Source organism: Sinohyriopsis cumingii, chromosome 12 (genome assembly GCF_028554795.1).
Source record: "Sinohyriopsis cumingii isolate HCF-2022 chromosome 12, ASM2855479v2, whole genome shotgun sequence".
NCBI lineage: Eukaryota > Metazoa > Mollusca > Bivalvia > Unionida > Unionidae > Sinohyriopsis > Sinohyriopsis cumingii.
In genome coordinates, this window is record NC_142972.1 from 11042501 (window position 1) to 11186679 (window position 144179).

A 144179-nucleotide genomic window follows, 5' to 3' on the forward strand; every position below is an offset into this window, starting at 1 on the left:
TCCATTCCAATGATTACCTCCATTTGGTAATTACTACATGTCCGTTCCAATGATTGTCTCCATTTGGTGATTACTACATGTCCATTCCAATGATTGCCTTCATTTGGTGATTACTACATGTCCATTCCAATGATTGCCTCCATTTGGTAATTACTACATGTCCATTCCAATAATTACTTCCATCTGGTGATTACTACATGTCCATTCCAATGATTACCTCCATTTGGTAATTACTACATGTCCATTCCAATAATTACTTCCATCTGGTGATTACTACATGTCCATTCCAATGATTACCTCCATTTGGTAATTACTACATGTCCATTCCAATAATTACTTCCATTTGGTAATTACTACATGTCCATTCCAATAATTACTTCCATTTGGTGATTACTACATGTCCATTCCAATGATTACCTCCATTTGGTAATTACTACATGTCCATTCCAATAATTACTTCCATTTGGTGATTACTACATGTCCATTCCAATAATTACTTCCATTTGGTGATTACTACGTGTCCATTCCAATGATTACCTCCATTTGGTGATTACTACGTGTCCATTCCAATGATTACCTCCATTTGGTAATTACTACATGTCCGTTCCAATGATTGCCTCCATTTGGTGATTACTACATGTCCATTCCAATGATTGCCTTCATTTGGTGATTACTACATGTCCATTCCAATGATTGCCTCCATTTGGTAATTACTACATGTCCATTCCAATAATTACTTCCATCTGGTGATTACTACATGTCCATTCCAATGATTACCTCCATTTGGTAATTACTACATGTCCATTCCAATAATTACTTCCATCTGGTGATTACTACATGTCCATTCCAATGATTACCTCCATTTGGTAATTACTACATGTCCATTCCAATAATTACTTCCATCTGGTGATTACTACATGTCCATTCCAATGATTACCTCCATTTGGTAATTACTACATGTCCGTTCCAATGATTGCCTCCATTTGGTGATTACTACGTGTCCATTCCAATGATTACCTCCATTTGGTGATTACTGCATGTCCATTCCAATGATTACCTCCATTTGGTGATTACTACGTGTCCATTCCAATGATTACCTCCATTTGGTGATTTGTCCACTGCATTATAAGTCTTTATTTACTTTGAAACAGATAATTATTTGATATATACACCAAAAATATATGTATGTGTGTGTTTGTGTATGTGTATATATGTTATGCAAGATTATTGCTGCCACATCAAATAAAATTCACAGACCCAAAGCTCTGAAATATCTGAACAATCTGCCAGAGAGGGTTATCACATCGGAACCATGGCTAGATGCCTTTTTGTATCACTCTTTGATTTTATCTCTTCCATAATAAATAAAGAGAAACCTTCAAAACAATCTTCCATAGTTATTGTACCATCATAACTTTGTTTTGTTCTCTGCACAGAAACGTACAGAGAATGATCAATATTGATAACTGAAACAGGACATGTAGTGTACACCACAGTACCATACAAAAGTGACATAAAATCTTATTTGGATTAAATTTACAAAGTTACTGCTAGATAGCAATAGCTCTATATACAAACAGGTGTGTACAGTTTTAGATACAAACAGGTGTGTACAGTTTTCATATTTAGATTACATGCTATTTAAAATGTTTCTGGATGATATCAGATATCATAGATTCATTTTTTATTTTTTTAGAGGGGTCTATTTATTGCTGAGGAAATATTGTTTTTTAAGTGTTGTTTGTAAAATGGTTCCACAGGAGTCAGCAGCAGTGTTCTAACGTAGAATATGACCAGCTGGCAATAACAAATTTGTACGATTCATTCTCTATCAATCCAGATTAAAAGTTTATTTAGTGCCACATGGAAATAACTTTGTGCATTATTACTTTAGTGCCACATGGAAATAACTTTGTGCATTATTACTTCACATTACTTCTGATGCTTCTGAGCGTAACGCATTGTATTGGACTTCTCAGTCTCACATATTGCAAAGGGATGTAACCCATACACTGCTTTCAAGAAAGTGTTGATTATTGTGCTGCTGTAGAGAAATTGTAACATTATCAAAAGGAGAAATATTAGAAGCAAGTTCGAAACTAAATAGTTCCTCATAAATACAGAAGTACACTTAGATATATTCAGACTTATAAAAAATAATTTGGAGAAGAGAAAGTGAGAGTACTGACATGTTAGCAGTGTTTATGATATTAGTAAATATGCATACAATGCTTTATTCATCAGGAAAATCCATTTTATTCCTGTTTAGTGTCCAGACAGAGAACCAAGGGAGTGTGATGACTCTGAGGCGCTGATCAAGTTCTTCAGTCTACAGTCATGGAATGTCTTCATTATACCTTGACATGCATAGTACTACTGTACACAGCAGACTGTTGATAACCCAGTTGTGTGTGTCTTAGTCATATGTTACACAAGTGGGTTATAATTCACTTGGAACTGTACACAACAGACTGATGATAACCCAGTTGTGTGTGTCTTAGTCATATGTTACACAAGTGGGTTATAATTCACTTGGAACTGTACACAACAGACTGTTGATAACCCAGTTGTGTGTGTCTTAGTCATATGTTACACAAGTGGGCTATAATTCACTTGGAACTGTACATAGCTGACTGTTGATAACCCAGTTGTGTGTGTCTTAGTCATGTTACACAAGTGGGTTATACTTCACCTGGATGCATAAGAACTAGAAGTAGATGTGGATGTTTGGTTATCTCCTGCAGTACCTGGTCAAATGCAGCAACCAACAGGACAAAAAGTTCGGAAGGGAATGACAAATTCACAATCAGCTCGATATTCTTATTGGATGTCATGATAATTATGTTTATCTATTCCGTAACAGGTAGATTTTTCCACTACAACCCTTGGAAGAGGATGGCTACAGACAGACATCAGAGTAATGCAGATGATTCTTCAAGGGAGAAATGGAGTGATGCCAACCCTTCCCTTGAAACTGTTAAAAATGACACTCAGTTCATACAGAGATTCAGAGAGCTGTACAACTCAGAGGTGTTCAGTGACATCATTTTGAGAGTGGGAAATGAGAGATTCTTTGCACACAAGTTTATGTTGATCACAGCCAGTGAAGTCTTTGAGTAAGTTTTTCTGATAGCATATTTCCACCCACACACCATCCACCCTCCATTTTTAATCATATTTCCACCCACACACCATCTGCGCTACACTTTTAAACACTATTGCAGAATCTGAGTATTTGGAATTAAGGTTTTTGATATGTTGATGTTAACTCAAACAGATTTCTAGATTAAACTTGTTTATCTGTCCGGTATTAAGTTCAGATTTCTAGATTGAAATTGTTCATCTGTCGGTTGATAACTCTAAAAGATTTTTAGATTGGATGTAAAGAATGTTCTCAAAGAGGTATAAAGTATTCCCAGTATCCAACTTGTAATATTTGCATGCCCTACCATGACAAGAACTCCCAGTATCCAACTTGTAATATTTGCATGCCCCACCATGACATGAACTCCCAGTGTCCAACTTGTAATATTTGCATGCCCCACCATGACAAGAACTCCCAGTATCCAACTTGTAATGTTTGCATGCCTCACCATGACAAGAACTCCCAGTATCCAACTTGTAATATTTGCATGCCCTACCATGACAGAGGTAACACATATAGTGATACCTTGTCCATCCATTAATCCATCTGCTGATCATCATGTCTGAGATTTGCATCGTGGTCGTCTCTGGCATTGTAGTGGGGCACCTGTGTTCCATTTACACATTTGTAGTTCCTTTGGACTCCCTGCAGAAATTAATTTTTCTTGCAATCAACAAGCTGTGCCATTACAGCTGTGACCATTTGTACTGGGAGACATCAAATGCTGAAGGAATTTGCTACTTCTTGTTAAAATATGAAGCATGTGAGCAGGGACAGTTGAATAATAAAATGAAAGAAGAAAACCAAATCTCATTAGAAATCCTTGTGCTTTGTTTAGTTGCAGCAATTCCAGCATCATTATTTGGATCAATTTCCATGGCTATTACAATGGCAGACCATGTGTCTGATTCAGTTTTAACAGCAACATGTAAACTTAGCCATCAGAGGCTAGTGTATTATTTTGAATGTTTCACACAGCCATGCATTGCCTTCTATATTTCACATAGCCATGCATTGCCTTCTATATTTCACACAGCCATGCATTGCCTTCTATATTTCACATAGCCATGCATTGCCTTCTATATTTCACATAGCCATGCATTGCCTTCTATATTTCACACAGCCATGCATTGCCTTCTATATTTCACATAGCCATGCATTGCCTTCTATATTTCACATAGCCATGCATTGCCTTCTATATTTCGCACAGCCATGCATTGCCTTCTATATTTCACATAGCCATGCATTGCCTTCTATATTTCACACAGCCATGCATTGCCTTCTATATTTCACATAGCCATGCATTGCCTTCTATATTTCACACAGCCATGCATTGCCTTCTACAGGGATGGTCCTGGCTTTTAAAAAGCTGTCGCCAAAAAAATCGCCAACCTCAATATTTTGTCACCAATTTTCAAAAAGTGTCGCCAAAACAAGTAGTGTACATTTTTCCAAGTGTTAATTTAGACTATCAATGTAACAGGCAATGAAAATTACAAAAGATGGGTTAGTTAATACTTTAATTACAACAAGCATTAATAAAATGTTACAAAGTGTTACATGAAGATCTAACACGATTTTAGGACTGCCCACTTGTTGAATGCAGTTTCAAAGTCTAATTTTTCACATCTTTACATGCTGATTCTCATTAAATTCTCGAGAGATGAGATGCAGAGCTTATTTCTGATGTCAGTTTTTATGAGGTTCATCTTACTGAATCCACATTCACAGTCTACAGTGCTGACAGGTGACACCAGTAGTCTCTCAGCAGCCCCACCCCACCACCCACCCCTTTATGGCTAGCTTCACAAAGCTTGTAGTGAATTGCTTCCTAAATCCCAAGAATGATCACTGAATGCTGTATAAATTTTCTCGATAAGCAAAATAGGATCTCCATTCCCATGAATGAAACTTACACGAGTCAACACCTATATAAGCATAAATTCACACCCAATTTAGGGATTCTTTCACTCCAGTATTTTGAGAAATAAATAATTATTATTAATTATGCAAAACTGTTTTTTTTTTTTGCTATTTCTTGTTGCGGAGTTTAAGTCTCTGCAGCCGTAACACGGAATTGATGGCAAAAGGAAAAGATCAATGAGTAAAATGCTGCACTGGCGACAGATATAATTGTGATTGAGATTTTTTCCATTTGCTTTGTCTTTATACACAGTGGGTACTTCAAACGTTATCAGTTTTCTATGAAGGTTCAGTGAAACTATTGTATTGGTATATGTAAAAAAAAAAAACAAAAAAAAAAAAAAAACAGAAGGATTAGCCATACAATTAATTGTATCTGTTCTATTCGCGTCTTCAGAAGACGGTCAGTTGTAGGTATAGTGCGGTAGCATGATTGACTATCGCAGCATACCGTACTCAGCCCAGATGTCAGCATAAGCAGATTATGATGTAACAATGCACTGTAAAGATGGGGTCGTCAATACGAACAAAGGATCGTTTGTGTAACAGATTGATTCCAATGCATTGCTTAGTCAAGTTTGTGGCTTCCTTTCATTCTCCCTTTTAATTTATCCAGTCCAAATCCATGATTGTATGTACAAATTAAATAACCAAAAAGTATGTCGCCAAAAAAAATCGCCAGATGGGATATTTTTGTCGCCAATAAGGGAAAAAAATCGCAATTTGCGACATTGGCGAAGCCCAGGACGATCCCTGCTTCTATATTTCACATAGCCATGCATTGCCTTCTGTATTTCACATAGTCCTGCATTACCTCCTATATTTCACATAGCCATGCATTGCCTTCTATATTTCACATAGCCATGCATTGCCTTCTATATTTCACACAGCCATGCATTGCCTTCTATATTTCACGTAGCCATGCATTGCCTTCTATATTTCACATAACCATGCAGTGCCTTCTATATTTCACATAGCCATGCCTTGCTTTCTGTATTTCCTTGACTCTTTTATTTTTGAGCTAAGTAGTGAACATGATTGTGAAGCTATGTCATATTCTTGTTGTTGTTGTTGTTGTTGGGTTTAACGCCATTTTTCAGCACACGATAGGCTATACATGGCAGCCAGTATTGATGGTGGAGGAAGAACCCGGGAAAACCCCAGAAAGAACCACCGACCCTCGAGAAGCTACTGGCAAGCTTTCTCACATATCCACATTGGCCGAATCCGAGACTGGAACCTATGCAGACAGAGGTGAGATAGCAGTGATCCGTAACGGAGAGCGCATTAGACCACTCGGCTACTCGGGGCCCCTCATATTCTTGTAAAGTTGCTTAATTACAGGAATAGGTTGATTGCCCAAAACTATACTAATGCTAGTCGGATGTAAGCATCACACCAAACATAAGAATGGGATGTAACTTGGCAGATTTTTTTCACTACTCCTAATTTAATCCCTGGCATAACTTCAGGACCATCTATTCCAAAGCCTGATACCTTGGATAAGGGCATATTGTATGGTATCAACTATTTTTGTGAGAACATTTATATTAGCTTTATCTTTTTGAAAAACTATAGATGTAAAAAATATTAACAGTGTCATTCAGTGACTGAAATTTTGCAGAAGATAAAAAGGTTTATTGATAGCCACATCAAGTGATTTTTCAGATATGAGACCAATAAATTGACTGACCTGGATTCTTGATAGTATCTCTTCCCAGGCAAAATTTGTAAAGCCTTTTGCATATCAGCCCCAAGAAGGTGTGTTGTGTAGCTAGCTGGTTTTACCTGTGATGGACCAGAAGAGCTTATGGGATGGTCATTTCCTTGTAATGCCTAGTTAGTCCTAAATAAAATGGCTCCAGTCATACATCCAGTATGGCTGCCACAATGACTGTCTTGAAAAATCTGTTGTCACTGCTTCCCAGAATAATATTTATGACCTGGTGTTTTCGCCAAAAGACTTCTAATAATGTCTGCTTCTGCCATGCAGCTGATTTGAAATTCTAGTTACATGTATCACTGAAGAATATCAGAAATGGTTTCAACACTCAAAAGTTAAATGGAAGAAATGACCTTACCTTGAAATTTTGGAAACTCTTGTTGGCTATTAGAGTGTCAGTCCCTTCAAGGGACTCTTGTTTAGCAGATACTGAAGCTCCATTAATTAACTGCCAATCCATCAAGCCAGAAAACATTCTATCAGGAATGTTTTCTTTTGCAATGTGTGTGATGTACTATATTATCCATTCTATATTTAAGGCCAAAGTCAGAAGTCAGTATTTTAGGCTTTCTGTCACCTGTTCATGTCCATTCATTGGTTTTAGAACTGTTAAAGATGAATAAATGAACAAAATGGTGTACAATTTATAATATATTATCTCCAGAATGTGTTTGCACAGTATACTGGGGGGAATCTGTCTTGAATTTACATGTAAAGGTTTGAGGTATGTTTTTATCACAACTTTTCTTTTCCTAATTTAAAATAAAAGGATCAAACTATCATGAAGTGAACCACTGTCTCTTATATTGATGCCATCTTGTGTATCACAGAAATGAACCACTGTCTCTTATATTGATGCCATCTCGTGTATCACATGGATGAACCACTGTCTCTGATATTGATGCCATCTTGTGTATCACAGAAATGAACCACTGTCTCTTATATTGATGCCATCTTGTGTATCACAGAAATGAACCACTGTCTCATATTGATGCCATCTTGTGTATCACAGAAATGAACCACTGTCTCTTATATTGATGCCATCTTGTGTATCACAGAAATGAACCACTGTCTCATATTGATGCCATCTGGTGTATCATGGAAATGAACCATTGTCTCTTATATTGATGCCATCTTGTGTATCACAGAAATGAACCATTGTCTCTTATATTGATGCCATCTTGTGTATCACATGGATGAACCACTGTCTCTTATATTGATGCCATCTTGTGTATCATGGAAATGACCTACTGTCTCTTATATTGATGCCATCTTGTGTATCACAGAAATGAACCACTGTCTCTTATATTCAGGCCATCTTGTGTATCACAGAAATGAACCACTGTCTCTTATATTGATGCCATCTTTTGTATCATGGAAATGACCCACTGTCTCTTATATTGATGCCATCTTGTGTATCACAGAAATGAACCACTGTCTCATATTGATGCCATCTTGTGTATCACATGAATGAACCACGGTCTCTTATATTGATGCCATCTTATGTATCACAGAAATGAACCACTGTCTCTTATATTGATGCCATCTTGTGTATCACAGAAATGAACCACTGTCTCATATTGATGCCATCTTGTGTATCATGGAAATGACCCACTGTCTCTTATATTGATGCCTTCTTGTGTATCACAGAAATGAACCACTGTCTCATATTGATGCCATCTTGTGTATCACATGAATGAACCACGGTCTCTTATATTGATGCCATCTTATGTATCACAGAAATGAACCACTGTCTCTTGTATTGATGCCATCTTGTGTATCACAGAAATGAACCACTGTCTCATATTGATGCCATCTTGTGTATCACAGAAATGAACCACTGTCTCTTATATTGATGCCATCTTGTGTATCACAGAAATGAACCACTGTCTCTTATATTGATGCCATCTTTTGTATCACAGAAATGAACCACTGTCTCATATTGATGCCATCTTGTGTATCACATGAATGAACCACGGTCTCTTATATTGATGCCATCTTATGTATCACAGAAATGAACCACTGTCTCTTATATTGATGACATCTTGTGTATCACAGAAATGAACCACTGTATCATATTGATGCCATCTTGGGTATCACGGAAATGAACCACTGTCTCTTATATTGATGACATCTTGTGTATCACAGAAATGAACCACTGTCTCTTATATTGATGCCATCTCATGTATCACATGAATGAACCACTGTCTCTTATATTGATGCCATCTTGTGTATCATAGAAATGAACCACTGATGCTGTCTTGTGTTTCACAGAAATGAACCACTCTCATATATTGATGCCATCTTGTGTATCACAGAAATTAACCAGTCTCTTATATTGATGCCGTCTTAGTCTCTTAGATTGATGCCATCTTGTGTATCACATGGATGAACCACTGTCTCTTATATGGATGCTATCTTTTGTATCAAAATCAAGGTTACTGATAAATTTATTTTACTTATCTACTTATTTATTCTATTTCCATATGATATTGAGTGATGAATCTTGGTTACTTTTTGTTGAAGTCCATTAACTTCACATCCCCATTGCAATGGTCAGATTTCATCTTTGTTGTTTATTAGTTACCTCAACATTGTAGGCATGGGACAGAATTAAGTGAATCTGTTTGTTTAGTACCATTTTCAGAAATGAAAGATTTCTATAAAAGACTTCTTTAGGTTGATTGTTATCTAAAAAGAAAAATGATAATTTCAGTGCTATGTTGAATGAGGCAAGATGGCGTGAGTCCAGACAACCTGAAATTTCCCTGACTGAAGAAGAAGAATGCCAGCCAGTGTTTTCAAAATTTTTAAGGTAATTATTCAGGGTTTCAGATGTTATCATGCTAAAGATAAATGGCTGTCTTAACTGTATGTAAAAACTGTTCTGTCAAGTATTTTCAACCATATCTTAATTGTATGTAAAAATTGTTCTGTCAAGTATTTTCAACCTTATCTTAATTGTATGTAAAAATTGTTCTGTCAGTTATTTTCAACCTTATCTTAATTGTATGTAAAAATTGTTCTGTCAAGTATTTTCAACCATATCTTAATTGTATGTAAAAATTGTTCTGTCAGTTATTTTCAACCTTATCTTAATTGTATGTAAAAATAGTTCTGTCAAGTATTTTCAACCTTATCTTAATTGTATGTAAAAACTGTTCTGTCAGGTATTTTCAACCTTATCTTAATTGTATGTAAAAATTGTTCTGTCAAGTATTTTCAACCATATCTTCATTGTATGTAAAAACTGTTCTGTCAGGTATTTTCAACCATATCTTAATTGTATGTAAAAACTTTCTGTCAAGTATTTTCAACCATATCTTTACATCAGCTTTTAGTAGTGAAGATCACAGTTTCTGAGCTTTTGTTGCTGATCATATCATCTTCCATAAAAATGGATGCACAACATTTGAATAGGGCATATGAATGTGGCTGTATATATGTCTCAGCATTGTTAAGTATGGTGTATGAATATGGCTGTGTCTGTGTCTCAACTTTGTTGAATAGGTTGTATGAATGTGTCTGTGTCTGTGTCTCAACATTGTTGAATAGGTTGTATGAATGTGGCTGTTATCTATATCTCAACATTGTTGAATAGCGTGTATGAACATGGCTGCATCTGTCTCAGCATTGTTGAATAGGGTATATCAATGTGGCTGTATATATATCTCAGCATTGTTGAATAGGCTGTATGAATGGGGCTGTGTCTATGCCTGAACATTGTTCTAGTCCCAAACAGCATACGATTAGAGAGATAGTCCCAAAAGCATACAAATAGAGGGATCACCAAGAGCAGTGAGAACCCTAAGAGTGCCTGTAATCCAGAGACTCATTGTCAATATTTGACTCGATTTAGAGGGTTTACCTCAAAGAATTGTGTTAGTGTTTGCTTTGTATTCCCTTAATTAGGCTGAAATATTAGTGTGTGACATATTAGCTATTCATGTGGAATAAATGTCTAAATAATACTGCTCTTTCTGTCAGCACTCGTGGAATAAATGTCTAAATAATACTGCTCTCTCTGTGTCAGCACTCATGTGGAATAAATGTCTAAATAATACTGCTCTCTCTGTGTCAGCACTCAGCAGATAAACAATGTTATTGCAGCACAAGGGAGAATAGGTAGGTGATAAGCTTGTCTTGTTACAAGAGACCAATTGTTACAGTTGAAAACAGATGTTAAGATTGATGGTATGTGTTGGGCTGTTGCAGGGCTTTTCCATACCAATTTACATCTAGCCAATAACAGCTTTATTTGCATACACCCTTTCAGAGTGAAAATAACTTAAATACACAACAGGGTGTGTCCAATTTTCCAGATAACATCAATACATAACATATACTGGGTTTGCCCAGTTGTACAAATACAGACTCTGAAACTATGATACTGTCTTGAATTTGCAGAATCATCTAGTTGGAATTTGATCTGTTGAAGTTCATGGCAATAATTCTAATGGCTGTTGATGATAAATGAGTGTATATAATGTATGACAGACATTTGACTTAACCATGATAAATGAGTGTATATAATGTATGACAGACATTTGACTAAACCATGATAAAAGAGCGGAACCCAGAGTGTATATAATGTATGACAGACATTTAACTTAACCATGATAAATAAGTGTATATAATGTATGACAGACATTTGACTTAACCATGATAAATGAGTGTATATAATGTATGACAGACATTTGACTTAACCATGATAAATGAGTGTATATAATGTATGACAGACATTTGACTTAACCATGATAAAAGAGCTGAACCCACCCAAGAACAGTTGTTTTCCCCCTAGACTTAAGCAGAAGGAGGATATAGCAACATCTGTACAAGACATTGTGGAAATGTTCAACAATTTCTTCATAAGCATCTCCAGTAACAGCATTCAGAACCAGACTAACAGCCCAATTGAACTTGATGTTTTTCTATTATTTATAAGAGCTAAAATTCCTGATGATAATTATTTTTCAATAGCTAATGTTAGTAAAGCTGATGTTTTTGATATGCTGATTAAGGTGAATATTAATAAATCCTCTGGATTGGATGGGATTGGTCCATGAATTCTTAAAATTGTTGCACCAGTAATAACAAAGTCACTAACGCATATCATTAACTTAAGTATAATGAGTGGTAATTTTCCAGAAACACTGAAATGTGCAAAGGTTACACCTATCTTTAAGAAAGGAGAAAAAGAGGATCCAGGGAATTACAGACTAATATCAATTCTACCTGTATTGTCAAAATTATTTGAAAAGCATGTAGCCATTCAGGTCTATAAATTTTTGAAACGTACACTCTATTTCATAAACCGCAATCAAAATTTAGAAAGTACCACTCATGCCAAACAGAACTTAACAAATTAATTGATCTTTGACTGAAGGAAATGGATAATGGACATATGACTGGGATTGTTTTCCTTGACTTCAAGAAAGTCTTTAATCTTGTTGGTCATGAAATTCTGCTGCAAAAGTTGAACTGTTACAGGTTCGACAATCCATCTCTAAACTGGTTTAGATCAAACCTAAACCAAAGGTCTCAACAAGTAAGCATTGGCAATATTAGCTGTCAAACTCAGACTAACCATTCAGGGGTCCCTCAAGGCTCAGTTTTAGGCCCTCTCCTCTTCCTTATCTAGATCAGTGATCTGCCATTAATGAATCCACAAATGCAGATTTGTTTGCAGATGATGCAGCCTTGTATACATCTAGTTCTGATACTTAAGTTACCCAAATGAGATTAAACTCAGACCTTATTCGAGTCCAAAACTTGGCACAACAAAATAGGATGGTAATTAATGAAGGTAAAATGAAATGTATGATTTTGGGGACATCACAAAAGCTACACAAGTCTGGGACCCCAGAACTATCTCTTACAATAAATAATAATAATCATCTGTTAGAAAATGTGAAACATGAAAAGTTTGTAGATTTGTTCGTAGATAATAATTATGGAATGACCATATTGATAAGCTTAGTAAAACACTGTCATCCAAAATTGCTCTACTCAGCAGAATCAAGAAATATTTACCAGTGGAAACTTGCCGTCTATACTACAAATCATATATTCTTCCAACAATGAATTATTGTTCAGATGTATAGGGGAACTGTACTTGACAGGATTTGTAAACTTCAGAAACGAGCAGCATGCTTAATTTTAGATGCATCTATTAATCATCCCTCAAAAGCATTGTTTACAGAACTCAAATGGTTCACAATATATGACAGGATAGATTTTCACAAGTCAGTTCTTTTATATAAATGTCTACATGGAACTTTACCAGAGTATCTTCAGGACTTATTCAGGTATTTTTCAACACAATACCAGTTGAGATCAGTATCACATGGAAACCTTCTAGCACCAAAACCAAGAACAGAGCAATTTATAAAGAGCTTCCAATTCTCTGGCACAGTTCTGTGGAACAAGCTTCTACTACATGTAAAATCTGCTGAAAATATTAGAGTAATTAAGAAGAGTTATCATGAGCATGTAAGTGTTTCTAATAGATAATGGAATTTAGTATGTTAATACTAAACATGTTAAAATAAACAGCAATTATTGCTATCTTCATATAATGTGCATTGTTATACTCTCCTTAAGAGGGCTTTAAGGGAGAATAGCCCTTGACTAATGAGTCACCCTCTATAAATAAAGCATTATTATTATTATTATTTTTATTATTATTATTTACACCGATTTGTTTGATCCATACAGGTATATTTAGACTGATTTGTTTGATTCATACAGGTATATTTAGACTGATTTGTTTGATCCATACAGGTATATTTAGACTGATTTGTTTGATCCATACAAGTATATTTAGACTGATTTGTTTGATCCATACAGGTATATTTACACTGATTTGTTTGATCCATACAGATTTATTTACACTGATTTGTTTGATCCATACAGGTTTATTTACACTGATTTGTTTGATCCATACAGGTATATATACACTGGCTCAGTGGATCTTACCACAGATACTGTCCTGCCTATCCTACTGCTATCAGACAAGTATGGCATTCAGACTCTTCGCCAGTCCTCGGTGGAATACATGGCTCGACACATCGTGGAGTCACCCAACACCAATCGCACATTGTCATGGTACCAATATGCCAAAATGACGGGAAATCAGGAGCTGCAGGACAAATGTTCCCAGTTCATCCTCTCAAATTTTGACATCATTTTGAAGGCCACAGATTGGGTGGAGCTTACCAAGGACGAGGTAATGGAGTTTCTGAGCAGCTCCGATATTCTAGTCCATAGTGAGATGCAGTTGTGGCTTCATTTGGAAAAATGGCTGATGCATGAAAGCCGTGTACATAAACTGGATGAATACCTGCAAAAAGTCTTGCCGTTAATACATTTTACTATGATTCCACCAAAGCAGTTGCTTCAGATTGAGGAATCTTCTCTCTGTCTAAGCCATAGGTCTCACTTTTCAGAGAAATTAAGTCTGGCATACCGACATCATTCTCTTCTGTTTGACCAGGTGGAGTCAGCAGCCAATGATGAACCATTCAGAAACTATACTGCAGAGGAGTATGGTATCTACCATGACTTGTCGTTGCTGAATTATGCATCTGTCTCAAAAATTGACAGTAAAATCAGTCACAAATTTTCAGTTCCATTACGATTCATATCACAGGCTGCACAAAAGAATCCAAGTCAAATGGTATCATTTGAAGTCACATTCTGGCCTAAGGGATACTACACAACCTTTAACCTGTACGGTCACCACATTGGAAGGCAGACAGACAATGTTGGTTTACGTATTCGGAGAACATCGGCAGAAAAACTGGTTCTCCCTGTGATGGGGATCATCACTTTTATAATCTATGGAATGAACAATGGAGTTCGTTATGTGGCCTTCACACACACAATGAAGCACATGTTTACCCAGGAAGACAATGCCCCCATGGAAGAGGAGGATATTTTCCCTCTGAAAAACTTAATACTGGATAACTCTCCCTACCTGATCAATGGGAATCTTGATGCCAAAGTCTTTATCAAAGTCCAGAATGTAGTGGAGTTCTCTTAAATACATGGTGGAAACTTTTCAAGAAACTGAATTTTCGAAGAACAAGTATTGGTACTAGTATTTGTCATTGTGATATAGACCGATAAGGGTGAAAGCATGCTGTCATTATAAATTAAAAAAATGACTTTATTGGGGAAAGATAACTTATGTTCGATTCATGATGTGTTGTTAATCTTTTCAGTGACTATCAATTAATTCCTTGACAAAAAGTTTCATGAAATGTATTCCTTCTTAGGTCAGCTGATGGAATTTTAATATTTTAGTCTGTATATATTTTCATCTAAGGTCAAGATTTTATCAAACAGACTTTAAAAGAAAGAGATTTTAAGCAGTTTTCTTAGTGTCACATGCAATTTTTTATACATGTCTCAAACTCAAAATGAAAAAGGTTTTAGACAGTTTTCTTAGTTTTATGTGCAATTGTTGATACATGTACTGCCTTATACATGCATTTTATTGTGTTTCATTGTTGTGTTTGATGGGCTTCTCAGAGTCAAAATGATCATCCAGCTTGAAAGATTTACATATTGTGATATATGTACATTACATTTATATATCATGATATATGTGCATTACATGTATATATCATGATATATGTACATTACATTTATATATCATGATATATGTACATTACATTTATATATCATGATATTGTTCCATAATCTGTATGTTTTATTTTGGAGTAAATCACAACAAGGTAAATCACAACATTGTCCATACCATGCTTAAGTCCCTGTTGCCTTTTTAGCCATACATTTATTTCAAAACCAGTGCTCCAATTGCTGGATAATAATGAAGATGCTTGCCCCCTTCCATCATGCTCTAGTCTCTCCCATCCCATTACCCCCTTCTTGGGCCTTCTCCATATTAGTCAAACACATCATTATAGCTTATTTTCTATTCTAATTGTTGTTCTTTTAATTAATGTTAGATAAACATATGAATTTGCTTGTTTCTAGTTCTGCATCAGTGAATGATTTTAAAAAAACCCATCCAGATGTTATCATTTGCATGGAAAACGTTATCAAAGAAGTGTCCATTTCATCCTCAAAATACGCATTTTACTAAAAGCACCACTCTTGCCCCCCCCCCTTCCCGCTGACACTCTAGAAATAGTCATTTTTGTTTTGATTCAGCAGATGTGTTTAGCAATTATTGCTATTATTACTGTTGGTTTTGTTGCTCATAAAATGGTTAAATATAGGTTCCATTCAATTTAGTGATTTAATAAGAATGATACAGATCAGAATTGATAGTTGCATGTTTTAACATGAAGTGTTCATACAAGTTAAGTTTCTGCAAGATATATATTTGTGCAATTTAGATGTTTTTATTTAATTGCCTTATCTTTATAGCACAACCTAAATTATTACAAGATGCAAAATGTTTTTGTGCTCATCTGTATGCATTTATATAAATATTGTATTTTGAGTGCCTAACTGTTAATAAATAAAGTGTACCAGATGAGGTAAGAGGGTGTTCAGTGCCTTATAATTTCAAATTTTGCCAGACATCTTGTGGTTCAAAGACAGTCCAATATTTACTACATATAAGACCACTTAACCATTTAGCTCTGCTGGTCATAGACAGCTTATGGAATAGTCCATTACCTAACCATAGGCTAGAACAGCTTATGGAATAGTCCACTGACTAACAATAGACTAGAACAGCTTATGGAATAGTCTGTTGTAAAGCTGTACCGATGTCACTTTTTGCCGATTATGCCAATACCACATATAGCCGATTTATTAAAATTGCCGATACTGATTATGAGACTGATTATTTCAAGAAACCGCCTGTTCTACAGTTAGTGAAAGCACTAGCATTTGATTGACAAGTAAACCATGCCCTATTTTTGTTATTACTAACAATGCCTAAAATGGGTGTGGATTTATGTTAACAGTTCAAATGTGGTCTCAAGTTACCATACATGTGAAAACTATTCCCACATTTTGTATCCCACCTTATTTCTTATTGTTAACTCGTATATGCAAATAAAACTCTTTACTAAATAACATATTTATTCCGAATTAGTTTTTTGGGGGCACATATGCTCTGTGATATGTTTCTTCATTCCTTCTTTTAATTTAATGATGGTAATCAATGCTTATATATATGGTACAGCAATGCCAGGTCAAGTTGACTCGTGTAAGTTTCTTTGGTGGGAATGGGGATCATAACTTGCTTGTCGAGAAAAAATCTGCAGCATTCAGTGATCATTCCTGGGATTTAGGAAGCAGTTCAATAACAAGCAAAGCATGTAAAGTGTGGCAAAAATAAATTTCTGAACTCCTGGTTGAGGGAGATGTACTTTGTGAAGCTAGCCATAAGGGGGGGCATTTTATTCCTGAATGCGTGAAATCCACGGTCGCATTATACATCACTTATCTTACATTGCAAAGTACGATCGTAGGGTTTTAGTATTAAAATGTCATTATCTGAATAAAGTTTCTTACAAAACTATTATTTGGAAAATAATATACATAATATAGATTTGCTTAATACCTGATGTTTCTATTAAAGAAAGAGAGACTGTAGGAAAGTAGATATTTTACATTTGATAATGCATTTATTTCAGGTGACAACCTATGCACTAAAGGTGATGCGCAATGCAAAGACCATGGAAGTAGTGCAAAACAGTCATGTAATGATTTATTTTGGAATATTATGGCTGTATTGCTTGTTGGCAATAAAGTAATAACTATCCCATCTTTTTCAATTTTCATTGCCTATTACATTAATAGTCTTGGAAAAATATTCACTACTTATTCTAGCAAGATTTTTTGAAAATTGGCAACAAAATAATGAGATTGGCGATTTTTTTTTGGTGACAACTTTTTAAAAGCCAGGACCATCCCTTTAATCTGTATGCTGAAAGTTCAACGGCCAAACAAGGCCTCATCGGCTGGTTGGCTACTGTGATTGGGATGAGTCCATGGCATTGATTAGTTTTTGTGAGCAGACGATCAGTAGTAGTTTACAGCAAGCATGTTAAAAAGTATTTACTTTTAAGAATATACTGTTTTTCAATTAACCCCCAAATTAAATGTTTATTCCTTAATTTCCACTATTTAATTCTGATTTAAAATTCAAGCCATGTCAAGATGAATGTTATGATTTAATTTATATTTTAGAAATTTGTTTACATCGGCACTGATTATTTCTGCCGATACCGATTGCTCCAATAATCAGTCCGATTACGAGTATGGCCGATTAATCGGTACAGCTTTTGTCTGTTGTCATTGCCTAACCATAGACTAGAACAGCTTATGGAATAGTCAGTTGTCCATTGCCTAACCACAGACTAGAACATTTTATGGAATACAGTCGAACCCACTTATCTCGACCTCGGTTAACTCGCCAACCCTATTAAGTCGACGTTTTTGAAGTGGAACTGCCAAAGTCTCTCTTTGTCTTAGCATTTTCTCATTGGTTATGTTGATTCTTTTATGTCGCCGAACCCTAATATCTCGAGCACAAAAGAGGGCCAAATTTGCCACTTAACGTCGGTTATCTCGATCCCCATGACCAATCGCCGGCTTTTGAAAATGTTAGTTATCGATGCCACTTCACCATCTCACTACCGTATTTTCGTGTATATAAGATGCGTCTTATACAAAGTTTTACGTACCCCTCACCCAGGGTGCGTCTTGTATTAGTGGGCGTCTTATCTAAGTATTTTTTAACACAAACGAACGGTACAGTGTATGATATTGAAGGACGATTATTGCGGTCGATATTCACGTTTCACGATTTTCATTCCTAGTTGTAAAAACAATTGGGTAAGTGTTCAGTAATTACCACGTGTACCAATCCAATGCAGGGCCTGGGATCGTCCTGGGCTTCGCCAATGTCGCAAATTGCGATTTTTTCCCCTTATTGGCGCCAAAAATGTCCCATCTGGCGATTTTTTTGGCGACGGACTTTTTGGTTATTTAATTTGTACAAACAATCATGGATTTGGACTAGATAAATTAAAAGGGAGAATGAAAGGAAAGGCAAATAGCAACAAAGCATTTTAGACTTTGTAAAGAAACCATAGTAACTGCGTGTACGATACTTTTCAGAGCTGTGTCAGAGTGAAATGACTCGCGAATTTAATTTTGACACTGGTTAGCTTTTTGTAACAACGAACTACACCCCGCACATTTTTTGTGATTTTGTGAGCGATCTTTGTGTTTGCAATGTTGGAGAATATAATAAAGGTTTGTATCGAGAATCGACGGTGGTTTGTATTGTATACTGGTAAATCTCTGCTGTTAGTTGGTGCACATATGCTTTTTGTTGTTAGCAAACATGTATGTACATTTTTATAGCATGCCGATCGCTTCATCAAACAAATCGCGGCAACGCTGTTGTGTAAAAATACCTCCAAAAACACGTGCATGTACATTCTCATTTATTAACGCACATCATGTACATAAAGAAATTTCAAGCACATGTTAATATATTGCCGCCATATTGGTTTTTGTTTATCTCGATCATCGGTTATCTCGACGCTTTTTGGCAAACCCCTAGGCTGGCGACATAACCGGGTTCAACTGTAGTCTGTTTTCCAATGCCTAACCATAGACTAGAACAGCTTATGGAATAGTCTGTTTCCATTGCCTAACCATAGATTAGAACAGCTTATGGAATAGTGTTTTCCACTGCCTAACCATAGACATGAACAGCTTGTGAAATAGTTTGTTTTCCATTGCCTAACCATAAACTAGAACAGCTTATGGAATAGTCTGTTTTCTATTGCTTACCCATAGACTAGAACAGCTTGTGGAATAGTTTGTTGCCTAACCATAGACTAGAACAAGCTTATGGAGTAGTCTGTTGTCATTACCTAACCATAGACTAGAACAGCTTATGGAATAGTGTTTTCCTTTGCCTAACCATAGACTAGAACAGCTTACTGAATAGCCTGCTTTCCATTGCCTAACCATAGACTAGAACGGCTTATGGAATAGTATGTTGTCCACTGCCTAACCATAGAATAGAACAGCTTATGGAATAGTCTGTTGTCACTGCCTAACCATAGATTAGAATAGCTTGCGGAGTAGTATGTTTTCCATTGCCTAACCATAGACTAGAACGGCTTATGGAATAGTCTGTTTTCCATTGACTAACCATAGACTAGAATAGCTTATGGAATAGTCTATTGTCATAAACCATAGACTAGAACAGCTTATGGAATAGTCTGTTGTCCATTGCCTAACCACAGACTAGAATGGCTTATGGAATAGTCCATAGCCTAACCATAGACTAGAACAGCTTATGGAATAGTCTGTTGTCCATTGCTTAATGTCTGTCTATTAGCACAAGTATACTATATTTAGCAATTATTAGAACAGGGAAAACAAATTTTACCAGGCTAGACAATACTAGCTTCAGAAAGTGCAATGAATGAATTTCAAAATACATGTATATAAAATGTGAAAAAGGTTACTGGCTCACTTTTTTTCTTCTTCACAATTTACCTCTGAGCTCCAGGAAGTGAAAATGACCAAGTGGAGCTCTTAGTTTTTTGCCAGGTGCACATCTGAAGGCCAAGATATATCCTCTATAACCCAAATTACACACATCAGTCATACACTGAATTCAGAGTTTTTAATAATACCTAAGATGTTAAGGTCTTTTTTAAATAGCCAGTATAAACAGTGATAAAACATGGAGAAATTATTTTTCTTTAAAAATCAAACAATATGGAAAATAAAAACTGTAGTGTGCCACCAGTGGAGCAGATCTGACTGCTGATAATCTTAGTACTTCTCCTGAATGGAAAGTTGTATCAACATGGGATTTTCACCAGAAGAGTTTTTATGACATCCACTTGGTCCTAAATGAAAATGGTTATGCTAGGATGTCCAATATGGCTACCACAGCAGCCATGATGAAAATTTTGTTAGTGCTACTCTTTAATGGAAAGTCATATCAGCATGGGGTGTTTGCCAGAAGAATTCTTGTTGGTTTTAAATAACGCTTGTGCCAATCTGATATCCAATATGGGCACCATGGCAGCCATCATGAAAATCTTATCATTACTCACTGACAGAAAGTTATATCAACATTGGGTTTCTACCAAAAGATTTGATATGATGTCATAGTTGGTGCTAAATGAAAATGGTGCCAATAAGACATATAGTATGGATATCATGGCAGCGATCTTGAAAATCTTGTTATTGTCACTCCTCCTAAAGGGAAAGTCATATTGAAACTGGACTTTCACCAGAATGCTAATTGTGATCTCAAGTTGGTCTTCAATGAAAGCTGAGCAGATTAAGGTGCTTGTCTTTACAGATCACTGTTACATCTCATCTCTACGTGAGTTCTAGACTTGCCATGACTAATGTGGATATGTGAAAAAGCTCGTCAGTAGATTCTCATCAGTCAGTGGTTCTTCCTGAAGTCTTCTGGGGTTATTATTCCATCAGATTCCTGACTGACATGCATAGCCGATCATCTGCTGAAAAATGTTTCTTCTTCTACCAGATTCCTGACTGACATGCTGAAAAGTGGCATCGAACCCTTCAAAACCAATCCAAACCAAACTTGAATGAAATGGTGTTAATCTGATCTGACCTAAAATATGGCGCCCACAATGAAATATTGAAAATCTTGTCACTAATTCTCCTGATTTGATTGTCTTATTTACATTTTGGGGTTCTCACCAAAAATGTATGTTTTGGTGTTACACAAGGCTCTGTTCTCAGCCCTATTTTCTTCATTCTATACACTCAGTTGCTCGCAAGTGTCATAGAGTGACATCCACCGTCTCACTAATTGTACACTCAAATATACAAATCTAGTGTCTCACCAACTGTACACTTAAATATACAAATCTAGTATACTCAAATATACAAATCTTGTGGCCCAACTGAAGTTTCATCATTGATTTCTCAGATATGTAAAATAATACCAAAACAAATTAATGTAAATTTCAAAAACACAATTTTCCCGGGTTCTTCCTCCACCATTAATACTGGCCGCCATGTATAGCCTATCTTGTGCTGAAAAATGGCGTTAAACCCTATAACAACAACAACAACAACAAAAACACAAAGTTTTCCGAAATATGTTGGAGAAATTTTTATCCTGTACATGAGCCCACAATTTTCTATTATGATTCTATGGTCATAAGAGCAAAAACCAAAAATCATTGTAAAATTTAACAAACAATTTATTTCCCTAGAATAAAAAGTGTAAATGTAAAAAGTAACTTAATATGATATAGAGAATTAGACCACAAATTATCCTTGAATTTCTATTTCAAATAATTTCCAATGTTCATGGTGTTCATGTGCCTGTAGTGACCTGCAGTCTCTGATGTCTTAATGTACCAATGGCCAAGGTGTGTGTGTGTATGTGATTTAGATTTTTAACATAGATTTAAAAAAAATTAAGTCATATCGCTATGATGTCTGCAGTGTGGCAGTTTATAGTGATGTCTAGCACTGAGGCATCATGCCACAGACATGTAGCATGATGTCCCCACCCAGTCACATTATCCTGACACCAGGCCAACCAGTCCTAACACTAACCTCTTAATGCTGAGTGCCAAGCGAGGAAGCTGTTAGTACCATTTTTGTAAGTCTTTGGTATGACTCAGCCAGGGATCGAACCCACGACCTCCCACATCTGAGGCAGATGCTCTAACCACCAGGCCACCGGAGCGGTCTGAACACCCTGTGAGGCAGCGGTTAGTACCATTTGGTCAAAAAGAGTCTTTGGTATGACTCAGCTGGGGTTTGAACCTGCGAATTCATGCATCCGAGGCAGACTCTCTAACCACTGGGCCACCGAAACGGTCTAAAGTTGTACCTTCTGAGTTGTGTTTGATATAACTCATGAAGGTACTTTGGTACAACTTGATATAACTCATGAAGGTTCTTTGGTACAACTTTATACTTCTCAGCAAGGTACATGTACCTTGGTGCAACTTTATACACCTCAGTAAGGTACCTTGGTACCACTATATACACCTCAGTAAGGTACCTTGGTACAACTTTATACATCTCAGTAAAGTACTTTGGTACATCTTGATAGGTACAATCTTAAACACTTAAGGAAGGTACTTTGCTTAGTACTTCAACATACACAAGGCTATTTGTGGTCAACAGCTCATTTCATAATCCAGTGGAAAAGATGATACCTTACACAAAAGACCACATTCTGAATGTATACCCATTTCTCATTGCCAGGGACAACTTAAATTGAGTTTTTGGAAAGATTACACAAAAGGTTCATTAAATAAATGTATTTCTATTTAATGTTGTTCCTCATAGTTGCAAGTCATGGGCTGAAATCTACTCTCTTTGCACAACCATGAATAGCTGTGATAATACTGTGGGCTGAAATCTACTCTCTTACAAACAGTAGCTGAAGATTATGGGCTGAAATCTAATCTCTTACAACCAATAGCTACCGGTGATAATATTGTGGTCTGAAATCCACTCTCTTACAACTAGTAGCTGAAGACTGTTGTTGTTGTTGTAGGGTTTAACTCCATTTTTCAGCACAAGATAGGCTATACATGGCAGCCAGTATAAATGGTGGAGGAAGAACCCGGGAAAACTCTGGAAAGAACCAATGACCCACAAGAAGCTGTGGGCAAAGTTTTCTCACATACCCACAAATGGCCAAACCCAAGACTTGAACCCACACAGACAGGTGAGATGGCAGTGATCCGTAACAGTGAGCACTGTAGACCACTTGGCCACTCTGGGCCCCAGCTGAAGACTGGGGGCTGAAACCTAGTCTCTTACAACCAAAAGCTGCCTGTGATAATATTGTGGGCTGAAATCCACTCTCTTACATCCAATAGCTGCCTGTGATAAAGATTGTGGGCTGAAATCTACTCTCTTACAACCAATAGCTGTCTGCGATAATATTGTGGGCTGAAATCCACTCAATTACATTCAATAGCTGCCTGTGATAAGACTGTGATTTGAAATCCACTTTCTTATAACCAGTAGCTGTCTGTGATAAGATTGTGTGCTGAAATCTACTCTCTTAAAACCAGTAGCTGCCTGTGATAAGATTGTGGATTTTATTGACAAAAAGGGCACTTGCATTGTTGGGTAGGAGATTGCTTCATTGTGTTGCTGATGACATACTTTGGTTTGTGTGTATTGTTGCGGAAACTCCCTCAGTGACCCAGTGACTCATTCGGCGACAAGAAGCCAGGAATAAGACAGTATCCTGCTGGGGTAGAAATCTGTCACACTCTGGAGAGCCAGTTCTCAAACAGATTCAGTGGGTATCACTCCAAATACAAATACCTATCCTGAAGAACCCAAGGTAGCAAGACTCAGGGTAGTGTAGCAGAGGGAGTCATTCTGCTACAATTCTAACACCTCTATAGCAAAATTTGGGTATAACAATATTAATTTCGGGTATATAACAATATTAATTTGGGGTATAACAGTATTAATTTGGGTATATAACAATATTAATTTGGGGTATAACAATATTAATTTGGATATAACAATATTAATTTGGGGTATAACTATTAATTTGGGGTATATAACAATATTAATTTGGGGTATAACAATATTAATTTGGGGTATAACTATTAATTTGGGGTATATAACAATATTAATTTGGGGTATAACAGTATTAATTTGGGGTATATAACAATATTAATTTGGGGTATAACAGTATTAATTTGGGGTATATAACAATATTAATTTAGGGTATAACAACAATATTAATTTGGGGTATAACAGTATTTAAATAATGATAAATATGGAGGTCTCATGGTAATTAAGAATCCATTAAATATTTTTAAAAATCAGCTGCTTTTTTAACATTTAGAATTTATAAATCAAAATGACATTTATGGCCATGAATGTTATGTCTTATATTTTTGTATATGAAAGAATTTTACGATACGGTAAGAATTAGGTAAGATAAAAATACTTTATTTCAGACTACATAGTCCATACATATAAATTAAAATATAGATATGTTAAAAACAGTAAACATAAAAGAACATATATTCACTGTGCAAGATACAAATCTTTCTCCTTGGTACTACTATATGTGTGTGTGTGTGTGTCCAAACACGAGTTTTTAAAAAAAATCGATCGATAATAACTTAAATTAAATCGTATAACAGTATAATTATTTCAATCATTTAACAATAAAACTACGAAACTTAACACTACCAGCATCCCCTCCTTTTTTTGTTGTTGTTGAAAGTATGGTATTAGTATGAACTTTGCTATAGCAGATATTTACTCTTGACCGTTGTCGCTAAATAAGCGTCAATAAACCGGAACTTTGTAGCAGGCAGTATAACCACGCGTATGAATATCTCATAATATTGCCGGCACCACAGTTTTTGCCCTAAAATAAGTTATAATTGTATTTTACTTAGTATATTCAAAGCAATAAACTGAACAATAACGTAATAAATATAAGATATATTTTAATAAACTTAGTAATGCGCACTATGTTGGAAGCGAGACGCGGATGTAGCGTATGTTGAATGTCGTAGGGGTCAAAATGGCTTCGTTAAGGAGACTTGAACTTTGTTCAAGGCTAATTAAGCCATTCCTTACCAAAGGTAGATCAGTATCAACGTCTAGAATTTTGCTTGCAGGTAAAGTGGTAACATACTTTAAAGATCGATTTAAGTCAACCTTGTATCAATTTGTACACGAATGCTGTGTAGTCTGATCGTCCTATTCTCCCTGTTTTCGCTACTTAAGTGGAAATTCCGGTACAGTACATATATACCAGCACTATCTTCGCTAGACAAAATGTTTTTGAGCTTACCGAATTGTGGTTATCTGCAAACTGCCCCTGGCTATTGAAGTTGCATATTCATAAGGTTTGCGTTAAATTTTCTAAAAAGTAATTCTATACCAAATCATAGGGACTCGTAAACAAACATAGCAAGACATCGACCATGATATTTGTCTTGGGGGTCGATATTTTACTGCCTAAATAACGACGCAGTGTTGCGTCTTCCGTTTTGACTAAAATTGGAACGAGAAGTCAAATTTTCAGATATATCTCACACACTTGGTAGCTCATATTGACGCTTTTCTACAAATTAAAGTAATAATGGTTTAGTCAGACTTACTCTGATGTCTTTTTTTCCTAATAAATGCAGATTTTCACACTAGCAAATGGACATGTTATTAAGTTCAGTTGGCTGGAATATGATAAATGCCAGGAATGCCAAATCCGGTTAAAAGGATGATAAGTTATCATCAGCGATGTGCAGCCACCTAAACACTTCCTTCAGTATTGATATATTTTTTATTGGTTTTGTTAAAGAAACATACTTAAGCTTAATCCAGTTTTGGCATTCCTGTCTTCAGAAGGTGAAAAACGTGGCATCAGAAAAAGGACAAATCAGTAGTACTTTACAAATTTTGAATGAAGAATTTGTCAGTGATGTAAGACAGCATGCATCATTTGTGGACTTCATGACCATTCAGCAAAGTCAGACATGTAGACCAGTTAGCCTAATGTGTTATGAATAAATATTTTATCAGTTTGTCTTGTGTCTATACTCTCATACTAACTACCAATCCACATGGATTTAGCTGATTTGTGACAAGAATTTTAACTGTAGATCTAGATAAGAAGCAAACATTGATGTACATTACATTTTCATACAGTTTTCTATAATTATAGAATTTAATATTTGCACTTTTCATGCTATGATAATGCTTTTTGCCACTTACATCAGTAATAATTATGCTTGTGCCTCTCTTGGGGGTTGGCATGCACGAACCTTCAGGAAAGTAGTTCAGGTTTACATTTAATACCGTTTCCATTTAATCAGGTGTCTGGTTAACCATTCAATAGGATTGATGGGTACCCAGTAGAAGCTTCCTAAAATTTTGACAACATTAACATTGAATTTGCTAGAGACTTATTTGATAGGTAATGATTAGCCAAGAAAGTTGGTCAAGATTATGAAAATCTCAGGTCGTATTAGTTAAGACTTACCTTGATGAGCACAAGGTTGAAAGTTTAGAAAACGCAGCTCATACAGCTGATGCCTATTCCTTAGCTGATATTGTTTCTTATGTCAGTAAGTCTTCCACTCATCAGTCTTATGGTAAAAAGCTGTTTCAGTCTAATATGAGTACTTCCAAATTTCAGTCTAGGCACAACTTTTAGGAATCAAGTTTTCTATAAGATTGATCAGAAATCCTTATCTTTTCCTATGTGTGCCTATTGCAAGAAGAAAGGGCACGTTATTTCTTTTCTAAATATGTTACATAATCACAGTACCTTAGGAGAACTACTATTACCTTGAATCCAGCCCTCCCAGATATTACTTTTAACTAAAGGAAGCTATTGGTTTTCTGCCAACCTATATGATAGTTTGGCAGAGTGATCTCCTCTTACATTTAAGACTTGGCGATAAAGCCTGATAATACATCCGTTACTTCTTAACTCCTGTGCCAAGAAGCATGCTCTTGTTATGAGAGACCTCTCAAAAGCCAGAATACATATGGAAGATATACCATTACAAGTTGGAGGAATTTTTCTCTTCCTATCCTGACAAAGTTCTGCCTTTACAATTTGCTAACACTTTCTCATTGTCACACATTTAAGTACTTGCAGCAGGAGCCTAAACAACTTCTCATTAAGTTCGGGCTATAATCATTTTATGTATGTGCTTATAAAAGTTCCTGATATATGTGTAATGCCATTACAAATGGGTACATATTGGCGAGTTTCTATTACAAGGCATTCGTAGTGTCCAAATGACATCTTCATTGTATTTACTATTCAGACGGTCTGTGGGCTTTGTTTCCTTGTGGGTAATTGCCTCATTGTGGATATTGTCAAACCTACTTTGTAAGTATCTATAACAGTGCCTCAGTGCCTTTTATGTGAATGTTTTTGTAATATAGACACTTGTGTACATTTCTGTATTGCGTCCACTTTGGTCGGACAAGTACAGGTATGACTTCTGTACATGGTTTTCTCAGTCACATCGTGCTCTTGCGTGTTTCTATAGGTGACCCTTGAGTGATGTTTATCTGCATAAGCATGCCATCATATTTAAAGAGCACTTAGTCACTCGCACAGGTAGCCTATGTTGCTTCACAAGATAGAATTGGTCTACAATATGTGTGCAGGTGTTTATGCCCTTAAGAAACTCCTTATATATGTATAATTCCATTATTTCTAGTACATGTGAGTTTCCTTTACCACAGCATCCTTAGCAATGAATGCCATACTTAAATGATTCTACCTGTACATACTCTCCTTGACCTTCCCTACAGGTAGCTTTGTAATTGAGATCATCTTTCACTTTTTTTCCAGGTAATGATCATTTAGTATAGCTCTGTGCTCACCCTGCATTTAAAATTCACAAGTGCAAACCCACAGGTTTATACATCTCGGCATTTCAGGTGGTATTGTCATTATATTTTACATGTTTGCTTTAATAGACTGTCTGTCATCAATTTTCTGGGTCAACTTTTATAGGAAAAGCACGCAGCTCAGGATGAAGAAATTATCAGTCTGCATGCTGACCTTATGTCAGTGTAAAACTTTCTGGCAGACAAGGGAGATAAATCAACTTACCCTTCAACCATGAAGTGCGAGACATTGACATGCTGAACAGCTCTGGCACTTAAGTCACCTTGACAGGACTCAGCTTTTTTTGGCAACTCCCTCTCTCTTGCCTCCTTGGGGTTTGACTTGATTCCTATTGCGGAACAGTGAGGGACAGAGCTAACAAATGGACAAGTTCCCTCTCACACACCAGTCTTAGACATACAGGTTACATGGATCAAACATTCCATAAACCATCCCAACTGATGAGCCAAACAATATCCTCCTCACATGGATGGCTTATTTCCATTGCAACTGGCCTAGGCCATATGCTAGGGATCGTGAAGGGCCAAATGATCAATATTGCAGGCTCAATCACCAGCAGCCCAGCTTCCAGTATGTCAAACTCGACTTTTTGCAGATATGTGTCAGGACCAGTCTAACCTTCATACCACCTTGAGAGACTCATTCAGCATGATGCCATGAATAGTTCCGCATGTCTCAGCAGATGTAGCTTAACAATTTCTGTACACTGCCATGACCAGGGTTCTTCCTCCACCAATTATACTGGCCACCATTTATAGCCTATCTTGTGCTGAAAAATGGCGTTAAACCCTACAACAACAACACTGCCATGAGAAGAGACTTTTTACTCAGAGGCTGTCTTGAAGTCACAGTTTCTAATTCAGGGCGTTCTACAAGATTAGTGAGCGACAGACTTCGTCACTCTTCGCTAGCTAAGTCTCAAGCATTACATCGGACCATAGTCACACCTAAGCAACCAAGATGATGTTGCTTGTCCGATGGTACGGGAAGATTCAGCCTTCCAAGCCTCCATTGATGTTTTCCACCTTTGACCCCAAGAGTTTTGTCCTCCTCCTCCATCAACAACCTGGACCAGAGCTTCAGCATCTGTTGATCTTATTGATGGAATGGAAGAGTCTGACTGCACTTACTAATACAGTCTGGGAGAGTTACAGATGTTCTGACCTGCCTTCATCCTCATTTCATTGGTGGTTCTACCTTTGCAACATACCAGTCTTTCATTGGAAACCTCAGCAGTTGACAGTGATATCGCCACTTTCGGGATGACAAGCCACACTCCTTATGTATGGACTTTGATGACACTCAGCAGTTAGTGCACAATATCCTGACTTCAATGTTAGACTTTAATCTCTATGACTATCTTCCAACAGACATAACATAGCTTATCTTCTCGTACTCTGAATACCTCAGAGCATACATGGGAGCCGGTCTCACGAATGGCCAGAGTACTGTACCTTAATAGAACAGAACCTTTGCATCGAGGGAGATCATGCCTCTTTCTACTTCTCAAGAAAGGACAGGAGGGTATATAAAAACCAGCTATCTCATCTTGGATTAAGTAGGTTATTCACATGGCATATAGAGATTTATTACGCATTTTGGCTCACAAGTTGCCACCAGCCCAGCATTTTGCTTACTGACATCATTGAGGTTGTGGTATGTAGATAGAGTCCACATTCTCTCGCTTTTACCTACGAGATCTGTTTCTACAGAGGGCTCATTTAAAATCTGGTAGGACCTTTATATGTAGTTCAACAGGTCAATTGACAGCTTCTTAAGATGCAGCTTCGTGAGTTCTGCTGGAAAAGGGGTGGGTGGGATTTTCCCCCAGTTTGAAAACACTCCCAGACAAATGGAGTCCCCTCCAACCAAGTGGGTTACCTAGAAGCTGTCTCATATACCGTACGGGACCGAAGATGGTATCTCCCTCAACCTATTACCTATTTTCCTAAGGCATTATGATTTGGGTAACATATTTAAAGAAGAAACCAAGTTTTCCTGGTATAAAATGTTTCTTTGTGAATACTTGTCCAGTCATAATACACATACACTATCTCTGCCTTCTCACAGATACATCCATAGTGAGTGTGCCTTCCACTCCAGTAATAACCGATGTATTATTAGGCTTTGCTGCCAAGTTTTACACATAAGGGGAGATCACTCTGCCCAACCACCACATTGGTCAGCAGACGAATTTTAGCTCCCTTTAGCTACAGTAGTATCTGGAAGGGCTTGATTTGCACGGTAGTAGTAGATCTCCAAAGGTATTATGATTGGGTAAGTATTCTCAAAAAAAATACCCATATCTTACTTGGAAAAATTGGTCTCTGATTGCTTCAAATTGAAAAATAAGCAACATAATCAAAACAGACCTATTCCAAATGCTCTCATTTCTAAAAGGTTAAAGTCATGGTCATGGCTTGAAAGCAATACATATGTTGTTAGGTCAGAAAGTCAGATTTTATTATGGAGAACTATAAGCCATTCATGTTGAATGCTTCTATATCACTCATGGGTGTTTCTGCCAATCCTATCCCTGTTAAAATTGTATGGGACATGGGAGTTTCTTCTGTTGGCCAAAAATTAATAGTGATGTTTGAAAATACTGCAGATCTTGTCACGCTTTTCAGATGGTAGGAAAACCCAATCAGAAGATACCTAAGGCTGCAACCTATTCCTGCGTTTGATGAGCCATGATTTAGCAGAATAATGGTAAACAGTGTCAGTCCCATACTTAAGACCAAGTCAGGCAACCAATACTTGTTGCCCATAATGTGTGCATCTACAAGATTCCCAGAGGCAATTCCTTTGAGGAATATGAAAACTAAAACAATATAAAAGCTTTGGTAAAGTTTTTTTTTCTCACTCAGTTTGGCATTCCCAAAAGTTGTCCAATCTGATTGAGGGTCAAATTTTGACCTTCCCACATATGTCCAGTCTGATCAAAGGTCAAATTTTGACCTTCCCAAATCTGTCGAATCAGATCAAGGGTCAAATTTTGGCATTCCCAAATCTGTCCAATCTGATCAAGGGTCAAATTTTGGCATTCCTAAATCTGTCCAATCTGATCAAGAATCAGATTTTATGTCTGGAATTTTCCAACAAGTTATGCTGCATTAATTAGGCATCCAGCATCTCAAGTCCTATAACCCTGAAAGCCAAGGGGTTTTAGAAAGATTTCAACAAACTTTGAAAAATATGATTCGGTCATATTGTTTTGATACTGGAAATATTGGGATGAATGTGTTCATTTACTTGTTTACTGTTAGGGAATCAGTTCAAGAATCTTTAGAATTCAGTCCCTTTGAACTAGTTTTTGGACGTGTCAGTGGACCATTGAAGTTGTTAAAAGAAAAGCTTCTTTCAAATGAAGAAATTAATCTTGTTAACAATGTTTCTAAGTTTAAATATAAATTGTCCTGTGAAGTTGCAAGAACTAATCTGTACTCTACTCAGTCAGTAATGAAATTACTGTATGACAAAAATATAACGGAGATGAGTGTTCAGCCTGTTGATAGAGTTCTGGGCTTACCTCTAAATCCTCTTCAGTTTGAGTCCTTACACAGCTGAGAAGGAAGTGAGTGATTTAAATTCTGTTATTAATACTCCAGGGAAAAAAGTAACTTTTGCATACAAGTATGTTAAAGGAGCATGCTGATTGAGATAGCCATGTTAATTCATGCAGTCCATACCTTTCCCACACAGTCAGGATTTAAGGGTTTCAGAAGTTATGAATGATGTGGACCAGAAACTTTCACATTCACAGCAACAAGACAAGAATGAACTAAAATGGATGTTACTTGAACATGAGTGCTTGTTTCAAGATGTTCCAACATGAACAAATTAAATCTACCATGATATTGAAATTGTAGATTCCACATTTTTGAAACAGCATCCATACAGGATGTACCCTCTCAAACAGGAATGTTTGAGAAAAGAAATTCATTATATGGTGGAGAATGATTTCATAGTACTGAGTTAAAGTGACTGGAGTTCACCATGTTTACTTGTAGAAAACCAGATAATACTTTCCATATATGCACTGACTGTAGAAAATTGAATAGTGACCAAAACAGATTCATTTCCATTGCCAAGAATCAATGACTGTATTGATAAGATTGGAAATGCAAAATATGTCAGCAGATTTGACCTTCTGAACAGATTCTGGCAAATTCCACTGATAGAAAAGGCGAAGAAAATTTTGGCATTTGTAACTCCAGTACCAGTATAAAGTGATGCCGTTTGGGATGAAAGGTTGAATCGCCTTGTACTCTAATGAATTTGATTATATCTCGTCTAGATAATTGTGATGTTTACATTGGTGATATTATCATCTTCTATGACACCAGAAAGATAACTTAAGAGAAAAGTTCAGAAATTCTTTGACAGACTCACTGATGCAAATTTGACAATTTATCCAAAATTGAGTTTTGTCATGCTTGTGTTATATTTCTAGGACATATTGTGTGACATGGACAAGTAAGACCTATAGATGCTAAGATCAAAGCTATCTCTGAATTTCTAGCAGAGGTCTCGTTAGGATTTTAAAAGTTGGAGTCCAGGACTCCCATTTTAGTAAAAATAGGAGTCCCACCATCAAAAGTTGCAGTCCGTTGTTTCCTACAGAATCAACACAGACGTGAGTGCATCTATCTTTAGATGGAGAGGGTTTTGTAATGTAATCACTCACTATAATATAGATTCATTACAACAGTCCATTGACAATTTTATGGTTTATTTGTCTCCATACTTGTATTAATTTTAGGCAATGGTTAAATGGTATCTGATTTGCTGTTTTTTCCCCGTATTTTTGCAAATACGTGTTAAGTCAGAAAACAGCTTAGACCTTAAAGCGCATCTCACAAATTCCACAACATATCATTGTCCCATATGTTTCTAACCTACATAATTTGCATTTTAAAGTTAAATCTTTAATAAAATAATACCTAGGCTTTGCTTTCAATGAGTTGTATATTTTTCAGAATATATTTGCCCGATGATTTACGAAAACAGCCAATCTAATAAACTGGTACATCCCTGACTTAGTGAAATCTGCCATTATTTCCCGTTAGGCCTGCTGGTTCACTTACAATTTCAGACTAATTTTATGACGAAATAGTGTACAAGAGGCAGTTAATATATATCCAGATCACCGATTCTGATCTTAAAACAGATGTTTGTATGTTTTATCATCAAGGATATTATGGAGGAAATTGATAGTTGCTACCTTAATCGGAAAAGGGTTAATAGTCAATCAGATATAAAAACATATGCTTGTGAATGGGCAAGAGTTTGTCAACGTAATTGATATCAGAACTAGGCCTAGCTAATGATGTATTGATGAATACATTTGGCTACAACACTAGAACTAACTGGGCTAAGGCGAGGGGCATTTTAAAAAAAAGTATGGTCAATGTACCTCTTAAATAGCTCCTGTTCGTCCATCAGAGTGATACTGAATTTTGTCAATCCAAGTAAGGACTTGTTCCAAACACTAAGCTAGGCATCACACACTTTCTTACACTTATCTACTGTCCCATCCAAACTTTCAATTCTAGCAGTTTTAGCAATCCTCTGAATCTCGTTACAATCTTCGAAAGTTTGCCGTTTAACCCCAAAATACTTATCCAAAATTACGCATGGCATTTTTTCTAAGTCTCAACATGTCTTAATTCTGAGGTCATGTGCACTACTTCGGAAAATAACACAATAACGAAAGCTAAAGTTGTTTATTTGATGTATTTTTATAAATGATCACATGTACATCTCATGGTCTTTCTGCCTCTGAATTAAATCACTGTAGATATCAGTACATTTTCCCACCCGGCCGCCAGTCAAAGCCTTTGAACTTGCCGCCCAGCTATTGCATCATGTTCAGTTTGATGCACTCTGATAATGGCAACATGTAGGTACATCAAGGGGTCTTTCAGTCACTGAATTCTGTCAGTACAGCTAATTGATCGACACATTTTCCCACAAAGCAGGTGGCTGAAGCAGGACTAGCAAGTCTTTGAATTTTGCCACACACCTATTACAGGCATATGGAGGACTCCTGCTTCAGTGATTTTCTGCATCCCAAATAAAAAATTGGCATCCAAATACACGTAATTAAGCGTTTCCGAGATCTCTGTCTAGTGCCTGTCATTTATGTATATGTATTTTAATTAATTCTATTTTAAAAATTTTTTTAATTTTTATTCCATTACATGCTACTGTAATGTAATTTTGTTTACTGGACTTGATTTTGTCCAGAATAGAGTTCAGTTCTGACTGATTTTAAAAAATATTAAAATTATTTTTGACTTAAGCAACTAATAAATGAAACATTGTGTCTAGTTGCTGACCTTGATTCACAATCAGTGACAGTTTTGGTAAACAACTTTTAAAAAATATTCTTTCTCAGAGTAAGAATCTTTAAGTTGAGTCAGGGTCATAGCTGGTAGACATGATATTGACCATGTAACAAACTTTCCATTTCTTTCTAGAAAATTGAACTCTTGACCCAGTTCTGGGAATCTGTTTTGCGTTGTAGTTAGTTTTATAGCCAGTGTTATGATAAGAATTTTATCAGTTGTACCTTAACACTTGCGATGTCAAGTTTTATGCTGGGCTGAGTTTTTAAATTTTCTTCAAGTTATTGAAATTTAAAGTGATTCGTTTCCCTGGAAATATGTAAGTGCTCTATTAATAATTGGACAAAGACAGTCCTTGGAAATTATACAGAATTAAAAAACTGGAATAGTATTTTCTTTGATTCAACAAGAGACTGTTGACATGTGTACAGTGCTGACTATTATATCGCCTTCCATCTTGGATTCCATCGGGACTTGAACTCTGGTTCACTTAGAATTTTTCATTGATAGGACTTGTGTTTTTACATTCTTGGATAGTTTGGATTTAATTCATAAAACCATAAGTTCATAAAACGTAAGTTCTTTTTTTTCTTTTTTCACGTAGTATTTTAGGAAAATAAATTATTTGTTTAATTTTACAAAGCTTGTTGTCTTCACTCTTTTCTGTTACTTATTTCAAGAGCATAGACTCGTAACACAGTAAAATGCAACTGATTGATATTTGGGTATGGCTGGAGACTACCAGAAATTTTGCTCCAATTTATCCACACTTGCTGAACCCATGACAAATTTATTGAATATGTTTCATTGGTTTGAAAACCGTCAAGACCCCTGACACATTTATTGATGATGTTTCATTGGTTTGAAAACCATCAAGAGGCTTTTGATAAGGTAAATAGCCACACTTAAGAGTGCACCAGTTCTTTCAGTTCCAAATATCAATTATTTCAAATTTCTGTTGATGCAAGCAATGTTGCAGTTGGTCAAGTATTGATTAAAGAAAACAATGGTGTAGATCATCCAGTGTGTTACTTTTCAAAGAAATTAAAGAAGCACCAGAGAAATCATTCCAGAATCAGAAGGAATGTTTGGCTTTGCAACACTTTCAGCTCTTTCTCCAATTATTATATTTAGTGTTCACAAGCTACTTATTTTCATTGGCAAGATGAGAAACAAAAATCAAGGATTAGTAGGTTAGAGTTTGATATTGCAGAAATACAATATTGACATCAGGCATGTCTAGGGAATATACAATCTATCAGCAGATGACTTCACATGTATTGAAATAATATATTGTTTCAAAATGTATACTTTGTGTCATTCATTAGATTTAATCTTATGTAAATTTTTATTACATGTACATTTAACCAAATAGTTAAAAGAAAGCTTTATTGCATAAGTCTTTCTTTTTCTATATAAGGGAGATGTATATTTAAATTGCATTGTTTGTTAGTTTTGTTTTATTCATTATTTGCTGTAAATAATTGTATTCTTGACTTGACCTTGTCCAAAGTGGAGTTCATTTTTTAACTGACCTGAATCATTGATTTTGATTATGTAAACATGTTTGTATCAATCTGAGTCTAGAACATTGGAAATTTCCCGTGAAATGCCAGATCTACCTGTTTACCACACTTTATATTATAATTTTAGTAACAGACCTTTTATAACTATGAGTTTATCTTGTAAACATTTGGAACGTTCCATATTGAAATTTTTCATTACGTAATTTTGTCTTTTAGAAATGCTTTTTCAAGAGCATAAGAAACAACATACCACATGCATTAATAATTTCTTCCTTCAGTTGACTCTAAAAGTGAGAATTTGCTAGATGATTGATTACATTTTTAATCCCCCGTTGTTAATAGCAGAATAATGCCATTGTCTGTCAATAATTTTGAACATCCATTACTAAACCCTGTTAGTATGATAATAACACAAGAACTACGTACATACTATTTGACACAGAGCCATCAGAGTTGACACACTTGCTATTTGACACACTTTTTGAGTTTGTGCCATCAAATTTGACACACAGTTTGACTTAGAGCATTCAGATTTGACAGTATTTTACTTAGAGCCATCAAATTTGACACTTTTTGACTTAGAGCCATCAAATTTGATACACTGTTTGACCTAGAGCCATCAGATTTGACAATAGTTGACCTTGAGTCATCAAATTTGACACTAGTTGACTTAGAGCCATCAAATTTGACACACTGTTTGACTTAAAGCTATCAAATTTGACACACTGTTTGACTTAAAGCCATCAGAATTGACTTTGAGATATACAGATTTAACACACCTACATCCAGGGTTTTCCCGGGTTCTTTCTACACCATCATACTGGCTGCCACTTATAGCCTATCTTGTGCTGAAAAATGCCATTAAACCCTACATCAACAACAACACACCTACATACATGTATATTACTTGGCCATAATTTGTTGACCTGATTTAATTTTCAGGCTATTTGGCAAAACAGCCATATTTACTACATGTATTGCACTGGTTTTAAAATTGAGGTAGATAGGTAGTTTTTTTAACATTATATATATTATATTGATCTGTATATTATAATGTACTAAACGCTTCAGATACTAGACAAAACCAGCTCACTACAGTTAGATGCACAAATCAATTTAGGAATGTTTTTAAAAGAAATTTTATACTGGGGTGGAAAAAGTGCTTGAGCTGGCAATGAAAAACGGACGGTTGGCCGACTGGATACACACGAGTAGTTTTGTTCCCTGCCTTACTGCCAGTTTTATTTTTTCATTAATAAAAAAATGTGTGCTAACATTTTGACATAGCTTGATTGCAGTTAGGTAAAGACCACTTGCAGGTTCATAGGCATATTTGTATTCATGTGTTGATGACTTTGTTCCAGTTTTCAGATCATAGTGGCAAATATTTTTGTTTAGTTTTGAACTTGGATTTAAATTATATTTTTTATGTACATTTTTTAAAATGTACTTTTAATGGCACGAATGTAGCCTGTATTGTGCTGACTTGTTAAACCCTTAACATCCAGTGATTTGATGGTGTAAATGACAATATGCATTATGGCAGACCTCATAATGATCAATGTCACATCACAACAATCTTAGGTTACGTACATGTTCTTAGACTCTTAAGCGCATATTTTATAGCGGTGTAATGCTGTATGATAAACGTTTTGATGGTTTGCTTACTTATATGTAGCTCTGAAGTCTTTGTTCTTTTCTGTGTTAATATTCATGCACAAAATAGTGGAAGATAATACTTGCAACTATATGCACTTCCAGCACTTCCAATGCTGCTGTTTTGGTACTTCTGAAGTTTAGATTTCAATTACTTTAACATGTATGCATTATTTAAAGAGCTTGATATACAGGTGGGCTTGTATATTAGCAAGTAGCAAACTAGACGATCACTTAACATGCCAGGTCTCACCCACCTCAATAATTGTGTTGATCAGAAATGTTGCTTCAAACTTTTTTACAAAAATTTGGTTATCCATTCTTCTGTTCATTGTGATACATTTACTGCAGTTCTTGAAGAAAGCTCCATAAAATTGTTGGAAGCAAGATGTTTGCTTGTGACTTTGAACTCGGGTATCAAACTGAAATTTTTGATGGCAAATGTGCTATATGTGTTAATTTTGACCAAAGGCCTTCGAAAGGTTTTGGTAACATTGATTCATGTTTTACTCATTCATAATTATTGTTTTTATGTAAATTCTAGAATGGAATAAGGACTGGAAACCAGGTCCATACCCCAAAACTCCTGAAGAAAGAGCCGCAGCAGCAAAAAAATATAATTTACTTCCACAGGACTATGAGCCATTTCCTGATGATGGACTGGGAAAAGGAGATTATCCCAAGTTGCCCATTGTATCAGAGGAGGCCAGGGATCCGTATGAAAACTGGGATATGCCAGAATATAGAAGAAATTATATGGAACCTGTAAGCATAAAGACTAGATTCCATGGCTAGAGAGCCCAATTATGTATATCAGTGGTGTCAGTAATCTTTAAGCAGACATCTAATCTTGTTGATCTGTGCCACTGTAATCTTTAAATAGATATCTAATCTCGTAGATCTGTGCCACTGTAATCTTTAAAGAGACGTATAATATTGCAGAACTATGCCCAATAATAATCAATGGCATTGCAAGAATGGGACACCTTTTAAGAAAGATGTGTTCAGTAAAATGTGTATTTTTTGTTGATATTCTCCATATTTGATACAAGTAATGATTTTAAGCAATCTCAAGTAACTTAAACACATTTAGTTATCTCTTTTGTCACAATAAACTGAATTTATGTGTTGAACACTGCTTGATGTTTGCAATCAAATTGTTTTCTCAGACTGTTTTCATTATACCTTTGTAACTTGATTTGCAGATGTCTCATGGGAAGTGACACATCTTTAGGCATTATAAGGTTGAACTGACCTTTATTCTGTGCTCTAGCAGTTTGTGCATAGGTGTTTATTTTTGCCCAGTTTCTCTAACACTTTTGTAAATAGAGTCATGTTCATTGGTATGTTGATGCCTCCTGAAGAGTACCACAGCCATGTAGATATAAGTATGCTGTATCCCACCATTGGCTGTTTCATGTTTTTTTTCTTCTCTCTTTCATTGTTTGTTGTTCTTCTCAACATTTAATATGCAGTTAGATTCATCTTTCTGTAAATGAAAGTAAATTTTCATTTAACTGAAGTGAAATATTTATGCTATTTGTGCTATTAATGACAAAAACTCTACTGCTTTAAATTACAGTAATCTCCCTCTTGAATGGCCCCCTGGTACTAAATTATGTAATTTGTGCTTTTAGACAGACATGGGCTGCGTACTGTATTGAACATACAAAATGCACATCCACCAAAATGTGCTTTTAGACAGACATGGGCTGCATACTGTATTGAACATACAGAATGCACATCCACCAAAATGTGCTTTTAGACAGACATGGGCTGCGTACTGTATTGAACATACAAAATGCACATCCACCAAAATGTGCTTTTAGACAGACATGGGCTGCATACTGTATTGAACATACAGAATGCACATCCACCAAAATGTGCTTTTAGACAGACATGGGCTGCATCCTGTATTGAACATACAAAATGCGCATCCACCAAAATGTGCTTTTAGACAGACATGGGCTGCGTACTGTATTGAACATACAAAATGCACACGCACCAAAATGTGCTTTTAGACAGACATGGGCTGCGTACTGTATTGAACATACAAAATGCACATCCACCAAAGTTGCTTTCAGAAATCAGTAGAAGAAAGTTGTAATAAATTTGTGTAATATTTATATAATTATCTGTCACTAATTTACTTTTATTCTTTTCAGATGCACCACTTCCAAAATATAACAACTGAAGATAAATGGAATCCCAACGTAAAACTTCCATATTCATAGTAAGTTCTGCATCACCATACCATCATACAAAAGATTACTCTAACTGACTTGTCCAAGTTAAAGTTACATTGCTAAACAGAATTAAAAAGGAGACATTCATCTCATGTTTTAAGGAATTAGATTTGTACCAGATATTGTGTACGTTTTCTGTAGTTATGACTCATTTTCAGATCATTTTGTCATCTTCCCCTTATAGAGTATGCATCTATTTTATATTGTAGAACAGTGAGACAGGAATGCAATTTGTGCTGCATAAAAAGTCAAAAAGCTTTCTTTCTAAGGATGATACATTTGGTGTGCAATACAAATAAGGAGATGTTAAACCTACATTTCAAAAGGATGATAGCATTCAGTCATCTGTTGGTGCTTGTCCAAAGGGTGATAGCTTTCAGTCATCTGTTGGTGCTTGTCCATCCTACTTTCACTGGCCTTTCAGAACAATTATTCCAAGTAAACTTGTAGTCAGGGTGCATCTTTGGATGAAGGTGTGTGACAGAAAATTTGATTAATATGATTTACTTTTCAGGGTTTATTAATTGTTCCACAAATTCTTTTGAGGGTTGTAGATTCATACCATTTTCCTTCCCACCCACCCCCACCCACCCCCACCCCCGATTGTTGGGGTATCTTTTGATTGATACATCTATATATCTATATGACAATGACTGGCAACAGATCTGTGGATGAAATTTGTGGTAATGGGGAGGCATGTTGAGTCTATCGGAAAAGAAAAATGCTTTCTGACAACTAAATTTACTTATTCTATCCATAATTCTGTGCCCACCATATGCATGATATTTTTTAGCCATAAGAACTCTGTTCAGTAGCATTTGGACATGCGTTATTTCACAATGTAATGTATATGTAATACTGACCTCATGGTTCACTGTTCCAAACATTTTATTCATGAGCTGTTTTTAGACACTCAAAACGAGTCCAGAGATTTTGTTGTACACTCTAGTCATCTAAATGAGTAATGATGGGCATGTTATATAGTAGCACATTACAGTATGGGCATTGATAATGATGGGCATGTTCCAGTAGTAGATTACAGTATGGGCAATGATAATGTAGTAGTACATTACAGTATGGGCATTGATAATGTAGTAGTACATTACGGTATGGGCATTGATAATGTAGAAGTAGATTACAGTATGGGCATTGATAATGTAGTAGTACATTACGGTATGGGCATTGATAATGATGGGCATGTTCCAGTAGTACATTACAGTATGGGCATTGATAATGTAGTAGTACATTACAGCATGGGCATTGATAATGTAGTAGTAGATTACAGTATGGGCATTGATAATGTAGTAGTACATTACGGTATGGGCATTGATAATGATGGGCATGTTCCAGTAGTACATTACAGTATGGGCATTGATAATGTAGTAGTACATTACAGCATGGGCATTGATAATGTAGTAGTAGATTACAGTATGGGCATTGATAATGTAGTAGTAGATTACAGTATGGGCATTGATAATGTAGTAGTAGATTACAGCTTGGGCATTGATAATGATGGGCATGTTCCAGTAGTACATTACAGTATGGGCATTGATAATGTAGTAGTAGATTACAGTATGGGCATTGATAATGTAGTAGTACATTACAGCATGGGCATTGATAATGTAGTAGTACATTACAGTATGGGCATTGATAATGTAGTAGTAGATTACAGTATGGGCATTGATAATGCAGTAGTAGATTACAGTATGTGCATTGATAATGTAGTAGTACATTACAGTATGGGCATTGATAATGTAGTAGTAGATTACAGTATGGGCATTGATAATGTAGTAGTACATTACAGCATGGGCATTGATAATGTAGTAGTAGATTACAGTATGGGCATTGATAATGTAGTAGTACATTACGGTATGGGCATTGATAATGTAGTAGTGGATTACAGTATGGGCATTGATAATGTAGTAGTACATTACAGTATGGGCATTGATAATGTAGTAGTAGATTACAGTATGGGCATTGATAATGTAGTAGTACATTACAGCATGGGCATTGATAATGTAGTAGTAGATTACAGTATGGGCATTGATAATGTAGTAGTAGATATCGGTATGGGCATTGATAATGTAGTAGTACATTACGGTATGGGCATTGATAATGTAGTAGTACATTACAGTATGGGCATTGATAATGTAGTAGTAGATTACAGCATGGGCATTGATAATGTAGTAGTACATTACAGTATGGGCATTGATAATATAGTAGTACATTACAGTATGGGCATTGATAATGTAGTAGTAGATTACAGCATGGGCATTGATAATGTAGTAGTACATTACAGCATGGGCATTGATAATGTAGTAGTACATTACGGTATGGGCATTGATAATGTAGTAGTAGATTACAGTATGGGCATTGATAATGTAGTAGTACATTACGGTATGGGCATTGATAATGTAGTAGTAGATTACAGTATGGGCATTGATAATGTAGTAGTACATTACAGTATGGGCATTGATAATGTAGTAGTACATTACAGCATGGGCATTGATAATGTAGTAGTAGATTACAGTATGGGCATTGATAATGTAGTAGTACATTACGGTATGGGCATTGATAATGTAGTAGTAGATTACAGTATGAGCATTGATAATATAGTAGTACATTACAGTATAGGCATTGATAATGTAGTAGTAGATTACAGTATGGGCATTGATAATGTAGTAGTACATTACGGTATGGGCATTGATAATGTAGTAGTAGATTACAGTATGGGCATTGATAATGTAGTAGTACATTACAGTATGGGCATTGATAATGTAGTAGTACATTACGGTATGGGCATTGATAATGTAGAAGTAGATTACAGTATGGGCATTGATAATGTAGTAGTACATTACGGTATGGGCATTGATAATGATGGGCATGTTCCAGTAGTACATTACAGTATAGGCATTGATAATGTAGTAGTATATTACAGCATGGGCATTGATAATGTAGTAGTAGATTACAGTATGGGCATTGATAATGTAGTAGTACATTACGGTATGGGTATTGATAATGATGGGCATGTTCCAGTAGTACATTACAGTATGGGCATTGATAATGTAGTAGTACATTACAGCATGGGCATTGATAATGTAGTAGTAGATTACAGTATGGGCATTGATAATGTAGTAGTAGATTACAGTATGGGCATTGATAATGTAGTAGTAGATTACAGTATGGGCATTGATAATGTAGTAGTAGATTACAGCATGGGCATTGATAATGATGGGCATGTTCCAGTAGTACATTACAGTATGGGCATTGATAATGTAGTAGTAGATTACAGTATGGGCATTGATAATGTAGTAGTACATTACAGCATGGGCATTGATAATGTAGTAGTAGATTACAGTATGGGCATTGATAATGTAGTAGTAGATTACAGTATGGGCATTGATAATGCAGTAGTAGATTACAGTATGTGGATTGATAATGTAGTAGTACATTACAGTATGGGCATTGATAATGTAGTAGTAGATTACAGTATGGGCATTGATAATGTAGTAGTACATTACAGCATGGGCATTGATAATGTAGTAGTAGATTACAGTATGGGCATTGATAATGTAGTAGTACATTACGGTATGGGCATTGATAATGTAGTAGTGGATTACAGTATGGGCATTGATAATGTAGTAGTACATTACAGTATGGGCATTGATAATGTAGTAGTAGATTACAGTATGGGCATTGATAATGTAGTAGTACATTACAGCATGGGCATTGATAATGTAGTAGTAGATTACAGTATGGGCATTGATAATGTAGTAGTAGATTACGGCATGGGCATTGATAATGTAGTAGTACATTACGGTATGGGCATTGATAATGTAGTAGTACATTACAGTATGGGCATTGATAATGTAGTAGTAGATTACAGCATGGGCATTGATAATGTAGTAGTACATTACAGTATGGGCATTGATAATGTAGTAGTACATTACAGCATGGGCATTGATAATGTAGTAGTAGATTACAGCATGGGCATTGATAATGTAGTAGTACATTACAGTATGGGCATTGATAATGTAGTAGTAGATTACAGCATGGGCATTGATAATGTAGTAGTACATTACAGTATGGGCATTGATAATGTAGTAGTACATTACAGTATGGGCATTGATAATGTAGTAGTACATTACGGTATGGGCATTGATAATGTAGTAGTACATTACAGTATGGGCATTGATAATGTAGTAGTACATTACGGTATGGGCATTGATAATGTAGTAGTAGACTACAGTATGGGCATTGATAATGTAGTAGTACATTACGGTATGGGCATTGATAATGTAGTAGTAGATTACAGTATGGGCATTGATAATGTAGTAGTACATTACATTATGGGCATTGATAATGTAGTAGTAGATTACAGCATGGGCATTGATAATGTAGTAGTAGATTACAGTATGGGCATTGATAATGTAGTAGTACATTACGGTATGGGCATTGATAATGTAGTAGTAGATTACAGTATGGGCATTGATAATATAGTAGTACATTACAGTATAGGCATTGATAATGTAGTAGTAGATTACAGTATGGGCATTGATAATGTAGTAGTACATTACAGTATGGGCATTGATAATCTAGTAGTACATTACGGTATGGGCATTGATAATGTTGGGCATGTTCCAGTAGTACATTATAGTATGGGCATTGATAATGTAGTAGTACATTACAGTATGGGCATTGATAATGTAGTAGTAGATTACAGTATGGGCATTGATAATGTAGTAGTACATTACAGTATGGGCATTGATAATGTAGTAGTAGATTACAGTATGGGCATTGATAATCTAGTAGTACATTACAGTATGGGCATTGATAATCTAGTAGTACATTACGGTATGGGCATTGATAATGTTGGGCATGTTCCAGTAGTACATTACAGTATGGGCATTGATAATGTAGTAGTAGATTACAGTATGGGCATTGATAATGTAGTAGTAGATTACAGTATGGGCATTGATAATGTAGTAGTAGATTACAGTATGGGCATTGATAATGTAGTAGTAGATTACAGCATGGGCATTGATAATGTAGTAGTACATTACAGTATGGGCATTGATAATGTAGTAGTAGATTACAGTATGGGCATTGATAATGATGGGCATGTTCCAGTAGTACATTACAGCATGGGCATTGATAATGTAGTAGTACATTACGGTATGGGCATTGATAATGTAGTAGTAGATTACAGCATGGGCATTGATAATGTAGTAGTACATTACAGTACGGGCATTGATAATGTAGTAGTACATTACAGTATGGGCATTGATAATGTAGTAGTAGATTACAGCATGGGCATTGATAATGTAGTAGTACATTACAGTATGGGCATTGATAATGTAGTAGTACATTACAGCATGGGCATTGATAATGTAGTAGTACATTACAGTATGGGCATTGATAATGTAGTAGTACATTACAGCATGGGCATTGATAATGTAGTAGTACATTACAGTATGGGCATTGATAATGTAGTAGTACATTACAGCATGGGCATTGATAATGTAGTAGTACATTACAGTATGGGCATTGATAATGTAGTAGTACATTGCAGTATGGGAATTGATAATGTTGGATGGATGAGCTCATAGGTAGCATGTAAACATATCTACACCTATGCAGGGTTGGTGCAGGTTTAAAAGAATTATTGCCCCAAAAATTGACAACCTCAATATTTTGTTGCAATTTTTAAAAATGTTGCCATTTTCTTAATACGGTAGTCTCGACATCCTCACGACCAAGGTAATATTGTTTAAATTTTGCATACAAGTGTAAGAGGTGACCTGTCATCAGTGACTAGGATTTACACTGGGGGACCCCCCACCAAAAATATAATGGAAATTTTGAATAAATGAAGACGATTAGTCTGAAATACACTTGTATATTGACAACTTACATTTGTGTAGTCTATATAAAAATCCATGAATTCAGGTATTAGATCATATGTTAGAAAGTTCATGTATAGGTCAAATACCATTAGAAAACACACCAAACGTGTGTGTGTGTATATATATATATATATATATATATCCCATTGTCAACAATCTTGTTTCACGAGATGGTGTACTGTGATATTCATTATCCGTGTAGCACATGACCGTATAATTGGTTGTGTGCTACATGCACATGTACTTAAATTGACTTAGGTTTTGGTCAGGCAGAGACAACTACCATGATGCAGAGGCTACCAAGGGGATGAGGCTATTCATAGGGAAATATGTGAGCAAGTTAAAAAGTTTAACAAACCTTCTTGCAAGGTGTCCAGCCATCATTTAACCTGATGGCCAGATATTGATTATTTCAAAATTTGGGAAATTTAATTTGGGTTTTGTGCGACCATTGGTAGTAATCATAACCCTGAATTCTTTTGTTGCAAACAGGAAACTTTTATGGCACAATAAATGTGTTCCAATCACTATGAAAAATTAAACAATGCTTTTATTTAAGTTTGCTGCCGAATTCCTTTGATCAAAGGTCGTTGGCTTGCATTGATGAAGGTGTATGTGTTATTGAAGGCTCCGCTAAAGGCTCTCTTAGAAGTTCCAAACAAAATACCCATTAGTTATTGCTGTGGCAACATTAAATAATTGTAGAACTTTGAGACGGAATTTTTTTTCTTATTTGCTTAATATATATAAAGAACGGTCATTGCTTCATAGGTAATTAGCTTTCTTTGATGTTGCAGCAGAACTTTTTTCTGGTAAATTCTTAAAATAAAAATATTGCTGTCATGTGGTCAATTGTAGTCATTGTAGTCATTCCTGTTCCAACCTTCAGAGGTGGTTGATTGTAGCTAGTCAGGTAGCATGGCTCTTTTGGTTATATTATGGCATACAGGACCAGGGCCAGACATCAGCATAAGCAGATTATGATATAACAATGCACTATTAGGGTGGTTTGTCAATATTAACAAAGGATTTGTTTATTTAACAATAGATTCCAGTGCATTTTTTATCCAAGTTTGTGGCTTTCCTATCTTGGTGCCTTTGAATTTCTCCATTCCGAACCCAAGACTGTATATACAATTTTGTCACCAAAACTATCTCCAGATGGTATATTTTGTTGCCAATAAGGATGAAAAATCACTTTGTGACATTGGCGAAGCCCAGCACGATCCCTGCTATGATAAGTTATACCTACCTTGATCTTAGTAAATTTTGCATAATTCATTTCTGGTGAAGCAGAAAAATGGGTTTTATGCACACACAGACAGACCCACACACACACTGGATCAGGGTTTCATTTAATAGTTCTTTAAATTGCTGACATGTACCATAGAAGAGTGTGCGTGTGTGTGTATTTGTTTCATATGAGCTCCAGCTCTCCATCAAATCTGTTGAATAAATTTTCTAGCGAGAAGAGATGTATGTGATTGGAAAGGTGTGACCAAATTTGATGTTTTTATTTTTCAGTCCTACTATGGTCCTGACCCTAGTGGGAGTGCTGACAGGTTTCTTTGTGCTGTTCTACCTTACAGAAAAATACATGCCGATTCATCAGTACGCTGTATGTATACATACGCTTTGGATGCTTGTTCATAATCATAAAATTTACTGGAATCAGTTGTATGTCTTGCATCAATTCATTTGTTAGAAACAAGTATTGTGAATGTCAGGGTGTAATATCGAAAGAGCTTTAAAAATTTGATGTTTTACCTACTCAGAATGGAATTATGCACAAAACTGTAAAAAATTCTGCAGTTTTCCTACATCCATTGTATGAATTGGATTCAGATTTTTTTTATCTGCCCAGCAAATATTTAAGCTTATTACTATCTTCAATGGCTGAAAGTAATTAATCCACTTAGTTCCACATTGATCCATAGCACATGTACTTAGCCAAAACTGTGTTTAATGAGATCATAATTTTGGATGGTAGAGTTTCTGCCCATAGCAAGCTGAATCAGTTGACGAAAGGGAGACCATACTAAACATTGGATGTTCAGTACAGTAATTCGGTGATTTTCACATGCCTGGACTAAAAAGAAAAACTTGCGTATGAAAGTTATTAATTGGAGAAACTGACATGCCATTGAATTCAGAGATTGTGAAAATTATTCCCAAATGCCTTGATAGGCAAATAAAATAATAAATTGGATTGGATCCAGTCAGACAGTTGATACTGTTTTGGCTAACCAGATAAGCCATGGGTCGATCTAGAATGAAATGGATTGACAACCCTGAGCTAGTAACGATGACTTGTTCTAGCCTGTCAAAAGGTGCTTTTTTAGCTCATCAGGTTTTTGGGTTTAAAGGTTAAAGATCATTGAACCAAATAAGAGTAACCATTTTGAGATAACTGAGTTTTCCAGCATGTACCTTCAGTAAACTAAAATATAAGTACAAAAAGGTGAAAGGCCAAGGTCACTATGACCCAATGAAGACGAATGAATTATCTGCTGTTGCTACACATCTGCTTTATTATACTCCAGTTTCCAGCCAGGGCATGTGGATTTGGTCCTTTTAAGATTTATATTTTTGCAGCTGTTTAAAGGTCTTTGTCTTTCATCTTGAAGGACTACTGTTCTGAATATATAATTTTCATTGTTAGTTTTTTACAAATGTTTTCTTTCATTATATGTCATGTATAATTGTATTTTAGACTTTGTCCAAAATCAGGTTCATTTTCTACCTGACCTGAATCATTTATTTTGTTTTTCTTTTATTCAGCTAATACATAGCTAACTTTGCTCTATGAATATGGGTTTAATATTAGAATTATTATTAATAGAAGTAAACACTTATCTTGGTCTGAGTCAAGGACATTGTGTTTTACCATGTTCTTTAGTATAATTTTAGTAACAGACCTTGTAATTATAATGAAAATTTTATCTTGTAAACATTTGGAACCTTCCAGAATGAAATTTTCACTTAGATAATACTTTTTAAAAAATAGAAAATGCTAATTGTGACCTGATATCAGGTAGAGGACTATATAATCTTTATACCTGATATCAGGTAGAGGACTGTATAATCTTTATACCTGATATCAGGTAGAGGACTATATAATCTTTATACCTGATATCAGGTAGAGGACTGTATAATCTTTATACCTGATATCAGGTAGAGGACTATATAATCTTTATACCTGATATCAGGTAGAGGACTATATAATCATTATACCTGATATCAGGTAGAGGACTGTATAATCTTTATACCTGATATCAGGTAGAGGACTATGTAATCCTTATACCTGATATCAGGTAGAGGACTATATAATCTTTATACCTGATATCAGGTTGAGGACTGTATAATCTTTATACCTGATATCAGGTAGAGGACTGTATAATCTTTATACCTGATATCAGGTAGAGGACTATATAATCTTTATACCTGATATCAGGTAGAGGACTATATAATCATTATACCTGATATCAGGTAGAGGACTATATAATCATTATACCTGATATCAGGTAGAGGACTGTATAATCTTTATACCTGATACCAGGTGAAAGACTATAATCTTCATGCTGTAAGATCTGAGCAGTCAGTTATATTATTGTTGTGTATCACTATGACACAGGCACATCAACACTTCAGCATTGGATTTATTTTAGAATACCACTAAAGTTTGTTCAGAACTGAAATCATTTGGACTTGTGTTTGAAATTCTACAATTATTTGGGATTTTTTCACAATACCATAAGATTTTTGTTACAATTTTCGTTTTGAATTATTTGAAATATATTGTTGAATTTTACAAAACTGTTTTGTTCTCACTCAGTTCTGTTACTTGTTTTAAAACCATAGAAACATAATAACTACTTAATTATGTTTATTTAGTAGGGTTTATCTTTCATTGTGTTTCCTATTTTATTTTTAGAACTTGACTTGTAAATAAGTGTGATACAGCCAGGATTTGTGTTGACAAATAGAGGGCTGTCTTGAGAAATTTGTTAGCAAGATTGCACAAAAACCACTTGATGATGACAAATGCAATTTGGCTGACAATTTTGTATGCACATTTTAGATGACCTGACAGATTGTCCAGCCATTCTAACAATATTGGGGTCACGGTCACTGACTGAAAGAAAACAAATGTAATATTATGTCGTGGGTGCAATAAGTAGTGTCAGGGGTACTCTGGTTCTGTATCAAAATATATGTACTTAATGATTATCATAAACTGCAACAAAATTAGGATTGAACTGGTGTCAGGTAATTTTAAACTTCATTTGGTGCTTAGCAACAGTTTTATTAGAGTCATACTTTTAAAGATCGGAACATCTGGTTTTGGTGTAATTTTAGGAGTAAAAGAAATAAATATTCTGAGAAGTTGGGTGAACTTATTTATTGAAATGTATTTACTTAAGATATCCTAGAACCAGTCAAAACTACTGTAGCCCAAGTATTTAGGAGCCAAGCTGTTCACTGCTACAAACTTAAATCCCTCTTTGATTTGAGACAGAGCATTTTGATTTATTGCTTAATCTGTCAGTTTTTGTTTCCCTTCAATGCTTATTATACATTTTCCACAGTATGGTCAGTCATTTTTTACAGTTACATGATGGACATTTGTACCACTTTGGGTTTTTCCATAATTAGCTTCAAATGTCAGCTTTTTTAATCTGTCGGTCAAAATATTTGGAATATTCAAAGCAATGCAGACAAGAAAACCAGCTGGAATAAATAGATGCTACTTTTGTGTCTTTTGGTGCACAACATCATTTTACAAAACATTGTATCTAGCAATTAGAGGCAAATAATTGAATCTGTTGGTCAAGATGGTGGAATCTGTTGTAACGTTTACTATAGGCAGTCTTTTGCAAAATTGATGTAGTGTATCAATGGCTTTTAAATAGAAACACAGGCTTCACGCGTGAGTGGCTCTAATAGTCTTCAGATTTGTTAACAGAATGTTCCACATGCTTCGGACATAAGATGGCAATATTGAAAAAAGAATGTAAATAGATTACATGCTTGTATTATGTTCAATGATTTTATTAAATTGCAAGTCTTTTGTATCAGCTGCTTTTCAGGTGGCAGCATCAATCATATTTCACTTTTGTGAACTAGTTTTTTTTAAAACATTGTACATCATATGGCTGTTTTCAAATGAGGCCTAGTATTCTGAGGAGAAAACAGTAGAAATAATTAACAATGTATCTTTATTTACTTTCAGATGCCAAGGCAGTACCCCTATAATAACCTGTATTATGAGAAAGGAGGAAAGCCCTCAGAAGCAGTCCCTGTAATTAAATGCTATACATTTGAACCAGCTGAAAAGTGACATTTTTCTAATAAAACAGAATTGTCTTGGAATTCATATTTGTTTTGAAAGATTTTTTCAGTTTGCAATACAGTGAAAATAAAATATTTGTTGAATTTTTTAATTGATAATCACTTGACAGATGTTGATTTATTCCTATCCTCTCAGTTATCAGTTTGACTGCATGCCATAAGAATACAAAAGAGAATATCTTTTAAACATATTCATTTTACAGCAGATAGTTCAGAGTTAATTGTGATAAATTCACTTCTTTTGTTTGGTATTAATTCTCATTTTTGTCTTAACCACAAAGGACTGTGTTAAATTTACAGTTAAAATAGTGCTAAAATCTGGAATAAAATTATGTTCATGGATAGTTTTAAATGTACGATACCAACAAGATTTCAAACAGGTACCTCTGACATCTTAATCATTTGCTAACATTATGACATGTAACAAAATGGTACTGGACCACTGAAAAAAATGCAATTTTAGTTTGAAATGTCATCTTTCTGACACTTACATTTGACACATGCATGGCCTACTTTAGTATTTTGTCACATTGTAGTTTAGGATGTCAGATTGGTTAATAAATGACTTCTATTAAAAATGAGACAGTTGTTATTGACTGCTTGTAAGAAGATAATCTTAGGATCGTAAATGCAGAAATGTTTAAAACAAATAAAATAAATAATGAAGTTAAGTATATCTAATTCTAATAAGTTTAAAAATGTTTGTAAAATACTTAATTTTGCACAACTTTCATCAATACAATACGATAACAATGAGTTTTGATGGTTAAATAGAACTTTTTGTGGTAATTATCATTAATTTGAGTTTAAAAAAATTAACTGATCGTGTCATGTGAATTTAAAAGTTTTCCAGATGTAATTATTTTTGTTATCTGTTGGAAATACAGAAATTGTCATAGAAATCGATCTGATATCTTGGGTCTTCTGCTCCTATAGTTTGAAAGTAGACTTGTCATTGACATAAATACCTGGCCACTAAAAAGTGATTACTTTCTATGTGGTTAATTGTGTAATCACGATTATGTATTTTCTCCATTATCCTTTAAGAAAATTAATCTTTTATTTTCACTCCTGTGTATCAGTGTGCCTAGCAAAAAGTATCCTGGTCAGAAGATGTCTAGACAGATAAACTAGGTTGTATTATATCCTTGTTTACCATAAAGAACACTTGCATGGTAATATTTCAGTGCTCTTTTGAAAATAAAGAACTCTGGTTGTTTTTCAGGTGCTTTTTTTATAATTCTTTTTGGGCAACAGTTATGACAGCAATTTCATTGTGTACATATATAGTCATTGGTGATGTCTCACTAGATGCTTGCCTATGTAATGTAACCTAGTTTTAAAATTGATATTTTTTCACAATATGAAGATTGTCTTTGGTGACAGATTGTAACACTGTAGTATTTATATTACCTTGAAAAATTGGAAAGATAATCCAGTTTCCATACAAAATACTTAAGTATCCTGGACACCAATACTCCATATGATTGCCCTCCAAATACAGTGATTGCCTTCCAAATATTGTGATGATTGCACCCCCCCCCCCATATGGTGATGATTGCCTTCCAAATATGGATGATTTCCATAAACATCATTTGTACTCTAATTAAAGGTCTGAACCAACTGCATTCAAAATGAGGTAATCAAGGGAGTATATTCCATTGCATAAAACAGTCTACAAGAATTTCTGAAATGTGTGCTTAAGATTTTGACCACTTTATCCCAAATGAAGGTATACCCAGTTTCACTGCCTGCAACAGGAAAAACTAATATAATAACCTGCATGCATATTTAAACACTTTTTAAATCATGCAAGTTAATCTTTTGTGAGAATAGGAATTGATGTGCATAAACTGCTTTGTATCTCTTCATACGCTCTCCAGCAATAAATATAGAAGAAACCTGCAATCACCTGTCTTCTCAGTGTAATGTTGATCATTGATTTTACAGTTATCAAAGTGGTTTAATTCATTTCAACAAGGTCTTCTGATAAAAGTGTGTTGTTTATTACTACATTGAATAAGCTAGCGGCTTGTTTAGGGAACTGCTGGATCATGTTGTGAAGCATGTAAACTGTTTTCATTAGAAACAATTCGTCTCCATGATAATTAGGGTTATCAGAGTGGTTTCTACCCATTCACCATTTTCTGAGAACAAGTAAAACCTACATTCCAACAAATAGTTTAATTTTTCACAGGTTTAAAAAAACAAATTTTCCTGATGTCTAGACATCTTGTATACTATTTAAAATTGTAACATATTTTGAAAATAACTGGAAAAATGTAGAGTTCAGTTGTATAGGTTAATTATGTTACTGGATAGCTGTTTCTACAAAGATCTTGATGAGAAATACATAAATGTATATAGTGAAAAAAATACAATGCAGTTTTTTAATACTGCTTATATCTTTTGGAGAGGGATGCCTGTCAGTCTATGGGTTGGCAATTAAAGTATGTCATGTCTTTCAACAAGGGTTGCCTGTCTATAGGATGACAATTAAAGTATGTCATGTCTTTCAACAAGGGTTGCCTGTCAGTCTATAGGTTGGCAACTAAAGTATGTCATGTCTTTCAACAACGGTTGCCTGTGTATAGGTTGGCAATTAAAGTATGTCATGTCTTTTAACCAGGGTTGCTTGTCAGTCTATAGGTTGGCAATTAAGGTATATCATATCTTTCAACATGGGTTGCCTGTCTATAGGATGGCAATTAAAGTATGTCATGTCTTTTAACCAGGGTTGCCTGTCAGTCTGTAGGTTGGCAATTAAAGTATGTCATGTCTTTCAACAATGGTTGCCTGTGTATAGGTTGGCAATTAAAGTATGTCATGTCTTTTAACCAGGGTTGCCTGTCAGTCTATAGGTTGGCAATTAAAGTATGTCATGTCTTTCAACAAGGGTTGCCTGTCAATCTGTAGGTTGATATTTAAGTTAGATCTTTTAAGAGGACTACTAGTTCCAAATTACAAGCAGTACACGAGCTAGATGCTTCATTTACTGTCTAATAAAAACTAAGAAAATATGAAGAAGGGATAACTTGAATAGATCTAAATATACAAGAGAGTTGCATTGGAGCATCTGAATAACATTAGTAAAATCTTTCAAATAAGAAATTGTTTGCTTAGAAAAAATTCTGAAAAGGGGAGAGGGACACATATACAAGTATTTTCCATGTTAAATACAGTAAACACTCATGCAAATTTAACTTGCCTATTAAAAGTGGATGTAAGCACTGTACTACACTGTATCGGCAGCTGCACTTATGAAGCAAATGTACACTCAATGTTGACCATCTTTTTCGCTAAGGGTTTGACATTTGGTTTTCATAGCACCAACCCAAAGGGAAGGGTACATTATATGGTCATTAATTGTACATTATTGTTTAAGTGTGCACATGCATGATTATTATGTTATTGGTTAAGTGGGTACATGCATGGTCATTAATTATGTGTTATTGGTTAAGTGGGTACAAGCATGATCATTGTGTTATTGGTATTTGCATTTAGTTCCAGTATTTTGCATACTGCATAAATACTGTTAAATTTGGAATCTTGAAATTTGGTGAGAGGATGTTCCTTGATCAGAACTTCACCCTTGTCACAACACTATGACCCATATTTTATGCTTCACAGCCCTGTTTATGACAGAACTTTGAACGTTAGTGATTGTATGCAACTCTATTAGTACAATACCCTTACAATAAAAAGTCATTGTGACTTAACATTTAACATTTTACTGGCTTGTGTTAAGTTTTTGCATTTAGTTTATGACCACATTGGTGTTTTATCTCTTATATAATACTGTTATACAAGGAATTGTGAAACTTGATGAGAGGGTACTACACCATCATCTTAAAAGTAGATCACTGTGACATGTCACATTTCACTGACTGGTTCAGTTTTTACATTTTTGCTGTAAAAGCTTTAATCATTAAACCAGATGATTTCATACATCTCTAAGTACTACACTGATAAAGGTCTGTGTGATCTACATTTCACATTTTACTGGCTTTGGTTAAGTTTTTGTATTTAGCTTATGACCACATAAGTTTTTGACATGCTCTTTGCTATCCTGTGTATAATCATGAAACTTGGGGATACATTTTGATGAGCACTACTCCCTCTATCAGTAGTAGGTCAATATTGACAATATTTTTATGCTTCAGTGACTAGGATTACATTTTGTTAAATGTTCATTTCTTTACACTCTTCATGGTAGAAACATGAAATAGATGATTGTGTGCATCTCTTTTACAACCACACACTTACAACAAAAGAGGCTTGTTGCTTATGTATTGGGGGAGGAAGGCAAAAACTAACTTTAATTATGTAATACCTACCTGCCACTGTTGCATTCTGGGATGCAAGTCCCCACATCCATGGTAAAGAATTCCATCCTCCATTTAGTTTAGAATGTTAAGAAATGCTGCAACATACGTAACATAGTCTCAGTATTTCTAGTGTGACTCTTACATCAGAGGTCAATCTGGATTGCTCTTCCAGAAGAGGGAATCTATGCAACCATGGCAGGTATTACATAAGTTAGTTTTACCTGCCCCCCCCCCCCATTTTAATAGTATTAATACACTTACCTGCCACTGTCGCATTGCAGAATTTGCAATAGGTGGGAATCTCACATACAAATTACCTAACTTACCTTTATTATTGTTATCTCTACTGTAATCTGCTGTGTAGTTGAGACACATTTTGCATCATTACTCTCAGGCCCAGCAAAACAAAATGGCTTTGCTCTGGTGTGCCAAAGATAAGGTACAAGGAGAATGTAGTATGAGAATGGCATAAGGAATCTCTGAAAACATCCTTCAGAAAGAGGGATTTAGGTGGTTCAAGAAGTGGCAACAGCCTGCACTTCATAGTTTTTCATTCTTGTTAAAGAAAGATTTCTCTTGGTGAAGGACTGATCAGCTCTTGATGGTGAGGTCAGTTCATCTGGAAATGGTAGATGCTGACTGATTGGAGCAAAGCTGACTTCATCAAATGTCTGACCAATATACGTGTCATCCAAAGGAATAGTTAACTGATTATTATCATTCTGAAGAGCTCTTTCGCCATAGCTATTGTAACTGCACAAGCAGGGTATAAATCAGGGACTTTATTTTCGATAGGATCAACCTTTCATCCAAAAAAAGGCTTGTCAGTCACAAGCAGATTAATCACATCCTTATCTTCAGCTAAGTCACTGCCTAGCAATTAATGAACACCCTCAATATGCAAAGAAACCACAGCACTAACAGCCAGAGGCACTGAGACTAAATCTGATGTTAGCATTATGGAGAGGAATTTGAATAAAAGTGCACTCTACTCCCTGAATAAAAAAACATTCAGAAGCAGAAGACTTGTCAGATGCAGGCCAAGTACCTGATAATGAAAGATACCCATCTTAATATTTGAATAGGGATAGGGTTGGTTGAATCACCATTAAGTGATATAGAACCTTTTGACATGAATAATTCATAATTCTCCATAATAGAAAAAGATGGGTTTGTTTGACCCCACAAATGTATTATTTCCAATACATGACCTTGACATATGAGAGACATTTAGAACTGCTGTCTTTAATCTGTTGCTTATTTATTAATTAAACCAATCAGAAATAATATGCCTTATTTTCTTGCAATATGTGCACATAGGAAGAGGTAAGGATTTTTTATCAGTCTTATCAGACATTGGATTCTTATTGGTTGTACCAGATTGAAAGATGTAAGTACTCATTTCAGACTCATTTGGTTTCTTACTAACCATCAGCTGATAGCTGAAACTTTGTGAGTCAAAGAATATTCGTCTGTACAAGCAACATTTTCTAAAGTATCTATTTTGTGTTCATCAAGGTAAATCTTGGATGTCGCTATGGAAACAGTTCTTGAGCTCTTAAACTAATATGAGTTGTCTAAGTTTTTCATAATCTTTATTAATCTGCCTAGATGCACACCACCTGTCAAATAGTTATTTTTCCCTAGCAAACTCAACATAGTTTCTATTTTGCAATTTCAAAATCTATGTTGATATGCCTCGGGTACCTACTCATACCCTTTCAAGATAAATTCCTTGTCCAAACAATAATCAGCACTTGCTTCTACTGACAGTGAAGTATAAACTTCACAAGCTTTGCCAATAAGTACACTTGTTAATAATAAAGTCCAGTGTTCTCTTGGCCATTTTAGAGTCTCTACTTTTTCAAAATGTGGAAAATATTGCAATATGCCTTTTTCTTTAAAATGGGGTACAAATCTAATCTTTTTTTTTAACATCAAAAACTGAACTTCTATGAGTGGAGTATTTTTTGCTTGCCAGTTCCAATTTCCTTTCTTCCTTTTCTTTTTGTATTTGTAATATCGTTTGTATATCTCGTTCTTTTTTGTATATGCTTTTGTCTCATTTTGTACATGCTTTTATCTCTTTTTTTTTCTTCATGCATTTGCGTCCTGCATTTGCATTGGGAATTTCATCTCCATCACTTCTTTTTTTCTTCTGATTTTGTCTCTCACTTTCCTTTTTTATCTAGCTCAAACTTTCTTCGTTTTATTCTTGTATTTTAATATTGATTCCATTAGTTACAAGTTAGAGTCAGTTGAAAACTTAACAATCAAACCCAAAGCATTTTTATCAAAAATATTTGTTTCTACCAAATATTGAACCAAAATATTTTTTACTTCTTGTTTTAACAAAGATGGCTCCACCTCCTAAAGATCGTATTGTTTGGTAAGTTGGAGCAATTCGTCCTTTTTCAAGGACTCTAACCATTACTGGGTAGGATTTAAAATAAAGTTTTCCCCTTTAGTTGACAATGTGAATGCCTGTTGGTTTCACTATGTAAAATCAAAAGACTAGGGACTAAGAAAATTTTGAAATAAAATGAATTTAAATTTCTAAAGAAATTAAATTTCACTGAAATATTTATAAAATTCATATCCTGTATGAGCCCCCAATTTGTGTTACAACTCCATGGTCACAAACTAACAGGAAGAAGCAAAACCAACAATTTTGGTACAACGAAGAATTTAATTATCAAAGTCATAAATGAAAATGTGATAGGATCACAAGAAATGAGGATGACTCCACAATCGGAATGAATCTGATTGCTAAGTTCTCTCCTTATATACACCAAATATTATGTCTAGATATACTCCATGTGACAGATCAAACTACTCATTTTGTGTTGAACCTACTTATTCATGTGACCTAGCCCAACCAATTGGAAGTTAATGAATTCTTCTAGAAATGTTGAAGTCCCATTAGCCAATGAGAAATTAATCCAAAGGAGCCATTAAGTCTTGTTATTAACATTATTATTAATAATTGTCAACACATATGTAAACATCTATTTATAGATCTTATGTAATATTATGTTCTTACTAGACTGGTCACGTAGTCAAAGTTAACTCAAGATATTCTGTACAATATACGGTCATGAATAAAAAAAATAAAGATATGCATAACAGACATGGTATCAGTGAGGTTTCCAGGGCTTTTGTTCTATAGCTATGGTGAAAGAACCTCCAAGGTCTTGGTAAAATATTTAAAATGTACAAATAAATAACACCAAGGCTAAAATTTATTTGTTTAAAACTATCAATAAAACCATAAGAGGTAGTTTTAATTCTTTAAATAAAAATGAGTCCCTCAAAGGGACTGATGTTCTGCTGGCCATATATAGTTTCTAGGAATCCAAGATAAAATTTCTCCTGTCTTTTTATTCCTTTAACTGCTGTGCATTGAAACAATCTATGATATTCCTGAAAAACTACAATATCCCAAAGTTGGTAATAGAAATAGTTTCTTTCATTTAACATGTTCAAAGGATATCATGTGTTCACAAGTTACCTATCAGTACAAAAAAATCTATGTTGTGGCCTTTAACCTTCATATCATGGATAGAATGTCGCTAAACAGACAATTTCAAGATATGTACATCAGTAATGCAGTCTGTTCATGAGAAGTAGCCGATACAAGATTTAAAGATGACATTGTGGTAACTATATTGGTTGCCAGTTTAGCACCATTTTGATTTATAGCCAGCTAGACATCATAACAAGTCTTAAACCAAAAACCCTATGTAGATTTGACTATCCAATAGTTATAAAATTTTCACTAGTTGTCTAATCAAAGAATAGAAAAAACCCTGATGCAACCATCTATTCACGAATTCAAGATGGTTGCTGTGGAGGCCATGCCTGATGTCAGACCACCACCATTTCATTTATGATTGTGGACTGTACTTTAAGACGATGGTAATTTGCAAACAACATGTTGACACAGCTTTTTGAGTCAAGAATGTTCTAGAAAAAAAAACTTATTTTATAACTTGATAGAATTTTCTATTAGAATGACTCTTGTTTAGGTCAAGTGGGGATGAGAGTATAGACAAATAAATATTTCATTCTGATCTTAAGATCAGTCTGTGGAATTTATTTGTTATCAGACTTTATACCTGTGTCTAGATATAATTCTGTAAGAATTATTTATTTAAATCATTCATTGGAGTTACTAGGTGCTCAATGACTGGATTACCACATTATTTTGGGATTTTTGTGAATTTATTCAAAGACATTCTGGATTGCATTATTGGTATATCAGGATCTTCAAGACTACAGGTACATCAGGACACTCAAGACTATTGAAGTTCATTACGAACATTCTATACTTTTGGATTTGTATTACATGTATATGGAATTTATTCACAAAACAGCTGTCTTTTGAATTTTCACTTTGTATTCTAGGAAATAAATTATTTGTTGATTTTGTTGGTTTCACTTTCTTTCTGCTACATAATTTTAATCCTAGAGTTATAACAGTAAAGCAGACATCAATTAGCTCTTCTGACCTATGACCAGTAGAGTTTAAAAAAACACAACCATAGTGGTCATGGGGAAAATTTAAGTGAAATTAAAGAAGTCACTGTTGAGAATAAGTGGTCAATGGATGAAACCTCAAAAGATACTTGAAGGTTCACCATACCAAAAATACAGTAACGTATGTTAGTTGATTGTTGAGTGACATTTATCAATTAGTTACCATTGCAAAACTTTATATGGCCATAATAACCAATTAGATAAAGCCAGTGATATCTCCTTCTCTCATAGATAACAATTTTCATTGTTTTACAAAATATTACATTCTGTCAGTGCTTAAATTTAGAATTAGAGAAAGTGTTCAATTGTTTCCACAGAAGGAACATGTAACACTCTGGTAACCAATACACTCATGCCAGATCTTGTGGAGCTGAAGTTTCAATGAATAAAATCAGAACACATGACTTTGAGGGCATGAATAAGCTGTAATGATGCTATAGAACTGACCATTACTCTGTAAGAAATATTTCAAATCAGCCCATTACTGAACTTATCTGAGGCCTTGTTGTGAAGAGTCACAACAAACTGGGTTTAAATAGAACTAAAAATGTGAATGGTAGTGTTTCCACATCAACAGGATGCCTAAGTCGGTTGAAGGCCATAACTATACAATATGATCAAAAGTTGGTCATCACAAACTAAAGTGAACTCTTGTAAAGATGAAGCCTCACAGAAAGTTTGATTCAAAACAAAACGGGGAATACCAGAGTTTTCACAAGCCATACTGATGCTTATTTAAGTTGAATAAGGGTTATAACACTGTAAGAAATGGTCAAATCTAGTCGTCACTGAACTCATCTGATACCATTTTGAAGTGAAGCTTCTGATCAAAGGTGGTTGAAATCAAGACAATATGTGAATGCTAGAGTGTTTACAAGATGGCAGCATGTCTACTTCAAGTGAATCCCGGACCATAGCTCATCGTCAAACTCATTTGAGTTCTGATGGTAAAGCCACTGCTGTTTCTGTATTGAAATAGTGACATCTATGTTTCACAATCGTTATACAGGCAAGACAACATAAAACAAAAACATTTACAATTATAATTTATTTTCCAACTCAAGTACTACCATATATAAGTTAAGTCCAACTTCAAATGACTTAGACCCAATACATTATGTGCCAGTAGATCCAAGTCTAAGCTGTTTGTTCTACTCATTACTCCTAACAAACTGCATAGAATCAGATCTCCTGGTGCACTATTGGATGGCCAATCTGAGTTTCTGCAGTTTGCAATTAGACTGAACTTACAAGTAAGAATACACAGTATGTAACCTTTTAAAATATCATAGCTGCCAACCTTCCAGGCTCACAGTTAGTGAAAATAGGGATAAAAAGTCGTGAATTTGGACACGAATTCGTGAAAAATACCATGACAATAACTCCATCTACTCTGACTACTCCGACTGTCAATATTACACTATATCAAGTTTGCAAAATAAATATTTATTTATCAAGACATGATACTGTGGCAGACTTGAACTTCCTCAACTGCTTGATCGTAAATTTGTTTTCTGAACAGTTCTGACTTCTTGCCTGCTGGTTGATCTTGGGGACTAAAATTGCTGACAAATTTTCTGCAGCTAAGGAGGCCTTAAAGTCTGTCTTTTTTTTTCCTCACTAAAGAAAATACTCTTTCGCTGTCACTGTTGCTGTGAGGAATGCACAGGAGCTGCAGCATTTTTGGTTCTTCCACAGGAAAATTTGGAAGCGATTTTCGAGTCTGGGAACATATGTCAGAACAAATGCTTAGCATGGTCTCCAGCTGATAAAGGTAGATTGTGTTCAACACAAGAAAACTCACAAATAATGCTTAAGCATTGGTAGCCTGCGGGTTTTCCGCCAATGGTTTAAAATATTCCAGAGCTGAAATCTGCAAATTCTTAATTTTCCCAACTTCTACGTGCTTTTTGCAACCGACATTCTTCCTCACATCGTCTCTGCGATGGCACACTGAGTGCAAAAAGCATGAATGAATATCAATGTTTAATGGCAGAATGCACGGCCAATTTTTTATATATTCCAAATTAAACTTCACTTTTTGAGTAATACATTTCTTTTTCCTTGGTGGTGAAGACATTTTCAAAATCTTACATGCGATGCTGAACGGTAACTCGAATCAGTGTTTTGACGCATGCACGGAGCAAATTTCTGGTTCGCCCCAGTTTCTCTCAAAAGCACTTGTAAAATTACTCTTATACATATAGATTAAAATAGGCTAAAATGCTTGCGACCGGGCCAACTTACTAATTGGCTGTAGATCTACTAATATCGTGACCAGCGGTACCGGACCGCTTCGGCAACTGCGCATATCACGACTAGCGCTTAACGGGAAATCGTTTTTTTTTATTAAAGATTTAAAATAATTGAGGATCGGAAAATTCGTGAATTTTTGTCTTACAGCGTGAATCCGTGAATCGCTGAAAAAGTCGTGAAATTCACACCAAATTCGTGAGAGTTGGCAGCTATGAAATATGAACACTATTAATAGTGTTTAGAAATAATGTTTCAGCTTATCCAATTAAGATCTTATCCACAATTAAGAGCATCTAAAAAGACCAACAGACTGAGGCAACAGACTCAATGAAATGAATCTCCCATTAAAACATGAAATGTTAGCACATATAACGCTTGTTGTTTTCCTTATATTAAATGTGTAAGCCTCAATGTGTATGTATGTGAATGTGAGCACAATTTTATTTCTGTTGGTGCTCAATGTGTATGTATGTGAATGTGAGCACAATTTTATTTCTGTTGGTGCTCAATGTGTATGTATGTGAATGTGAGCACAATTTTATTTCTGTTGGTGCTCAATGTGTATGCACTCTTAAGGCAGTCATATTGTCTGCCTGATACATCATGCTGATTGACTGTCACATTCTGTATGTCCAAATCAAATGTTCCAAACTATTAGTCTCATCTTTCGTTATCAATGAAAGCTACTGGTGTGCAGAGAAAAAAAAAGAAGTTATGATTAGATAAGAAATTCTTTATATAATATCCTCACTCGTTCCAAGGTTACTAAACAAAAACAATTGTTCATTTCAGTTCTGAATTTAGGCCTGAAAAGTTTGAAATTGCAATCTCCAGATTTGGAAAAGATGTTCTTCTCTTCATTTTTCTGGCAGCTCCACCTGATATAATTATGCCTCCATAATACCAATACTTGGAAAGAAATGTCATACATTAAACCCTTACCAATATTTCCTAGTTACTTGGTAAGAAATGACATCATACATTACATGCTAACATGATAAATTATATCTCCAAGCTAGGTTTGCCTTTGTTTGTACCAAAATACATTAAGCTGGAAATGTCTGTATTCTTATTCAAGCTTCTGCATTCACTGCTGCATTAGCATCAGAGTTTACCATGTTCTCATCTGGATTGATACATTTCCAAAGACCATATGTTTTTCCCACTGTAGTTTGCCACAATCGCAGTGTACCATCCTCACTCCCACTGGCGTACAACTCCCCATCTGGTGAAAATCTCACACAGTGCACAGGACCAAAATGTCCTTTGAAGGATTCTGAAAATAAAATAGTGGTTTCTATATTTTCTTATCCCAACTACTCTGCTGTCTGAATTTTTCTTGTGCTGTTAAGTTTTATATACAGTCAATTTGTAAAAATTACAATTAGTTTTTTTTACTGGGATCTTCTTATTAAATTTTGACAAATTTCAGATTTAGTCTGCATTTCACTTTTGTTTATTCTGCATTTTGGTTGTGTTGTGCACTCCATTTGCATTCATTATTCAATGTGGTTTTATTTCATAGTCTGTCGTTTATTCATGTATATTCAGATGAATAGGTGAAAATTTGATTTTACATTAACTTTGAGAGCAAGTTTGACATACCACTATACATAGCAGTAGTGTAAAACCAACAATGCACAAAATACTACTAAATCCCTGACTGCACATGACACCTGATACCAATTCATACTCTCTATGGTGTACAGTGCACATGACACCTGACATTAGTTCATACTCTCTATGGTGGACAGCGCACATTACACCTGACATCAGTTCATGCTCTCTATGGTGGACAGTGCACATGACACAAATTCGTACTCTCTATAGTGGGCTGTGCATGCTTGGGTTCGTTAGAAAATATTGCAGTGTTGTGTCAGCAACTCTTGATACACTAAATGTTATATATTTAAAAAATTGCCAAATCAAAGCTGTCCTAAAAGTCTTACATATTCAGCTATCACTACAGCATTCATTTAACTTCACCAATCTCCCCTCCAGTCTAATACTCAAACCTGTACTGAAATTCTGAAATATTTAGCCAATTAAAACAGCATCCTCTTCAAACTCACCTATCTCCCCTCCAGTCTGATAATCAAACTTGTACATCTTTAAGTCCTCACCTCCAGACACAAACATGGACTTCTCAGGATGGAGAGATGCTGAATTTATCTGTGTGGGGGCTTCAAACTCTCTCAACTTCTCATATCTAATATATAAAAATGAGAATACTTTACAAAATACATCAAATCTATATTAAATAATCACATAAACAGTCACATGGTTTTAAAGAAGACACTGAAGGGATCACAAACATTTGTTGTTGATGGGCAGGTACATTTTATAAACAGCTGGTATATAATTAATGTAAGAAAATGCAGTTCCCTTAATAATTTACACAGCATTCACTTAAGCAGGTTTCAGTGTAAAGCGTCTATATTAAACAATGCAACGTATCATCTGCACACAGATCATTTAGATTTCCTCACAGCAAAGTGATTGTCTCCCATAATTCCATTATGTACGTGCCAAATTAAACTTTTGATATGTAATAGTCTTATTATTTAGCAAACAGGAGAATGGCCCATCCCATAAATCCAGTCTCTGATCATCACTCTTCCTAAGAAAGTGAATCTGCAGTTGTGCCAGAACTACTGAACAATCAACCTCATCAGTCAAACAAGCAAGGTTAGGCTTAAGAACATCCTCAACAGAATGAAACCCCATGGCAGGTTAAAATGCAAGATGAAGCACTACAGAAGAAATCATTAATCTTAGAATCCTCTGTGAAAAATATCTGTAGCATCAACAGGACAGTCTATCATGTCTTCATTGACTTAAGAAGGCTTTTTGACAGGGTATGGCATATAGCCTTGTAGGCCACCAAGAGGATATGCAACATAAATGCAAAACTAATCAGCATCATAAAAAACCTGTATGACAAAGTGACTAAACCAGTTCTTGTCAATGGCAACATAGGAGACTGGTTCAGAACCACAGTTGGAGTCAGACATGAGTGCCTTCTCTCACCCAATCTCTTCAATAGCTACCTAGAAAGGATCATGTCTGATTTTTGGAAGACCATATGGGTAGCATCAGTACTGGAGGCAGAACAATAACCAACCTGCACTTAGCTGATGATCTCAACTACTTAACAAGAACTAGAAACCTTAGTAAATCATCTCAACCAAGCATCACTAACGTATGGGATGAAGATCAGTGCTGAAAAGAACAAACTAATGACAAACAACCCAAGTGGCATCCAACAGGAAATAAGAGTGAATGGAGAGCACAGCAACAAGCTTCAAGTACCTAGGTGCTGTAACCTCTGATGAAGGTTCAAAACCTGAGGTTCTTTCAATGATTGCACAGACAATGACTGCACTGGCTGAAGCCTATTTGGAAGGACCACAACATTATGTTTGGGTTAAAGATGAAACTTATGGGCACCCTCATCACATCCATATTCCTGTATTAGTGTGTGAGACATGGACCTTGACAGCAGAACTAGAGAGAAGAATCCATGCTTTACAGATGAGATGTTATTGAAGGATTCTGAAAATCTCATACTTAGACCATGTCTCTAATGTGGCAATGCACATTAGAATCCAAGGTGCAATTGGACCATATGAAGATCTGCTGACCAATGTAAAAACTAAGATGGTAAGGTCACATCTCCGGTTCATCATGCCTTTCAAAGACAATCCTACAGGGCACAGTGAGAGGAAAGCGAAAACAAGGCAGGCAGAAGAAAAGATGGGAAGATAACATGACAGAGTGGACAGGCATGGACTTTGCAAAGTCCCAAAGAGCAGCAAAGAAGCAAAATGGAAAGAGAGAGATTGTTGCAGTCATCAGTGGTGTCCATATGACCAGTCAGGTTATGGAAGAAATGAAATGAGAAGGAAATAAAATGAATCTTATTATCTATGAAGTTTCTCCCAAATTGTGCTGAATTTGCCATTAAGCCATATACGTATATATATCTACATATAATCATGAAAATAAAGCATACCTGTGTGGTCTAAACATCAAGTACAGAAGCAGCTATGATGACAATTTCTAGTTCTTGTGAACCTCTAATTTAGTTTTTAATAGGAACTTTACTTTTGGTGATGCAGTGTGTTTGATATATGTCATAAAACATTGAAGTCAGCTTGTTAATATTAAGCATTGAATATGTTTTACTAATTCATCACTAGGATATCAGAGTTAAGCTCACACACATTCAAGCTACAGTTTTAGCTGCTGCATGGCACAAACAGTTATGAAAACAAGAGTCCCCTGAAGCTGTGGTGGACATACTGGATGTAAAATTAGCACAGCACCATTTTCATTTAGGACAAAGTGGATACCATTATAAGTCCTTGGCAAAAAAACCATGTCATAATAATCATCCAAAGTGGATGTATGACAGGCACCATTTTCATTTAGGACCAACTAGGCAACATAAGAAGTCTACTGCTGAAAACTCATTGTTGATATGGCCATCCATTTGGAAAGAGTTGAAATAACAATATTGTCAAGAGATGACTTTCCATTCAGGAGTAGCAATAACAAGATTTTCAAGATGGCAGCTGTGGTGGCCATACTCGATGCAAGATCAGCACTAAAATTATGGATATTATAAAAAGTCTTCTGATGAAAACCCCAAATTAATATCATTTTCTCTCCAAATAGAATTGTGAGGAAAACATTTTTAATATGGCTGCCATGTAAGTATTACCAGATAACAGACTGGCAAACTTTTTATGGAGAACCTTTTATTTGATCTTGATATTACTTTCTAGTTCATCTATTAAATCTTGTATATTCTCCTTTCACTTTTTCATATCTTTGCAAATTCTCTTATTTATCACCTTTCTTATCTTTTTATTCATTTCATTATTCATTCATTCCATCATTCACTCAGTCTATTACAACAAACCCTCTAGTGTTCATTTATTTATTTCCAGATGTATTCTATCATAGAAAATAAAATGACGAATGGTGAAATCACTTATTACACCTTTTCTATCACTAATGCCTGTCTGAACTGAGAGCTGTTTTAACAAAGTGATATTACAGAAATTAATAAAATATTAGTCATAAAATCCTAATGAGATCTCAAAGACCACTAATAAATTATTAATCATCATAAAATCCTAATGAGATATCAAAGACCAATATTTCTTTTTTAATTATCATAAAATCCTAATGAGATATCAACACCACTAATAAATCATTGATCATCATAAAATCCTAATGAGATATCAAAGACAACTAATAAATTATTAATCATCATAAAATCCTAATGAGATACCAAAGACCACTAATAAATTATTAATCATCATAAAATCCTAATGAGATATCAAAGACCACTAATAAATTATTAATCATCATAAAATCCTAATGAGATATCAAAGACCACTAATAAATTATTAATCATCATAAAATCCTAATGAGATATCAAAGACCACTAATAAATTATTAATCATCATAAAATTCTAATGAGATATCAAAAACCACTAATAAATTATTAATCATCATAAAATCCTGAGATATCAAAGACCAATATTTCTTTATTAATCATCATAAATTCCTAATGTGATATCAAAGACCAATAAGAAATTATTTATCATCATAAAATCTAATGAGATATTAAAGACCAATAATAAATTATTGATCATCATAAAATCCTAATGAGATATCAAAGACCAATATTTCATTATTAATAATCCTAAAATTCTAATGTGATATCAAAGACCTATAATAAATTATCAATCACCATAAAACCCTAATGAGATATCAAAAGCCAATAATAAATTATTAATCATCATAAAATCCTAATGAGATATCAAAGACCACTAATAAATTATTAATCATTATAAAACCTAATGAGATATCAAAGACCAATAAGAAATTATTTATCATCATAAAATCCTAATGTGATAACAAAGACCAATAATAAAATATAAATCACCATAAAATCCTAATGCAGTGAGAAATGAGAAGGATAATTGCCAAACATTTAAAAAATTTAATTTATAAGCTGCAAGGGAGTTTTTTTTGTTGTTGTTGTTGTTGTTGTGGTGGTGTTTAACGCCATTTTTCAGCACACGATAGGCTATACATGGCGGCCATTATTAATGGTGGAGGAAGAACCTGGGAAAACCCAGGAAAGAACCACCGACCCACGAGAAGCTACTGGCAAGCTTTCTCACATGCCCACATTGGCTGAATCTTAGACTCGAACCGCCACAGACAGAGGTGAGATGGCAGTGATCCGTAACGAAGAGCACTTTAGACCACTCAGCCACTCGGGGCCCCAGCTGCAAGGGAATGGAGTATCAAATATCTTGTTTCCACAAATTAATTTGAACAATATGCTTATCATTAAAGAAACAAGCATCTTGGCAAACCATATCCAAAATAATATTTATCAGCAAAAGGACATAAATGTTTGATGCTGTTCCTCAAGATCATGAAGAATGCTATACTTTTATAAATGTATGATTGACAACATTAAATTCTTATCACAAATTATAGAATTCTTAGAATATAAACAACGATCTTCCATTCTAACACTAGTCTGACAATTTAATTTTATTTACACACATCTTGAATGTTATTTTATTAATAAAAACAAACATCAGATTAATCTTCTGTCTGAATAATGCCAAAGTAGAACTGGCGAAAGATTACCTTTGTAAAGTTTCCCATATACACACCCTTAAGAGACAAGTCTTACTGCAAACTGTACAGACCCAGATATCCTCTAGTCACTCAACTTATACACAAGTATATATGGCATGTTATTTGCAGTCACTCAACTTACACACAAGTATATATGGCATGTTATTTGCAGTCACTCAACTTATACACAAGTATATATGGCATGTTATTTGCAGTCACCCAACTTATACACAAGTATATATGGTATGTTATTTGCAGTCACCCAACTTATACACAAGTATATATGGCATGTTATTTGCAGTCACCCAACTTATACACAAGTATATATGGCATGTTATTTGCAGTCACTCAACTTATACACAAGTATATATGGTATGTTATTTGCAGTCACTCAACTTATACACAAGTATATATGGCATGTTATTTGCAGTCACCCAACTTATACACAAGTATATATGGCATGTTATTTGCAGTCACTCAACTTATACACAAGTATATATGGCATGTTATTTGCAGTCACCCAACTTATACACAAGTATATATGGCATGTTATCTGCAGTCACCCAACTTATACACAAGTATATATGGCATGTTATTTGCAGTCACCCAACTTATACACAAGTATATATGGTATGTTATTTGCAGTCACCCAACTTATACACAAGTATATATGGTATGTTATTTGCAGTCACTCAACTTATACACAAGTCTTCATGAAATATTTGTCACAAACTTTTGTTGTAACTCTTCTTTAATTGGAGTTAAGTCATACATCTCATGAATGATGAAAAAGTTTTAAAAATATATGTTTAGATAAAAATATCACTGACCTAAATTTCATTTGAAGTACACTGCTTGAAGCAGAAAGATATTAAGCTAAACAGTATCATTCTGATAGTATTTCAAGGGTTAAGCAGACAACCTTTCTTCAGGTCCTCACACATTTGTAACACTCTGCTTGTTTGCAAGTTCATTTTCATTCAATTTTATTAAATCTTTTCAACGACTAATTCATTTTTTTTTAATGGATTCATCATTCAATTATTTAATTCATATACTCCTGAAGTCATCATTTGTTCTCTCAACATTATTTATTGTGATGATGATCCCTTGCAGTGAAACCACACATTATCTCACATGAAATGGAGAGTGGTGGACAAAGGGAACATGAAAATGGTCTATTAAACAGCAATGTTTAACTGGCTATAACCCCAGGAAAGTTTGTTCAAAAAGGGTGAGAAATGAACTTGACCAGTCTTGTTTATCTAAAACGTCATAATAAATATGGTATCAATAAAGTTACTGAGTTGAAACAACTCTTGTGCCATCTGGCACAGATGAACAGGATGTATGGATATATGAGACTGAATTGACAGACAAAGGCAAGAATACCAGCCTCCATCTAAGATATAATGTGAGCATATTAAATACTGGCCAGGTGTTAGTCTTCCTGGTATGTCAATACAGTACCAACCTCAAGTGCAGAGCTTAAACATTTATCATGGGCTTTATTAAAACTATTATTATCGAGGCCCCTTAAATGTGCATTGTACCACAAAAACCTCTTGTCAACAAAGACTTCAAAGTGCATTGTACCACACAAACCTCTTGTCAACAAAGACTTCAAAGTGCATTGTACCACACAAACCTCATGTCAAAAAAGACTGATGGTTCAAACATGGTAATCCCTCTTTAACTGTCCAATATATAAAGGACTAATGTCAGTGCTGTCAGTAAAACTTGTATCCTATACCACTGTTATGTATATCTGATTTAATTCATATTTATTTTAATTTAATTGTATCATATAACACAGAATAAAAAGACACTGCATATTGAACTTTATTATGGCAGACTGCTAGTGCATATGTTTAATGTGAAGATCTTTTAGGACTCTGAATAGACATGCTTCAAAAGAAGTGCCTTGATGTTAACTCAGTTTTAGAATTTGAGTTTGATTGATAAACAGTTAAAAAAAGTCCATAAAAAACAAATAGCAGACTGCTGTATAAATAACATCTGTTGAGAATCTTCTCCCATAACTGTTTTGCATGAGCATTTCACTTTAAATTTATTTAAAGTCCATTAGGAATACAAAAACACCAAGATGTAATTATAATGTTTTTGTTGTTGTTGTAGGGTTTAACGCCATTTTTCAGCACACGATAGGCTATATATGGCGGCCAGTATTAATGGTGGAGGAAGAACCTGGGAAAACCCCAGAAAGAACCACCGACCCTCGAGAAGCTACTGGCAGGCCTTCTCACATACCCACATTGGCCGAATCCGAGACTCGAACCTATGCAGACAGAGGTGAGATGGCGGTGATCCGTAACGGAGAGCGCTTTAGACCACTCGGCCACTCGGGGTCCCCTCTAATGTTTTAACATTATACACAGATTTATAATCTGTTAATTTATCACTTACTTGTTTGCATCCCAGAAGCTTGTGAAGTTTCCATATGTAACAACAAGAACAGAACCATCATGGAATAGCTCTAGGCTGCTTGGCATTGATGGCAGCTCCATCTTATGAATCTCAGAACCACTGACAACATCCCATACTCTGACATAAAGTAAACAAAACATAACTAAGACTTAAAATATTCTTCAATTTTGAGTCAAATTGTAAAAATGACATTTAACAGACTCTGATGAACTAACATGTAATGAATTTATTACTTCATAAACTTTACGTAAATTTATTTTTTGAAATAATAATACTTCCTCGATAAAAAAGCATTCTTAGTCATTTCCACCAGGTTTTCCACTCTGACAGAATTATAATGTGATATCCATCTGTAAACCTGGGAGTGCGTTTGACAGAATTATACTCTGATATCCATCTGTATTTTATTGACAAACCATGGAGTGTGTTTGACAGAATTATACTCTGATATCCATCTGTATTTTATTGACAAACCATGGAGTGCGTTTGACAGAATTATACTCTGATATCCATCTGTATTTTATTGACAAACCATGGAGTGTGTCTGACAGAATTATAATGTGATATCTATCTGTATTCTGTTGATAAACCATGGAGTGTGTTTGACAGAATTATAATGTGATATCCATCTGTATTTTACTGATAAACCAGGGAGTGTGTTTAACAGAATTATAATCTGATATCCATCTGTATTTTATTTATAAACCATGGAGTGCAATTGACAGAATTATACTATGATATCCATCTGTATTTTATTGATAAATGTTGCATGTTTTTTATTTAAAAAAAAGGAATCTTGTTTGGTGGTGTATAATCAGTTAGTCTAGTTCCCTGCTCTGTGGACTCCCGAATTGGCAGGATAATATTAAACACCACTATGTGAACCAGACTCATCAAGAAAACAAAAAGCAGTGACGTAATATGATCTTTCATTTGTTAGAGATTTTGAAAATAAACATTATTTAAACAGAATAATGAACAACTTCATTAGAAAAAGCGCTTTATTAAAATTATTATCAACCTAATTTAAAATGAGGATTCAGTCAATAAACAGCCAAGTTTCCTAATGCCGCTCCCTCCCACGGTTTTCTCGATGTCAAAGCAATTTTTTTTCCACTTTTGGAGTTCCCTCGGTAACTCGTGCCTCGCTTATGTTTGTGGACCCCATTGTGTGTGAGTTATCGTGGGGGAGGTGTATGTGTCAGTGTTCACACATTAATTCAAATATTTGTTCATTTTTACAGCTTATATTACAAGTATATCACTTTTATTGTTTCAAAATAAAAGTTTGTTCTTTTTTTCATAGCAAAAGTTTTGGATTCCAAATTGCTTCCCTTCCAGAATTTAAGGAGAGACAATGTACAGATCAGGGGTGGGTAAGTGATGATACTGTTGCCTGATACATATGTCTATCAAAGATGGTCATGTCTTTACTGAATTGTTTTCATGGCCCACAAATAAAGTCTTCTTTGAATGTCATGAATGATATTGATGCCAAATCAGCAGGGATAAAGTCTTCTTTGAATGTCATGAATGATATTGATGCCAAATCAGCAAGGATAAAGTCTTCTTTGAATGTCATGAATGATATTGATGCCAAATCATCAAGGATAAAGTCTTCTTTGAATGTCATGAATGATATTGATGCCAAATCAGCAGGGATAAAGTCTTCTTTGAATGTCATGAATGATACTGATGCCAAATCAGCAAGGATAAAGTCTTCTTTGAATGTCATGAATGATATTGATGCCAAATCAGCAAGGATAAAGTCTTCTATGAATGTCATGAATGATATTGATGCCAAATCAGCAAGGATAAAGTCTTCTTTGAATGTCATGAATGATACTGATGCCAAATCAGCAGGGGTAAAGTCTTCTTTGAATGTCATGAATGATACTGATGCCAAATCAGCAAGGATAAAGTCTTCTATGAATGTCATGAATGATATTGATGCCAAATCAGCAGGGATAAAGTCTTTTTTGAATGTTATGAATGATACTGATGCCAAATCAGCAAGGATAAAGTCTTCTTTGAATGTCATGAATGATATTGATGCCAAATCAGCAAGGATAAAGTCTTCTTTGAATGTCATGAATGATATTGATGCCAAATCAGCAAGGATAAAGTCTTCTTTGAATGTCATGAATGATATTGATGCCAAATCAGCAAGGATAAACTTGGAAACCTACAACTCAGTACAGGACATCAAATATGCTCTGAACACATCATGACAAAGCATGATACAGTATTTTAAGACAGATTTCTTGCATGAAAAACTAGCAAATCATTATTGACATGTTAAAATGCCTGGCACGTTTTTCTTTTTACAAACTGACCAAATACGTTCCCATCCACTTTGTATTCAAGCCATTACCATTTCAACAAATATTTTAAACCTTTACCCTAAACTTTTGTGCCCATGTCTCTTTCAATGTCTGACAAGCAGGTTTATTTACATTATTTTTCCATTATGCAAAAATTAATTAGATGAGTATAAACTTATGACCAATCAGAACATTCTTCACAATGATCGTCTGTAAAATAATATCTGGAATGAACACTATTACAAAGATCATCTTTGTATGGTTAAATTATTAAAGAATCAGGCTGGACAGACGATAATTTAAAAACTGGATTAGAGGTGATAAAAAACAAAACAAAGACCATATTGAGGAAAATCAGACTCATGGCAGAATTCCACTTTAAAATAGAAATAATATCATCTCTGATCCTAACATGATACGCTCTAACATATGGCAGGCACACAAACAGAGATCTGAATCTATTTTAATGACTAAATATAAAATAAAGACAAAGGAGTAAACCTATATTGCCATCTTTCTATTTGCAATCTCACAATAATTTTAATAAAGATCCATTTAAACTTAATAGTATTATCAGAGAGACTGGAAAGTCACCTTTTTTCTCTTGCATTAAGACACAACACTGTAGTCTTACCGTACAGTTTTATCATCAGAGGCACTGATGAATTGTTTTCCATCTTGTTTGAAGACAGCTGTCTTGATGCTGGCAGTATGGCCACTAAATGTTTTTGGCTCTATATACAAATAGAAAAGACCAGGCATCAAAATAACAAACAACAAAACCAATACACTAAGACCTGCCCTAGTGGACACCCATATATAAAGCACACCTATTCACTAATTACATTTTCTTTTCCTTGTTTCTTTATTATTTTGAAGGATTTTAACTTTTAATTGGTATGCTGTATCTAGGTTTCTGCTGATGTCCCATTAAAAACTACATATACACATGCATGAATGCCTACCTACCTACAAGCCAAATTCACACAAATGATATCCAAAGGAGAAAAATCATTCCATACTTAAGCTGCCATGACTCTCATTTGTCTTTACTCACATGTCAAGATGTCATAATGACTAGCTAAGCATTATAGGATTAAACTTAGTCTGATCAATGAGTATGAATCTGTGCCAAAAGCTAAACTAAAGAAGCCATGGGAAAATATGCCATGTGAATGTATATTGTTTCAGATCTGAAGAAGAAAATGGAATTCTACAAGAAATAATTTAAAGAAAAAAAAGTGATGCAAACAAATGCCGTTTTAAAAATGCCAACAAACCTGACAAATCAAACGATACTTACCAAGTTGAAATTTCAAGATAATATCATTAGCAGCAGAGAGGGTGAACAGACCATAAAATTCCGACAAAACAAATAAAACAAACAAATAAAATCATCTCGTAGAAAGGTCAAGATTTTTACAAATGAACTTTTCCTTGAGATGTTTTATTTCTGTAATGACCGATTGTACTAATAAAACCTCAGTTCGAAATAGTAGCTGAAAAAATAAAGTACTCTACGTGTTTATTTATTTTTGTTTATTTTTTTGACGACCAACGTTGGTAGGTACCCTCTCTGCTGCTATTAATTTACCACCATACCAAGTTTGATGAATATTTCTCAACTCGTTCTCGCTGTCGTTTTTCCTCATCTGTTTCATCTTCATCTGTTTCATCTTTATTTGTTCTATGTTTCAAGTAATATTCAAGTTCTGATGGTGGTTTTTCTATTTTTGGATTTATGTTCTTTCTGTGTTTATAATATATCATCAAACTTCTGTATCGATCTCCACCGCAATTTTTACAAATCTGATATAATCCTCTAACGCCGTTGTTTTCAACACAACTTCGTGGACCAGCATGAAGGTTTTTCTTTATGTTTCTTGCAATATTCTCCATGGCATTTTTTATTACATTTGTTAGTGGTTCCTTGACGCAGCCACGCACAGTTGTTCATTATCTGTTTAATTTAATTTACACCTCTTCTGCTGATATTAATTAAATCATTATGTTATAATAAAATGATACATCCAGAATCTCATACTGCAAGAACAGCACGAGAACGATTAGAAGCAATTAAAAAATTTCTTCCTGTCAGAGACTCATTCAGAAAAAATCTGCAAGCGCAGCAAGAAGCACAAGTTGAGTATGAAGAAGAAACTAAAAAGCTATTAAGCCCGTCACTGCAGCTACTGAGAAAGTTACAACTGTCATCAAAGAAGATCTTCTTCCGGTATCAGAAAAAATAGCAAGAAGAACTAAACAGGCAAAGAAGATTTTACGAGACCTTCCAACTGGCATAGCTGCGGCTCAACCTCCACCTGTTGGTGAGGAAATACTTGAAAGTATTGGAGAACTTCGTACTGAAGTCGCCGATGTGAGAGAAAAACTTGCATCTAAATCCAAATCAGCAGGAGAAAGCTTAAAATTAATTGCAAGATTTAACGAAGGAGTTGTTGATATTATTAGAAATACTGAAAGAGAGAAATTACCTGAGATGATATTAAATAATATATCTGATAAATCTAATATTTTAAAACCCTTTCATGAAAAAACAAGTGATGATAATTTCATTAAATGGATATATCGCGTATATTACAATAAAAAACAAGCTAGAGGTCCAGAGTTCAAAAGACTTAATGAAGAAGTAAAAAGACTTTACAGAGGGAGACTGGAACAACCAGAACAAGGAGAGTTCTCCCAGTATCAGCTTCCTCCACCTCTGCAACAAATAGAACAACAGCAATCTTCTTCGCCGCAGCAAAGGTTGAAGTCGGAAATTAAAGGGGCTAAAGAGTCACTTAAAAAATCACCCTCCTTGAAGAAAATTCCTTCACCTTTACGTAAAATTTCTGCACCGGAAATAACATTTACACCGATAGATACACCACCTGGATTTCGAGGAAGTGACTCACCACTGAAGTACTTACTTCGGTAATGCAACCACCAGTATTTAAAACACCTCAAGATGAACCTAAAACAGGATCTGGTTTATGTCCTGATAATATCATCAATGACGTGTCACGGTTAGAAGTTCTCATAGGAGGAAAACGTGCCGGAAATAATTCACCAGAAATAATTAATGAAGCAGCTGATATTTGTCGCGACTATTTCAAGGTGGTATCATGGATATCGGCGTTTACCGAGAACTTATCGATGAACTTGTTGATGACTAGTTGTTAGATAAATGGTAAATAAAAATAAGATGATAATACATAATAATCATCGCAAACCTGTACAGGTCAGAGCGGTAAACTCACGATTACCAATCTATAGAGCTACTTACGGAGATGGACTTGGTGATGTTATTCAGGGATTATTTACAAGGATAGCTCCAAAAGTAGCACCTGTTGCAAAACAATTATCGATGAAAGCTATTGATATTGTTCGTGATAAAGCTCCTGGAGCAATTGTCAATGTTGCTGGTAAGGCATTCTCGGCAATCAAAGAAAGACTAGCACGATTATTGAGACGAAAACAACAACCACCAGTGAAACTGGCAAGTACTGAGGTGATGCCCGCAGACGTAAGTAAAATAATAAATCAGGCTGCAAATCAAAAACTAGCGGCGATATCTGAAGAAGCAGAAAAAAATATAACAGCAAATTTAATAGCAGGAAGCGGTCTTCGTCGACGATGATCATCATTTGAAAATGGTAACTATAATAAAAATGTTCAGGCGCGAATCAGACCCAGCATTTGATATGGAGGCACCTGTCCTTAAGTACGAATCTGTACGTGATTATCAGTTTTATTCTTATGACGCAAGACTACCAAATCAGCGGGGGAGAATCGAATTACAGGTTCATGATACAAGTAGATATTTCTTGCCCGCTGAGGCATTTATTGAAGTAGAAGGTAGACTTGTAACGAATGTTGTAGCTAATACGCCATATGCTGCTAATTTACGTGTTGGTTTTGTCAACAACGGGATTATGGCGTTGTTTGATAGCGCCACATACATGATTGATGGAAAAAATACTGAATCAGTTCAGAAGGATGTTGATGTTGCTACAACAATAATTGGTCTAGCGAGATATTCTGACGACTTTACAAGATCAGCTGGTCCAACAATGATGTTTGCTAAGGATATTACCAACAACGCTGATCATGTTCAGTATACTAAATTACTGACACCACAAAATACTGCAGTTAATCCACAACCAGTTGATTTTGAGCACGCAGACAGACCAGGTGCTGATTTTGATATTATAAAAAGTGTTAATGCGACTTACAACCTGGGATTTGCAACACGCCGAGCAGCGCTGTCGGGAGATAATAGAAATTTTTCGTGTGCAATTCCATTATCTCACATCTTTGGATTTTGCAGAAATGTTAGAAAGGTCATCTTTGGAGCTAAACACACAATTGTGCTCGTAAGAAAAGGTGATGATAATGATGCAATCTGGCGAGGTGCTGGTGTTGCTGATGGTAAAGTAAATATATCAAAACTTTCATTGTGGATGCCAGTAATGACTCCATCTATTACTGAGGAACAAAAATTACTATCTTTTATGGATCAAGGTGGTAAATCATTGCTATCATGGTTAACAGTAACCACAGATGCTGCTCAAAGCAATATTAATGGTTTATTTACATGGCATATAGCATCACAACAGGGTGTTTCTGCACCACGACATATTTTTATTGCGCTGCAAGATATTGACCGGATAAATGATCAACAACGTTCACATATGATATTTGATAACCTTGGAGTTAATGAAGTTTCCTTACGGATAAATGGACATCAAGAACCAGCCGAGGATATATTGTTAAATTTTGATCAAAATCATGTAGCGCGCGCATATCATCGTTTAATGTCATTCATGGGACGTGATCAAAATATAGATACTGGTTTGCAAATATCACAATTAGATTTTACAGGTCTATATCCGATTTATTATTTTTCACTAGAACATCTTGATTTATCCAAACAATCTGTTGTTGATATACACTTTCGAGCTCATGTTACTGACCCACCAGGTGGTGGTGCCTTCTACAGAGCGATCGCGGTCATACTTAGCGACAAAGCCATGTTACTTGAAGGTGGTAGTGGTCGAATGAGAGTTGTTGATGCACCGGTGGAAAATATTTAATCGTGTTATTTAGAAAAATATATTTTATATAAAAATGTCGTATGGTCATGTTAATGTTACTCTGACTCCCGGTCAGGTAAAAAAGCTTCAATCAAAAACCGCCAACAAATGCGGAACTAAAATATCACTAAAACGAGATCAGATTAGTGGTGGTCCAAACAAATTATCGTTGACAAATAATCAGATTAAACATTTCAATAAAGCCCTGGAATCAAAAACTGGAGTTCAATTTCATCTTTCCCCGAGCGCCATCAAAGACATGTTTAAAACCGGTGGTATATTTCCACTTCTCGCGGCCATTCCGGCATTAATAGCTGCAGCTGCTCCAGCCGTAGCAAAAGCAGCCGCATTAGGTGCTGTTGGAACAGCTGCTGGAATGGCACTAAAGAAATCAACAGGGCAAGGATACAAAAAAAAGGGGCGCGGCTTAAGATTGCCAGGATCTCGTTGGGGGAGAGGCCTAAGGCTTCCAGGATCACTTCGTTAGACGTTCCAGCATCAAATTTTGATTTACTTAATGCTGGTAAAAAATTAAAAATAAAAGCCTTCAGAGGTGTTTTTATGCGAGATCAATTACCGAAACAACCAAACAAACTCGAAACAGGTATTATTAATCTTGACGAACGTTCCGGACCCGGTACTCATTGGGTATCATACGCGGTTGATCCACGTGGAATCATTTATTTTGATTCGTACGGGTTAGCTCCACCTGTTGAATTTATCAAGTATGTCGCACCACTTCACGCAACAACCAGAGGTTCCAAAGTTTGGTATTCAACGCTACCCACACAAACAATGACAGATCCGCCAATATGCGGCCGTGAAGTAATTAATGTACTCGACGCTATATCAAAATCATCCAGGCCGCCACATAAAGTCGTGCACAATTATACAAGCAACCGATTTGTTGCGCGTAAAGCGTTTTAAACAACGGGTCTTATTATAATGGTTGACATCTACGGAAGATCTTCTACTAGTAAGAAAATAAAATCCGACGTTGATCTGTCAAAGTATGCGACTAAAGATGACCTTGCTGATATCATGAACCTGGCTGGAGTTGACCCAGATGAAGTTGTTATTTTTCAAGATCGATATGGTAAACTAAAAACCAGCAATATCAAATGGAATGATATAGTTCGACGAGTACTTGGTGCAGTTACAGATAATATTCCTGTGTTTACTGACGGTGGTAGAATCAGAGATTCAAGTATGTCACTTAAAACCATCAGAGATGAAATTGCAAAAAGTGTTGCTAATCGCGTGAGAAACACCGGTGACACAATGACAGGTGGACTTAGCATGAACGGGAACAAAATTGTAGCTGTAACAGCTCCAAAATCTGACAACGACGTCGCAAACAAACTATACATCGACGACGTGGATGGAAAACTATCCACGCTGCGGGCCGAATATGATGTTCACGTAACCGGTTTTATAAGACTTCGAAGAAATTTTCAGAAAACCGATGATGCCATAAATAAGTTCTTTGGAACTCCTCCCGTCATCGATATAAAACTTTCTGATATCAAAAGTAACCTAGACACGATCAAACAAACACAGCTAGACATCGTAGCGGGAATTCCTGAGATTGTCAATAAAACCAGTCTGATTAAAATTTCAGCTGGAATAACTCCCGGGCACATCACAAACATCGTATGCACGGTATCATCGGGATTTGCAACATGGTCGCAGCAAAATAATACTATCAAATATACCGCAACAGTCACTGGCGTGTACAGGCTGTCTGTGTTTAGTGCTGCAAAATTTCAAATATTTACAACGTTTCCATGGCGTCATTCCACCGACAGGTTTTCCGGGGTTGTATCTGTTGTATTAAATAGCGCAAACGAAGAAATATTTATTCTGGAAGCAGCTGATAAGAAATTAACCGCAACATCCTTCTGGTGGTGTTTGGAATTTGTAGCTGAAACACCTCAATTGGTTACTGCATAAAAATATATATGGACGGTGCACAATACAGGTACAATCAAGCACGTGAATGGCAGGCGGCGCTAAAAGATCAAGTCGATCAATATACAGTAAAAGTAAAAAAATATCGACGACGATTGGTTATCGTTGATGTGATTGTTTATTCAGTATCCGCTGTTGTTGCTGGAACCGGTGTCATATTATCAGCGTTGACAACGATGGCACCAGTAGCTGTAACTATTTGTATTTCAGCAGCAACAACTATTGCAGGTGTGCTTAATATCATCGCCAAAAAAATATGTACTTGCACGAACGAAAAATTATCCGATTACACAATAAAATTACATACAGCGACGGTAGCATACTCGAAATTATCCTCGTTGTTATCAGCGAGTCTCAGTGATGGAATTATATCTGATTTCGAATTTTCAATGATAACCAAAATATACGACGAAGGTATCGGTATTAAAGATACAAGTATCAATAATGACAGAATTACTCCAGCAGATCGTGACCAACACAACTCCGCCAAAGATAACGATGATCTCGTTAAGTTCAATTAATCCTGAATTTAGTGTTAATTTTCCTACTGCAATTCCAGTAAAAGAAATAGCACTAGCGCAATTACGAGTATATTACAGCTGGCCAAATATCAGATCAAAATCATTTAATGGTACACCAGCAAATAATTCGCTTGTATTTGCTAACAACAACAAACCCGATGAAACACCTGACTGGGTTGTTGTTGGAATACCAACTGGCAGTTACGAGATTGAAGAGATCAGTGAGGAATTTCAACGTAGAATAAAATCAATAACGGGAAAAGAAGCAAAAATATCAATTAATGTTCATGAACCCACCCTGTCCTCGACGATTGAAATAAACTCGCTTGATTATGCCGCTGATATTTATCAATCTTCATTCAGATCCGTGCTAGGATGGCCTGAAATTCCCCGGGTGTATGTAGGACCACCAGAACCAACGAGGGGTGATTTTACGTCAAAGAACAGTCTTCGTCATGATATTAAAATGAATTCAGAATGGTTAGATTACACAGAAGTAAAACCAGAATGGGGGGGGGGGCACCTGTATATGATCCTAGAGCTCTTTTTTATAATCTTAATGAACGTGTTATTGCTTTGAATATTGATTCCATATTTGCTTCAATAAACTTAGACCATGAAATACAGGTAAATAATTTACGTGATAGTTTTCAAGAGTATTTATTTGATTCAACATCTGCGCGCGATAATATTATTAGGTACATAGAAGTTTTAAATTATATAGTTAATTCTTCTGAAGTTATCTATAATAGAATTAGAGATATGGTTCTTAAGTCATCAAGCGATTATAAAAAATCCTTCGCAGCCAAGTACAAAATACCCTAAGCTGACATTGTAACGTTTAAGTTTCCTGATTATAATCCGGATAAATTAAGAAAATCTGTCAATGATGTCATTGATGAGTTTTTTCCTAAAATACTCGATGCATGGAGAAAACTAGCACCATATCCAACCGTTCTTAGATATGATAATGATCCACATGGCGGCGGAAGACACGTATCTCCGGGAATCGTTAATATAACACCGACGGTCGCGGTCAATCTGGTTTGTGACGTAATCGATGGCAGCTATCAAATAGATCTCGGAAGATCAAGTCAGGCTCAACAAGGATACATCCTGTACACGTTCACACCACAAGTTCCTCCTGGAAGTTTAATCGTGCAAGAACCAACTAATCCTGTGTATTTACGGTGTCACAATAATATGTTAACACGAATCAATTTTAAGCTCACAGACCACCTTAATTGCTTAATTGACATACGTGGAGAAGAACTTGTGATAAATCTGTATGTGAAATCGTAGATCTTTATGTAATGGAGGGTTTTTACACACGAGGATTTCTTAACAGTTAGAAGAACATTTGTAACAGAGATCAGACTCAAATTCGATCAACTTAAAAAAAATAAATAAAAAAATATTTTATTATTACTGGCACAAATTTGTGTTTGGTACAAATTAATCGGCCTTGCAAAAAAAAATATTTTTTTTTTCTGAAAATTTTGATCATTTTACACTACACGTGGTCAGCGTTGACAGGGACCCCAGTTACCAAAACTTTCATTTTCATTATCACCAGTAACGAAGTTACCCTGGATCGTTTCACCAGTAACGATGTTACTCTGGATCGTTTCACCAGTAACGAAGTTACTTTCTGACATAATTTTTCTTAATTGTCTTATACGATCACTAATCATTTTCTTTGCCTCATACTCGTGGGATAATAACGATTTAATTCTTCCTACGGCGGCAGAGAGAGGAACGAACTCCTTCACATGATCATCTTCTACGGTAGCTAGCGACTGAAACATTGCCGCCTGAATCCGCTTCATGAGCTTGTATTCAGATGATAGTGTGTGTGTTCCCTGGTTTTTACGTTCTTGTAAAATCTCAAAGTCAGAAACTATTTTTTCAGGATTAAGTTCATCAGATATATTAATTCCATCTTTTTTCAATTTTTTAATAGCAACAATTACATCATTGATATTTTCATGGTTCATTATATAATATATAAATCTTTAAAATAAAAAAAAATATCCCTAGAACCCCTATCGAGTGTTTAGCGAGTTCGTCGGGATGTTTCAAGGACAGCACAACCAAGAACTCGTAGCTTGCCACCGCAATCTACCAAGTTCATTAGGCAAATATTCCCTCTACGAGAGCCCCTAACCCGCCAAACAACGGTCTAGAAGGCCCAAGAGGGAGGACGGCACAATCCTCATTAAACTCGTAGCTTGCCACCGCAATCTACTAAGTTTAGAGGATATACACATAACATATAACTTAACTAAGGACGGCACAATCCTCATTAAACTCGTAGCTTGCCACCGCAATCTACCAAGTTTAGAGGATATACACATAACATATAACTAAGGACGGCACAATCCTCATTAAACTCGTAGCTTGCCACCGCAATCTACCAAGTTTAGAGGATATACACATAACATATAACTAAGGAAATGGATATATACAATGAAATGGATATATACAATGAAATGGTTATATACAATGAATGAAGAGCCCCTATCGAGTGTATTAGCGAGCTCAGATTATGAATGAAGAGCCCCTATCGAGTGAATTAGCGAGCTCAGATTATGCATTGGACGGCACAAACATATAACTCAACTAAGGACAGTACAAACATATACGCTCAGCAAAAATCCCACCCACAATAATTAATCCAGTGGGTGATACGAAAATATGTATCAACCACAAGTCAATATTGTGGTTGAATTTTGCTGAGCGGGGGCTTTTGCGGTTCCCCCATTATTATAAAAATCGCAATTATGCGCACACCACCGACAAATTGTCAGCTATGGGGATTCGATCCTGGACCGCGAGCGTCACAGTCCAATACCATACTGATTGAGCTATCAAACCTTGTTACGAACATATGTTTCGGAAGTTAATATATAGCCAAGGAACCAATATTTACACTAAAACAGCGGTTTCTGAATAATAACAGTTTCTGTATTTATAACAACAGTTTCTGAATATAAAACAGCGGTTTCTGAATAATAACAGTTTCTGTATTTATAACAACAGTTTCTGAATATAAAACAGCGGTTTCTGAATAATAACAGTTTCTGTATTTATAACAACAGTTTCTGAATATAAAACAGCGTTTTTCCTAGGCAGACTGCGAATCAATAATAACAGTGGCATGAACACACCTGCAGATCGATTACCATGACAACGGTTTCTGTTCTGTACCTGTATTACAGCTTCCTTGCGGATCAATAACATTATCATGATTTCTCGTAATGTTGTATGATGGGAAATATTTAAAAACCATAAATAATACTTCTACGAGTAATTAGTTAAACTGACTAATTACGATCATAAAAAATCAAAAATCTACGAAGAAAACTATATATTACAAAGTAATCTCCCTTTTATATAATCAAAAATTCAGTAGTATACAATCAGACAGTACTGGACCCCCTCAAATAATGATATAATTCAATGTGGTGATGATAATTATTGATACTGAAAGGTAATTTTCTGTTTATATTTTTTCGAGAAAGTAGATCTGGTTATATTTTCTGCGATGTATTTTACCACACGCAGGTCAATATCAAAATATTTAGCAGCAGCACGCATAGACTGAAATATAATTTTTTCGCCAGTTTCTGTGTTTGTGGAAATTACCGCCCTCTTTCCGATTGTCTTACATCTTCCTGTATTACCACATGCAGAGTTCACGCTTCGTGTGACAACTCGAAGGTTGTGTAGGGAGTTATTTTGAGGATCCCCGTCAATATGATCAATAACAAGACCGTCTTTGATCACTCCGAAGAAACATTCGTAGATGAAACAATGACAGAAATAATTTTTCTTCCCCCCCTCGCATGTGAACCTTAGATAACCATGATTATTAATACAACCAACTTGTCTCTTCAACTTGCAGTGTCTGATGATACCATTAATATTTGATTCATAGTTTGTTATGACAGGATGCGGGACAAATTTATTTTGCTCCATTATAATAATATTATTTGTTTAAATCATTGTTTGTCTGAAATCTTGATATATAATCCTCCACGGATTTTATAGCGTTTTCACCGCTATTATTTTTTTTGTCATAATATCTTTTAAGTTCTCTGAACCGTTTTCCGCCACACTTTCCACATAATTCTGTTTTTCCTCGCACTCCAATACCACACCGCAGACATGGTATTGGTCCTAGACTTCCTCGTCATATGTTTTGTGAGTGCATCCAACAAAATTCCTTTCTGCAGGATTTGTTGCATCGATTTACTGAGCCGATCATCAACCATTTGCATTGAGACATTGTATATATAATATTTTTTATTTTAAATATTTGTTTTAATTATATGAACGAGTTTGAGAGATTATCCCAAACTAGGCCTGTTAAATATAAATTCAACCTCGACAGATTATCTTCTGACTTGCCAGTGCGAGATTTGGATGATCCGAAAAATACAAGTTTGATCTTGAAAATTCACAACGCCAAGAAAGAATTTTACACGGATGGTGCATCTCATACATGGTCAACGTTCAAGATCATACGCCTTGACGGAGTCAAGAAAGCTGACAAAGTCACGGACGCCACAATGAACGACAAGCGAGCGGCAACTATCATTAACTACATCGCTGAATACGAGGGCAATCAAAAATATTTCTTCAGAGTAAAATTTATTGTATTAACAGAAACAGGTAGTTGGATTATCCGTGACAAATATGATCCTGTCCTTGGCAATAATAAAACTGTCATATTAAGTAAAAATTCCAGACTGGGTCTACTGACGGGTATTGACAAACCGTATTATGAGCGAGCATATCCTGTAACAGCGGTTATTTATGGAATCTATGAGATAAATAGAAAACCCAACGTTGATAAACTAGCGCCGATGAAATTTTCAAGGTTAAATTGTGTAGCCGAACGAGTAATAGAACACTTTACAAACGCGATGCGTGGAAATGGATTAACTGATTTAAGGCGTGAAAAAATAAACTCGTGGGCTGATTCAGTTAAGGATACCGGTGCTACAATAAAAGATGTTGCTGAGTTTGGAAAAATATTAAAATTTCCAATAACCGTAGCGACAATAACGGGAGAAGTACTGTACCAATCGAAATATAAATCGAAGGGAGCTCCAATAAATATTATCGATCATAACGCGCACGCATGGACTAATGCAGTAACAATATTTCCACGTGATCGAACTGTTAGATTTTACCCCACAGATAATTCTGGGGGAGGTATGTTTGATTTTATTAAAGAAATAAGTAAAACCGATCCTGTATCGGTATGGTTATTTAAAAGTAATGAAGAAGGTGAATTTGATCAGTTTGTCAAACCAAACGGTGAAATATATCGAACAGAATCCCTCCATGACGAGATGAAAAATCTCGCGACGTTTTTACAGTGCAAGCACGCGGAAAACACTGAAAAATTACTAACTAATTGTTTTACCGTTCCATCTGTTGCGGCTCATTTCGCCAGAGAAAGAAATTCATGGAAACCAACACGATTTGATTTAGTCGAGGACGTACGTGCAAGTTGCGTCGAATATGGACATGGCGGATTATGGAATACCAAATATAATTACAATGATGTTATTTCGGTTGATATGGTTGCATGTTATCCAGGAAGTTTTCTGGGATACGGAGATTGTTCTGTGTACTTTGAAAGATTTGGTCACCCTACAAACGAGATGACGCGAGTGGCAATTAATGGACCATTACCTGATTTTGATCTGACTGGATTCGCCTGTATTGAATCATTCGAGTTTAACGAAAATCTTCACAAGATTTGTTATGTTTGGTTTGGTAGACATTTTTGTGAAAAACGTTGGGCACCTATAGTTTTGTTACGATATATGCTAGATTGTATGATACTGACATCGTTGGTGGTCAGTGAGGCAATTATATCATATCATGCACAGACCAAAGTTTGGTTGCCCATGTCAGATTCTGAAGTTATTAGCGAGTTCAAGGAAAAATATCCTGATGTTTCCGAAGATGATATTCCTAATAAACTCAAAACCGCAAAAGATCTCGGTAGAAAAATTATAGGTAAATTTACTCAAGGTGGTGCATATGATTATAAAAGACATCACGCACGATTAATTTTAGATGATGCCGAGTACGATTTTATAATCGCTGATACAACAGCGAAAAATATATTTGTAAATCGAGAAAGTGTTTATTTATCCGACGGAACAAAATTGGGTACGATCGTTAGTTACATAAATGACGTATCCCCACAATATACTCATCTAAGATCTTCCAAGTTGGCTTATGTTTCTATAAATTTATTATCGATGATTAATAGATTTCCTGAGACCGCAGTCAGAGTCGCAACAGACTCATTTTATATTTCGAGTAAATATTTAGAATCTGTTATGAAATTTACAAGTAATGATGAACGATGGGGTTCGTGGAGAATAAAAAAGGAACTATTACACAATTATGCAGAATCAGCAGATGTTCCAATGAGAGATTTTTATCGTAAGGGTAATAAAATATCAGAAATGTCGAAAGCACCATCGTTGAGTGATCCAATAACTAGATATAAGACAGTATATCTCAATGGACCTGGTGGATGCGGCAAAACAACTCGAACGATTAATGTTTTTAGAAATTCAGATATAATCGTGCTGACACCCACACATAGACTTGCACGTGAGATGAAACAGCGGCAAGTACAATCGTGTACGTATCATAGTTTCTTTCGGTGGCGCGGAGATACATGGACTCCTGAACGGATGGGAGAAAAATATATACCTAAAATAATTATTTGGGATGAGATATGCATGGTCTCATTGGATACATTAAAAACGTTTCTTGATTGGTTGTTGACGAAAAATACCGCTATAATAATGTGTGGCGATCATGGTCAACCGCCGCCTTTTGTTGGACCATCTCCACATGATTGGTTAAAAAATTTCGTTGATTATTACGAAGAAATAGATGATGATCATAGAGCTCTTGATGCAAATTTGAGGGAGTTTAAAAAATTAATCAGATTACAATCAAACAAAATTCAGTGTGAAATAATACGTGGAGTGATCTCAGAGACCTCAATGAGTGATTTTTTGAATTGATGGAGACCCACCGATTTGATCGTAGCAAGTAGAAAAATAATCAGAGACACTTTACAACAGCAGTTATTTCAACTACATAAAGAAAAATATTCAGAATTACCCGTACCGTTGTGTTATAGACCATCAGATACACGAAAACAGAATATTAATGTTGATATTCCAGGACCCTTGACAGAGTCAAGAAAACAGAATCTCGTATTAAATGATATTGTCGCCGTTGATATCAGTGTGGTCGAAGATGCAATACACGCTGACAAATCTCCATGGGTGTTGGGATACGCTATGACAATCCACTCGTCTCAGGGATTAACTATTTCTGATACACGAGTTTGGATTGCAGACGATCGCATCGAGTGGTCAAATTTAGTTTATTTAGTGGTATCGAGGGTCAGAAATATATCTCAATTACGTAGAATTATAATTCCTGAAATCGTTGATAAATTTAACATCATCGATGATGATATAATAAGAAAAAAATTAATCGGATACAAACAATCTGATAAAAAAAATAAACGTGACTTTGATCTTGATGTTGAATTTATTATTGAGTTAAAACAGCAGCAGAATAATCATTGCGCCAGTTGTAACTGTATAATGTTATGGCGATATTCGAGTAATGATTCAAGACAATTTACCGTAGATAGAAAAGATAATAGTCGCGGTCATACACGAGAAAATACCATGTTAACCTGTCTTGAGTGTAATCGACGTAGAGGCGCTAGCGCCTTGGGTGCTAGTTAAGTGATCGAAATCACTGAAGTGATTTTGGTGGTAGTTGTGTATCCGCGGGAATTATTTGTAGTTGTTCACGTGTAAATCCACGCTGAGGAGTGGCCGAATCTAATCTGTAGATTGCAGGTCTACCTGAGGATCTTGTCACAGTAGATATTTTGTGTGTGGTAACACTCCAAATAGGATCAGTCGCTCTTCGTTTACCACCTTCAAGTTCACCAGGCTCATATAAATATCTGACTGTGACATCACCTAATATTTTTTGTTTTTTAACATCTTTTCGTTGTGTTGGTATATTTTTTTTTGTAATTGCATTAATGGGTTTCATGTTGGTTGTTCGTGTGATCTCATTATTTAATGCAGCTATCACGCTTGGTAATCTTGCAACCCATTCGCGAGATCTTTTATCCTGAATAAATTCCTTCGCGTATTGATATCCAAATAACCGCTCAGTAAGTGTTCGATTAAATCGCTCAACAATTGCTGGATCACGGTGAATTGCAGTATGACCTCGTCGTATTTTGGTATTATGTCGTTTCATCAGCGATGATACTGGACCAAGAAATTCCTTACCAGGATCAACCTGTAGTAGCTGTGGCCATCGCAGACCACCTTGTGGTCCGAGTCCTCGTTGATAAATTCGTTCAAACGCATCGGCTACTTCAGATGATGTTTTCGCTGATAGCGGCTCTGCTTCTTTATATCTACTTGCAACATCAACTACGGTTAGCGCGTATTTGTACGTTTTTCTACGCACAGTATCATGCGGTAAAAACAGAATATCAGCTTGATGAACTTCATTAGGAACACTGACATCGAAATACGCGTACTGAATTCGTTTAGGACGTGGTAGATAAATTTGCCATATTGCTTGTTTGGATAACCACGCTTTAGCAGTAGAATGTTTAACCGCTGCTGCATCAGCGAGTTTACCAATTGCTGCTTTGCCTCTCCAGTATCCTCTTGGTGAATAATAAATTAATTCCATTATTAATTACCAGCCCCAAGCGCTAATTTACCTTTCATCGAGGATCTTACTAACCAATTAGCTAATGATTCTCTAATATTTTTATTTTTTATAGAATTTAATGCATGAATTAATTTCGCATCTGCAATATGCCTATCTTGTAGATTTTTACTCTTATAAGCTACATCATGAACATGACAAGCTCGATCAATAGCATTTATTGGTTCCTCGCCTGGTTTTGGTTGATCTTGATTATCGAGCCTGATATCGAGTCGAGTACCAGGACCACAATAATTATATCCCGGTAGATGTTTTTCTCCACTGTATTTAGCCCATGGAGCACCTGGAAACTTTGACATCAAATTAGCAATATCACCACCGCGCTTATTAGGGAAAAACGAAAATTTCTTTCTACCGCATATAGAACATTTTCCACCGTACGCTATTTTTTTATTTTTTGTTATAACCGTAGCTAAATCAGTGGTTGGAGTTTTAACTTTACAGCGTAAACAATATAAATTCATGTTATAATATATATGGATATAATTGATTTCTCAGCAACAAGAAAATGAGAGCCAGTTAAGCATCATCCTGCGCTACCGAACTCCATCAGAATGATTATCATAGGACCATCTGGATCGGGTAAGACGCAATTATTACTTAATCTGATAATGAGATGGTTGAAATGGGATAAATTGTAATTAGTAGCACCATCCGCTGATGATCAACGATGTTATGATGTACTTAAAGATTTCAATGAAAACGCGCGATTACTGGATGAAGGTAATGATGTTATAGAGTTTATAACCGATATTAATGAAGCACCATCCGTAGATTCCATAGACGGATTTATTAATAATTTAGTTGTATACGACGATGTGATGCTAGATAAACAATCAAATCCAGCCAGAATATTTTCCCGAGGTAGACATAAAAATACAGACGTGATCTATGTTACTCAACGATATACACAAATTCCGAAGGTGATCAGAGACAACTGCAACATTTTAGTTGTGTTTAATGGCGTAGACACATACACACTTAGAAATATTCATCAAACTTGGTGTGGTGGTGACATGGATATAATTAAATTCAAAAATTTCTTCTCACGAGCGCAAGCTACTCCGCATGGATTTATAACAATAAATTTACATGATCCAAGAACAAGATATCGTGTGGGTCTTGATAAAATATTTGGGTAACAGGGGTGATGATAAAATTAAATTAAATTAAACAGATAATGAACAACTGTGCGTGGCTGCGTCAAGGAACCACTAACAAATGTAATAAAAAATGCCGTGGAGAATATTGCAAGAAACATAAAGAAAAACCTTCATGCTGGTCCACGAAGTTGTGTTGAAAACAACGGCGTTAGAGGATTATATCAGATTTGCAAAAATTGCGGTGGAGATCGATACAGAAGTTTGATGATATATTATAAACACAGAAAGAACATAAATCCAAAAATAGAAAAACCACCATCAGAACTTGAATATTACTTGAAACATAGAACAAATAAAGATGAAACAGATGAAGATGAAACAGATGAGGAAAAACGACAGCAAGAACGAGTTGAGAAATATTCATCAAACTTGGTATGGTGGTAAATTAATAGCAGCAGAGAGGGTACCTACCAACGTTGGTCGTCAAAAAAATAAACAAAAATAAATAAACACGTAGAGTACTTTATTTTTTCAGCTATTATTTCGAACTGAGGTTTTATTAGTACAATCGGTCATTACAGAAATAAAACATCTCAAGGAAAAGTTCATTTGTAAAAATCTTGACCTTTCTACGAGATGATTTTATTTGTTTGTTTTATTTGTTTTGTCGGAATTTTATGGTCTGTTCACCCTCTCTGCTGCTTCATTGAACCTGTAGTTCTATTAGGGATCACACAAGATGATGTATAGGTCACATGACTGGTCAGTCTTTAAAGAGGTCACATGATATAAGACAAGACACATGGAGTGTGGGTGACCTAGGGGTTCTAAAAGTTCAATGAAATTCTCATCAAACTTCAACTTGGTAAGTGTCAATTAATTTTTCAAGGGACCCAACTAGATATTAAGAGTATATCCCGTGACAGAAGTACAGTATGGAAAATGAGTAAAATGACTGTATTGAAAATCATGAAAATTTATTATGCAAATCAAAATCTGATAAATGTACATACTCAATTTAATAACAGTGGGATTTCTCTGAATAACAAGTCTGATGGGATAGGTTTTGGATTATATTTCAGGATGACAGAATCTTTGCTCAACTAGCTGTAATGAATGTAGTAGCCAAAGATATCAAGATTGTCTGAAAAAGTAGCAATAGTGAATGAAATTCATGTACTATGTAGAGTAAAATATCAGTACTGATGGCAGCATTGATTTTAGCCATCTTATAATAGTGCTCCAATTCACTGCCCAAAATATGTCTCCTATGCAAATTTCACCCCAAAACTGCATATTTCTTTAAACATTACAATGCAATCATGTTGATACAACTCATTAGTTTTTAAATAGATAACAGAAAGAAACAAAGCCGAATTAAGTACAATCAGCAATGTACAACAATGATATAATCCAGAATATCTTTGAATCAGTTCTCAATAGTCCTAAAATAGTGTTTTAATCCTAAAAAGTTAATGATTACAGTGTGTGTGTGTGATTTGGATTTTTAACGTAGCTTTAACAATTTTTCAGTCATATCGCTATGATGTCTGCAGTGTGGCAGTTTATAGTGATGCCTAGCACTGGGGCATCATGCCCCACCCAGTCACATTATCCTGACTCCAGGCTGACCAGTCCTAACACTAACCTCTTAATGCTGAGCGCCTAGTGAGGCAGCTGTTAGTACCATTTTTGTAAGTCTTTGGTATGACTCGGCCAGGGTTCGAACTCACGACCTCCCGCTTCTGGGTGGATGCTCTAACTGCTAGGCCACCAGAGTGGTCCCTTTCAATAATGGCCAATCCTTATAAATCTTGTATCCTCTCAAAAATTGTTACAAAATATGAATGAAATACACCATTTTTTATCTTTAAAGTAACACCAGAGCAACATTGTAACAAATACAAAACAGACAAAATCATGAGGAAACCTGCTGTCATTGCTATTTCGAAAGGATCTCCTAACAAGAAAGAAAATGCACATCTAATACTTGATAGCTGATTCTATGGCTATTATTGTAATTTGAAACCACTAAGGTCCTAAATGTTATGGATAATATGAAGGTGATCAGATGAAGATGTTGCCCCAAAATTGATACTTTCATAACTCACACTTCAGTCAAAACCTGGCATGAAAGACCAGTTTAATAGACCACCTGGCCTGAAAGACCAGTTTTATAGACCACCTGGCCTGAAAGACCAGTTTTATAGACCACCCGGCCTGAAAGGCCAGATTTATCATATCTGGATTGCTGTATTTTTGTGCTTACCTCTAATGATATAACACATGTCCCAAGAGTGATCTGTCAGGACTGGATTGACTGAATCACCAAAGTCATCCCCCACAGGATGTCTCAAATAAGCTGCCTCTACATAAGTAGCCAGATTAAAAAAAAAAAAACCCACCTAATCGTGTTGAAATAAATTCTGAAATATTAATTGAAATAAATGTGGTATATAACAGAATGTCATTCTGTCTTACCTTCTTCTGGCTTATTCAGATCAAATATTCTGAGTACTTTTTCTTGACTACCCGTTAGTAAATAATTACTGTCACGTGAGAAGTCCACACTCTTTACTATATGCTTGTGACTGAAGTTTTGAAGCTCTTCTCCACTAACAGCATCCCAGACTTTTCTAGAAATTGGAAAAATAGATCATATTTATGTAAGAATCTGTCTTCAAGCATCCAATAAAACATAGCCTCTAATACAGACCTGGGCAATGTCCTCTAGGGCATGGGCTGGAAAAGTGATTTTGAGAGGCACACCCTATGATATAAATAAGCAGATAAAAACAAGACATGACAGAATCTGGCCCATGGGCCATAGTTTGTCAATGCCTGCACAAATATAATGACAAACATCACAAAACTAAAAGCATTGAAAACAGTGAATTTAAATGAAGTCCATGCAAGTTAAGCATTTTGATTTTCATCTTTATATTTTGGGCCTGAAGTTATGGTTTTTTCCTGTAATCTAGCTATTTAAAGACAATGTCAAATGGCACCCATTGCTGCATCTTTACTTTAGCTTATATTTTATATAAAATTTTACCTTTTATCTAGTATTTTGAAGGACATGTTTACGTTTGTTTGGAAGAGTTTATCTTCCTAAAATTTTACTGCTGTTTTCATTCTATTAGTTTTATAATAGGCACTATACAACCGGTACTGTGCTGACATCTCTTTAAACCCTATATATACATACCCATATGTCTTGATACATCTATACCTTCAGTATATGAGTATATATACATACCCATATGTCTTGATACATCTATACCTTCATTTTATGAGTATATATATATACCCATATGTCCTGATACATCTATACCTTCAGTATATGAGTATACATACCCATATATCTTGATGCATCTATACCTTCATTATATGAGTATATATACATACCCATATGTCTTGATACATCTATACCTTTAGTATATCAGTATATATACATACCCATATATCTTGATACATCTATACCTTCATTATATGAGTATATATACATACCCAAATGTCTTGATACATCTATATCTTCAGTATATGAGTATATATACATACCCATATGTCTTGATACATCTATACCTTCAGTATATGAGTATATATACATACCCATATGTCTTGATACATCTATACCTTCAGTATATGAGTATATATACATACCCATATGTCTTGATACATCTATACCTTCAGTATATGAGTATATATACATAATCATGTCTTGATACATGTAACCTTTTGATTATTAAAAAGCTGTCAACAACCCTTCTTCAACTGAAATGATCCTTACAGTCTATATGGAGGATACAATGCAATTAATGTCAATTACCATATATGCTTGTAAGTCAAGTCCAACTGCAGAGTATGTAAGGAGAAATTTGCCCAAACAAAAAGCACACAGATCTGACAGCTTATTCTGCAATAGCAGATCAGGGTCTATGGACTTGGATTCAACCTATAAGCTGGTATATACAGTACTTGTTTTGTGAACCCTCTGAATCCTCTACATACATGTATATCATGATTAATACAATTTTGGTGTTGTTTGTTAATGGATATGACTATGGAATAAACTATAAAGACTTGCTGCAAAGTATGGAATTTGGGGTTTTTGCTTTATTATTACTGTAGACAACATGGAGTAGGTTCTAAGAATACTTTCTTCAATTTTCTTTCAGGATTAAAATTAGACCAAATTAATTTACCTTTGATTTACCTTAACAATGAAGCTCCAAAGATCGATGGAAAGCTAGATCTTGCTTGTAAACTGAAGGCTGTTGCTTGATATATAACAGACTGACTGACTCTATGGCTTTAATTGACAGTCTTCACACAAAATCTTAACATTGATGCCAGTACCTATCACAACTGCCTTGACATTAAATAACTCACCTGTGTTGCTCTGTGCAGTAAAACATCAAACACAACAAAACTACTAATGCAAGTAAGACAAAGATTATGTTAATTCTTACGCTGTAAAGTCAGCAGCACCTGTAGCAGCTTTTGTAGCATCCCTATTCAATGCAGCTCCCCAGACAGCCCCTTTGTGACCTTCAAATGTCCCTATCCAGTCACCTGTGTCACCTTGACGCAGCATTGGTTTTCCATCTGAAAAAAAAAAGGTATTGCAGGCTGCCATAATATGACTATTGTTATGTATATTTACATAGTGTTTAACTTTTGTCCATGATTGTAGATTATATTTTAAGATAATGATCATTTGTAAGCAACATGTTTACTTGTATTTGAGTTCTGGTCATTAGCCTTTCCCCTTGAATAAACCCAGGGTGTACCTGATGTTTGCCAGGTTATTTGCTAAAATTTGAGAAAACAGGCCTGACCTTGTTTATGAATTTGATAGAAAATTTCATTGGAAATGATCTAGGTCCAGATCATCTTATTGTGTCTTAGCTTTTTTTTTATACATAAGGTTGTTTTCATCAAACTTATTCATCCCTATATGAACATCAGTCTTTGTGGAATAAACGTTAGTTGGGTTCATTTAATAATTTGAGAGTATTTTTTAAAAACACTTCTTGCAATATCTGTTAAAAGTATGTTGACATATTTTAGAGATGGACAACCAAAAGATGACCCAGTGTAATAATTTATATTGAATGAATCACCAACAATGATATCACAATAAAAGCATGGTTTGTTTTTTGGTAATAATTTGTATTAAACTGCACTAGCAATGGTTACACCTGACATCAGCTTCTTGATTCAGTTAAATGCATGTGAACACTGTTGAAGTTCATATCCTCAACCTGCCATTGTTCACATCCTTAAGATGAATTTTAATGACTGCACTCTAATACTGCATAAAGCAGAGACTCCCAAAGTTTTTAATCTGACCCACAGTTCTCACTCCATGTTTAGTTTTTTTTTTACTAAGTATGACCACAGTTCTGACACTAAGGGGATTTTTTTACTCTCAATCTTGTACCCCTAGATGAAACACTGCTAAAAGTATAAATCAAAACTGAAGGTTTTCAATTATATCTTCTTGATTTACTCATTCTTGAAAAAAAAATTGCCATTTCTCTAAATCATGTTATGGCTTTTTGGAGTTGACATTTACTTAAATCCTGAAATTATTAAACTAAACAAGTCATGCTTTCTCAAAGCCATGGATACTTTGAGCCAATTTTTCCACATAATTTTGCATTCACAAATTATCCACTCATCATGAATCAGCATTAGTGTTGCTGCTTTAAGGTCCACCAATATAGGACACTGATGTTCACCAGTGACAGCTTCCTTTTCCATCATGACTCCATAATCTGTTTAGGAAACCAGTTGTGGAAGTGTAATTTTAATTCTTCTTTGCAGTTTATATTTATTGTAAAGCCTGGTGTTGGTCTGCACGATGCAGGGAGAAACATATGCAATAGCAGAAAGAGGAAAGAGAGAATAAGCTAATTACAAATGCAGAGAAAGCGAGACGTAAAGGAAGAGAGGGAAATACACATGCAGACAGAAAGAGAAAAGGAAGAAAGGGAATTTCAATTTAGATCAAATTAATTATAGATGGTAAGTGGAAAACACTCCCTTTCGTCACAAGTTCAGTTTTTGATTTTACCAAAATTATTAGATTAGTACCCTTTTTAAAGAAAAAGAAGTAGATACATATTTTCCTCATTCGACAAAATTGCTGAAAACTTCAAATGGGCAAGAGAGCATTGGACTTTGTTATTACAAAGTGTATTATTGACAAAGCTCACAAAGTCTACACTTCACTGTCAGTATGTGGTTAAGGAAGGGTTATAAGTTGGTACCTGAGGCATATTGACAAAGGTTTAGGAAACTGGACAGACCAATGTTGAATTTGCATGAGAAAAAAGCAATTAAGTGATAGGTGTTGGTCAGCCAAGAAGGTTGGTCAAGACAATGATAACCTCAGACACCTCACATTAATTGAAGAGTTCAAGAATTGCATCCAAAGTGACATTAAGACCTATCTTGATGAGGTCAAAACTTTAGAAAATGATGCTCTTAATGCTGATTATTATTCCTCAACTCAGTAGTTTAATAGTAAAAACCTATTCAGTCTCATATGAGCAAATTTCAAAATGGCACAACTTTTTGGACTCAAGTTTCTGATAAGACTGACCTGAAATACTTATTTCTTCCTAAGTATACCAACTGCTAGAGGCAAGGTCACATTATTTCTGATTGCTACAGATTGAAAAATGGCAACAGAATTAAGACAGAGCAATGCCAATGCTCTTATTTCTAAGTGATCAGGGTCAAGTGTTGAAAGCAATTCATTTGTTGGGTCAAGAAACAACAATCCTGACTTTATTTGGAGAATTATTTACCATTCATGCTGGAAGGTTCTATAGCACTTATTAGTGATTCTGCCAAACCTATCTCTATTGTTAAGGGACACAGGAGCTTATCAAAGTCTTTAATTAGCAGGTACTTTGCCTTTTTCTGAGAAGTCCTTTTTAATAAAGTGTTCTAATTAAGGTAGCAGAGTGCATCTTTGTTAAAGTTACTCTCCATTGTGTAAATTTGTCATCAGACTTAGTCTTATGATCTGTAACAGTTGGAAAAGTGATGTTTTTATCCACTGAAGGTATTCATTTATTATTAAGCAATGACTTAGCTGGAGATAAGGTTGTGATTAATCTACTTATAACTGACAAACCTTGCTTATTTGGATCAGAAAGTCGATCCTATTGAAAATGAAATTCCTATTTTATGCCAGGCTTGTGATGTTACTAGAGCTATGGCAAAGCAAGCTCTTGAGAATGATGATGATCAGAAGGTGTAACCTATTCCTGCATCTGACAACCATTGAGCAGAATAAATGTAGACTGTGTCGGTCTCTTACCAAAGAACAAGTTAAAAATGAAATTAAGGTATGGAAAAATTACAAGAGAAAGGAGTTTTCAGCCTGTTGATAGAGTTCTGGCTTTCTTGTCCATACCTCAAAATTGTGTTCAGGCTAGGTACTACGGTTATTAAAAAGTTAGAAAAAAGTGACCTAAATTACATCATTAATATTCCTGGGACGTTAATGAAGTATACATGTACTGATAGATTTATTGATAGAGATCACTGATAATCATGCAGTCAATTTAGTTGTACCTATCCCACACTGTGAAGATTTAAGTAATGGAATGCAATCAGACTGTAGCGACAGTGTACCTAATCTTCTGAAATCAGAAATACTGAAAAATATGGACATTTAACTTTCACATCTACAGCCACAAGAAATGAGCAGAACTATAACAACTATTATCTGAGTAGGATCGCTTGCTTCCAGATGTTCCAACATAAATAAAAACTACCATGATGCGGAAATAGTAGATTCCAAACCTATGAAACAACATCTACACAGGATGAACATGCTCAAACAAGAATATTTTTACATAACACTTTCTGCATGTGCACCGACTATTGAAAAGTGAATAGTGTGACCAAAACACATTCATTTCCATTGCTTTGAAACAATGAATGCATTGACAAAACTGGAAATGCAAAATGTCACAAAATAACTTTGACTGTCTGAATGGGATTCTGGCAAATTCTACTGACTAAAAAGGGCAAAGGAAATGTTGGCATTTGTAACTCCAGATTGACTTTATCAATATAACGTAATGTCATTTGGGATGAAAGGTTCACCTTGTAGTTCCAATGTTTAAAGAACATGATTAATCTGGTCTAGATAATTATCTCATAATGATGATGTCATCATTTACAACAACACCTGTGAAGATCACTTGTTGTTGTTGTGGTGTTTAACGCCATTTTTCAGCACACGATAGGCTATGTATGGCCGCCAGTATTAATGGTGCAGGAAGAACCCGGGGAATCCCCGGGAAGAACCACCGACCTACGAGAAGCTACTGGCAAGCTTTCTCACATACCCACATTGGCTGGGAGATCACATGGAAACCATTCGGAAATTCTCTGACAGAATCAGTTATGCAAATCTGAAAATTAATTTATCTAGAAATGAGTTTGCCTCACTGGTGCTACATTTCTATGGCTTATTGTGAACAATGACAAGTTAAACCTACAGAAGTTAAGGTCAAGGCTACCTCTGAATTCCCTGTTCCTATTAGTTAAAAGCAGCTGATGTGATTTTTGGGTACAGCTGAATATTATCGAAATTTTTGTTCCAATTTATCCAAAACTGCTGAATCCCTGACCAATCTGTTGAGTAAGAAAACCATTTTCATTGGTCTGAAGAATTTCAGGAGGAATTTGATAAGTTAAAGGCTATACTTTAGTGAACCATTTCTTTCAGCACCAAATTTCAATCAATCATTTAAAATATCGGTTGACGCAAGTGATATTAGGGTATTGATTCATGAAGACAAAAATGGTGTAGATAATCTAGTGTGCTATTTTTCTAATAAATTAAATAAGCACCAGAGAAATTATTCCACAATGGAGAAGGAATGAGAGAATTTGAATTTATTAGAAAAAAATCCAAGTAAGTCTGACCAAAACAGTATGATTTTAATTTAGAAAAGCATCAATATGGGCTCCCAAGTGTTGAGATATTCCTGAAAATTTGGACTTCTCATTCCAAATCAACATACTACACAGCGACATTATTTAAGCAGTAACACCTCTACCCCCAAAATATAAATATCAGACTTGATGTCTTAAACTGTAGGAGTAATTGAAATACATGCACTCAAATCTAATCTGTAGTTGCATTTCATATATACATTTTGTGCTTTTATACTTAATGTACTTAAGAAAGCTTTCCTTTTCTTCCTGCATTTGCAATAGCTTGTTCATCCTGAGGGCCTCAGTTAGCAACAAGGGCTGAGACTAGTGGGTGCTTGTGATCAATATTTAGAATTTGTCAAAATGGCATCCTCATTACCCCTAATACTTCCTTCACTTTTATATTTAAAAAGTCGCCATTATTACACCCAAATGTACTGATGGTTTAAGGGTCAACTGTACATATTTAGCATATATGATATTGGACCTTCTGTACAACAACTTCAGCAGAAATACAGGACAAACTAATCTTTCAAAATGCTGCTAAGCTAAATAAACGAATATGTATGCTGATCTATGATTACTTTTCAAATACTTTGGAGATCATATTACAAAAATAATGCTATGATGTTTGAGAATATTTGTGGAATGCCTTGAATTACATGTTTTAATAGGTCACCCAAACTAGCAAGAACAGTAATTCTTCCTGGCACATGGGTATGTAAAAATTGTAAACAGCGACAACAATATGACATAAATTGAGTTCAAAAACTTCATTTTATGACAAAGTAGACAATTATACCAAGGAAGCAGATTATACAAACGTGTTTTCATTCAGTATACTAAATGTATTACAAATCTGGGTACAATGTTTGGTATGCAATGTATTTTTGAGGTTAGACTCTGACTATATATATATATATATATATATATATATATATATATATATATATATATGACGGGTGACATCATGAGGCATTGGAAGGTCTATTTAATTTAAAATTTTCCATTTTTATGCAAAAAGGAGGTAAAATTAAAATTATTTAGAAAAGAAAATGAATTCATGGCATTTATTATGAATATCAATCTATTCTGAATATTGACATTATAAAGAACAATCGATCTATACCATATCACATTATTTAAAAAAATAACATAAACATATATTCATGAGAACTCAGTGCCAGTTTGTACTTGCACATTGTCTCTGATTTCACTACTACCTCATGAACTGTATAATACTACCCAAAATTGGTCTGAATTGTTATGAAAATATAAACAAATTCTGACATCCAAAAATTAATGTTGCAACATAGACAATTTTCACCACAGAAATGTAGATTTACTGAAGTAACAAGTTAGTGGAAAACCTGTACAATATGAAACAGTGCATGAGAAATTTGTCAACAATTTTGTCTATATGACTGACATCCTTTGCTGAATTGTGGAAGTATTCAATATAAATTATTATTCTGATTGTTTATCTTTTGTCATTAATTTTAAAGAGATGAAAATTTACCAAAAATATCTTATCATCATTAAATTCTAATGTGGCAAGTGTTGCTTACTAAAACATGATTTCAGATCAGCACCTATTTGTACAAAAACATTGTAATGATTATGGTCTATTAGTTTTAAGAGTAAGATATAATTTCAACTTGTGTATGACTCATCATTATGGTATTTCATGCAAAAATGACAGGGCGGAGAACGGTGCTTAAAAGAAGGCACAAAAAGGATAAAGAAGTACCCAAAACAATGAAAAAGTGAATTTGATATTAAAGCTGAACGTTTACAAAAATCATCATGAGGCTAAGATTTTGCAACAAGTGACCAAAGACCATTATGAAAATGGTGGATGGTACATATGTTTAAATATATGCTGTGAATTTATTTGAAAAGATATCATAAAGGTGAGTTCAATTTTGCATAAAACATTACAATGAAAGAGCAACATATAAGTTCAACATGTACATTACTCAAGAATATAGTATATAAACATGTTGGGGGGGTGTAGTCCGATAAATCAACGCCATAAATCTGTGTTGATACTGATGGATGATGTTGTGGGTCTGATGTCACCTGTTCATTAAAATATGCAATTTTGCTGCATGCAAATCATTCCGGAACAAACCTGCGTACACTTTAGACACATACCGGTAATTGGTAGCAGCCATATCAAGCGCAAATTTAAAAATGGCCACAGAACAAATGGTTGTGCTATTCCTAGGTGCATTTACAATTCACCGAACATATGATCTGCTCAGGAAATATAATCTACATGTCACCAAAAGAACCCTTTAGTCGACGGTAGCTGAATAGCCACGAGAAATACTGGTAAGTGTACAAAATATACATCGATGTGTGCAGCCAAATTTGGATGCAGATAAGTGCAGCTTTTAATGAATATGTGATATCAGCCCCTCACCCGAAAATCAATATCACGGGTGAAGGTCTGATTTATCGGCCGGGAGGGGGGGCACTTGATAAAAAGGCAGAGAAAGGCTTCCGAATTACATGGAACATAGGAAAAGTCTATTTATTCTTATAGCTGAATGTTCACCCAACATTTCTATATAACCATGTGAGAAATAAGCAAATTTCAGCTTGAAATAACACGAGATAAAGATTCTGCAAAAGAGACCAAGACCAATATTAAAAATGGTGGATGGTGCATGTGTTTGAATACTTCCAGGGAATTAACATGAAACGATATTATGAAGAGGAGTTCATTTTTTAATTCTGTACCCTTGAATTCAGCAGAAAACATTCATTTTCATTTATGCCAAATCATGAAAATATCATCCCCTGTTGATACCTCAGTGGTTAATAGTGTATAGAGATACATATTGTCCAATACTGTCAACATGATACACGGGTTGCTGTTCAATTTAAAGAAAAGGCTAGGGTAGTGTGATACCTTTAGATGCACTTATCAAGAAATACCCATGCGGGGTTATGTCACTGAAGGATAAAAAGACGACAGGGCGCGTATGCCCACTACAGGTGAGTGGAGTCTGCCTTAAATTCGCCATTCTTTTTCCTAAGCGTCTCCACGAGCTAGTCTATCGTTGGACTGGTACCAATGACTTTAAAAACTAAAAGCTGTAAGAAAGCTTCCACTCTGAGGTTCCGCATGTAGCTGAGCACAATTGTGTACCAGTTCACTCCATGTTCGGATGCATGCGGCCTATTACGCGCTTTTTAAATAAGCATTTAGGGGGCGCTCACCAATTAATATGTACTTCAGAGAGAGTGACATATGTAAGGTGAAGTAGTTCCCATTCATACATGCACAATGGAGAGAATGTTGGCATACCTATATGCTACAGTAATGTAATGTTGATGATATTGCTTTGGATATTGTACTTTTGGAAATTTTATATGATTTAAGCACACTCCTAACTAAAATGACTGCTCCCTTGTGTTAAAAAATAAGCCTGAATTAGTCTAAAGTACACTATACATAGCAGCTATTAAAATAGGGAAAATGAATGTTGCCAGACTAGACAATACCAGCTTCTGAAAGTGCAATGAATGAATTACCAAATATATAAAATGTAAAAAAAAAAGTTATCGGCTCTTTTTTATACAATTTACCTCTGAAGTTCAGGAAGTGAAAATGGCCAAGTAGAGCTAGCACTTTTTTAAAAGATGCACATTTGAAGTAAGGCCAAGCTGTATACTCTATAACCCATAGTACACCCATTAATCATACACCAAAATAAAGGGAATTAAAGGTTCTTTTAATTATACCTAAGATATACAAGGTCTTTTTTAAATAGCCGGTATAACCAGTGAGGAAAGTCGGGGAAATTCTTTTTCTTTAAAATCCTAAATGCAAAATACGAAACTGTTATGAGCCACCTTATTGGAAAAATGCTGGACCGAATAATGTTTAATTGAAAGCTTGCACCCGGTACTTAATTACAGCAAGTTTTGCAACGCGAATTGGATTGAAATGTGTGCATAAAATGAAAAATGTGTGAGTCAACAAGAAATAAAAAGCTAATTAAATTTTTCATATGCGTCAGCTTGGTGTTTTTATCCATTTTGTTCAGTAATTTTATATTGTGATTTTAAATTTTACTTATTTTAAAACATTATTTAAAGAGCACCTTACATAAGAATTGTATAAAAAAAAATTCGTCAAATTTTAGCTATTAATTAAATTCATTTTACACTCTACCTGCCATATTAGTTTCAATCTCAATTTCCCCGCGCTCTGTCAGTTCATCTCTGGAGAAAAACTGTCCCTGCTGCCACTCATACAGATGCTGTTGGTGGCTAGGCATGTTTCATACGTTACGATGTTTGCATTCATTTTAGTCCTTTATTCACTGAGATGGAGTGTAGAAAGACATATTTGCCAACCAGAATTCGGCCAGTCTGGCCTCTTACAAAACACTTTTAGGACATTTCAAACAAGGATATCATAGGAACCTGGTAATATTCCTACTCTGGGCTGGCAATCCATGTTCTTACAATAGACATTGCGGACGGTGTTCAAAGTATATAAAAACGACTCATTGTGATTACTTCCAAAAAATGGAATCATTCTATATGTATTGTTATCAACAAGGACGAGTATGAAAAAAATAAGATCAGACAAAAATGATTGGTTTTGCATTGACTGTACAGCAGAGCGTGGCTTATTTTATGATACATATTAATCGTAACTAGCAGAACAGATCACTCGCTTTAAGTCCATTAACGGATCACTTGCTTTAAGTCCATTAACAGATCACTTGCTTTAAGTCCATTAACAGATCACTTGCTTTAAGTCCATTAACGGATCACTTGCTTTAAGTCCATTAACAGATCACTTGCTTTAAGTCCATTAACAGATCACTTGCTTTAAGTCCATTAACGGATCACTTGCTTTAAGTCCATTTAAGAAAAAAATAAAACCTCATATGAAACATAATGAAAAATATAAGCGTAATAACGTCAAACCGAAGCCTCTAACCAAAACAGAGTTTCTCTAATTGCATAAGTTTATTTTTTTACTTTATCTTTGTCGTTCGTGTTTTTCAAAATTTGTGTGTGTTTTGTTTACCGACCGTGACACTCATTTGTGGTCACACCCTATCTGCTGCTGTGTGGGTGTGAGTAATTAAATCATTATTATATCAGTCTCTCGGCCAAAGATTGTATCAAGACCTATATGATATCGCGACCTGGGATCATACAAATTCATTGTTATAAATCCGTGTGGAATTGACTGCACCTTTGAAAAAAGTTTATAAACATGATTATATCCATGTCACCGCTACGACAAATTTGATGAATATTTTTTAAAGTATGTGTATCGACTCCATTAAACACAATTAAAATATTACAGTTATCTCTGGTCACTTTAGGTATTTGTGTATATTTTTGAGTGATATAAATTATATCAGTGTTTTTATGTCTGCCTCATGAGAAGATTCTAGCTGGATTTGCTTGTCTGTCCAGCATCACATCATCATAAACTACTAAATTATTTAAAATATCCATCAAGATCGTCCACGGATATCGGTGATAAACTCAATACTATCATTCTTGATTTCACCCAAGGTCCAACAATGTTGCATTTTCATTAAAATCTTTACGACAATCGTAACATCGTTGATGGTCCACAGATGGTACTGCTACATACCACTTATCCCATTTGAGCCATCTCATTATTAGATTATTTAATAATTGTGTCTTACCACTTCCAGATGGACCTATGATAATTGCTCTGATAGAATTTGGTAGCGCTGGTAATATTTTACTGGCTTATGCTTAAGTGTCGCTAAAACAATATCAATGGCATCCATGCTGTACATATAATAAAATAATATGGATTTATATTGTGTTACATGCAAAGCACATACTCATACCAATGGATTAACAACAATATGACAAAAACAAAAAAACGAAAAAAAAAAAATAAGAAGCGTGGACTTACAAGTAAATGTGTAAAATGTGGTAAAAAAAATACAAATTTATTTCGTCCTTGGCTAATGTCAAGGGTGGAGATATTGCTACTTCATTACGAAAATTACCAGAAACTCCATGGGCTTAATATCCTGGGAAGACACATCTTCTTGGATATAATTATTGCGGTCCTGGAACTCGACCTGATATTCGACTTGAAAAAGACCAACCAAAACCTGGAAAGTATCTAATAAATGCGATTGATCAAGCATGTTACATTCATCATGTAGAGTATAAAATTCGAGATCCACAACAACGCCATACTGCAGATGTAAAATTAATTCACGCGTTAAATTTCATAAAAAATAAATCTCACAGAGAAAAACTTGTAAATTTATTGGTAAAATCCGCGATGAAAAATAATCTAGTTTTAAGGGCTCGTAATTATTCAACCGATTATTATTATAATGGAATCAATTTATTATAGCCCAAGATAATATTGGAAATGTAGATCGGCGATTAGTAAACTTGCTCATGCAGCAAAGATCACATGTTATGTAGCTGCAAATTAGTTAGCATGACAGTTAATATGGCAAATTTAACTACCACCACCTAAACAAATTCAGTACGCACATTTTGATTTATGCACTCTCAATGAAGTTCATCAAGCAGATATTTTGCTTTTACCATACGATACCGTTAAAACGTGTAGAAGTCAATCGCGTACATACAAATACGCGTTGACCTTCATTGATGTTGCTAGTAGATATAAAGAAGCAGAACCATTATCAGCTAAAATAGCAGCTGAAGTTGTATCTGCATTTGAACGAATTTATCATCGTGGTGGTCTACGATAGCCACATCTACTGCAGCTTAATCCTGGCAAGGAATTTCTTGGTGCAGTAGCATCTCTGATGGAAAAACATAACGTCAAAATCAGACGAGGGCACACTCCAATTCATCGTGATCAGGCAATTGTTGACCGATTTAATCGAACACTTGCTAAGAGATTGTCTGGATAACAGTATGCAAGGGAAATACTTAAAAAAGACAAGAGATCTCGCGAATGTGTTGTAAGACTACCAAGTGTGATAACTGCGTTAAATAATGAAATTACTCGTGCAATTTCTATGAAACCTACCAGAGCGATTACGAAAATCATATACCAATACAACGACATGATTTTTCAAAGCAACCAGTACTAGGTAATGTGACTGTCACATATTTATCTAAACCTGGTGAACGTGAAGGTGGTAAAGAAAGAGCAACTGATCCTATTTGGAGTATTACGACATATCAAAATTCCAGCATGGTTACATCTACGGGTAGACCTGCAATCTATAGACTTTCAACTGCTCCTTAACGTAGATTTGTACGTAAACAATTACAAGTAATTACTGAAGACAAACAATTACCACTGCATTCTTTTTTGTAAACTTAGTCATAGTAAAATGATATCGACGTATTATATATTTTTGAAAATGCTAGAAAAGATCTGCCGTCGGCAAGGTATTTTACCAAACGTGGTTTAATATCAAAGCATTCAGCAGCTGAGAATATTGATTTAAATTTAATTTCATCAATTCATACGACTGCAATAACCGCTCTTTTAATTTTTTTAAAAATTTACCAGTTACCATTTTATATACAATTTTGACTCTGAGTAACAGCTCTTAGATAAGATAAGTTATTATCAAGTGGATTTGAGTTAATATGATCAATCACAAGATATTTTTTTTAAATTTGTCCATGAAAACTTTCATAAAAAAATTTATGAGAAAGGTACAGCTTATTTTTAATCATAAAAATATAATAACCAGCATTAGTGATAGTGCCTATTTGTCGTTTTAATCTGCAATTTTAAATGATTCCATCGCGAGATGCTTCATGTTCCTTAATAAATGGATGTTTTACAAATTCCATTTATTCCACTGATGTGATAATAAAACATTCAAATATTTTTATACTTGTTATTACTGCAAAATGATTTTATTAATAATGATACTGACTTTAAAAAAAATTCTGATGAAATAATCGTGTGAAAATTTTCTTAAATAGAAACCTTTAATGAAAAGATAAATGTGATTTTGACACATGTCTATTTTACAGCTGATGCGGCCTCACCGATATATATATATATATATATATATATATATATATATATATATATATATATATATATATATATATATATATATATATATATATATATATATATATATATATATATAGTAATATTGGTGAATCAGCATCAAACGATAGAAACCTCAGAATGACAAGATAAATGTATCATGTCATGTTTTTGTCGATATATACTTGTTCTTTGTTATATACCTCGGGAAATTTGTCAATATATAATCTTGGACAGTTTTAATAGTATGAGCTCTGTGGGGTTTTTTTTTGTTGTAATATCGGGCTAATTCTTGGCATCTTTTACCACCACAGTCTAAATATAATTGTGTTTTTTCCTCGTACTCCCGCGCTGGCAATTTAGACAGCGAATTGGCCATTTACGTTCGCGTTTTATGTATTGTTTATGAGATGCACATTATTCATTTAAGCATCTGTTTCTTTGTTCGGTCATTATAAAATATAGAAAGTAATATTTGAACGTATATTTGTTTAAGTATTATATGGATGAATTTTTATTCAAACTTAAAGATATTTCCTACAGATTTGATCTTGATAAAATAGCCCCCGATCCACAAAGACGACCTTTGGCTGATTCAGCAAATAATAATATAATTAAAATTATTCGTGATGCAAAAGAAGAATTTCACAACGATGTGCGACTCATGTATGGACAACATTTAAAATAGATAATATTGATGCTACAATGAACAATGAACTAGCAGCAAAAAAATATCAATTATCTCGACGATCGAATATATTTTCTTAAAATAAAATTTGTTGAATTGGTAGATGCTGAACAAACTTGGATTGTCCGTTACAAACGTAACCGCGTTCTTCACAATAAAAGTATTGTTACGCTGAATACAAATTCCAGACCAGGAAATTAACAGGAATTTACAGGCCGTATTATAACGAACTTGTCCTGTAACTGCAGTTATTTATGCAATATATCCGCTGGAAATAAAAAAAGTTTATCGTAATGGGCCTGGAGGTTCTGCAATTGAATTATTTCAAGGAAATTTAGACAATATGGTTGTATTAACACCGACTCATAGACTTGCTAAGGAAATAATACAGCGAGGAGATAAATCTCATAATTATCATAGCTTTTTTAGATGGAAAGGAGATGTATGGACCCTGAACGAATGGATGAAAAATATATTCCAGAAATTATTATCTGGGATGAAATATGCACAGTGTCGCAGGAGGTTTTAAAAATATTTCTTGATCGGTTGTTAACCAAAAATAATTACGGCAATAATAATGTGCGGCGATAAATGTTGGATTATCTCCACATAAATGGCTAAAACATTTTACGAAGAAATAACTGATGATTTTAGAGCGCTTGATCCAAAATTAAGAGAATTTAATAAATTAATCAGACTACAATCAGATGATCTTCAATGTAAAATAATGCGCATAGTAATTCCAAAAACTCCTATGAATGATTTTCTGCAAGTGTGGAAACCAGATGATTTGATAGTTGCAAGTAGAAAAATGGTGATACGCTTCAACAATAATTGTTTATGTTACATACAGAAAAGTTTCCGGATTTACCCGTGCCTTTGTGTTATCGCCCAGCAGATACTCGACGACAGAATATCGATTTTGAAATTACAGGTGAGTCAAGGAAACAGAATCTTGTGTTAAATGATATTGTTTTTGTTCCGGTCTGTATTGTTGAGAACGCATTGAAAATGGATAAAACTCCATGGACGCTGGGATATGCAATAATGATTCATTCATCACAAGGATTAACTATTTCGGATATTAAAGTCTGGATTGTTGATGATCGTATTGAATGGTCAAATTTAGTTTATCTTGCAGTTTCTAGAGTTAGGAGAATATCTCAGCGGAGTTGGATTATCATAAAGTTTGCAGAAAATCTCAAAGACAACAATGAAGTTGTTGATGATAATATAATAAAGAAAACACTTGCTAATTGTAAACAATACGACGAAAAGAAATCATAAATTTGATATCGAAATTGAATTTATTATGTTGATAAAACAGCAGCAAAATGATCATTGTGCAAATTGCAATGCAGTGATGTTGTGGCAAAATAAGAAATTAAATCCAATACAATTTGCCGTAGACAGAATTAATAGTAGTCATGGTCATAGTCACGTGAAAATGTGAAGTTGACTTGTCTTGAGTGTAATCGACGTCGAGGCGCCAGCTTATAAAAGTAAATATGGTGATAATTATGTGTTTCAAAAATTTCATGATACAACAAATATTGTCTCTAATCAATCACATATATATATTTTTTGTACACCAAATGTATCGTAATAAAACGGTTATTCATTTTAAGGTTTTTATCTGATAATTATTGAATGGATTTTGTTGTTGTTGTTGTAGGGTTTAAAGCCATTTTTCAGCACACGATAGGCTATACATGGCGGCCAGTATTAATTTTGGAGGAAGAACCCGGGAAAATCTAAGAAAGAACAACTGACCCACGAGAAGCTACTGGCAAGCTTTCTCACATACCCACATTAGCCGAATCCGAGACTCGAAACCACGCAGACAGACAAACAATTAAAGATTCAAGTATTAGGATATGAAAGATGATGAATCTGAAAAGTTTCCTAAAAATCCACGGATCCTGATGACGTCATAATGAATGATATTACATCAAAAGATTCATCTTCTGATAAAAACTATTCTTTCTTTGTAATGTTATTATTAATCATTTCAGCGATATTAAAATTTTCATCTTTTTATCGCAATTAACAAATTTAAGTATATATTTTGTCAATTTTTACCGCTAGACAGGGTATTTTTGACCTGTAATGTGAGATTTATTTTGTTCAGATAATTTTGTTTCAAGTTCCTTATTTAATTTACTTTGTTCAGATAATTTTGTTTCAAGTTCCTTATTTTGTGCAGTCTGATTAGATAATTTTATTTGAAGTTCATAATTTTTTGTTTAGTGTTCTTTACTTTATTCAGTTTGTTCAGATAATTTTGTTTCAATTTCTTTATTTTTATAACATAATTTATTATGTGAACTGATGTTCTTTTTAGAATCTTTTATACAGCATCATTTTCCATTATTTAATGTTTGAATTTCAGCATTAGTCTTTCATAAATTTTCTTCAAACTTCTTTTCGTCACAAGTTTTCTCATATAAATCCGTTTTATTTCTTAAGACCGTCAGGAAATCGCTTATTCTTGTATGATATTTCCCAAATCTTATACTGACCAGTTAAACCAATATGATACATTTTTGCTATTTTCGGAGGTGATTTCATACTGCGTAAACTTATTATTTTTTCTCATCATCGACTGATAAATACGTTGAAGATCGAGGCATATATTTTTAAAACATAAAAAATAAATATGAATAAGTAAATAAATATGAAACAGTAAAAATAGGAGGTAAATATAAGAAGTAAATATAGTGTTGGTAGTAGCAGTCATTAGTTTGGATAACCAATGGTTCTATCTTGTTTTTTCGCTCCTATATTTATCTCTTAATTTTACTGTTTCATATTTTACAGGTTCATATTTATTGTATTGTGAAAAGTTGCACAAAAATAAAAATAAGCTTAAAATTGATGAGTGATTTATATTTTAACAAACTTCAAGATATTTTATGTCTAAAAATCTATGATTTCTTACGATAAAGCTCCACGATAAAAAATCTACGATAAAGCTCTACGATAAAGCTATACGATAAAGCTCTACGATAAATATCTACGATAAAGATCTAGAATCTTAGATACAGATTCAAACTTAATACCGTAAATATCCAGACTGGTCAGTAAGTTTGAAATATATTCGTGATAAAAGCGGATTATGACAACGTATATAAACCGGATTAATAGGTTCTTGTACAATCGAAAATGCAGGAGCACCTTGAGACGTAAATGTATATAGAATATATCCTTGTTGAGCCTGACTGGATTTTTCAAGATCAACTTGATAGCTGCCATCAATTGCAGCACATACAAGATTGACCGCAATCGTTGATGCAATATTAACAACACCTGGTAAAATCTGACGACCTCCACCATATGGATCATTGTTATGTTTGAGAATATTTGCTGGTATGCTTACTTTTTTCAGGACTCAATAATTTTAGGAAATTTTAGATCTTTCCTAGTAATTTTAGAGTGTTTTAAAAATAAATCCTTAAATATCATTGTTCGGTGGGGGGAATGCTCGAGATCTGATGCAACCTGATTTAGATGTTGTATCGCTTCAATGATCTGTTGTTTTGTATCATCGCTGTAATATTGTATAATACTAGAAAATAAATTTCGTAGTTTGTTGATTAAATGAAAATACTAAGACTTAATTGCGTCGGAAAATGATCTGATCAGTGTTTCATTAATGATCGGTTTTCTATCATTATTAGCATAATATGATTGTGTTCTGCCATCATCATCATCATAAGTATATATTGAGTTTTCGTATTGAAAAGACTTTTACCATCAAGCATATAAAAATTAACATATTCACAAATATTAAGTATTTCTGGTCTATACGACCATGGGACAATTGTTCGAATTTTCAGAAATATTTTCTTATCCATGATAAAATCATTTAACTTTGGTTATGGTGGTTCTTGATATTTTAGCAGTATATCTGGCCATCCTAATACAGATCTTATATATATATATATATATATATATATATATATATATATATATATATATATATATATATATAAGATCTGTATTAGGATGGCCAGATATATATATTAACGGCATGATCTAGCGAGCATATTTCTATCGCCGCTGATAATATTAATTCTGCACTGAAATGCATCGTTTTTTTTTTGTTCAACCCGATAATTACCCGTAGGTATATAACAACTTGCCAATCGAGAGTTCCATCTGGTTTATTTTTATAAGCAAATACCAGTGAATTATTTGCTGGTAATCCACCAAATGTTTTTGATATAATATTTGGCCAGCTATAATAAACTCGTAATTGTGCTAATGCTATTTCTTTTACTGGAATTGTAGTTGGAAAATTAACACTAAATTCAGGATTAGTTGAACTTGCCGAGATTATTGTGGCTTTTAACGCAGTTGTATTAACGACAATTTGCTGTAATAATTCGTTCGACATTATTATTATCATTATTTTCTAAATCTTGAGTTTTGAACGTAGATTCTTAAACATTTGTACCATCGCGGTTAATTTTAATCATCTCTGCAAACTGGGCGTCTGAAATTACTCCATCGCTAAGGCCTGAATATCAACAAAGATAATTTGTAATATGCCACTGCTGCTGTCTGTAACTTTATTGTGTATTCGTACAATTTTGTACTTGTGCATGAGGATATTTTCTTCACAATAATATTGAGAATTCCAGTAATTGTTGTTGCGATTGAAACACAAATCATTGTAACTATTGGTGATGTCATTGTTATAGTTGATAATAATACGCCGGTTCCAGCAATAACAGCAGACACAGAATAAGCAATTATATCAATAGCAATTATACGTCTGTTGTATTTTTTTAAAACATTTATTGAATATTCATCCACAATATTTTTTAGTTTTGTTTGCCCATACATATTTGATTATATCTATAATTTTGTACTACATCATCATTGATAGAATTCATTATTAAGTAATTGGTAATTTAGCTACTAATTCAAGACACCAATAGTACAACAAACCTGAATGTTGTTCATTGTGTTCCACAACGAATGTTTCCTCGTCGTTTTGCTCCAACATCACTCTCAAAGATCCACCTGACTGATAACACCGCGGTATTGCAGTAGATATTGTAAATGTTGTAGTACCGAAGACTGAGAATCTGTATATGCCGGTAACATCAGCGTGATGTTTGATAGATTTATCGAGTGGTGACCATAATGTATGTCCAGAGGCTACTCTATATACTACACGGTCGGTAAATTTTTTTACGTCCGCAAGTTTAATGCTAAGACATGTTGGCTTTCCAAAAAAATTTATCAACAATTCCATTTATTCTCTTGCGATAATTCAAAAACGAATTCATCATTGGGAGGTTTATATCATCGATGCATTTGTTTGTTGTTGCATCGTTTTCTGATTCTGGATTTCGCAAAGTAATATTTCCCTTGTTGACCATATTGAGATTGACAGTCATTGTATCACCAGATTTTTGCACTCGACTATGGATATTACCTATTACTGTTGACATAATAGTGTGGGGTTTGATATTTCCATTGCTATCAAACACAGCTATGCTATTGTGGTAGATATCGCAAATGTTGTAACGCCAAGTACTGAGAGCCTGTATATACCGGTAACCTCAGCGCGATGTTTGATAGATTTATTAAGTGGTGACCATAATGCTTGTCCAGATGCTACTGTATATACTACACTGTCGCTATCTTTTTTATGTCGGAGAGTTTAATATCGATGGCTTGTGGACTTCCAACAAATTCATTAATGTTTCTATTTAAGTTTCTACGAAAACTCATAAACATTTGTACATGATTGGAATAATCAGTTCTAAATGAGGTCATTTCATTATTAACTGAAACTAATGAGTTCATCATTGGAAGGTTTTTATTATCCATATACTTCTTCGTTACAGCGTCATTGTCTGATTCTGGTTTTTCAAGGTCTTTAATTTTATTATTGGACATATTGAGAGAACCAGTCATTGTATCACCGGATTTTTGTACTCGACCATAGCAACAACAGGTTCAATTTTTCCATTACTATCAAACACAGCTACGCTATTTTCAGTTACTCCGTTAATTCTGACGATAGTATCTTGTAATGAAAGATTACTTATTTTTAATTTTCCTTGGTTATCTTGAAGTACAACCACTTCGTTGGATCTACATCTGCAAGATTTAATAATTCAAATATTTCATCACTAATCAGTTTACTCACATATTCATCGGTTATTCTGTCGGTTTGCTTGTTTTATTTAGAAGAAGATCTTGCATAAATATCAACCATTATACTTCAAGATCTTTTTAAAACGACGGACTGTCTACTTGTATACTCGTGCACGACTTTATGAGGTGGTATTGTTGATGATGACTCAGCGTCGAGTACAGTAACAACTCCACAGCCGCATATTGGCGGATCTGTTATTGTCTGTGTTGATAATGGTGAATACCAGACTGGAATGTTTATTGTTTTTATATAATTTAAAATTCTCTCGGTGTCGCTAATCCGTACGAATCAGAGTAAACAATTACACGAGGATCAATTGTGTATGCCACCCAGTGAGTACCAGGGGCAGAACTTTCATCAAGATTAATAATGCCTGTTTCAATATTTTTTAGGTAATTGATCACGCATAAAATCACCTCTGAAATTTGTTATATTTAACGTTTTAACATCACTGCGTAAATCATGATTCGACATGAGAAGAATTAATGGATCGTTCCCGGAAGTCTTAAAACTTTTCCTTGTCGATAAGATGTTCCTGGGAGTCTTAATCCCTTTCCCAATGCTTTTTTAATGCCATTCCAGCAGCAGTTTCGACAGCTCCAAGGTAAGCAGCTTTTGCAACAGCTGGAGCGGCCGCGGCGATTAAGGGTGGTAAAGACGCAAGGAGAGGAATTATTCCGCCTGTTTTAAATGAATCTTTAACAGAATGAGCAGAAAGATTAGGTTTAATGCCTGTTTTTGATTGCTTAGCTTTATTAAAATGTTTGAGTTGGCGTTCTGTCAATGATAATTTAATTTATTTGCCAGTGATTTGCTCTTTGTTATGATATTTTTATCCCAGAGTTTCTTTTCGGTACTGTTTGTACATTGTATCTGACTAGGAGTCAGATTAACACTAACTTGATGATATGACATTATAAATATTACATATTTTCAACCGAAGCGTCAATAATTCGCATACTTCCATTAGTGCCTTCGAGTAAAATTGATTTATCTGAAAGTATGACAACGAAAGCTCTGTAATTAGCAACAGCAGATAATCTATTCACACGAGCCAGAAGATATATATCAACGACATATTGTCTAAATAAGTCCATGTGTGCCAATGAAAAATAATAGATTGGATATAATGTTGTAATATTTGCAAACCAGTATCAATATTTTGTTCACGTCCCAGATACGTACATAGACGATGATAAGCACGTGCAACATGATTATTAGCAAAATTCAATAATGTATCTTCGGATGGTTCTTGATGCCCGTTTATCCTTAATGAAGCGTCAGTAACTCCAAATGTGTCAAGTATCATATAACTTTGTGTTTGTGAATGTATTCGTGCAAGAAGAGCAATGAAAATATGTTTTGGTGCGGAAACGCCTTGCTGTGATGCATTATGCTGTGTAAAAAGACCATTGACTTTACTTTGAATACTGTCTGTTGTCAATGTAAGCCACGATACATTTAATGTACCGCCTGAATCCATAAAGGAAAGTAATTTGTGTTCTTCAACAAGCATTGGCGTCATCACAGGCATCGACAGCGAGAGTTTTGTTAGTATTACTTTACCAGCATCTCCGATAGACCGCCAAAGTGAATCATTGTCAGTAGCCTTTTTACAAATACAACTGTATGTTTTGACCTGAAAATGATTTTACTAACACCTCTGCAAAATCCAAAAGATATGTGACAACAGAATTGCACATGAAAATCTTCTACTTCCATCTTTCACCATTGATCGAAATGTTAAAAATCCTAAGTTGTAATTTTCATTCATCGATGAAACTTCAGTTCTAGCTCCATTCATTAACACGTTTCTATGGTCAGGATGGTCCGAATTATCGTTCACAAACATCATTGACGGACTAATTGTTCTTGTATAATCATCAGAATATCTTTCTAGAACCAATATCGTCGTGGAAAGATCAACGTATTTCTGAACTGGTTCAATATTTCTTCCATCTATGATATACGTAGCACTATCAAACAATGCAATATACCATTATTAACAAAATCAACCCTAACTTCATCTCCATATTCAGTATCATCTGTCTAAAGAAGTTCACTTTCTACTTCAATAAATGCTTCAGCGGGTAGAAAACAGCTACTTGTATCTTGAACTTGTAATTCAATTCGCCCCTTTGATTTGGTAGCCGTGCGTCATAAGAGTAAAAGTGCAACTTTCGTATAGATTCATCTCAAAGAATTGGCACATCTATATCAAAAGCTGGATCAGATGTGCGTTTTAACATTTTTATTTATAATAGTGATTTGCGTCTAACACGACGACCACTCCTGGAAATTCCACTTCTGATATAAGACTAGAAGCATTACTTTTTCTGTATTGTTGGATAACTCATCTAGTTTTTGGTTGGCGGCTTGATTGGTTACTTTACTAACATTTGCTAGCAGACTTTAATTGCTAGGTAATTTTACTGGCTGAGATTTTCGCCCTATTAAACCTGTTAATCTTTCCTTGATTGACGCAAATGCTCTACTGGCGAGATCATCAATAGCACTAACAGTAGTGAAGTGGAGCACTATAGGGTCTATGGGAATTAGCATTACAGCCCCCCCCCCCCCGGCCTGTATAGGGTCTATGTAAATTTAACATGGAGAAAAACCCTGGGCCTGTATAGGGTCTAGGGGAATTAGCATTACAGACCTTCTTGGGCCGGTATAGGGTCTATGTAAATTTAACATGGACAAAAAACCCCTGTATCTGTATAGGGTCTATGTAAAATTGAAACAGGGAGGGGTTTCTATTTTTAAAAAAAAAATAAAAATAAAAAAAAGGGTAGGCAATGGAAAGTCAATCTCTTTTCGAGACCTATGACTGGACCTGAAAAGGGCCTTTGGGTTTCTTCTTCTAATTTCTTCTATTTCTCCACCAACTTCTTATTTTCTGTCCTAAACTTTTTCTCTTCTTTCCTTTCTTTTCTTCCTCCTTTTTCTCTTCTTTTGCCTTTTCCTCCTCTTCTTTCTTCCTCTTCTCATTTTCTTCTTCTTTTTCAATTTTTTCGTTCCATTCTCTCATCCTTATCCTTTCCTCTTCATCCTCCTTCTCCTCCTTTATTTCTTTCAGCACTGATCATGTCCTTTACTTTTCTTAAATTGTTGATCTCCATCTTCACTCGATGGGGACTATAAAAATAGTGATCCTCGTTTAGCCTCACTAACATTTGCTCCATCATACCCAAATTGTCCATGACGTCTTGCAATGTTTTCATTTTATCAAGTTGGTTTGAAGCCATCTTCTTTTTTATTCTCTGCAGAATGGTTTGAACCACGAATACTGTGGGTTCTTATACTGAAAGCGCGGACGTGATGGAAAACATCCCCAAAACAAAATTGATCTTACCTAGATCATAACCAAACAAGGCGCGGACCTAAAAGAAACACTCACTCACTTTTTTATACTACCCATTACTAATTTAAAAATTTTCATTAATCACTTCAATATACTATCCACACGCAAAGCAATCAAACCCCAAATCTACTCTCCCCACACGTCAAACATAAAAAAAGCATGATCATAATCTACTATCCACACAAACTTACGTGAGCACTTACAAACACACAATCTTATACACAAACACATACACTCGCAATTAGAAAAAACAGTCAGTCTTTATATTCACACTACTCTACCTACACACATTGGCAAATCGATTACTATATCTTTTCTAGAGATTGGGGTAGCCCTGAAAAGGGCTGTTTGTTTTTTTGAACTCCATGACACCTGGTTAATGATGGCACCTTCCAGGCCTGGCACCACACACACATCTTCTTCCCCAGTCTCTTTTCACTCTTTTTGGCGGGACAGCAGAGGCGGGATAAGTGGCTTCAGAATCCCAATTTTCTATCTCTGGGATTCTGAAATTTCCTCTCTCCTCTTCTTTGTTTCTTCTCTCTTCCTCTTCTTTGTTTCTTCTCTCCTCCTCTTTCATCCTTCCTTCTTCTACGATGGCCTCTGCAGCCAGCTCATTCACTATACGCCTGGCATATTCCAGGTGTACATGAAGTTCAAGCAGTTTAGCTAGTCTGGTGTTCATTCTGGTGGTGTTGATCAACCAACAAGGGTAGCTAGACTGCCGAACGATTTTTAATTTATACTGAAAGCGCGGACGTGATGGAAAACATCCCCTAAAACAAAATTGATCTTACCTAGATCATAACCAAACAACGCGCGGACCTAAAAGAAACACTCACTCACTTTTTTATACTACCATTACTAATTTAAAAATTTTCATTAATCACTTCAATATACATACTATCCACATACGCAAAGCAATCAAACCCCAAATCTACTCTCCCCACACGTCAAACATAAAAAAACATGATCATAATCTACTATCCAAACAAACTTACGTGAGCACTTACAAACACACAATCATATACACAAACACATACACTCGCAATTAGAAAAAAGAGTCAGTCTTTATATTCACACTACTCTACCTACACACATTGGCAAATCGATTGTTATTTCTTTTCTAGAGTATTGGGGTAGCCCTGAAAAGGGCTGTTTTTTTTGTTGTTGTTTGCTATGGCAATCTTTTTTAGTTTCTAAGAATGCGACGTCCTCTGAGGATAGACTTTCTGACGATAGGTCTGCTTCTTCGGTAAGAGAAGAAGAACTCTTTGGTGTCGATATGACAATCGACAAATCCTCTGTCAGGTTCAGGTTACTGCTGCTGCTGCTGTTGCTGTTGTTGTTGCTGTTGCTGCTGTCTCTGAAGTCTGTACTTCTCTGTCCATTCTTCTTTCTCTCTGTTCACTTCTTCTCTGAAGAGCTCTTCTATCAGGTCTTCAGTGACTTTTAGCATTCTCACATTCTCTATCTCTTCAGGCTTCGGTATCAGACTGTGTCTGACCCTATGCAAATTCACGTAGGCTTCGTTGAGTTTAGCTAGTTTGGAGCACATCTTCTTAGGAGGATGAGTCGACAATGGATGGTTAGACTGGAAACAACCCGGTTCTTAAAGTTAAAGCGCGGACGTGAAGGAAAACATCCCCCACACGGTTTTTGAGTCGCAACGTTTAGTGAGTGTCATGAGAGGGATAGTAAGAAATGAAAGAGCATCAATCCAACATTCTTATAGCTAAACAAAAGACAAAGGCATTTTTTTCAAAACACAACATTTTTTATTCAAAAATCACTTAACACTAACCAACAACTCTAACATTTTTAACAATAATCCAACAATATAACATCAAACATTTTTTTCAAATTACAAACATGTTTTTCAATTAACACTCTACTTTAAACAGGGCTGACAACGTTGTGAATGAAATTGTGATTTCCACTGTTGGAAGTCATTAGGCCATTGATGGACACTACGTTTCCTAGCTTGAGACAAAAGATAAGCATAATGGTGACAAAACCATCGATCTACTTTCACATCGTTTCTAGAAGAAGAACGAGGATCAAAATGAGTCACTAAATGTTCTAAGGAATAGCCCAGGCTGCGATGATGCAGAAAATACACACAGTACTGTTCACACACCAAGGAATCTGTGCCTTGTAATTTCACATTATTGAATCGGGTGGTCTGAGCATTTCTTCTCACAAAGTCAATGATATCGTCTTCCAAAGGGGGCAATCCGTACGAATCGAAGTATTCCACACATCCTTCTTGAGGAAAGTAGACGGCTACCCAGTGGGTTCCTGGGAGATGACTGTCGTCCGTGTTGATCACATAAGCTAGATGGTCTTGAGGTTTGCGATGAGGGAGATCATCTTAGCACAAACGACGGGATTCCAAGAAGCCGTATATTAACTGTGGTTCAAAAGGTAATAAAGTTCCCAGGTATCCATTTTTGTGTGTTTTTTTTTTTTCTTCTTCACAGGTAATAATAAGTCATCAATTCGATCCTGACTTTTTGCTTGAAAATGTCTGACAAATAACCGTTTCTTCGTTTCGTCTCCTCACTCTGATTCAGGAGAGCTTCGATACGATGGATTTCTTGAGTGGTTAATGGTGAACAAGAATGTTCACGCAAGTCTTTATACCACTGATGCAACACGACTTCGTCCGAGATGAGACTCCAAGCTTCGTCCAGATACTCGTCCAATTTTTCTTCTTGACTCAGCATCAGGCATTTATCGTGTTGAATTTGACTGGGATGATCGTTTTGACATCCATAGCAATCTTTTTTGATCAATTCCGTCATTTTTTCGACCAAGTGTTTGGCAAAACAGGAGACTAAATGGGCTTCTTGTTCTGGCCATCTTGACTTCATCATGATAACTTCTTCTTCTTCCACAGTCTCCTCACATTCCATGTCTAAAGTTTCTCCACAAGGTAAAGAGGGATAACAGTCTTCCGTGGTTTCTAATAGTCTAGAATGACTTCTCTCAAACTGTTGATTTCTATCGTATTATCAAATTCTGCATACAGGATGACGTTCACCGTTTCATCAGGTTCTCGTTTTGCAAACTGAATTTCCACACGAATCTGGCCTAATTTTATAGGGTGGAAATGTCCCTCGTCGCTGCCTTGGTCTGCAGTGAAATCAAAAGCCCACAAAGCATAGCCTCCTGCATAATCCTCGTACGTAATGCCGTGACTGGTATTGGTTCCTAACTGTCCGGTGGCTTCGTACAGGGACAAGTACGATCTCAAGTAATTCTTCTTGTCAAAGTTAGGCTCGAAAGGTCTGGTATACAAGGTCTTGCCATCGCGACTGACTTCGATCTTGGACACGCCAAAGTGTCGAAAGTAGAAAGGATTTTCAGCGAAGGCTCCGTTGAAGGCTGAATTCAAGACCATACCAAGGATTAAACGTTTGGGTAGCTGTCCTTGGAACAGATGATCTTCGATCATGGATCGCTGTCCCTAGGAATGGTGAAGGTTTTCACTTCTACGCGTCGGATCGGATACTTGGCGGTCGTTCTGCTCAACGTCTGACTGATGTCGTTACCCACTTTAGGTGACACTTCCACGCGTCGTACGTAGAGCCTGGCTTCCTCGATGACAGTTTTGCAAGCAGTAGTACCTATCAAATGGAAAGCGGCACTGCTATGATTCAGTCTCAGGCGAACATCCACCCCGTTCAGCAAATATTTCTCTTGCAACCACATGTCCAAATGCAAACGATCCATCAGTTCTAAACTCTTTCCATTTAATATTTTGTCTCTTCGTTCTAGAAATCCATCATTTTTTGGTTTAGTTTTATCCTTTGTATCAGTTTCGAATGTGTCAAATTCGCCCGCATCGTCAGCTTCCCATAGCACACAGGCATCGAGATGGGTGTTCTTGGAGTCTATTCCGTACGTCAAGAGATTTTCCAGGTAGGCACGATAACGGTAAGTATCCATGCTGCTGCTGACTAGTTTGTTATTCAAGTACAAGTCCACTCCACTGAACAAGGAATGCATGAAATTGTTGACGGGAGCTATTACCTCATCGCCATCTAGGGGCGTATTATCATCATCGACAACTTTGACTTTCAAGTACAAGTAACTGCTATTCAGATCGATGTAATCTTCGGGCTGTCCTTTGATTTCAAACTCGATGGGATCTGAGGCTGTATATGAGGAGACGGGGTGAAATTCCACCCACTGGGATTCTTGCATCGTCATCATGGTGGGGGGCATGGCAAACAGATCCAGTTCCGACTTGGAACAGGCGCAAGACTCTCGGTGCATCATTTTTTTTGTTGCTGTTTCTCAATAATTGAAAACGTCTAAGTCTCGAACGGTTCTTCTTTTCTTTGCCTTTCTAGCTTGAAGTCTGGTGAAAGGGTGTTTTCTTCGTCGTCTCTTTCTGCCTTGTCCTTGCTGAATGCCAGACTCGGTAGGGTGTAGGGCATTTATAGGTGTTTCTCGTCGGCCCAAAAGGTCTTTACCCCTTTGCAGCAAGACATTTTTGCCTGCCCTCATGAAAGCTTCTTTTGGGTTTTATTTGTCGATGATGACATTTTGGAGAAATTCTTTGCCTTGTGTCAGTGCCGCATCTTTCAAGGCGTGCAATCCTCGTGTCACCATCGGTTTCAACACCGGAGCCACCGAACGAAAAGCCGATTTTAACATATCTCCTAAACCGTGTCCTCGCTGTCGAGCAACCCCTTGGTACACTGGATACATGACTTACGAGTCGTGAGAGAACGGTTTTCGAAAATGGAGTTTCACCGTGACTTTTCCTTTGGTGAATGGAATATTTTGTCCCAGATCTCCTTTTATAGCAATGTTGACTGTGTCCAAATTAGACTTGCTGACAGGCAAATAGTGAGGATGTACAAATTCGCGGTGGACGTGATAAGTGTTTCCACCTTCCTCGTCAGCGTTCGTGGCAGAATCCACTTTGAAAGGAATGACACGCGTCTGTGTGAAAGGGCATGATGGTCACTTCTTTTTATAGTCGATGACTTGCGAAGCGTCGATCCAAGAATGAAAACTGGGTGGATATCCTTTCCAATGTACTTTGACTTCTTTGACACGTCGTTCACCCACTTTAAGGGTTCTGCGTTCGAGAATGCTTTCGATGTCGTACACGTCGTCTTCTTTTTTGGTGACACGTTGTAACTCGGGTAAGTAAAACGTTCCTTTGAGCACTTCTCCGTTCATGTCTTCCAATTTATAGACGGCAGGATGACGGCCATGCACTCTTCCAGTGACACGAAACAATTCGGTTGTCCAGTTAGGTAAGTAACCTTTGTTGAAAGTGCGTTTGGTTTTGCCAATGCGTACCCAATCTCCTACAGTCAACTCTCCACTTTTCTTGGGGACAGCCCTCGTCGGGGACGTACCAAACAGGCGCTCAAACACAAGCACTTCGTTTTCGGGAGTCACTTCTTGCGGGGCACGTCCGATGCTTCGATGGTAAGATTGGTTGTACGCTTGCACCAGGTGCGGTAAGATGTCGATGTACTTCAGAGTGTGGTGATGCGTAAAATATTTCCACATGCGTTCTTTCAAAGTGCGTTGAAAACGTTCCACGATGCTGGCTTTGGTTTCGGGATTCTCGGTGGTAAAAAAAAGAATGTCACGTTTCTCTAATTCTTTTTGGAAACCTTGGTTCAGAAATTCGGTACCTTTGTCCGTTTGCCATCGAAGAGGGTGACGACCACTTTGTTTCAACACTCGTAGCAGGCCTCGCACTAACTCGCTGCTCGATTTGGAAGTCAAGGGTACGACCCAGGCAAATTTGGAAAAGACGTCGATGACACAAAACAAATATTTGTAGTCGCGATTGTAGCTGGCCAAATGAGAGACATCGGCTAAATCGGCTTGCTATTGATGATCGATGCCTTCCACTCGGGTGCGACTTCTGGAAAACTTGCGTCGAATGGGTTTGTGTAAAGTGTAGGTAGCTTGTTCTTGTAACCATCGTTGCACTTGAGGTAAACGCAGACTTTTCAGTCGAGTTTTGGCAGCACAATACAATTTTTGAACTCCTGCGTAACCTGCAGGATGGGAGGGATCGTAGTAAATGCTGGCTAACACTTTTTCCAATTTTTTATGTGTTAATAAGTCACCCACTCTTCGGTGATGCTACTTTGGGTGGGACGGAAGGGTGGTTTGGAAACGGATTTACGTGTCCGATGGGCTACGGGAGTAGAAGTCGAAGGTAGTGGTGGTGGAGGTGGCAATGGAATGGCTTTGGTCTTCTTTTCTTTTTTCACTTCTGGTTTCCCTTCTTTCTTTTTCACTTCTGTCGAAGGAGGAGTGGACATCATCTTTTTAACCCAAGCTTTCATTTCTTCTCGTTGGGGTGTGGGGGACGGGGTCAACAAGGATGCTGCAATCTTACTTGAAAGGGGAGCTGCTGACGGTGTTTGAAACACTTCTCGCATCTCTTCTTCCTCAGGTCTTCGTGGGGTAGCATCTCTGGTGACCCCTGGGGATGGTAGTGGTGCTGGTGGTGGTGGTAGTGATGATGGTGCTGGAGTTTTCATCAAGGTCTTAAAATCTTTCAAAGTGGGTAGAGCTGTTTCGTCTAAAGCTTTCTGGTGAAAGAGTTGCAGTCGTTGCAAGAGTTGACCGTACTTTTGCGATTTTTCTGTTTCGGACAAATCTTGGCGATCCATCAAGGACTGCAATTCGTGTTGTAACAGGGACATCTTGCTCAAATGGGGATTGGGAGGTAAATGCGGGGTGCGTTGTTCTTGCAAACGATGGTATTCCATCCATCGTTTGTAAGTCACTAAAGCTAGTTTTCGTCCTTCCATGGGGTTGTCAGCGGTCGATTCTGAGATCTTGGGACTTCAGAGGGCCTTTTTATCTTGCTCCCACCAGTCCTCCCAACATGGTTCCCAAGACTCCTTTCAGGAATGGGCCTAACAAGAGGGGTAAAATGCCTCCACGTTGGACCAACATCTTCTTCTTTTGACGAATGGGAATTTTCTTTTGAACCATTTGGCGAAGAACGTGACCATGTTTGCCTAAGCATTGTTTCTGGTGTTTGGACAAAGGGATCGTGCCTTTCAACACGTTCAAACAACATTCGCACACGGTATCGATGACCTCTTTGGAAGCTGATTGAATGAGTTTTATTCGTAGGGGTGGAGAAGCTTTGGACAGGACAGATAACATGTCCCCATGTTTGACTAAACGTGGTGGCAGTCCTTTCCTTTTCTTTCCTTGGGGTTGTTTAGAAGAGGGATGTTTTTTCGAAGGTGACATCTTTGAATCTTCAGGAGCACCAAAACACTGATACCCCTATTCGGTCACAGGCTTTTTTTATACTGGAACGCGTCGCCACTGGTTGTCTTTACGTCGTATCAACTTCAGGACAGGCATGACACATCGTGCAGGGGTACGTAACGGACTAAATCGAGCCAGTTCTTGCTTGGACAAATCCAATAAACTTTGTAACATGCCCGATCTATCTTGAACTTTGATTTTGGGAGAAGGTACTTTGTGAGCAGCAGCCACTGCCACTAAATTGGAGGGTCCTGCCACTGGGGAAGTTCTACCTGGGGTCATCAACGGAGAAGTTCTTGGTGTGATCAACGTCTCCAAGTACTCTTCAGTTCTTGGTGACATCAACGGGGAAGTGGATGAAAGTGAGGCTGCCAGAGACGCGGTCACCGCCGTGGCAGGTCGTGGTTTGCGAGTGTAAGGTTGCGTCCTGGCCGAAGTGCCTCTCTTGCGACTAGTTTTCTTCTGTGGGCTTTTCTTTTTCTGGGGACTTATTCTCTGTTTCTTTTTCTGGGGGCTTCTTTTCTTTTTCCGGGGTGGTGTCTGGTAAGAGGAGGGTCCCGCCACTGGAGAAGTTCTCCTTGGGGACCTGGTCTTTTTCTTCTTCTTGGAGCTTCGTTTGACATTTTTCTTGGGGAGAACTTTGGGGGCATTAGGATCCCATCTTAAGAGAGAGCGAAGGATGACCCCTCCTAGAGTACCGCTCCCTCCAGGTTTCAAAATGATTTGTTTTTTGGTTTGAGTGTCGATGCGGGGATCGGCCAGTTGGGTCAAAGCGACTTTGTTTCGATCAAAAAAGCGTTTGGTTTGATGAGGAATCTGAATGATCCCTTGGAGTAATTGGCGTGCTGTCACCGTGAACCCTCGTAAGACTTCTTTGAGACTAGCTTCTAAGACACGAGCTCGTATTTGTGGATTTTTTTCTCGACTGATGCCATACAAGGTACGAATCAGTTTGACGGGAAGATGCGACTGAAGGGACGCCATGTTCAAACTGTGAGACAGACGAAAAGTGTCTGAGGTTTTTATAGATTTTTTTGTGGAATGAAGTTAAGTCGACGACGGAGACGTGTACAGGACAGGCCCTCCGTCTTGGCACCAGTGGTGAAACAAGTGGGTACGAAATCGCAAATCATCGGGGGTTGTATGTTTCAAATCGACGAGTAAATATGCGTGTGGTGTTTGAATGGGATCGTCGTACGCCTGAGTCAGCCAAGGCGTCCCTAACTGTTTGGCTAAGACTTGCACTTGCGATTTATCTCGAGGGCTTTTAAACAAGACACGTAATGCGCATTGAGACTGATGGTGCGATGGGCTTTACTTTGTTGAAACAAATTTTGAGTGATGTAAACGACACTAGCATTACGGTGATGCCCTTTGCGCGTGAACCACAGTTTAATTTCTTCTTCGTCTTCTCCTAACATGTCGTCAAAAATGACCAAATGGGTTTGACGGGAGTCAGAGACGATGCCGTCGTCTTCTTTAGGAATGCCTTCCACAAACACGATGGAATCGCCTTGACTTTCTCGCAAGAGGCTGTACGCCGATTGCCACTCTTTGTAACACCACACGATGCGTTGAGGTGGCCGATCGATCAAATGATGTTTATGTTCGATCAAACGTTTGACGAATTCGGTTTTGCCTGAACCGCTAGGTCCAGCAATGAGCATGTTAAAGGGATGGCGAAGATACAAAGCCTCCCAACTGGCACGATCTAAGTGTTCGTCGATGACTTTGACAGTAGAGGAAGAGGGAGTAGAGACAGCAGAGGTAGCAATAGTGTTAGGAATGTGACTTGTGACACGAAAACAAACAAGACGAGAGTTTATATACTTTTTTCAGGACACGTTTATTGAATGTTTTAAACATGAATACGAAAGACAAAAATACATAAAAGCCAAAGGCTTAAGTACAACGATAAAAGGCACATGAAAATCATTAACGTGGAATAAACACAAGTGTCTGTACAACATGTTTTGGGTAAAGTTCTGACCAGTTCTATAGGGGGTAAGGTCACACAAGTGTCCTTCCGGAATGACCTTTCAGGCCTGTCCACGATAGTCCTGTCCTGGGTGACAGCTTCTTCTGGCACCGTCACTAACACAGGTTGAAAAGTGACTTTTTTTCTTGAACAACTCTCGTGCATACTGGGCCACTTCTTGGGTCCAAGCCTCAAAACCCCCTTTTTTCCAGTCACGGACATCTGTCCAATGGGGGTGTAAGTCACAAGCTACACACACATCGTCATACACGTCTTGGGTAGCTAAAAGTTGACCAATCTTTTTTTCCCGTTGAGGTCGAGAAGTATCCAGATGAAAACGCAAAGCTTTGAGCAAAAGGAGTCTTTCGTGACCATTTAAGGCCATTGAGGTGGTAAATACTGTTCGTAAAGAGTCCACAAGAAATCGGCTGGAGTCCACAAGGAATCGGCCGGTAAACGAAATCCCAGAAACCAAGTCACTAAGACACACATCACTTGTCGTCCCAAATTGAATGGATACAGTTCTTGTAATAATTGATGGTAATGATCCACGGTTTGAATATGGTCATTGAGTTCCTTCCACGGAATCTGAACAATTACATGTGACATAAATCTTGGCATTGCAGCCTGTTTTTATAGTCTCTTTGTTTCGGAAACAATACACGTACTTTCTAGCCAGAGATCTTCGTTCTCCAGTAGGGAATCTAAATCTTGCATACTGTAACCGAAACGTCAGAGTTTGTTTAGAAGTTTCCTCTTCCGCTAAGTAGATTCCACGTAAAATATGTTGGTAATCCTTTAACTTGTCTTCCTCAATGCGTTGCACTAGGTGAATCTCGAAGTAACCAAAATCATCAACACATGGATCATCGGGGCCCTGGAAGTATTGAACAAGGTCTGACCACTGAAACAATTTCTGACGAATCAGTTCTCTTATACCATTCAGGTACCACTGGTTAAAGATCTGGTGACGTAACGGATGCAACTGTTCTTTATGTTTGACTTGTATTTTGACCAGCTCTCGGTAAATGCGTTCTCTCAACTCCACAGGCAAAGCACGAATGTTCTCTTGTAAAGTATCCATGAATAGGTCATACTAAATCCTCTTTTGTCTGACACAAGAAATGTACCGTTTGCACAGACATGGTTTTACTTCAGTGTCGAATTTAAATCATTTAGTTACTAATTTACACATTACAATTCGTTCAGAAGTTTCCTCTTTCACTAAGTTGACAGAAGATGTTGGTAATTCGTTAACTCTTCCTCTGGAATTCGATGCAGTACGTTTACAACGTAGTAGATAGAATCATCAATAGCAAACCAATCCTTTTTAAAACTAGGGGATCGTTGATCAATGTCTGTCCAATGGAACACTTTCAACTGAATAAGTCCTTGTATAGCATTCAGGTACCAGTGGCTCAAACACCGGTGACGTAACGGATGCAATTGTTCTTTACGTTTGACTTGTATTTTGACCAGCTCTCGGTAAATGCGTTCTCTCAACTCCACAGGCAAAGCACGAATGTTCTCATGTAAAGTATCCATAAACAGATTATGGTAAGTTACTTCAATGTCTCGGTCCCTCTAAGGGTAAGTAATGACAATTCGGTGACCATCGAGCATGTTCTACGTAGGCCGAATCTTGTGGTTCCCAGTGGTGAAGTGACACACCGCAACTAAAGCACTTGACTTTATCTCCTTCGCCCAAGTAGAACAATCCGGCTCTGGCTAATTCTTCGGGGGTCGGTCCTCCCAGATACTTAGGCCATTTTCCTTTGAACGATTGAAGACGATTTTCAAAGTCGCAGTATTCCGACAAACGCACAGGGAACGAATATTCGTCTTTCACAGGTTCGTTTCGATGAGGGTTGGGTGACATGGACAGGAGTTTGCTCAGGGCTGGATGACATCCGTAGGGGGGTAGACGTGAAGGTGAACATCCACCTTTAAAACGAAACCCAGTAAAATGTCCAAGAGGACGAGCGGCATCACTTTCGCATCCCTCAGGTTTGACACGCACAGCATCACTTTCCATGATAGGGGTAGTGAAAACAAAGTTCCCATGATGCTTTACGGCATCGCTAAGGTCACAGCGTACAGCATCGTTCCCATCGCAAGGTTCACAATCGCATTCCACTTCAGAAGCCCCACACTTGAATTGTGGCTGTCTAAATTTGTTTTGTGTTTCTCTGAAAGTATTCATCTTGTTCGCTTGGTCTTGGTAGTCACAATGAACTATCAATCTTGCCTAGGGTTCCTTTTTATATACAGACCAATACCGACGTGTCCATACGGCAAGGTGAAATGACTGGGAAGTCGAACTCGCTTCTGGTACACGATTTGATAGACTTTTTCCAAGGGTCGACTGACGATGTGGTGAGTGGGTAAACGTACAATCTTGTTCGGTTGATAGGTGGTCACTTTAAAGTGTTCATCCTCTCCAGATTGCAAGGCTTCTTTCAATACCCCAAAGTTGACCACTCGACTGGTACGATAATTCAGAGTCAGTCCTTTCACTTTGCACTCCGTGTGCACTTCTCCTTCTTTGTCCCGGTATTGGTAACCGTAATTTTTGGGACCGCCACTGACGAAACTTAGAATCTTGTCGTCGGGATGCTCGTCTGTCCAGGCTCCTAAACGGTCTCCTTCGATGTCAGGGTGCTGTTGACTCGGGTGATGGATGTAAATGCAACTGTCCGTGTCAAAGTACAGGACACGTTCCCCTAACAGTTCTAAAGCTTCGTACAATTTTAAGCGAGCATGAGCTGTCACGTAAGCCGCAATGATGACATTTCCAAAAGGGTCGTCTTGTACAAAGTCCAGATCTTCTTCGTAATTGACCAAGATCAAATCCTCGCGAACGACGTCCACGTGTTTCATGTATTTGGTTTTGTCGTGAATCATCTGGAAGTAGCGGGAAGGTTCTGTCAAATATTCCGACTTGGGTAAACACGGTCGTTGTGCCATTTTACCCCACAAGCAATTTAACATCACTTTGGCAAACGATTGCCTGCCTTCGTTTTTCTCGATGTGATCTAAAGTAATGCCTTCTTGTGCCCAGTATTTCTCTTTGAATGTCTTTTCGTCGTCGGGAGTGTGACACCAGGAAGGAGAGCCGCTGGCTTCTTGCTTCAGTTTCAAAAAGGCATCCACGTAGTCGGCGAAATGCCTTTCTGCGTGGGGTCACCCTTGTGGTATTGTTGTGTCTTGGGAAAGTGGCAAATTTCGTACACTTCTAACAGTTGGTATCCCATGTCCAGAGCTTTGAACAATTCCACGCTAACCCACGTCCCCGTCAAGGCCCGTTCTTCCTGGGTGTGATGACAAGGTTGGTCTTGGTTGCACGTTTCGGCACAAGTACGGCACAAAGGAAACATCACTTTGCCTTGGCAATGGTGATGTAAGACGGGATGGTATAGGTTCGTGGGAGGCAAAACTTTGCGCTTGATCAAGCCTTCGTATTGTCGAATGTTTTTCAGGTCGATGCGTTCCGTGAACAATTGTGGGTGCCCTGCAGGAAAGCGACAATATTTGCACACGTAGGGATACAGCGAACACACGTCCAAGTATTTGATTTCTTCTTCTTTCTCTTCGTCGGCTTGGTACAGCAAACAGGTGGCATTGGTCCTTCCTCCGTACAAACTATCCCTCGAGTTCAGGGGGTCCATGAACTGGTAACTTTCCACGATGCATTTAAATTCGGGATCGGTTTTCAAACGGTGATCGTATTCGTGTTCCCACATTTCCACCACTTGGTATCCTTCCTGTTCTAACTTTAGGCGTCGCTGACAAGTGTCCTGGTACAAGTCTTCCATGGTTCGTTGTAAAAACTGATTTTTAGTGCTACGATCAGGGTAACAGACGGGACATCCGTGAAATAAGCAACCGTTAAACTCGTACACGATCTTGGGGTTTTCTAAGTCCCAGCCATCAACCGAATGCGTTCCGATGGTCTTTTCGCCTCCTCCGTTGCGGGCATGCTGAATCCACTTGTCTTCCTTGTCGCACAAGTAATGTAACCAACATAGGGTTTGACCGAGTATTGACGTTTGACAAAGTTGTTCGTTTGAGGACTGATGACAGCCACGGTGTTTTCAGGCATGAATCGTTGGCGGTACACTAAGGAACACGCTTTGGCAATGGTGCAAGCTTCTTTCAAAGGATCGACCCCTCCGTGTTCCATGAACAGTTCTCGAAATTTTCCACAGCAACGCCGTAAAATGTCCACGTCGGAACGACAATACTTTAGCATTTCTTCCTGAAAGTGGAAAGGGTCCGAGGCGTGAGCCTGGTACCTAGCGTAGAAAGCTTCTCATTGTTCGGTACGCATGTTGTCGGGGTCGTAATAGTGAACCTCAGGTAAATGGGGTAGAACGGCGTGTTGATTGGCTTCCGTATTGAAAAAGTGTGGAAAGTACCCTTTAGCCATTTCTGTCATTCCAAATGTTTTAGGGATTCGACTCAAAGGCATGGCTAAGTAACTCATCGAATCTTTAAACTGCACTTATCCCACTTGCATGAAAATGATTTTGGCTCCGTTCAAAGTCACTTTAGGACGCTCGGTGCCTTGTTCCGTATAGTATCTGAGAAGAAACTGTCCATCGTATCCGGAGAAATTGTGAGCCATCACTGTGGCATGACGATGACAATCTCCGTAACGTTCGATGTCCTCTTGGCTCCACGTCTTGTCGATGGGGTCTAAGACCCATTGGGCGAAATCAGCTAGCGTGTTCGGTCCCCGAAAGAGTTTTTCACGCCCTCCAGGAATCTTGCTGCAGTGAGGGCAATGACTGAAGATAGGTTCTTGAATGCACTTCTCGCACGCTCGATGAGCCACGCAGAAATTAGGAATGTGAATGCCGGTCTCTTGCATGCATTCGAAATCGAAAAAGATGAAATTGCCTTTCTTCTTGTGTCCATCCTCTTTCTCTGGTGGGGGTTGGTATTTTTGCACGTAGCATTGGTGTTCCAAGTCCACGATGTGGTGACAAATGTGACATTTTTTCTTTCCTGAACATACGTGTGCCTTGGCATTATTGGTACGTATGCCTTGTCCACAGGTAGGGCACAATCTCAGCAGTTGACAAGCACATTTCTGCTGTGAACCTTGTGTCTTCAGATGTTGTTGGTAACAGGCAGGGCTGACAAACGTGCGCAGACAAGCAGGACAATGCAATGGTTTTTGCCCTTCGCTCAGACAGGGTGGAGAGGCCAAACATCCTGAGCATTTCGATCCGCAATGCTTATGTTGCTCTCGATTGTTATAACCATAGTCACATTTCTCACAGTAATAACTGTATCCCAGGAATGCAGTGATACTGGTAATGGTATCGAAATGGTCATCGTGATAATAGACATGAATGTATTTTCCGTCCTTAAAGTCTTTCCCTCGAAACAACAGAGGTCCGCGCATTTCTTGAGGGTGCACTTTCAAGGTGTAGCGTGGAGCTAAAATATCTTGCAATGTTTGCATCTCAGGAATGCCACAGGGTGTGTCTTTGGACAGGCCAGCTTGTTGTAACAGGAGTTCTGCTTCACTTCGTTGTTTGGCTCGGTCCGATTGTCGAATTTTCTCCCAGGTTCTTTTCCATTCTACCGTGTCGTTCTTGTTGGCATAGGTTCGTCCCACCACGATGGCTCGGGCTAAACACATCTGGTCTTGAGAGTTGTGAATTTGGCCGAGACTCTTTTTGGTGCTGCGAAGGTCGTTCACCAGTAACACCTTATTGCGTCCAGTCCCTTGAGGAGGAGAGACGTGGGTCATGTCGAGTGTGGCTTTTCCATCGGTGATGTCAAACTGGTCATTAGATTGTTGCACGTGTTGAATCTTGTCCATGACTTTGGAAGCGGTCAATTCTGCAGGGGTGCTAAACTCGATCCAAACAGGGGATTTCAAACCGTCGTGTTGTAAGGAAAGTCTCAAGCGATCGTCTTCTTTGGGTTGACATTGTCGCTTGAGTGTGGTGAGTAAAGAATCCCACACCCCGGTGATGAACCCTTCTGCTTTCTCCAACGGTACTTCGGACTTGAAATCTTTAAACTTCACCGTGTATTTGTAAGCCGTGGTTCTAAATTTTCTAGAGGAGCGTTTTTCGATCTCTCGAATGGAATAGTATTTTTCAGGGTTGACTAAGGGTGGCGAACTTTGTTTAGAGGGCTTGGATTCTGGTTCACTCATGTCCTCTTCAAAATCACTGGCATGAATTTGTGCCAAGACTTCAGCTCTGGTATGAGGCGATAGATCACGTTTCTGCCTCTTACTTTCTTCTTTCTTCTCAAATGAATTGGATCGTTTCATTTTGAAAGCAAAAAGTCAAATAACTAAAGTTTAAACACCATGGGCTACTTTATAGTCATGGCATACCAGCGTATATAAAAGGGTATGTGTCTTGTCCTTTCACTATTCATTTCACTCTCTAACCGAGCACAACGATGGAAGAGACTAGCCAAATCGAACGTTTCATCAGAGCTTTGCGAGGGGTCATTAGAAAATTCTCTTCAGACCAGCCGACGGACTACTCTCCTTCCTTTCGAGATAAAAGTCAAGATACTTGCTATATCTGTCAGAAGAAAGGGCATTGGTCTTCAGAGTGTCCTGACCGTCAAAAAAAAAAAACAGGGGTTAAAAGAGACAAAAGTCAAGATACCTGTTATTATTGTCAAGAAAAAGGACATTGGTCTCCAGATTGCCCAAAAAAGAAACAAGAGGAGTCAGAAGAAGAGAGGGATTCGTTAGAGAAAGAAGACGAAGAGGAAGAAAGCAGACAGGTAAAGAAAAGGAAACAGGAGAAGAAAAGAAGAAGGGAAGAAAGTGAGGAGGAAGAAGAGGAAAAGACTGTGACTGTGAAGAAATTGAAAAAACAGAGAGAGTAAACAACGAGATAGAAGAAGTCTATGAACTTTTTAAAGTGCTATGTTGTGAATTGTGAATTGGATTGTAAATATTGATAAAAGAATAAATTAGGTATAAAAAGGTGTCTTTGGGTTTTGATTTTAAAATAAGAACGTACACTCACGCACTCATACACAGACACGTACTATAGGGGTAAAATGGTTCTTTTTCCTTTTTTTTTGAGTTATTGGCAATTGAAAGTCGATCTCTTTTCGAGAGACGTGGGTGGCCCTGAAAAGGGACTTTTTTGGTGTAGGGGTGAGCTTAAGCAATCAACTTTAACTGCCTTAAGCCTTTGCCACGGCCAAGGCCTACTTCTGGACTGCGTACTGTTGATGATGATGATTTGGTTGAAATCACTAAGGGTGGTACGGTAGGCTTAGTCACAGGGTTGACGTGTTTAGCTCGGGAAGGTCGTATTCTCTTCGGTCGTAATAAAGAAGTCTGATACATTTGTTTCAGACTTCTTAACTCCGTTAAAATGTCCAACAGTACCGTGACCGTTTGATTTTCACCCTCTTGTTTCTTTGCTGCTACTTCTTCTTGCTGTTGTTGCTGTTGTTTTTTTCTTACCTCTTCTTCTTGCTGCTGCTGCTGCTGTCGGAGAAAAGCTTGTTCCGCTTCCTTTTGTCGTTGTATAAATTTCTCCAATTCTTCTTTCTGTCTCTGTCTAAAATTCTCCACTTGCGGTAATGAAGGTGACGAAGGTTCCGGAACAAATTCTTGCGAGGTAAGAAAATCCACAAAATCCGAATTTACCTCTTTTGAAAGTAAGTCCGGGTTCCCTTGGGTGGTCTCCACTGCTGGTGCACCCCAATGGATCGTTTTCTGAGTTTCCGTCATGTTGAATCACTGTCGCATAGATTGACTGCACACAGGCGCTAGCGAATCTATATAGACCACGTGACGTCACAGACTGCTCTCTTTGGATTGGATGCGGGCTGACTGAATTTTGTAACGCGTGTTTGGATTGGTCAACAAACTCAATCCGTTTCAATCCTACCTCTACCTATAAATAAGTGCAGTTCACTGCATTGATTCACCTGTTCTCGTCGCCTCAAGATGTGGACCGATGTGCAATCTTCTACGCTTGTGTCTTGAATGATGTTCCGGACGGACATACCCATGTATGTCCGAACCAAGTGGACAGTTGTCCACAGGACAGACACCAGTTTGTGGATACGTAGGATCTACGTAGAAAGACAAGGATGCCTCAAAAGAGTCCTGATTTACGGTCCTACAGTGAGACGCAGCCTAAGGACAAGAAGAAGACCAATGCGGTGCCCTTTATGTTAATGGATACATTAACATAAACCCAAAGGCCCTTTTCAGGGCCACTCATAGGTCTCGAAAAGAGATTGACTTTCCATTGCCTACCCTTTTTTTTAATTTTTTTTTAAAAAAAATAGAAACCCCACCCTGTTTCAATTTTACATAGACCCTATACAGACCCAGGTTTTTTTTGTCCATGTTAAATTTACATAGACCCTATACAGGCCCAGGGTGGTTAATGTTAAATTTACATAGATCCTATACCGGCCCAAGAAGGTCTGTAATGCTAATTCCCATAGACCCTATAGTGCCCCACTTCACTACCACTAACACTTTTATCACTAACAACGTCAATAGCCTTTATACCAATTTGTTTTGCAGTTGGTATTGCTTTTGAGGCCATTTTCGTAAATATACCTTGAGCACGTCGCCGAGCCCATCACCGTCGTACATTTTATAGACTGGTAATCGCGAATTTACAACTCTTACTTCAGTTGGTCTATATTCTGATCTGTGTATACTCATTAAATTTTTTAGTCATTGTATTTTATTATTCTAGATCACTGTGATAATCATCAACGTTTTCATCAGTAAGAGACCGATAAACATTAATGCCCATCATATAGCCTTAAATAATCGTTGATAAATATTAGCTGCTTTATTAATGATTTCTGCGGAATTATTACCAGCTCGTTTTCCACCAATCAGAATTTCTAGTCTTTCAACATCGGCAAGGACGTTGCTGGGACATGGAGTAATAAGACCACTTCCTCGAGTAGCAATACCATTTCCAGTAGTAGTGGGGCTAGACAACAATATTTTTTTTCTTTTGTTTCCCATAACACTCATCGCATTGATTCTAGTTCGTTCTCAGTACGAGATGGTCTAAATGGCGATTCTTCTGGAAATAATATATCTATGGGCGAGGATGCTTTTTTAACTTCTTCAGCTTGTTTCTCAAATTCTGCAAATGTATCCTTATATTCACCAGCGATTCTAGATTTACCATGGAACTTTCGAAATATAAAAGGAACTCAATTTTTTTTTTCTAGAACACTTGCAGTGTTTGGATCTAACAATTTATCACGATCTGGATATCCTATTGCAGCAACCTTTACAGCATTTTTTCGAAGTAGTTTACGAGATTCTTCGATAAACCGTGCTGGTGGTTTTGGTTTTAGTTTTGGCGTAACAAGATCCCTTACATCACCGACTTCCTCATAAACTTTGTCAACACTCTCAGGTACTTGTTGTATTTCTTTTTGTAACTGTGGTTGAGCATCAGCTATTTCCCCTGGAAGTTCTCGTAGAATCTTTTTTGTGTTTTTTTCCCCCAGTTCTTTCTGCTATTTTTCCAGCTGCTTTAGCGGTTTGCTCCAACGTAGGAAGAAGACCTTTGGTAGCGTCTGTAACTCCTTCGGTGGCCTTCGTAATCGGTTTAAATAATTGTTCTGCAACTTATGTAAATTTCACCTAAGATTCTTGACGAGCTTGTAAGTTTTGTCTGACAGAATCACGGACGGGGATATATTCTTTTAATTGTCTCTAATCGCTCTCGAGTTAATCTAGTAGTGCGAGATTACATTATTGATATAATGATTTAATTACTCACACCCTCACAGCAGCAGAGTGGGTGCGACCACAAATGAATGTCACAGTGGGTAAACGAAACACACACCAATTTAGAAAAACACAAACAAAATAAACTTACCCAATTAGAGAAATTATCTGTTTTTGTCAGAGGCTTCGGTTTGGCGATATTACGCTTATATATTTCATTGTTTTCGTATGAGGTTTTATTTTTCGTAAATGTATTTAAAACAAGTGGTCTGTTCACGCTCTCTGGTGCTTAACGTATGGATCCACTATACAAGTGTAATTTAGAATGCAATGAAATCCAAACTATATATTGTGCTGATATATATCCGAAATTTAAAATTCTAAATTTGTCTGACTCCTTTTTTGAAAATAAATCACAATTTCGAACTACAAATACATTTAATATCTTCAATAGGGAGGGAAGTAGAAGCACTTCATACAAAACAAACAAAAATCTGAAATTTGTATCAACGAACATACACAGTATTAGGGGTATTCTTTCATTATAGAGGTTGAAAAAGAAGACATCATTGCTATCCAAGAAACTCAAATTGATAACTCAGTCACTACTTCCAAGTTATTTATGGAGCAATGCAGTTTTAATGTATATAGGAATGAAAGACCCTAACATGGAGGAGGGGTCTTATTACTGCTACATAAAAACTTAAGCAAGCGACACTAGCCGCATTAGACAATCCATTAGAATCTGTGTTTGCCAAAATCGTAGTGAATGGCCAATCCCACTTCATAAGTAGTTTGTAAAAATGATCTAGCTGTAGTAATATGTGGCACCTGTGGGTACACAGCACATCACATCACACGTGCGATCCCGTCAAACAATGCTTCCATGTGGCGGGGTAGAAGACTTTAACCTAGATCAATAGGCCTGACTAAAACAACCGCCACTATCATGCTACTTCATTAGGTTTGAAAATCCCGAAACCATACGAGTGTAGCCTCATAGTGAATTTCGCATAAGACATCAGGAAAATATTATGGATTGTGACTATACTGCATATAATATATTTTGTGCAGATTCATCTTGTGTGAGAATGTATTGGAACAAAGAACTTCTGCAGGAATATTATAACTGACAATTTGTGTATACAATACTTGGGCATGGACAGGATCTGCGGGCCCTAGGACAAATTCTACAGTAGGTCCCTAAGTATATGATGACGGTGCCTATATTTTTATATAATATATTTGGCAGGGATTGTGTGAGAATACTGTCTTAAACAATTACCACGGTATATATTATAATATAATGGCGAAAACTTTAGTGATTGATGCGTGTAGTGGTTTGAAAGGTTTTATGAGAGTGTCTAATACGGTAATCATATTGTCAGCACAATGCAGTGTTTGTAAATTGCTGTTTCCCATAAATGGATTACAGATTATGAATTATACAGATTTGTCAAAGAGATTCAAAAGATGTATGATTAATTAATCGGGAGCATTTTGATTAATTAATAGAGTTAAAATAAACTTGGAAGAATAACGATGTAAACTCGGTGAATCTAATAATAATAAAAAAATACTTTTTCACGTCAGTGAGGCTGAGGGTCTGTCATAGTTCTTCTATTAATAATACAATCGCATATTTTAATTGCACTACAGGTTGACCGTGTACGGTCTCATCATCATGTGCATGCGCAATACGCACACGCACTTAAAAGTAGTTATTCTTTTTCTTAGGCACAATTGTCATGCAGTTGTAAAATAGATCCGCCTCGGGAATACTTAAATCTCCTTCGAGTGTGCGTTCTGGTGGCTTGGCACCTCTCCTATTCAAATACACGCCGAATACGCCAGAACCTTTTTCATCTAACGATGGTCTTTGCCCAATAAATGTTACCCAAACCGGTGCGTACTTGCTGAATAACAGTCGAGACCTTTCTTTTCTTAGACGAGTCAGTGTTGGCTTAAATATTCGAATGTGAGCGTAACTGGGGTGGATACATCAGTAAATGTCACTTTACAATCGTAGAAACAATCCCGGGGTGCTTTTGCATTTGCCTCCGCTGTTTAACGTTTCGGAGTTTTCAAATGCACATGAATTGATTCCAAGCTTGACCTGAGTTGGTTTTGTTACATCAGGGTGATTTCAAACGGCAATTTCTTCTTGTATCTTAAAATGTATATGACAGTTCATACGGGGGTTTGGTAACACCACTTTGATGAGGGTATTCCTCGAGAAATGGATAAGAATTGTCATGGATGTTAACATCTGTTGACAGTTGGTTCAATATCCCGTCGGTAAATTTCGCAATCACATTAACGAGGTCAGATCCCCTTTCTTACACATCATGAAAACAATCTCATATAAGTACCTGTCAGGATAAACGTTGAGTGCTTCAAACTGAATTTCATCGCCGGTGATGATCGATGCTGACAATGCAACTGTGTAAAAATTATAAACTTCACTGTCCGTCCTGGTATCAAATATTGGTGGTACATGATCGAAATCAAGATGCTGCTTATCGTTTATCAACATTCCTATTCAACTCCACGTACCTTTAATTCCCGTTGTGACAAGTAAGTATGATCCAGGCTCGAGCACCTGTAATATGTAACTTTCAAGTCTATCAAAACCATATTCAATAAAAGAAGTTAAAATAAGTCGGCCATTTGCCAAGGTTGCCGTTTCATTTGGTTTTTCTCCTTCTTGGATCAATATTTTTAAAATGAAAGTAGTTAAGTGGGATACCCTAGGGACAATGGGACTTAGCATTAAAAAGACCCCTGCGACACTCTAGGGACAATGGAAATTTAACATGGAGAAAAATCGTGGGTCACTCTAGGGACAATGGGAATTTAACATAGAGTTTGGGTCTGTCTAGGGACAAGGGAAATTAACATGGGAATAGAGTTTGGGTTTGTCTAGGGACAAGGGGAATTGAATATGGGATTTTTTTTTAATTTTTTTTTTTTTTTAAAAGTTTTTTTTAAATTTAAATTTAAATTTAAATTTAGAAAAGGGGTAGGCAATGGAAAGGCTATCTCTTTTCGAGAAATATGGCTGGCCCTGAAAACGGCCTTTGGGTTTATGTTAATATTAATATTAACATAGATGGCATCTGTCACATCTTCTTCTTCTTCTTCTTAAACTCCTTCTAACTACCGGTCCATACACAAGTACCCTCTTGAGACATCCTTGTCTTTCTATGTAAACTCTCCTCATCCATTGACTAGTATCTGTCCTATCAACAACAGTCCACTTGGACCTGACATACATGAGCATGTCCGTCCTAAACATCATGGAAGACACAAGGGTGGATGACTCAATGAGCGGGTACAAACACAAACACAAATACACAAACACATACGCTAAGAAACAATAAACAAATCCATAATCTACTATCCACACAATCGTACGTGAGCGGGTACAAACACAAGCACACAAACACAAACACACAAACACATACGCTAAGAAACGATAAACAAATCCATAATCTACTATCCACACAATCGTACGTGAGCGGGTACAAACACAAACACACAGACACATACGCTAAGAAACAATAAACAAATCCATAATCTACTATCCACACAATCGTACGTGAGCGGTTACAAAACCCAAACTATACTCTCCACATACGCTAAGAAACAATAAACAAAATCCATAATCTACTATCCACACAATCGTACGTGAGCGGTTACAAAACCCAAACTATACTCTCCACATACGCTAAGAAACAATAAAGAAACCCATAATCTACTATTCACACAAACATACCTTAGCTCTTACAAGCACCAACACACAAACACATACCCTCACACTATCTTAGAAAAGAGTTAGTGTTTATATTCACACTACTCTACCTACACATTGGCAAATTGATGGTTATTTCTTTTCTAGAGTATTGGGTAGCCCTGAAAAGGGCTGTTTTTTTTTGAACTTCATGGACACCTGGTTAATGGTGGCACCTTCCAGGCCTGGCGCCACATACACATCTTATCCCCCAGTTACTTTTTACTTTTTTGGGGGAGAGAGCAGAGGCAGGATATGTCGCTTCAGAATCCCAATTTTCGCTCTCTGGGATTCTGAAATTTATTCTTCTTCTCTTCTTTTCCTTCTCCTCCTCCTCTTCTTTGTTTCTTCTCTCCTCCTCTTTGTATCTTCTTTCCTCTTCTTCTTCTTCTTTATATCTTCTCTCCTCCTCTTCTTTGTTTCTTCTTTCCTCCTCCTCTCTTATCCTTCCCTCCTCCACAATGGCTTCCGCGGCCAGTTCATTCAACAGGCGCCTGGCATATTCCAGATGCACATGAAGTTCCAACAGTTTAGACAGTCTCGTGTTCATTTTTGGTGTTGATCAATCAACAAGGGTAGCTAGACTGCCCAGCGAGTTTCAATTTATAGTGAATGCGCGGACGTGAAGGAAAACATCCCCTAAAAAACATAAAATTGATGTTACCTACATCATGACCTAAAAGAAACACTCACTCACTTTTTTATGCTACCCATCACTATTTTAAAATTTTTTATAAATCACTTCAATAGACTATCCACATACGCAAAGCAATCCAATCTAACTCCAAATATACACCTCAAACACCAAAAAAAACCATGATTTTAATCTACTATTCATACCAACTTACTTAAGCACTTACTAACACACAAACACATACCCTCACATTTTTTATAAAAGAGTTAGTGTTTATTTTCACACTACTCTACCTACACACATTGGCAAATCGATCGTTATTTCTTTTCTAGAGTATTGGGGTAGCCCTGAAAAGGGCTGTTTTTTTTGTTTGCTATGGCATTCTTTTTTTAGTTTCTAAGAATGCGATGTCCTCTGAGGATAGACTTTCTGGCGATAGGTCTGCTTCTTCGGAAAGAAAAGAAGAACTCTTTGGTGTCGATACGACAATCGACAAAGCCTCTGTCAGCTTCAGGTTGCTGCTGCTGTTGTTGTTGTTGCTGCTGTTGCTGCTGTCTCTGAAGTCTGTACTTCTCTGTCCATTCTTCTTTTTCCCTGTTCATTTCTTCTCTGAAGAGCTCTTCTATCAGGTCTTCAGTGATTTTTAACATTCTCACATTCTCTATTTCTTCTGGCTTCGGTATCAGACTGTGTCTGACCCTATGCAAATTCACGTAGGCTTCGTTGAGTTTAACTAGTTTGGAGCACATCTTCTTAGGAGGATGAATCGACAATGGATGGTTAGACTGGAAACAACCCGGTTCTTAAAGTCAAAGCGCGGACGTGAAGGAAAACATCCCCCACACGGTTTTTGAGTCGCAACGTTTAGTGAGTGTCATGAGAGGGATAGTAAGAAATGAAAGAGCATCAATCCAACATTCTTATAGCTAAACAAAAGACAAAGGCATTTTTTTCAAAGCACAACATTTTTTATTCAAAAATCACTTAACACTAAACAACAACTCTAACATTTTCAACAATAATCCAACAACATAACATCAAACAATTTTTTTAAAACACAACATTTTTTATTCAAAAATCACTTAACACTAAACAACAAGAACTCTAACATTTTTTAACAACAATGCAACACTAAAAGTTTCTCCACTAGGTAAAGAGGAATCACAGTCTTCCATGGTTTCTAGTAATCTAGGATGACTTCTCTCAAACTGTTGATTTCTATGGTATTATCGAATTCTGCATACAGGATGACGTTCACCGTTTCATCAGGGTCTCGGTCTTTAAACTGAATTTCCACACGAATCTGGCCGGATTTTATAGGGTGGAAATGTCCCTCGTCGCTGCCTTGGTCTGGAGTGAAATCGAAAGCCCACAAAGCGTAGCCTCCTGCATAATCCTCGTACGTAATACCGTGACTGGTATTGGTTCCTAACTGTCCGGTGGCTTCGTACAGGGACAAGTACGATCTCAAGTAATTCTTCTTGGTAAAGTCAGGTTCGAAAGGTCGGGTACACAAGGTCTTGCCATCGCGACTGACTTCGATTTTGGACACGCCAAAGTGTTGAAAGTAGAAAGGATTTTTTTCGGCAGCTCCGTTGAAGGCTGTATTCTCGACGATACCAACGATCAAACGTTTGGGTAACTGTCCTTGGAACAGATGATCTTCGATCATGGATCGCTGTCCTTTGGGAATGGTGAAGGTTTTCACTTCCACGCGTCGTATGGGATACTTGGCGGTCGTTCTGCTCAACGTCTGACTGATGTCGTTTCCCACTTTAGGTAACACTTCCACACGGCGTACGTAGAGTCTGGCTTCTAGGATTTTGGTTTTGTAACCGTCACTATCAGCCATCAAATGGAAAGCGGCACTGCTACGATTCAGTCTCAGACGGACATCCACCCCGTTCAGCAAATACTTTTCTTGCAACCACATGTCCAAATGCAAACGATCCATCAGTTCTAAACTTGTGTCGGCTCCCGTGATTCTCTTTCTTCGTTCTACAAATCCATCATTGTTGTCTTTCTTTTCATCAGTTTCCAATATTTCAAACTTGGTAGGTTCGTCAGCTTCCCATACCACACAGGCATTGAGATGAGTGTTCTTGGCATCTATTCCGTACGTCAAGAGATTTTCCAGGTAGGCACGATAAGGGTAAGTATCCATGCTGCTACTGACCAGTTTGTTATTCAAGTACAAGTCCACTCCACTGAACA

At 36.3% G+C, this 144179-nt stretch overlaps 4 protein-coding genes across 6 annotated transcripts in view; 2 read left to right on the forward strand and 2 right to left on the reverse strand.

The window, feature by feature from the left end:
* Positions 1–16307, forward strand: part of LOC149786001 (BTB/POZ domain-containing protein 17-like) — an 18636-nt gene extending 2329 nt beyond the window's left edge. For 2 of the 3 annotated variants that reach the window (XM_089976286.1, XM_089976285.1), the window contains 3 exons: positions 2270–3116; positions 9508–9606; positions 13740–16307. In XM_089976286.1, coding sequence (XP_089832412.1) covers positions 2833–3116; positions 9508–9606; positions 13740–14835 — 1479 coding nt within the window. In that variant the 5' untranslated portion in view covers positions 2270–2832 and the 3' untranslated portion in view covers positions 14836–16307. The remainder of the gene's footprint in view (positions 1–2269; positions 3117–9507; positions 9607–13739) is intronic. The other variant, XM_089976287.1, reaches the window with a different exon arrangement.
* Positions 16308–25272: 8965 nt separating this feature from the next.
* On the forward strand, positions 25273–52448 carry LOC149786002 (NADH dehydrogenase [ubiquinone] 1 beta subcomplex subunit 8, mitochondrial-like). Its single transcript, XM_089976291.1, has 5 exons — positions 25273–25429; positions 38265–38485; positions 39886–39953; positions 47397–47490; positions 51106–52448. The coding sequence occupies exons 1-5, from the start codon at positions 25309–25311 to the stop codon at positions 51211–51213; spliced, it is 612 nt and encodes a 203-aa protein (XP_089832417.1). The 5' UTR covers positions 25273–25308; the 3' UTR covers positions 51214–52448.
* Positions 40134–44309, reverse strand: LOC149786003 (uncharacterized). Its single transcript, XM_089978069.1, has 3 exons — positions 43992–44309; positions 42198–42404; positions 40134–40202 (listed from the first exon to the last, which is right to left on the reverse strand). Exons 1-3 carry the CDS (start codon positions 44307–44309, stop codon positions 40134–40136), a joined length of 594 nt encoding a protein of 197 aa, XP_089834195.1.
* An 8676-nt stretch (positions 52449–61124) lies between the features above and the next one.
* LOC149786004 (serine-threonine kinase receptor-associated protein-like) lies at positions 61125–103366 on the reverse strand. Its single transcript, XM_089976288.1, has 7 exons — positions 103208–103366; positions 95787–95922; positions 93796–93950; positions 74429–74528; positions 71450–71587; positions 64420–64556; positions 61125–63623 (listed from the first exon to the last, which is right to left on the reverse strand). Exons 1-7 carry the CDS (start codon positions 103320–103322, stop codon positions 63421–63423), a joined length of 984 nt encoding a protein of 327 aa, XP_089832414.1. The 5' UTR covers positions 103323–103366; the 3' UTR covers positions 61125–63420.
* Between the last annotated feature and the right edge of the window lie 40813 nt (positions 103367–144179).

Coding starts and splice junctions, on each gene's coding strand:
- LOC149786004 (XM_089976288.1), bottom strand. CDS start 103,322: ATGGCGAATTTAAGGCAGACTCCACTCACCTGTAGTGGGCATACGCGC. Junction 95,923..103,207: donor CTTGATAAGTGCATCTAAAG/GTATCACACTAC, acceptor TTTTTTTTTCAG/ATGGAAAACCAATGCTGCGT. Junction 71,588..74,428: donor TCTGATGATAAAACTGTACG/GTAAGACTACAG, acceptor ACTTTATGTCAG/AGTATGGGATGTTGTCAGTG.
- LOC149786003 (XM_089978069.1), bottom strand. CDS start 44,309: ATGTACTACTACATTATCAATGCCCATACTGTAATCTACTACTACATT. Junction 42,405..43,991: donor TCTACTACTACATTATCAAT/GCCCATACTGTA, acceptor TACATTATCAAT/GCCCATACTGTAATCTACTA. Junction 40,203..42,197: donor ACATTATCAATGCCCATACT/GTAATGTACTAC, acceptor CTTTTTATGCAG/CACAAATTGCATTCCTGTCT.
- LOC149786002 (XM_089976291.1), top strand. CDS start 25,309: ATGTTGAATGTCGTAGGGGTCAAAATGGCTTCGTTAAGGAGACTTGAA. Junction 25,430..38,264: donor GTCTAGAATTTTGCTTGCAG/GTAAAGTGGTAA, acceptor TGTAAATTCTAG/AATGGAATAAGGACTGGAAA. Junction 38,486..39,885: donor GAAGAAATTATATGGAACCT/GTAAGCATAAAG, acceptor TATTCTTTTCAG/ATGCACCACTTCCAAAATAT.